This window comes from Tinamus guttatus, unplaced genomic scaffold (assembly GCF_059628265.1).
Source record: "Tinamus guttatus ecotype Peru unplaced genomic scaffold, ASM5962826v1 Tinamus_guttatus_pri_ptg000384l, whole genome shotgun sequence".
Taxonomy (NCBI): Eukaryota; Metazoa; Chordata; class Aves; order Tinamiformes; family Tinamidae; genus Tinamus; species Tinamus guttatus.
This window is the reverse complement of record NW_028288918.1, coordinates 1,366,124-1,482,266: the sequence shown is the minus strand read 5'-3', so window position 1 is coordinate 1,482,266 and position 116,143 is coordinate 1,366,124. Positions and strand designations below refer to the sequence as shown.

Genomic DNA, 116,143 nt, shown 5'->3' with positions numbered 1-116,143 from the left:
CGAGGCCCAAGCAGCTGGAATCCTGTAGCCGTTACCTGAAATCTTAACAGCCAAAAAAATTAAAGTAAAAGCTTCCCCTTTCCTTAAGGCATTGTGTAAAATCTCAGAAAACACAACCATAAAAGCGCTGCTCTCATCAAGGAAAGCCCTTCTAATTATTTTTTTTCTTTACTTCTCTCTTTTTATAGTCCTCTCAAATTTGGGAGGCTTGGGGGTCTTTCCTGAGATTTCCAAACATGCTGCCTTGCCAACACTGCACCTGAGGAAGAATTAATTAATTCTAGAGGCAAATCCTGAAGTTATTCATGACGGAGGAAGACTATGGAAACGGGCAGCTTGGGGCCCAGCAGCAGGCAAGCAAACACGGGGAGCCAGGCGGGACGACGTGGGCTCCCGTGGGTTTTGCTCTGACCCTCAGCGATGCCCAGGAGGAAGGAATGGGCTACAGAAGGGACGCTCATCCCCTGCCCTGTGTGCCCTGTGGCTCCAAAAAGGTTCTTTGGTGAAGATTTGAGAGGGAAAAAAAACCTCCTTCCTCTTATCCTGCAGCCAAGAGAAAAAGAGTTTTAAAAACCCAAACCCTTCTTGCTGTTGAGGGGGGCGATATAAAAGATGGCGCCCATTGACCGGTGTCCAGAGACAACAACCTGGTATGAATTCCAGCACCACTCCGCTTCCCAGCAGCTGGATTTCTCACCAGGGTGGATTGCTGGTTTTGGATACCTCCCCGATTTTTCCCGTCTGTTAACAGTCTTCCACTAGTAAGTATTTGGAATGGTTGTAAAGCTTTTTTTGTAGCTAAATGTCCTCGCCATTGCCTGAGTGTGATTTCAGAAGTGCTGGCATTTCTGTGCAGGCTCTGTGCAGTTCTTGTCATGGTGTCAGTAACTGCTGCGGCTCCTGGGAGAACCTGAGCCGGCTCAGCATTTCTAGACGATATGTGCACTTGACATGGAAGATGCAAGAAAAATCTTTTTCAGTGTTAACCAGCTTTCTTTACTTGGATAGAATCCCATATGTGGGATGTAACTGGATGTGATGTACAAAGAAGGACGTTGGGACCACTAACTTGTCGTCTGTAAAATGAGGACGAGAAATAAAGAAACTTGCCAAAGTTTCACTTGCAAAGTTTGACTTGCCAAAGGTTATGCAGACAGCCAGGGTTAGGGCTCACAAATGAATCCAGAGCCTGTCCAATCCTTGCTCTCATTTCCTACATTAACCTTCTGTTTTCTATATTCCGAGTTTCTTTCTCCCTCCTCTCTCCCAGTTCCCAAACAATCAACTTTCAGTGATACTCACTCCAAGAGAGTTTGGAAAACACCATCACAGTTTAGAATGGCCTAATCTGGCATGATTTAAAATTCAGTTAAGCATAGGAAATACTTTTAGGAAAATGAGTGCATGAAGATGAGAAATTCAAGCCCTTTTCCAAGCCTCCAGGGAATAGTAACTATCACTCCCCTCTTTGATACAGGACAACAGCCTTTACCTTGTTTGAGCTGTGTTGTGGTTTGCATGTTGCCTTTCCAGTGCTATGTAGACAACTGCCATGGATACTAAAAACTATGCACGTTGTCACTGGGAGATACGACAGGCAAAGGGAAAACAAATTAAAAACCCAATCAACAAGAACAGAAAGCATATATAATGTTAATTAAGTAGGTTTGTTTGTTTTTTTGTTTGTTTATTATAGTGGATATGAACTACTTCAAGAACTATCTATAAAGCACTCAGATGTAGAGAGGAGTACTGCCATCCGAAGTCACTGCCTGGATCCACCAGGAACTAAAACTGGAATGAATGACATGTCCATTGGCTGCCCTAACAAGTTTTCCTCCCCTCCTCCCAAATGCCACAAGATCACAAAATCCCAACGTTCAGAAAAGGGCTTTGGTGGCACTCCAACCAGAACAAAGGTGAGCAGTTCGAACCTTCCATGTATCTTCAGCAAATCTGAGCACTCACGACTCTTCTGAGCTTGTGTTCTCATTTCCACAAGTAGCCGAAGAAAGAACTGTGCAGCATCCCTAGACATACTTAAAAATTCCCTCTATTTTCTTCATTACATACAAGAGCAGACTCAATGTAATTATATAAGCAGCTTCGATGATAGCATCTCTTGCGGTAAGAGAAAAGACCACAGGCATATTTTCTAAGGTTTCTGAGTTTACAGGAAACCCAAATGAAAGACACTGATTGTGTTTCACTTGTTGAAAGTTGGTGACATGTTTTTCAAGGACTATATGTAAGCACACTCAGTCAGAAGCCTTGTTTCACGAATTTAAAATCAGCCTAAAGGGGGCTTATCGACTGCTGTGGTTTCCATCACTGCCTGTTACTGACTGGGCTCCACTAGGACCATCACCATCTTGACCTTGCAATTACTGATCGTGAAAAACTCTGCTGCAGACTTCTGGACCTTCCTTGGATTAGTGAGTTTTCAACTACTGTCCAGAACCTTCTGCATTCGTAAATTGCTTCTGAAGCATTTAAGGAAATTCTGAAAAACAATTTTATTAGCAGGAAACTTATGTTCGCTACATTAGAAAAATATAAATGGACTCCAAATTTTGAAAACCACTGCCTCAGACAATGAAAGGAAAATTGTCACCCTTATGGAGATGTTAGTGCATTCCACTCTGCAGATCTTCATGTACTCCCACAATAACACAGTATTTACATCGAGAATGCCAACCTGATTTTTTAACTTGTCTTACAGAGCTGCTTTTCACATAACCTGAGACCAAATTTCCCCCCCCCCCCTTTTTTTTTTCCACATTTGAGGTTTTCCAGGACTTGTGTTAATATCCTGGATTATAAATTCTTTAGAACAAGGCTCCTACATCTGACAAGTGCCTTGCAGTTAGACACAATTGCTTCCTACTGTAACATTACAGAACACGAGCATATTGTATCCTGCTTGAAATTTAAATGTTAACATATGACTCAAATACAATAACATCTGAAATATTCAAGTAGAAGTGAAGCTTTTTCTATTAAAGTCGAGGAAAACATAACAGTGGGACGAAGTCTGTGCTGTGCCCTCCCTAACACCATCTTCCCTTCCCCTTCCAGGGCAGACTGATTTAGTAAAGAGATCGTGGGTAAAATAAGCAGCACAGGTGCTAGAAGAATTATGAAGTTACTTGGCTTGGCATTCCAGCTTGATTTTATAAGGTGCATTTAGGAAAAAAACCACTGCAAGACACTGAAAATGCAGACAGGACATTCACAATTTATTTTTTTTTCTGTAATCAGGAGATAAGGGTAGCAAAAAGCCTGGTCTTAATGCAGATTAGAAGACTGGTGCAAATCCGGCAAAGGAGACTGCAGGAACCGAGTGAAAACAAGACGCCTGTCTGTTCCAACCCACTCATTCTTTGTTGATTAACTCAGCATTTGTAACACCAAACCTCCTCAGAAATAAAAAGTGCATTAGTTGAACAATTCTGACTCCAAACAGCTATCACAGATACTCTGAGTAGATTTATTAATACATAAGCGCATTAATGGACTGCATGTAATTTTTACTTCTACTGTCTAGATTCCATCTGATAATTTACAGCTTCCTTTTATAATCACAAAACAAATAGGAAAACATTTCAACAGCAGCGCAGATCAGAACTACAGGCTTCGCGTTACTGCACTGAATCTCAGTCAACGGCAAAACACAGCAGCTTTTCTGTGGCCCTTCAGTGGGTCCTTAATAAAGGAATTGTCAGAGGGTTAATTTTGAAGACCCATTTCCTTATTCTTTTTGTGTTTTCAACATTAACAGCAAATGTCTTTCCTTTTACAAGTACAGTATACGTGGTATCACCACTGGTGTGTCGAAATGGCTTTCTGTTCTCTATTCCTCAGCATGCAGACTTATACATTTGCTGATTTTAAATTTCATAGTTGGAGTCAGCATTTTGTTTGTTTGGTTTTTTACAGGCAAATAAAATTGCTTGCCAGAGGATTCTGACTTAAAATTCTGAACAGCAGATTGAAGGAGGCCTCTTGATCATTCTTACCACATTTTTACCAAGTTACAGTATAAAATTGCTATTCTACTAATTGCACAGGGATTTGTGTCCATATCCAGACAGACTACTAAAGCTGACTTCATTTTTCCTTTGATCTTGCATATCCCACTGCTTGAAAAAAGAATGCAGACAGGTGATGGAAAATGCTGGGGTTGTTGCAAGTACAACTGCTCAAAGACCAGTGAACAACAAGAAAACAAAACGAACAAGAAGCCAGAGTGGAACTAAACCCACAACAGCTGGTGGTCATCAAGGCAGTTTTCCCAGTGGGCTAAAGACTGTTACTAATAGGATGGAAAAACAAAATTTGCTGAGACCAACTGTAATCACTGATGAGTTATACATTGAGCAGTGTCTCATTTCTCATATTTTCTGTAGGACAGCAATCTTTATTGTGACAAAAATAGGAACTGAACTGCAGTTCTGTAACAGCTACTACAGGAACCTGGTTTTACAGTAATGCTATTTTTGCTGTATTTTCAAAATTATGTTCACTGGTTCTAGCAGTGGAAATGAGCTATTTCTCAAAGTTTAATCAATGTAGTATAATTCATTAGGAATTGCTTACCCGAGACTCTCTTACATTTTAAATAGTTCAATTATTGTAGAACCCTGATGCTAGAACCCTCAGCAATTAACCCAACGTGTATGTTCCCCCTTTGCAACAGCAGAGGCACCGAGATGTTTTGATCACGTTACATAAATGTCATCATGCACTTTTGTTAGTTCATCTGCTAACACAAAATATATGTTGTTGCAGGAGACAAATACTTCTTGCCTTGCTTCCAACCTACAGAAAAAATGCAAGCTCTTCAGAGCTGGGAACACATTTGTGTGTAAGGAGTGCAGCCTACTGCGTTCACAGTGATAACTACCTACAAAAATGGTGTCAATACTGAACAAATATATGTGCAAAAGCCCCTATATAACACAATACTAAAGGAATGGTCAGTATTAGAAATTTTCAGACACTGAAAAGTCAGGACAGTCTGAACTATCTCAACCATCCCTAAATAATACATACTGACAAGTGGAAAATGTATTTTTAGTCAGTGCTAATTCATTTCCAACTCGTCCATAGAAATCTAAAAGTGAGGGACTCCAAGAACCAAGAACCACTGTTTGAAAACATGTGTTACCACACATTTATTGATTTTTAAAGCAGGTAATGCAACACTGCCAAGTAGAACAATCTAACATTCTGCCCATGCATTTGTTTTAAATGTGGTTCCTTCAGTGCCTTGGTGATGGTCTTCCAGAAGATGGTTGAGGCTGCCTGAATTTTGAGAGCTCCACATTATAATCTGCAAAGGTGTAAATGTCGTATTCATGATGCTGAAGGTTCTTGTAGGTAGAGTTATCGAATTCCTCTGGCTCAGGCTGGGCAGCTGCTGTGGCCTCTGAAAAACAGACACACAGACAGTGACTGGTGATGCTCAGGATGCCACAACAGACAGCAATATTCTTAATCACAGAGTCCGCCTTCATGCACTTGCAGATCCCTCAACCAATCAACATTAAAAAATAAAAATAAATAAATAAAAGGTCAGCAAGTACAGCACAAGAACAAGTTTGCTAAATTCTGCTGGTATCTTGCATGGTTCTGAGGAAGCACATCAGTAAGCAGTAGGGGAGGACAAATCAGTGCAAATCAGGTACTATGGCACGGTTTTCAAATCAAAACTAGAGCTAATGCTGGGGGAGGAGAGATTTCATTTATACTGTGAAGAAGTAAGTCTGCATTTCCTGGCTTTCTTAGAGATACCTTGGTTTTCACTTCGGCTGGACCAGCAGTTGACACTCTTGGCAAACCAGGAAAGGCAAAGCAGGAGCACAAATGATGTATCATCTTGTCAGACCACAATGTACAGCAATTAGAAGTACTTTACAAAATGATTTTTTTTTTCATGAGGATAAGCGATGGAATTACTGAGATCTTCAGAGTTTAATTTCAAATGTGGTCATATTCAACAGTAATGTATCAAGGGCCTTTGACATAAATTTCCCTTCCTTTTTAAAAAGCTCATTCTAATACAATCTTCCAAACTTTATATCAGCTATTCTTCCTAAGAGAATAATCCTAATAAAGTTATTCAGAACTTTTTACTTCATGGTAAAGCCAACGCTAATTCTTATGCTTTTACAATATTATGCAAATTTAGGCAATACCATTTACATAAAAGGTTTCTGTGATGGGCTGACTTTACTACCAAATAAATGGCAAGAAAAAAAGCTTTATTTCCAATATTAATTTATTCTTATATACTCAGAGTTATAAAGATAGGGAAGTCATAGGCATAATATAGCAAAAAGCTTGTCATATGAATTTGTTTACAGTGATTTGTATTAGATATTATGAAGCTTTTTGTAATGCAACAGTCTGCAATAAAAATGCAAGAGCTCCAGCAACAGAACACTAGAATTTCCCTTTAGTTATGACATAATTATTGCAATGCAATACTATCAGTTTAAGAGCATGCATTCATAGCATTCAGCAAGGCTCACCTATAAAATGCAATATAATAAGCCACAGTTTTGGAAAAAAAAAATCACACATTGAACCTGTGAAAGGAAATATCCCTGTGCCTTCTGCTCAGTTCCCACTGACACAGCCCATAGGAGACAGGGCTACACACACATCAACCAGATGATGGGGTCTTTGCTGCAAATAGCCCCGAGAAGAAGCACGCGTAGGAAAGCCAACATTCAACCTGCCAGAGACAGTTGTTCCAAATCAAGAGGCAGATGCTCAGGAAGAAAAGCAGATGGACTCTCATTTTTACTGCCCAAATTCACTGTACTTGGCTTTGCAAAGGAAAAATTTATTCCTGAGTTCAGTCCCCTCACACCCCAGACTTCATCTGTGCTTTAAGAGCCAGAATTTCACAGGATGTTCTTGAAAAATGAATCAGAGGTGTATTTTTGAGTTACCATGCTTGTATTTTGCTACTTATTTAGCAGTTACAGACAAATCCAGTTTTTGCTGACTGCTCAGGAAGGCTGCATTACAAAGTGGATGACATTACCTTAACTTCAGCTTTACAATAGGAAAAATAATGCCTTTATGTCTTTGGTAAGTTTGCTGCAGAGTTTTCAGATAAGCTAAACACAGGAACATTAGCGTAGAATACAGAAAAGATCATTGCTGGTGAATATTAAACACAGAAAGGCAGTAGCTGGTTTCAAAAAGACCTCAAAAGGAAAGCAGAACAAGATACCCCTGAAGATATGAGTGAGGCTGCTGAGCACCTTGCTGAGACAGGTTCCACTCCTCACTACCCTCTGACACCCACACATTTTTCTGGCAGTGGAGGGGTGACCTTGCCTATACTAACCTCAGCTCAACAACAGAGAGAGCTTTTTGGCATAGTGGGGTCTACCTAAAGGGTTGTGCTGGTGAGGTTGTGCCCATGACGGGTGGTCAGTACAAACCTGTTGGAAAAAATGTCATGTGGGCTTAATCTGGATTCACAGTATATCAGAATAGCAGCTACTCTTTAAGAGACCTGCAAATTATCATAATCTTCACCTTAAATCATCAACACATTTTAGGGGCAAGTACTCCCTCCCTTTTTCATACTGCAGGCTGACCAAACACATTCTTACTATCTGCTCCAATGGAGAATAAAAACCCTTAATGCTTTAGCATCTAGAGCACCACTGTGGATGAAGGGGAAGAGAAGCATCATCTGTAAATAACTACAAATAGCATCTTCCAAATTATTTTTAAGATTTCCTCTGTTGACCATAAGGAGAAGCAAGCAAATAGAAATGGTACTTGAAAGCAGTGCTGCATTTTACCACTGGAGTTGGGACCAGGGAAAAAGATAAGGCTAGTTTACAGCTATAAAGAGGTCAGATTATGAACTGAATAACCCTTTAAAACAAAAGGCAGTTCTTTGACACCTCACTGTATCCTGTAAAATTATCAGCAAATGCAATTATTTGTCATTTAACCTAGTTAGACATTTAAACAGTGATATCCAAACAGCTTTATGTTATGCTGCCTTTACTTCCAAGCGGGCCAAAATCTTTTAATATAAGGGAGCAATGAGAATGGTAGCCTTGAGAGCAGTGTGCTGCCCAAGGTGAGAGCCAAGGGTAGAAAGCGACCACGGATCAGGACAGAGGCACTTGCTGATGACACACACAGCATGAAAGCAGTAGGACCGTGGGAGAGGGCTTGCACGGGACTATTTCACCAGCCATAAGCTAGTAACTAAGAAGGGTTTGTTAGATTGGGAAATAGAGCTAGGGGGACGATGAGTCAATACAGTTCAAACAATTTAAAGCTGTACCCTCTATTGTGGTGCTGTTTTCTCCAGCTTGGACTCCTGTTTCATGAATGGTCTCCTTTGCTGTAGTGCTTGCCACCAGCACTGTGCTTTCAGAAGTCACCTCTTGTGGTTTAGGAGCAGTTATTTCTTCTGCTTCAGGCTTTTGTACCCCTTTCACCTTTTTCTCTTTTCCTCTGGATATCTGTTTTTGCTTTCTGTCTTCCTGAGTCACTGACGGAGCTTTCAACTGAGCAGCTGCTGCTTTGGTAGCAATGGACTTTTTCTCCAAATAACTGGATTTAAGAGTGACATCTGTCACGTCTTGGCTTTTATCCTCATGTGGTTCTAACACCAGTTTCTGCTGATCTGCTTCTTTTGGAGCTGACTTTTTGTTAGGTTCTCTCACTTTGGGTTTTAGTGTTTTATGACTGACTGATGTTTTAGAAAATTTGACATGCTCGATATGGGAGGCATCAGTTTCTGTTCCACCTGGCTTCTTCTTAGCTACATATTCTTTGTGGTGTTTCTGGGGCAAGTTCTCTTTTGGTAGCACCCATACCTTCACTGGTACATTCTTGGAAAAAATGGAATCTTGTCTTGGAAACTCTGCTCTGGTTCTAATGGCAAATTCTGGAGCATTAACACCATCTGTCTCTTCTTCAGAATCTGAGCTAGAATCTGAATCTGAGCTGGATGAAGACGTGTCTTCCTCAGCTAACTCTTTCCTCAAGCCTCCTGCTGTTTCAGTGAGCTTCTCCTCAGAGGAGGAGGAAAGAATTACTCGCTGAGGAAATGCAACCACAGTCTTTCTTGACATGAACACCCTCAGATCTTCAACAGAAAGTTCTGAAGTTTCCTTGAGGTTAGGACTAGATACAGTCTCACCTTTGTTTGCAGATGCTGGGGGAGAGCTAGAAGACAACATTTTAGGAATTTCAACTGTTGCTCTGGTGGCTAGCAGCTTGGTGCTTCCCTGTGGTGCCACTACATCTAGGAAATGGCATAAAGAAGATTATCATCGTTGTATTTGATATCCCTATTAATTAGGGTTCTTAGTCATACATTTTTAACTTTCTGACATGATCTGGTACAAAAAGCAAATTGAAGACAATTATTATATTAAATACAAACATTATGTAATAGAAAGCTACATTTTTGTACAGATATTAAAAAATAGAGTTCTAGTTAGCAGTGAGCACCCTTTGCTCCCATAACGTTGAAACTCATGAGATGTGGCTTTTGCTCCCTGCTTGGCCAGACTCCTTTTCAGAGCTGTTTGACTCAATTCTGCAGCAATTCTGGAAATGATTGGCAAGCACCTTCTTGTCCCAGGTGAATGCTAAGATAACTCATTAGCTAACCTCTTCACATACGAGTTTTAAAGTCTATGAGGAAGCCAGCAAGGCAGAAGACCTAGCAAACAGCCAAGAACAAGAGCCAGCCTCTTGCAGCAGTCATCCTCCTGAGTGGCAGGGAGAGGTGACTCCCAAGGGGCAAGTACTGGAGTAAGAGACACCTGATGTTATACACAAAAGTACTGCCTGTTCACATGTCCATGTGATCTACCATCTGAATCATGTCTAACAGCTTAGTGCAATTTCCCAAAGACTCTCTCTCCTGTTTTTTTCAGAATGCCCACTATGTGTTTTTGCTTTGAGACCCATTCATCAAGAAGTCTTAGAACATTTCCTCATGCTGCAACTTTATTTCTTCTCCCTCATGGATACTTTCATTATGATAAAATCACCAGACAAGGAACCATAAGTGAATAGAAAGCAGCAACTTTCAAACACTTTCCCGGAGTATCAGGTGCCCCTTGGATGCTCGGGGCTAAGGATCCTCAGTAGCTGAGGCTGATCAACACTGACCATCATCATCATCATTAGAAAAGATATGGACACAAGTGACAGGGAGGACATTAAGAAGATGCATCACCACTGAATTTCACTCCAGCAAGGCCAACCCTCATAAGGACTGGAGATGTTTCCACTTCACAGTAATTTGGTAGATTTTCAGTTTATAAGGCAGAACTCTACCTGCACATTTTGGAACCCCACATCTGTTTTACAAGGTAATCGTTTTTTTTTCCCCTCACAGATATTTTATAGTAATACCTAATATAACCTAAGGAGTTTCTATAAGTAGTTCTGAACAGTAGCAAGTCTTTAGCAATTTCCAAATGAAATCATTACAGAAAAGTCAGGACTGTAAAAATAAGGTATTAAAGAAAGAAATACAGAGTTCTTAGCACACATACAGATCAGTTTACTATGCAAGTAATTATTTTGAAGGATTTCAGACGCTTATCTCCACTAGACTGTAGGTTCAAACACTGAGGCTAGGGCAAAAGTCTATAGTATAAGAACAAAATACAGCAGCAACACAGAACTGCAAGATCTCAAAAAGTACTCTTAGAGCAAGAGGCAAATGCTTCCATACCCCTGCTTTCCATTAAGGAATGAATTTGGCAGATGCTGGAACTCCTGATTTGGAAGTAATGTACTGCAAATTAGTAGCAACTTGCATTTTTGAGAAACAGTGTCTTTGACTTATATTAATTGGGGAAGGATTCGAAGGTGACAGCCACCTTTGAAGGAAGCCTGAATCCTGCAGAGTTTGGCACAGTCAAACATAGCAGCCTGTAGAAACTAACATTTGAGGAAACATCACCCAAGACCAAAGAGTTCTTCAGTGCAAAGAAGTGCACAGGAAGGCCAAGCTCATGCAATAATGCCCAGAGAAGAAAGACAAGTGAAACATGAGAAAAAGCTGGAGAAGTATTAATGCAAAGACATCTTAAGAAACCAAGAAGGCAGATTAATGCTCAAATTGAGCATTAACAGTAGAGGCTGCTAATGACTCTTCTAAACAACAGTGTTGGGGTATGTGAAGAAGATACATTTTTTTCAACTTTTAAGTGGATAACCTAATATTGTTGATCCAGGCATTTTAACTGGACACTAAATTGAAGAGCATGGCTGCATTCTGTACTGCAAGCTTTTTTCAGCTGAAGTATTTCAAACTTTGTAACACCTGATTTATACTGGGCTATTACAAAACTGAACTGACTGCCAAAATAACAACATATCCAAATCAGTAATAAAAGTATTTATTATTCCCAGATGTAACTTAGAATAGGGCTGTAACTTAGAATAGGGCATCACTACTGGGATGACTTTAAAACATGTTCCCGCTCAGAAAGCTGGTATCCAGAAATTTCAGGTCTATCCCCCATCACTGATTTCATTAGTAAACATGATCACTTTACCAAAGCAAAGAAAATTTTCACAGGCTACCCCACCTCAAAGTTGGGAGAAAAAAAAAAGACAGTCTGCATCTTGTACAACTTAACTAACCTTAATCCTTTGAAGAGGGAGGAGGAAGAGCAACTAGTTTAAAGAGGTAGCCTAATAGGTCTTTTGACACCTTCTGAAACCAGACAGCTATTGAGCAAAGAATACAGAAACTGCTGCTTAAGTAGCATGTTTGCTATTTTACCTGTTATACCTCAAACTAAAGCATCAAATAAGCTGTCACAACAATCTGTTATTCGGTCAGGCTTATACCACTCTATGCAGCAAAAGTTTTCCCAATGGAACCCACAAGCTTTTATTTGCCTTCAGCCACTTTCAGAAATCTTTTTCAAGAGCTGTCAGCAAGTCCAGTTATTCCTACATGTGGTTCCATAGAGCTCTGCTGCTCTAGCACCTGGGTCTCTAATTCTGGATAAGAATCTTATTCTTTGTAACTATTTACCAATGGCACATTTTGCACATAATATTCCCCTTTATACACACACTCACATATATCTATTCATATTTTGGCTTTGGTCAAAGACAGAAATGGTTCAAAGGACCCTAAACTTTGAATGCACTTTAAAAACCAAAGCAAGGTCAGTCTGAAAATCTATGGGGGGGCCATGAGCATCACAACTAAATTTAATCCAACAGGGCTGTCATTCTTCTCTGCAGCTTCTCAACTTTGCTGGAGGGAGCAGATATGAATATTTTGCAAATCTTTCTCTCTTTTTTTTTTCTCTGTCTGTAAAATGGGGTGCCTTTTGACCCAGCAGGTACATTTCAAAGGGTAAAGGGGACCCTGTGACACCTGAAATTAAGTTTTGCACCTCTTTACAAAAAGGCAACACACCACACTCATCGCTGTAAAATTTCTGGCAACACGCAAGGCTGTTTTCTACTGGGACGAGTATAACGAAGGCCCCTCCTGAGGCCTAGCGAAGGCCCCGGGCGGCGGCAGCAGGAGCAGGTAAGGGAAGAGGGAGCTTACGCGTTCCGGGCCGAGCGGAGGGGCCACCCGGCCTGGTGCAGAGCGGCGCCGCGCCGCCGAGCCCGCCGGCCTCCCGCCGCAGCGCCTGCGGAGACACCAAGGGCACACGGTCACTCTCGGCCGCCGAATTTGGGGGTAAAGACCGCGGGTTTGGGGGTAACGACCCCTGACCGCGCCCCCTCCCCCCAACCTCGGAGTCCTGGCGCATGCGCAGAACCGGCACCGGCCACTCCTGTCAAAGGGGACCCGCGGCGCAGGGCACCGTTACAGCGTTCCGCGCATGCGCAGCAGCCCCCGCGCCCACGGCCGCGGAGCTGCGCGGCGGGGGGAAGGGGGAAGGTCACCGGCGGGCTGTCCGCGCAGCGGCGCCGCCGCTAGGGGCCGTGAGGGGCCCGGGGCGGCGGCGAGGCTGCTCCCCGCCGCTCTGCCCGCGCCGCGCAAGGGCGACCCCCCCGCCCGGTACCTGTCGCGCGGCCGCCCGGCCGCAGCCCAGCAGCCGGGGAGCAGCCATCTTGGCGCTGTCCCCGGGGCGCCGGCGGCGGGCGGGGCTCCGCGCACGGCGCCGGCTGCGGCTCCGCCCCGCCCGGTGCCGCCGCGGCCCTGCGCTCCCCGCGCTGGACGTGCTGGCTGAAACCGCTTGGCTCCCGGTGAATGCCCCGCACCAGGGAATGTCCCTGCTGCCCCGCGGGAAGGGCCCCCTGTGCCGTCTCGGAGGTCGGTGTGAACAGCGCTGCGTAAAACACGCATCCCGCCGGCCTTTTCTCTTTCCGTCCCTGCCCACGTTGCCCGTTTGAAAAGGACTTAAAAAAAATTCATAGTTATTTATAACCAAGGGTTGTAGTGAAATAAGCTGGTTTGTGACTTCTGACTAGTCCGTCTGGGACTTGGAAATTACCGCCTCAAATGTTCAATCACAGCATCATTGTGGTTGGAAAAGACCTTCAAGGTGATCGAGTCCAGCCGTAAGCCCATCCCCACCACGGCGGCTAACCGTGTCCCCACGCGCCTCATGCACGCGTTTCCCGGGCCTGCCAGGGCCGGTGCCCCCCCGGGCGGCCCGTTCCGCCGCGCTCCCGCGCACAAACGTCTCCCAACGCCGCCCCCAACGCTCCCCGCGCGCGGCTCCGCGCAGGCGCGGCCGCTCCCCGCGCGTCATCGCGCGGCGCCGGCGGGGCTCGCACGTGGCGGCGGCGCATGGAGGGCGCCGGCGGCGGCCCCGCTCCCGCCGCGGGCCGCGCTGCGGGCCCCGGGCCGGGGCTGGCGCTGCGCGGGGCGCTCGTGGCCGTGCGCGGCGGGCGCAGGCTGCTCGCCGCCCGCCGCGGGGAGCCCGGGTCAGTGTGGCGGGCGGCGCGGAGGGGCGGGAAGGGCCGTGCGGGGCCCGCCGGGCCGCTCTGTGCGCACCGGGATCCTTGAGGCCCCGCTGTCTGCAGGCTTCGGGAGCAAGCAGCGGCACCTCTCGCTTCTCACCGGGCAGGGTTGTGGGGTAGCCTTGTCTGCTGCAGCGGAGCCAAGTTCGCTCGGCTTGTGGTGTATTTACAGCACCTGCTTTAGTGCAGAGCTTTCCTACCGGGCTCTGCCGATAGTGCCTGCTAGAGCTGCTGAAGCACTGCATGATCCTGAGGGCCTTTCCCAACCATAACCGTTCTGTGATTCTTGTTTTGAGCGATCTGGGTATAGCTAGACACCATGAGACACATCTTACGTGTGTTTACAATTACAGGCAAAATATAGCTTTTCAGCTTTTTTGTCTTAGCAGTTTTTGGCACTACTGTGCAACCATCATATTGGTGCTGTTGGTTTGAGAGGTCAGTAAATACCAGAAGTTTGTGTAAATCCTAAACATGTTTACCATGTTGAGGAGCCTGATTGAAGTAAAATATGTATAGCATATGCTGAAAAGAAGATGAATATTTTGCTAACAGATGATGGTTTCTGTTTTGTGTTGTGCATAGTACAAGGTTTCCAACTCTTACTGCTTTTGTAGTACTTTCAGGATGCTGTTGTCAGGGGATGGTTCTCAGAGGGATCAGTTGCTCATGTGTGTAATAATAGTGCACCACAAAAGAGTTGGCATTTCTCATGATTAAATTAATGGCTGTTCTAGTTCCAGTGTTTTTATTCTTTTTTCTGTTTTGTTCACAGTGATGATGGTCTGTTTGTGTACGATTGCATCAATGCAGAGAAGAAGACCGCAGGGAATAAAGGGTGAGAGAACATCCGTAGACAATCTGCTGCTTTCCTGGAGGCTGTGTCTCCTCCTGAGGGTCAGTGTGTCAGTGAAGAAAATAAAAGAAAGGCATGGAATGACTGCTTGAAAAAGTGATGGCCAAGTGTTTTTTTTCCTGAGGTTGAAGGAACTGTATGTTTACATGTAAAAGCATACCTTGTTTTCAGATTTTTCTCAGTGGAGTTATTGTAACCTTTTTTTTTTTAAAGAGAGATCAATAATATAATCGGTTTTCTGTATGATTCTTCTCAATCACGCTTTTTTTTTCTTTTTTAATCTTAAGTCACCTAAGACAGACCAGAATAGATTCTGTGTGTACAAGTTTTCCTTCAGAACTATTCTCTAAATCACAAGATTTCTAAAACGGAAACAGTTATAGTTTAAGTTCAGTCACAGGGAATTGCTTTACTTGTAGGCAGTCTTGCTGTTTTCCACTGAATTAGTTTAGTACAAACACAAACCCTAGTACTTGTTTAAGCAAGTAGTGATGCAGGCCTAAGCATTATTGTCAGCTTTCTCTTATTTGGTCCTTTTTCTTTCCTGCCGTAGGAGAATAAAGAAATCTAAATCTTGCCCCCCAGCTATAAGATTATTAAATAACTTCAAAAATGCTGGAACTGTTGTAAAACAAAACAAAATAACAACAACAACCAACAAAAAGCCTGTAATTAGCTCTAACCTTTCAGCTTTGCTGGAGTTCTTTGTTTTTACAAATCTTCAGTGCGTGGTGAGGCTTGGTGTGGAATTCCTTAGATACTAAACCATGTAATCTGGAGAGCAGGATGCACTCGACTGGAGTGCAGCAAAGTCCTGTATCTGTTTTGGTTACAGGACAAGTCCTTGCGTGCTGCTTATGGATCCAGTGTAGTCACTGCTACCATGATGTTGTTGCACTGTGCTCCACTGTAAAATGGAGACAGCCTTAAAAAGAAGGCAGCTCTAATTTTAGTCTTAGATATTTAGATTCTAGCCTTTTAAGTTCAAAAACACAGTTTAGCTTATTTATAGTAGCTTCTATTTACAGTATAAGGTTGTATAGTGTGACTGCACTGTTTGATATGTCAGATAACGTCAGCCTTCAATCTGAGTCTGGGTAGTTTGGTGTTCAGGAATGGTACCAAATTTGAGGAAGTGGCCCCTGCACTTGCGGGAGGGCTGCTTTTCAGGGGGACCTTGGAGAAATGGGCTGCCAGAAGCCTCATGAGGTTCAGCAAAGGCCACGTCCTGCCCTGGGGCTGGGCTAACCTCGTGCGAGGGAAAGGCTGAGTGTGGGCTGGGTAGCAAACCCCTCTGCAGGAAAGGCTGTGGGGGTTCTGGCACGTGGGTGTAAGTCAGCAGCACGCCCCTGCAGCAAGGAGGACAAGGGTCCTGTGTTGTAGTAGCAACAGGGTAGGTGGGAGCTCAAGGGAAATCATTTTCTTCCCTCTGTTTCTTTTTCTGTGAGACCATATCTGGTGCGCTCTTCCACTGTTGGGCCCTTCAGTACAAGAAAAAATGTTGATAAAGTGGGGCTAGTGCAGCAAAGGGCTGCCAAGATGTTTGGGGTTGGAATAGATGATGTACAAGGAGGAGCTGAGAGAATAAGACCTGTTCAGCCTGAATGAAAAGCAAGCTAAAGAGAGATCTTAGTGGTGGCTGCAGCCCTCTGGTAAAGGGCGTAAAGATGGCTGAGAGATAGTTCTTACACATGCATAGGATCAAGATGTGATGCTAGAGACACAAGCTGCAGTATGGGAAATAAAAATTAGGCAAGGAACTTTTTCGTCTTGAAAACGTGATAACAGTGCCCCAAATCTTGTGGTGCGGTAGCAGCGTTCCAAATGTGTCGAATCTCTATCCTTGGCGAAATCTGAAATTTAAATGAGCAAGACCTGAGCAACCCGCTCTAACGGGAGGAGGGGTTTGGCTTCTTAGGGATTTCTGTAACTGCTTCAGACTGTGAACCTAATTTTTTTCTCTTCTGTATAATAGACAGGATGGACAGCCAGCAGATAAAGGAAGTGATGACATCTTAGCTTTTGCCTTCTCCTTATCCGGAAATTATTTTGCCTTGACAGATGACAACAAACGTCTGATTCTGTTCCATACTACACCTTCATGGGAATGCGTTAGTGTCAGGTAAGGAAGCAGGTTTCATTGTGGATCTGTGACTGGTAACATAAGCTTACAAAATAGTAGTTCTTGAAAGGCATTTGTTATTGTTGTGGTTTTTTCTGTTTGTTTTTTGTTGTTGTTGTTCAAACAAATCTGATGTTTTTGGGATTTCAAAGGTATTTGCCAAGAAGTTCTGTATCATATGTCACATGCTAAGACTGGGAATGCAGACTTTTCTATCTTTGGCAAAGAAATCTCTTTGCTTATTCCAAAATTTGGTTATTTCCATCTTTAAGAACTGAGTCTTTATCTGTTCCTAGTGAATGTTAAGGTTGGATCTTTAAGAGCTATACTGAACACTTTAGTAAGCGCATTGTCCAGTTCTGTTGATCTCTGATAGATTTGCAAATGAGGATATTTCAGGGAGCTTTGGAACCTCTTAAGAACATATCTTTAGAGATACTAGCAACTGTTTTCCTTCTGTAGTTGTTTCTTCTCTCCTCCTGAGAAAACAGTCTGTAGCTGTCCACCAGAGGTCCTTCATTTACAAGTGTTTCATTGCTGCTTGTGACAATTGTCTGTATAAAAAAGGGCCAGAAAGGACTTTCTGAGAAAATAACTTGGGATGTGAGTGAGATTTCTGCTTCTCGTGCTCTCTGATGAAAGTGAAGTCATTAGCAGTCTCTGCCAGCTTGGCTGTGTTTGCAGGGATGGGTGCACAGTAGGTCTGATGGACCTTGTGTGGGTTAACCAATGTTGTAGTGAGTAAGCACTAAAAAACCACTCAGAAATGGCAAGTTCTACGCAGCTTAACTCTTAAGAGTTTTTTTTTGTATGTGTGATGTTTGTGAAGCCCAGTGAGCTAAAAAGGCAGCCACCTTTTTGCTACTATATTAAAAAAAAAAAAAAGTCGTGTAATTTCAAATACTGCTACTACTCTTAACTAAACTCCCTGACAGTTTTGTGTCAGTACTATCTTTTTCTCAATTGCAAAATATATGGCCACCTTTTTGCTGTATTAGTGACTTAGACAAAAAGGTAAAATAAAACAAATCTCTGACCACTGTTTTTTTTTTTTTTTTTTACTAGAGAAAGAGTCCTTTTTCAGTCACTTATGTTTGTCTGCTTATTGGAATGCCTGTTACTGCCATTGTTAAGTTTGAGTGATACAATACTTGGTGAACTTTGCATAATTTCTCTCCAGTCTGGCTGATCCCTAATTGTGGCAGTATGAGTCTGCTGTGCCTGATCTGGAGTGAATGTGACTTTGTCCTCTTGTTTTCTCTTGCAGACTTCTTTGCTGCTCTGCGCTGCTCTTTGTTACTGAAGGATGTCTGTGGTTAATTGTTTAGCATTTTAGTTTTCTGCTAAAATGTCGTCTAGGACTATAGTTCGATTTTTATGGGAATGTCACTGCTGCTTGTTAAAAAATGGGAATACGGACAAAAGGGTAACTGCATTACAAAAGAAGTGCCATAGTTTAGCTATGTAGCTTACTTATTGCAAAGTTTTGTGGCAAACTGTGTTAAAGGTTCCAGGCACTGCCGTCTTTTGCAGTAAGTGCATTTCAGACGAGGAAAACTTCTGAATTTGCATAAGAGGAAAGGCAGTACACCCAAACCTGGAGTAAGAATATTTTTCTTTTTGGAAGAACATCTCTTTCAAAGTTGTTCTGAGTCTGTGGCATCTTAATAGGCCTCCATGCCTTGTTATGATATTCCTTTATCAGTCACGAAAAAGCACTTGAATTTCAGTGTTTTCATATAGGAAGAGCAATATCTTTGTTCTTTCACCTTCAAAGGTCTGTCACTGAATTTCAGCAGCAAGTGAATAGGAACATGAATTTCTTTATGAACTCCAATATCTAGAGCCTTATATAAACACACATGAAGGGTTTTGGAAAAGCAATGTTATAAAACTAAAAGGGTAACAGTCACAACAGTGCAGAAGCTTTCTCTGTAGTAAATGATTAAACCTGTTCTAAAACTTTCTGACACAGAGTTTTTATGCTTACCTGAAAAGTCATGAGAAAACCATTATCTGCTCCACTAGCAACAGTAACTGTAAGATACAGCCGGATGATGCAGGAAAGACAGACTAAGAGTTCAGGGTTTTGTAGGAATGAGGGACACCAAGACTGATGCTGTGAGGAGGCAGGGTCCTTAAGACTTACAAAGGACTTCCTTTTGCAGTACAAAGTAGTGGTTAAAGAAATGATTTCAACACAGTTTGTGTCATGTGTCATTGCAGAAGACTTTTTACTAGGAGAATTCCCACCTTACCTTCGTTTCTGGTATGTTTAGCTTGTATTTTTGTTATGGATATTGCAAGGAAGTCTACCAGGCCTTGTTTAGAAAACTGGCCAACTGCCTAGTCAAATGCCCTGTTCAGAAAATACCTGTGCAAAATACAGACGTGTATTTTTAATGCTGTTGTGTTCTTTCTCCCGTCCTCTGGGTATTTACAATTATATAGTATATTAATTTAATAGGGTACAAAAGTCTGTTTTCTTCCCACTCTCCCATAAGCCCTCCCTTAGCATTGCAATCGTTGCTGTCATTTCAAGGACGTGGCATATAATGAGAGCTTCTTGAGCAGTCTTTGGATTTTTTTGTGTGTGTTTAAGTGGGTCTGAGTCCAGACTTGCTGAAGTTGACATGCAAAACTGCTCAAGCTGCACCATTTTTCTTTCAGGTCTGTGAACAGGAGATGTACTGCCCTGATTATTACAGCTGCTGAGGATAAGATTCTGGTTGCAGACAAGTCTGGTGATGTCTATTCTTATTCAATAACAGAACCCCAAGCAGAAGGAAGACTTGAACTGGGTCACTTGTCCCTGCTAATGGATGTGGTAAGTACGTGCCTCCGTACAGACTTGCTTTTGTGTCTGTGTTTGAATTTTTAATTGTTGTATCAGCCCCAACTTTGGGATTTTTTCTTCCTCCCCACTACTCCCCAAGATCTTCTAGTTCTCTTTGGTATAAGCCAAGTAGATGATCTGTATTTCTTCCTGCTGAGTGTGTCTGAACATGGAGGTTTGGAAAGGAAACACATGGGTTGTCTATTCTGGGAGAGTGATTGTTCAAAAATTCTCCAAGTTGCAGTCATGGAAGACTTAGAGTACACATGGGAATTCACCCAGTTCTTTCATGTCAGTTTAGCTCTTCAGTATGACAAGTTTCTTTCTTTTTAAGATGCAGTGGGATTTCTGCTGTACTTCTGAAGTGCAGTGGCTTTCTTTGGACTCAGTGCTGCTTCTCTTAGTGAGCAAGAAAGTTACTATCACAAAGACTTGCTTCTATTGTAAGTGGAAACATGTGGCTTAATGTTTGCAGCTGCCATTTGGAGTAGGGAAAAACAGATAGCTTACTGCTTTCTTTTTCCATTAAAGAAATGTTCAGGTATTGGGCACTAAAACTCTGTCTTTGCCAACAGGCACTGAGTCCTGATGACCGGTATATCCTAACGGCTGACAGAGACGAGAAGATCAGGGTCAGTTTGGCTAAAGCTCCTCATAACATTGTATCCTACTGTCTAGGACACAAAGAGTAAGTTGTAAAGCTGTAAATATGTAAATCTTCGTTGTGACTGGATGGATGAAGTGCTTGTTTTCCCAAAGTCATATTAAGCAACACGTAGACCTGAGTTACATACTCCAGAGACTGGGGGTTTGTTAGTTCAGAGCCTACCTTAGTCTTAGGAAGAACGAGTCTGTTTTTTGAGCAAACTGTACTCAAACAGCATCTTGGTGCAGAGCTGAAGCTTGGAGGTACTGTGGTGACACAGATAAAAAACCAGCACTGCTTGCCTAAACATTCGACTGCAATGAGCTAGAAGCTACAAAATGATCTTCCAGATTCTAGGAATTGCTCCTCTTAGTTTCCTTGTCTTTCGAGTGTCTGAGGAAAATACTTTGTATGTGGGGGTGTTTTTTTTTTTTTTTTTTTTTTTTTAAATCTCCGAGATGGGTTGTTCTGCTATGGACGAGAACAGTTAGACAAAAAGAAGGATACGTGGAAGATGCATGGAAGATGAAGGATGTTGCTGTGGTGTGTTAAGTGCAGCAGGATGTAGGGTTCCCCCTGCATAAAAAAGAAGGGTGCTTTTTTCCTTCTCATTACAGCCATCTCAGGAAGGGAAGGCAGCAAAACAATCCGCTGGCTATGCTGATGTAATTGTAGTTGTTTTTTTTTTTTTTTTTTTGCTATAAGAATAGGCAAGGTCTTTGAGCTGTTATATTGATCCTTTTATTTTTATTTTTATTTTTTTTTTAGTCTAGGGAGGGGCTGTCTTATTCTCAGTAGTCCTCCCATGAAAAAGGAAAGCTCAAATGGAAAATAGACTTTAAAAGACTTTTTTCCATCTATATTTTAATTTTTAAAAATGACTGTCAGTTATGGTGTTTTCAAAATCTTCTGATTTTTGCCTTCCATCTGTATTCGCTTTGTGAGCTTTTGCAGACATTATTTTGTTTTTTTGTTTTTTTTTGTTTTTTTAGGGGGGTGGCAGGGCGAGGGGGGAGATGGGCACAGGGAGTCTATGCAAGGTTTTGGTTGTGGCCATTGCCACCATTCTGAGGCCCGCAGAGATCGGGGTGGCAGAGAAGCCACAGTCTGGACAGGGCCCAGCGTTCCTGATTCTGCATGTGGGGCTGCTGGCTCCCTTGGGGATAGCAGCACCCTGCAGGCACCTCCCTGCAGAAGGAGACGCAGCCTGGGGCAGTCCACGCGCTACGGCAAAGGTTAAAGTGAGAGCAGGGAGCTAGCGATACAGGTGGCAGCCTGTGGAACCTACCCAGCAAGGTGTTTTAATAAGGTCCGTAGGACAGAGATTAATAAAATCATTTGGTAGTCTGATCTGGGTAGAGTTGGCATAGTTTAAAAGCAGCAAACTTCACATATTAGAGATCTAAGTAGCCTTTGGTCAGACAGGTTTTTGTAGCATATTTGTGCAGCTGTGTCTGTTCTTTCTGCCTACTGTGTTACACGGTTGTACTTTCTAATGAATGCAAACCTTGATGTTCAGAAAAATGCTTTTAAACAGGGGCTGTTGTACCCACATAAAGAGTTCATTAGTGCTTGCACAGTAGGAAGGCATATAGCGTAAACTGCTTGAAGTGTTATTTAAATGTTCAATATTTAGATAAGGAATAAATAAGTAAAGGTGTATATAAAGCAACTGTAATTGTTCTGTCTTGTTTCACACTCCTGGATTTTCCTCATTTAATGATGTGCTTGATGACTTGGTGAATCTGTTATGGTTGTGTGCACCTGTCATTACTGCTTTGTCACAGGAGCTTGTATCACAGTGACCCAATCTTTTCCTTTATTTATTTATTTATTTATTTTTATTTAATAGCCTTCAAGTTATGCTCATTTTCAAAAGTAAGAGTGCTCACTTCGATAATGTCTTGGGATACTAGATTTTATGTTTCTGAGCTCTAAGTTAATAACACACACTAAGTATAGTAGATATATTTTATGTTATTCTTAACTAGCTTGATGGAGACAATCAGTTTGTTAGTTATCATAAGATTCTCTTAAAATGGGTGAGTTCTCTTGTTGTGTGTGTTTAAAGACCAGAGTGTCATGTAACAGAGTTCAACTTGTAACTACTTTTCCTTCAGGTTTGTAAGCAAAATATTTGTAATACCCAACTATCCAGATTTGCTGTTGTCAGCTTCTGGGGTATGTATTGCAACTTCTTCTAGAAAGTATTTTTTTCTAAAAGTATAGACTTTAAAACCTTTATCTGCTTATGCTTGCCTCCAAGTTCCCTGGGACTCTTGAGCATAAATTCTATTTGATTTCTAGCTTTCCCTTTCTTCTTACCCTCACTCCTTTGCTTTCTGTTCCGTGTTTAGCCATTCTATTGCTAGGTCATATAGGAGCCATTTAAGAATGTTTATAACAAATCTAGCTGCTTATTAACATCTTTGGGATTAATAAATCAGGAAGTCCTCAATGTTTCATCACCATTAACTCTTGCTTCAGAGCACAAACAAATCAATTGACTTTTTAAACAACTTTGAAGCAAGTCAATATTATGGTAGCCTGCCATGATAATGAGCGTCTTGAGAATTTATGGCCTTTGAATCCCAGATTTCTTCACAGCACTAAAGAACAGTTCCCACTTCCTCCTCCCATTTGCTTTTTACTGTGAGACCCGTTTTGAATTGTGTCCTCATCTATATGTCCCCACTGTATGTCCAGTGGGTGTTGTGTAGAGACTGCAGTGCAGTGCTCCACAGTGCCTAGGGTGGCAACTGAAGAAGTGAGGTAGGTTTTCCCCTACTTTTTTTTTTTTTTTTTTTTTTTTTTTTTTTTGGTGGTGGACTCCTGTTGTCAGACCAGAAGCGTAAAGAGTTAAGTAAATGGAGCTGACCCAACAGGAAATAATATTCTTCGTGTCTCCGACTACCAGGGGTGCATAAGAAGGAAAAAAAGTATTTTCTGTGAGGGTTGTGTCAATGCTTAGCATAGCTCTTGGTTTCAACAGCTGTTACTGCTGCCGTAACTCTTTTGCTTGTTCTTTTCTAACCCCTATTTAAGCATCTCTAGTGTTAGTGTTTTGTGCTTTTAGGACTGTGTTTCATTCTTAGGAAATTCCTTTATGGCTCTGTTTTTCTAGAGGGGTCTTTAGTTTCTCTCTAGGAGGTTAGTAAATCAAATGAGAATTTGATTCCTAATATGAGTTGGGGGAAAAAAGGGCAGCATGAAGGAATTGCCATTAAAATACTGATGCTACGTATTATTGTGCTGTATAAGACAGATCTGAAATCCATTCCTCCAGCTACCCAATTTCCACTTCAAAGGGAGAATTAAAGTTAGCATGATCGAATAATTTAAATTTTAAGGAGAAAAAGGTTAATTAAAATGCTTTATCTGCAGTTTGAGATCTTAACTAAATGACTATTTAGCAATTTCTGTGGGAAGTTGTTCAGGGAAATAGGATTTAGCTGAAGGGCACAAGTGGCCTCATTTTGCCTGAGGTACTACTAGTAACCCACCTGTGTCCCCTTGAATCTGTCCAGGACAGTACTGTGCGCCTGTGGGAGTACAAGATTGGGAAGGAGGTGTTCTGCTGTGATCTAAGCAGCCTCCGGGAGCCCGAGGCAACCCAAACCAACCAGGTATGGCCGCGTGGTAAGCTGTGTGTGCTACTGCCTCTGCTGTCCTGAACCTTGTGACTCCCAGTAGTGTCTGTTGCCTTCATGTTAGGAGTGCTTCCCTTCAGGCCGGGCTTCTGCAAGGCCTAGAAATTGTTAGAAGAGCTTGGATTTGGAGGAGGGAAGAAAGTCCCTGAAACTCGTTCATGTCTCGCTTATTTTGCTAAAAATGTCAAGCAGTAGCTAAAAGAAGTTCTTCATACTTCTGCCCCCATGTAAGTTTGTAGGTTGAGTAGCAAAAATGCCTCAGTCTCTTAGTTGGAAGATAGTCTATAAAGCTAGAAAGAGCTAAAAATTAACCCATTTAAAATTATTAAAGTAACAGCTTTAACACCCCTTGAAGTTGTATCTGAGTAAAACCTAGTATATATCTGAGTAAAAACTTCCTGGATTAGGGAGTTCCCAAGCCAGAACTTTTAATCTTTGTGTTTAAATGTAGTTAATGACCACTTGCTTGCAAACAGCATAATTTGATATAAGTTGAATCTATGTCTTCAGTACTGCTGTAAGGTATTTCCTTTGGGAGGAGGGATGGTCTTATGTTAAAATATTTTACTTCCTCACCTTATAGGACTATTGAGGACTAATAAATAACTTGCCATGTACATAAGAGGAACAAACAGCAACTGCTCAAAAGGAAAAGCTTTAACTCTTGAGTGCTTTTGAAGATCTTAGAACGTAGTTTTATAATATTTGTCATCTCCTAGTACACCTGATAGTGTTCTTTCTGGGGATACCCTGTGCTGATGGAGTCTTTCTGTAGTCTTGATTGCTTCAGAAGTCTCTGATTAGCTTCTTTTTTCCTCCTACTGTCAGTAAAGAGTAACAAAAAGGGAAAACACACCAGCTGAGCATGTGTATGAGCTTTATTCCTGCAGTATTTTGCAGGTATTGGCATGTGCTTTGTGTTTCTTAATGGTCTTTTTGGAAACCTCAGGCTGACGTGTTCCTTGAATCTGCACAATTCTACCTAGGACCAATTCATACTGTCCTTTTAAAGTTTGTCTCTAATACCACTGGATTTTTATCATGCTTGTGGGGTGCAGAGGATGTGGGTGGCGTTCAGGGTTCTGAAGTGTTTGTAAAGATCATGAGGCAGAGTCCCAGTGATGATAGAGATGAGTGACAGACGCATTTAAACCTTAAGTGACAGATGGGTTTAACCCCTAACGCTGTGCAGTGCCACCTCGGTGCCGTCTTGCTACACAGTTGTCAATATGTACTTCTCTTCTACTGGCGCTTTACTGTTTTAAACCACTGCCTGACCATTACAATAATGTGTCATATGTTATACTTACTAATTAGTGTGCTGGTTCTGGGCAGGATTATCTTAAAAAGTAATTCTGGGAGACTGTTTCTTGACGGCCAGCAGGATCAAGAGGAGCCTGTGCTTTTCTTCTGGCGTTGTCTTTTTTGATGCTTCTAGGGCTGCCTCTGTCCAGTGGTGTGACTTAGCAATCCTGGGCATGCAGCTCTATCGAAGAACGAAGATCATCCTCACGTCCTGGTGTGCCATCTGTATTCTGGATGTAAGAGAACGTCACTGCAGTCAGCACTTCGTAGGTTGTAACCTGCCTGCTGGGTGCTAATGATTCTGACTGCGAGAGATGAGATTGGGATATAAGCTCTTCTTTTGCTTCAAGTTGAATTTTATTTTTTTACTGTTGGTACCCACTATGAATGCACTGAAGCTTGAACTGAACCACTTGATTTCCTTATTACTGTGTTTTATTAGTAATGATAGGTCATATGAGCATGTAAATGTGGGTTTATTTTCATCGTCTGCCAAACAAAATATGTCTGTTTTGGGAAATGAATGTTCCTGAGCAGCACAGTGCTGGTTTCAGCAGAAGGGTTGCAGATCCCCGATTTGTTTTCCCACTAGAGTAGGAATATTCCTCTAATTGTGTAGTGCTGCATAAGTATTTTCCCCTTTCAGAGCTTTCACTTCATCTGATCTTCCTGAAAACAGAAGCTTGTTTAAAGTCCAGAACATGAATTGCACTACTCCACCCCAGTGCTTCAATACATTAATTTTTCATAGGGTTTCTTCTCACAGATGACATCAAAGTTAATTTTAAAGTGTTGGCAGGCTGATAACACTGGCAGATAAATACTGAATCAGCAGAGAGAGTATCGAGTGAACTTCTGCTCATCACAGGCTTCTCTTGTAGTTTTTCTTTAAGTTCAGTGTTTTCATTGGCTTACAGTCAAGATACTAGCCTGGGGTGTGTGTTCACTCCAGTGAACATTAACTTACCTAGTGTTATGTGAAAGAAAGGAAGGAGCCTGCAGAAAAAAATGCCTTTTCCCATCTCTGCCAGGCTGTGAATAATCCTTGGTTCAGAAATTCTCCTCCTCCCTCCCCAGTGAGGGCTGGGGAGAGCTGCTGCGTATTTCAAGTTCACAGAACCCTTTGTCTGCCTGACAAAGCACTGAGCTACGTAGGTGGGTACTTCCTATCACTGCCTTTACATCCTGCATGTTTGCCATGATACAGAGAGAAGCTTTGTTACTAGAAACAAAAATCACTTTTTTTTTTAACATCATGTTTTATTTCCGTAAATGTCTAAAGACATTGTTGTCTTGGTGGACAATAGGAGCTGTCAGTTCTGCTCCAAAGCTACAGTGTAAAGGGATTCATCCTGTGGTAATTAGTATTAGATGTGTAGCTAATGATGATGATGATGATTCAACCCACTCAACCTCATCCTATCCTGTATTTGAAACCATAAGCATTTTTTATGTCTGTGTTATACAGGAGGCCTGGGTCCCACTGTCGGCTATGGAGTAGCACTTATGTCTGAGTAGCCTCAGCTGTTCCAAAGAGCTCTTAAACATGTATTTCCTTTAGAAAATCTTCTGTCCAAAGAAATGATGTGTGTGTGCAAGAGGTGCCCGCTGCTAGGTGCTGCACGTGCTCTTGTTCTTGCTTGCTTCCCTCCTACGCCTCCCCAGAGTAAGACTGTATCACACAACGAGTTCTTTTCTTCTTTTGCTGGAGATGCACCATGTAACTTGGGGATTTTTTGGCTATATTTGTACTGTTAGTTGACTTTCCCGTAGTTGCTTCATCTTCTTGTGGTCATACTGTGGACAAGGCATTAGTTTCTTGTATTAAACTTGCTTTCTTGGCTGTTTGGGAGCTACGCAGCTTGTTTTGTTTTCCTAAGTTGATTGCAGAATTGGAAAATAAGTCCTCTGACCGTGCTGTGCATCAGCTGCTGGCCTGGTCCAAATCCTTTGGTGACTTTCAAATGCAGCTGCTTATGCTGGTGTACCAAGGCTTCAGTCCAGTGATGTAGGGAAAGAGGTGAAGGCTGGGAGGGGGGAAAGAGGTGTTAAGGGCACATGTTAATTTTGCCATCAGAGTGGCAGGATGACGTTTGCCCTAAAGGGGATGACCCACAGCTCCTCTGGCAGGAAGGTTTGGTTATACAGAAATGATGGCGTTATCACTACTTACTTTAGAGCCAGGCTTTTTGCTTTTGCAGGCTCGTCTTTCATATTATATAAGATATGCAAGATACCTTTTTTTAAAAAAAAAGTCCCAAATTCTTAATTCCCACTCAGGTAGCCTCAAATCAATTGCTGCGTATTTCAAGTAGCGTGATGTTTCCAGCAAAAACATTTCCGTGATTCCCTGTAAAATAAAACTGCATTTCTTATGAATTAAAGGTAGTTTGCTTAAATGAGGAAAACATCCTGAGGCAATCTTGCCTCTCTCTTCAGAGCACGTTGAGCTTCACCTACATAGAGGTTGAAATCTTGGACAACCCAGCAAGGATATGGACTATTCACTTCTCTTTTTAACAAAGTATGGCAGACTCTAATGTCGTATATTCTCTAAGCTATTGGTGTGTTATTCTAGCTAAGCAGGTTTAACACTGGTATTTTCACCGTGAGTCTTGCAGGAGAGAGGTTTTTAAAGCTGATGTGCACTCCTTCAGCATCTTATCTGCTAGTGAACTACAGTTAAAATACAAGCTAACACTTCTACGTTTGGTCTCCGGATAACTGCAAAGGGAGAAGTGTGGAAAACTTCATAAAACTACATTAGTACAAAAGATATATTCGATTGCAATTTTAATGTAACTATGTTGCTTAGGTTACTACAATTTTAGACATCTGATAAAATTAAAAAGCTAAGACAAGGAATTAAATGTAAATTTTCTGCTTATAAATGGTCTCAAATTTATAATGTCTTTTTTTCTTTCTTTTCTCTCCTTTTCCTAACAGAGATACACTGTGTCAAGAATAGCCTACTGCTGTCGAGGTGGTTATGTTGCTGTTATATGTGACTGGTAAGAGTAGATGGAAGAACAGCTAAAGTCTCATGTGTCCTGTAGTGGAGAAACAGTTCTCCCTGTTGGATGTCTTAGGTTTTCTCCCAGCCTGAAGTACCTGGTACAGTGGATTTTTGAGTGTCACGGGCATGTCTGTGGTCTTGCAGGAGACCTGCGAGTGCTGATTGTACTTGATCTGAATTTAGGGTTGAGTTATAGCGATATATAAAGCTTTTGAAGAATTTTGTGCTGCTTTTCCTCCCCGTGGGAAATGGCAAGGCTAGGTGTGCGGGGCCCCGGTAGGTTGGGTGCTGTCCGCTCGGGATGTGTTACACCAGAGTGCCCAACATTTGTTGCCATGTTCTGCACCTGTAGATGTTTAAAACTGCAGTATTGCTTCATTTTAAAACCATGGAGAGACTGTTTGAACTCTTAGGTTCAAACATATGTGATTTTATTAAGAGCCAGTGCTAGGGAGCAGCGGGGCCAAGAACGAGGGAACCTTGCTGTCCGACTCGCAGGGAAATGCCTGGTGGGAATGGATAAACATTCTTCCCGTCTCTTTCCACAGCACCTTAAGCCTGCCAAGAAAACTGTTTTAATTTACAGAATCTTGGCCAGAGGAAGGGGAGAGCCTGCTAGAGCCGCCGGTGTGGTGAAATGGGCAGTCTGCCCCGATGAACTCGCTCCTTGCCAGAGCGGGGAGCCCTGGCTTCGCCCTGGCACGCGCCTTGCCAGGCCTAGCAGTTCCGTGCGCGAGCGTCCAGCGCGGCGCTGGAGCGGCCTGGGCAGGGGCTCCGCGTGCGTTAGCGAGCCCTGGTGCGGCGCCGCGCGGCGCCTTACGCTCCCGTTTCCATCTGCAGCTGTTCCACGTCCAGACAGCGCTGCCGTGCAGGCGGCGGCACAGGGAGGAGGGAGCCCAGGGCTCCTGCCCCGCCATGCACCTACCCGCAGCCTGCGAGGAAGCTGTGTCCGTAGAGGCCTCGTTTGCAGGGGAGTGGGGTGCTCACGGCAGAGGTGGGGATGACACCCTGCAGTTGTGGTGCTCAAATGCTCCTCTTTAACCTGTTCAAGGTCCTTCTCGTTTTAGTCTCCATTCACCAATGTGAAATTCCTTCTGATTTTATTTTTATTGGTGCTCTTTCAGGTTAGGCCCTGTAGGCTGCTTGTGCTATGAAACAACATTTCCTATGGAAACCCTTAATAATCCTTGTAAAATTCCATTTGCTGCCTTTTCTTCTAAAGGAAAGGCAGTCTGACTGCTCTTTCTTTCATATTACATTTGAAAAGCCATTTGACATTGTGGGTATCTTATAGCTCTTGCCTCAGAGCATGTGAGTAAACTTCCCTTGGACTGCTACAGTGGTCTTTGCAATTGCCAGTGATTTGCTTTGGCTGTGTTTGGAACTGGAGTGGGTGGTTGCAGTTTGCTGTCCATGTGATGGTTGTAGGTGGATTTGGTAATTATGATAATTAAGTCTGTTCTCTCAAAAGTATTCCCACAGTCTACATCTTTCAGCTTGATGCCATTGCCCAGCAGCTAGTTTACAGACGTCAAATCTCCCTGGAGCATAAAGGCTGGGACGTTGCTTTTGAGGAAACAGGAGATCTCTGGATTTTGCAGGAAAGCAAGGAAGCCCCTCTTTTGTTGCACAGGCCAGAGGATGGACAGTGGAAGGTAAATGTTTTTCTCACACTAAAATCATAGATGTTTTGCATCATCTTCAGGACACAGTGAAAACAGAACAAACAGTGCTCAGAGAAGTTTGCCGTTTAGCTTTCACGTGTCTTAAGTTTATGTCTTAAGATGAAGACTTAAATCTTGGATACATCTCTTCCTAGTTCTGTCACAAAAAAGCTACTGCAAAGCTACCACAGATCTTACAATTAAAAGTCTCATTTCTTACAAAGCTAACGTGTGGAATAGTGGGATCAAGCTGCAGCACTCAATACTTTAAACCATTGTCTTTGCTTTGTCTATGCTACACTTGATGGTTTAAAACAAAACAACAAAATTCCATCCAAAATTTCAACATCTCTAACTTACAAAAAAGAAAAAGAATCCCTCGTGGGATCCTGTGGGGAGGGCTGGGTATTCTGACAGCATTAAAGTTGTTAGCATTGAGAACAAGGAGTCAAAGTTAGGTCGTGTGCTACAAGTTCTCTGTAATTGCCTATTAAATAATTGGAAACTCCCTCATTATCCTACCAAGTCCAAAACTAACAGTGGTATAGTTGTGAGGTGATTTTAAATTAAACTTCTAAGTACTTTTTTTATTAAGTGTTTCTGGTGAAGAAAAGGAATTTCACAAATTAGTAAGTGGGAATCCATTTTATTTTCCTTCTGACTGCTGAACTTCGCTAGCAGAATAGGTAAACTCAGGCCAGGTTTCTGTAGTGGTCAGGGAAAGAAGGAGGAGCCTAAGAGATCCTGGAGGTTACACTACCTCTTCTTACAGTGTGCTCATACGGGAGCTTTTGCATTTTTCAGTGTATTGTGAAATGTCAGATTCCCTGTTCATTATGCTCAAATTACTATGCAGAGTTTCTTTTCTTTTCCAGCCTGTAACTGATGACAAAGGATTGCAGAAGATGTCAAAATATCTTCATGACAACTGGACAATGTTTGAAGGTGAGAAATCTGGCCTAAAGGCCCTGGAACTGCATTTTTACAAATGAAGTACAAGGTTTAGGAACAAGATCAGAAGTTCAGGTCAATTTTGCTGGCTGTTGAAGTTGCTTAGTCTTTCCAGCTTCTTCACTCCATCTGGGATGTCTCTGTAATTTGTAGTCCTTCTGTGGAGATTAGTGTAGATAACAAACACATTTTAATTTGTTACTCTTCTCACAAACTGGTGCAAACGTCTAGATCTGAATTACAGCACTAGAACTGTTTTACTTGGGTACCTTAGCAGAGGGATGCATTGCAAACACCCTGTCACTGTACTGCAGAGGTCTGTCGTACTGCTCTGTCAGCAAGTTCTGGTGCGTTCTTGTGTCTTCCCTGGATGTGAAACTACTAAAAGTGCAATGTAGACAGTGGGAACAGAGTGCTCTGGAAGGAACAGGTTCACTGTAAAGATGGGCCTGTCAAGTCAGTCTTGGTAAGGCAGATTATTTGGAGCCTAGTGTGGTTGAAGGGTTTGACCCTGGAACATCAGATCATCATAGATGAAAGAAATTTATGGCAGAGTTGTTTATTTTTTTTTCTTTGTCCTCAAACCATGGCAGAAAAATAAATGATTTTTTCATTTGGAAGCAAAGTTCCAGGGCTATATATTCAAAAGAACACTGACTTTATTCAGAAGTTGAAATTATGGCAGTGGTGGCTGCAAGGTAGGAAAAGATACATACACATATATTAGTGTATGTCTTACTATGTATTGAGGGTTGATTAATTAAAATCTCTCCCTCCTGCATATGCTTTGCTGGGAGATCCAGAACCCTCTTAAAAAGGTATAACAGCCACTAGCTTGCTCTCAGCCTGTCCTTGGAGGTCATCCATAACTGTAGTTAATCCACACAGACCACAAAGTTGCAGGAAAGAACAGTCTTATTTAAAATGATCTTAATACCTAGTATTGCGTTGTTATGGTTATAGCTGTATTTAGTTGTGCTCTAAAAAATCTAAAAGGAGGCTAAGTGCTGCTTTGGAAGGGGGAATGTTTGCATGTAGGTGTTGTGGATTTGATAGTTACAGCCAAGCAGGTTGTTAAAAGTGTGAAATCTGAGTGAAAATGAACGACAGAGAGGTAAAAAGAACAGGCAGGGGAACGTGTTCTGAGCATAATTTTCCAGCATAGCAAATTACTGTGATCTATTGTAGGCTGCTACATCTGCAGCTGGGCAAGGAGGACTGCTCAGATGACAGGATCTGTTATTGTTAATTAGTGAGAGGAGGCCCACTTGATGAGCACTTACTCCAATTTGTGCTTGAAAAGGTAGTTACTTCACTTACAGAAGGTAATAATTATATTGCTGAAATTCAGTCTTCTTAATGCTTGCATAGCCTCATTTTTTCCTTTTATGAACTTGTTTCACGTGGAGCTTTTAGAGAGGGTCTAGCGTAGAGCAACAAAGATGATTAAGGGACTGGAGCATTTATCTTATGAGGAAGGACTAAGCGAGCTGGCCCTGTTTAGCCTGGAGAAGACTGAGAGGAGATCTGATCAACATGTACAAATACATAAGGAGAGAATGTAAAGAGAATGGGGCAAAACTCTTCTCAGTGGTGGCCAGTGGCTGGACAAGGGGTAATGGGTACCAGTTGAAACACAGGAAATTCCATCTCCATGTGAGGAAGAACTTCTTTCCTGTGAGGGTGACAGAGCCCTGGCACAGGCTGCCCAGAGAGGTTGTGGAGTCTCCTTCTCTGGAGATCTTCAAAACCTGCCTGGATGCCACCCTGTGCCACGTGCTCTGGGTGACCCTGCTGGAGCAGGGGGGTTGGGCTAGATGATCTCTAGAGGTCCCTTCCAACCTCAAGCATTCTGTGATTCTGTGTAACTGCAGACTCTGTAGGATTTAAGACATGTAGATGAATTCTGAAATAGATATTGAACACCTTGACATTCATCCTCATAACTAATGCCAGAAAAAGATTTTGCAAGGTTGAGTACAGCCTGGTCAAGTAGGGAATAGAATGGATACAGCTTTGCCAGATAATCCTCTATCCATTTAGAAATGTGGATCTAGCCTGCTGGTCTTCCTGTGTTCTCCACAAATTGATTGGATGGGATAGCTATTAAACTCAACTTACTCTCGGAGGTGCTGTGATTAATATTATGCTGGATTAATACTAGACTCACGAAAGTGTCACAAAATCATCAGGGATGAATGCCTAGAAATGTATATGTACTGTAGGAAATGGTTCTGTCATCATTTTTACTGTACTTTTTGCAGATTATTTTAAATGAATACTCCAGAAAATAAGTCAACTAAAAGTAGTTATGTAACATACACCCTTTGCAGTGCTTTCTTTAAAAAAAAAAATAAAAAGGTTACTGTAGCAGTAGCTTTACAAATGCTTTGTAGTAGTTTTTAAAAGATCTTTGGAGTTCGGCAAGTGTACCACATGTAAAAAGTTGTGTGTCCTGTTTGCTTGAAAGTCAGGTGCCTTCCCAGGTGTAATTTTTTTACCTAAAATGGAAGCTAAGCTTGGCTGTGGGAATGCAGGAGAGATGCTTCGAAAGAGGCTTAAGCGATATAAAAGCTGATATTTAATAAAGTGGATAGGACCCTGCAGTGAATGAGCGGAAATTCCACTGTACAGAGTTCGAATACAGGAAGCAAGTGATGAGAGCGTTGATACTTACGTTCTTGTTTTGCTGCCATTGCAGGTTTTGTTGGTGCAGAGAGTCACTACAGCAGTCTCTACAAGGCGTCTTTTGATAACATGGCCACCTATCTGCAGAGGAAAGAGGAAAGGTTGCAGCAGCAAAAAAAAAGAAAGGATCTGCAACATGGTTCTAATGGACAAGCAAAAAAGATTAAAACTGAAGAACCGTCACTATGATGCTACCTGTTATTAGCTTGTTACTTTGACCAAGCTGAAAAGAACTCGCCTTGTCCTGGACTGTTTTCAGATGTAAATTTTGGAGGAAGATTTCATTTAAATTTGTATTGAGATTGAAGTTTTTAGGTAACCTGATGTGGCAGTGCCCTGCTTTCAGCAGGTGCTGCATTTATTATATGCCCAAGCTTCTAACAGCAGAAGAATGTTAGTAGTACAGTCCAAGAGTCTCTGATGCATGATAGGTGAATATTGGAGATGTTATTTTCCTTCAAACAGGATTTCCTTTGTGCCTACTATGTTCAGGCTTGCTTCTTCAGGTGGATGTGCACTGATTAAAGTTGACAATTTTTTTTTTTTACACTTTTTTTTGAGGCTTGTTAGATTGCACTGCAGTTCTGTTTATGTAATAGGATTTCTGCCTGAGTTCTGACTGTGTGCTTCTTACTCATAGCATGTTTCTACAAGGAGTGCAAAGCTAGATTTTACGCACTGGAAAGTAAAAGTAAAAAGTGTCAGCTTCATTCTGTTGGAAGAATATCCTTCTATTGCCGTGTGATCCTAGTATGCCTGTGAAAATGATTTGAGAAGCCCATGAGTGCATTCTGCTTCTTTCAGCAAAACTCTTTCATGATGAAATTGGCCAAAACACATCTTTTTGCGCAGTTATTAGTAAGAGCAGTATGGGGTTACTTGCTGCTTCACCACAAGGCAGGGGATACAGATTCCTCTACCAGCTGTCATCATGTCTGCATGGACTCCAGTGTACTTCAGCTGAGACTGTAAAACCAGGTGTAGAAATCTGTGTGATCTATTAAATATTAAGAATTAGCCTATGAACCACAAGTAGTTTCTAGGTCTCTATATAGCTGTCATCTCTGGACTATGCTGGACACTTATGGATTTTTGCAGTCCAAAATGTTCGGTTATGTTACTGTACAAGACATGGAGGAGTTATAGTTTTCTTTTAGATTATCAGTTGTTCAGCGGTAAAGCAGAGCTTTATCTACCCAGAATTGCAGTTTTGTCCTTATTGTGGGTCCCGCAGACCCCAAGTCTCCCATGCTGCAGGATTTCAGGTGGGTTTTCATAGTCCTTGTTTGGAGGTGCCCACCTAAGAATGAAGCACGTATGTGTTGGTACAGAGCGAAACCCTCCGAAGTCTCATTTCTTTCAGTAATTCCTTTTATGTCAGGTTGCCTTGGCAGAAGTCTCTTTGGGCAAATCCTGTGAACTCTCAAAAGTGGAATTGTCTGTTCTGGTTAAAAGTCTCCATTCTGGCAGGGGGTGCCAACAAAACGCTAAGTGTTTGAACTGCATAAATGTTATGCAAGAGTGCAATGCCCAGTCCACAGGGATCATGGCCTAATGTAATGTAATCCAAATACCCCTATCCACTCTCTGCATACAAGCGGTGCAAAGCGTCTCGTTTGGGTACCGCAGAATACCGTGTCTCTGGCTGGCAGGCAAGTACATCAGCGAAGGTGGTGGACGGGTACGTTTGGGCTAGATGAGGAGTTTTACCTTCTCAGACACAACAACCATTTTAATAAAGCATCTGCTGTAATAGCCTGACTTACGTGATCTGGAGGAAAGACTGGAACTGGTGAAGCCCTGTCTTGAAGCACTTCGAGCAGGTATGGCTTGAAGTCCCTGCCAAGTAGGAATGGCTCGGTATGGCTGGTAAGTGTTATATAATGATGGTAACTATTGAAACTCTCTCTAATCTTTCTGATCTGATATACGGTGTGGAGGGCAAGGAGGAGGGCAATCAGGGTGACAACTAAGGAAACACAAGCGCGGAACACACTTGGTCAAGCTTGAAACTCTGAGGATCCAGTTTGCCCCAAAAATCAGAGAAGCATCAAATGCCTTCAGAGCTGGCAATCATTCGTCCAACAGCTTTTTGGGATAGGTTTTCTGAGAAGAGCCTAGTAAGAAGTAAGGCCTTTTCCCCTGAGGGAAGACTGGAGCATGTGCAACGCTTGTTTTGCTGCCTAGGATGCCTTTACTGTAAATAAATACTCCACTTTAAGAAGGTTGTCGGATCACTGCTAAACCACGAGTTCACATGTGAGAGGGCAGTACTGCAGGGCCTGTGCCTGAGGCGGCAGCTTTGTTCCGTCTGGTAGTGCGCAGATTCAGGCGTAACAGAAATGGGCAGGTTTGCGCACTATTTGCAAACTAGAGAGGGCAAGGACTCTGCTAAATTTTTGAACAAATTTGAATCTGCAGCAGGGGTCCCTGCAGATAACCAGGATTAGTCGTAGGCAGCACTGCTTACGCTGTTACCGAGTGAGGAGAGGCAGAGAGGCTGGAGCCTCCAGCAGGGGCTGCCAGGGCCGTGCACCAGCTTTCTCTGAGGTGCCCTGCTCTCCAGAGGGCCTTCTGTGCCACCCTAACTTCGCCTTAGCAGCTTGGGTGCTGTGTTAGGAGTTCATGTGGATAAACAAAACACTAACAGAGAAGGAAAATCTAAGGAGGATACATTGAAACTCTTCCAAATAATCAGTTCAGGCACTCATTTGGGTAATTTCTATGCCTGTGAGAGTTCTCTTCCCCCCTCCCCCCCCTTTTTCTTTTTTTTTTATTTTTAAGCACAGGATAAAGCTAGGTGATTTTCTTCACTTGCTGTGAGGTACCCTTGCTATCCTGATCCTGACAGCTGTCCTGGAGGAAATGCAAAATCTCTTCCAATGCTTGAACTCTGATGTAGGGTCACAGTGTGTGGGAGTGACGTGCGATATCTGGCAGATAATTTAGGCTTTTCTTTTCCCCTGGAAATTTTCCTGTCCTTTGTTATTCCCTTTCATCTTGTTTCCTCTGCACAGCAATCGTTCTTCACCTGAAGTTGTGAGCCCCTGTGTGTGTGCAGGGCTGCTCCCAAGGGAGTAGTATTTAGAGCATTTCTGGTGGAACCTCGTGGTGTATATTTGCACCAAGCGTAAGGGGGTGGTGATGTCAGCTATGGTGTGGTTTTATAGCAGACCTGTGGACCCCCAAACCATTGCCATGGGTGTTGGTAGGCCATTTATTTGAGCTCACCTCACCCTCCTTCAGAGCTCTGGTGTGCTGGTCATGGTTAGCAGGGGTTTCTGTGGAGTGCTGCATGTGAATACAGGCCTTCATCCTGCATGGGCTGCAGAGGCTCCTGTTCTTGCTGACAGCTGGCTGCTCCTTAGTGGGATCTGCTTCACACAGGTCAGAAGGGGAAGGGATGAGTGGAAGAACTGGTGCCTGTGGAAGAGCATCTCTAGATCCTTTCAGCACAGGGTTTGGCCTTTGCACCTAACCCCAGGGATGGACTCCAGGCTCCTTCTGGCATAGTAGAGAAGCAGACCCAAACCCGAGTCTTCAGCTGGCTGGATGCTCCAGGTGAGCTGTGGAGGGTGCCACAGCCGGGAAGGCCTGCCAGGTGGGGGGAACGGCTGCGAGCTGCCCGGCTCTCCCCGGGCAGGACAGGCAGCATTTTGGAGCTGAGAGCCCCTGGGGGGCTCCCTTCGGAGCTCCCTTGGCTGAGAGCCCAAGCTGGGGGCTCTGGCCCAGTCCTGCCCACCCTGGGAGCAGGAGCTGGTCCCATGGGCAGCTCCCGAGCCTGCCTTCAGCTCTCAGCTCGGGCCTGGAGGAAAGAGACTCTGGAGGGAGCCAGAGGCTGCTAATCCCTATGGAGCTGGTCCTGGAGAGCTGCTCCGAGGTCTCAGTGGGCCCCTTGTCTTGCCAGTGGCCCCCTCCTCTTCCCCCACGCTGCTGCTCTGCCACCGTTTCTTGCAGCCGGTTCCTCTCTCGCCATCTTTCCTTGGTCAAACCCCCTCCCTGGCACACAAACACTCTTCCACACTTTTCTGGAGCTGACCTCTAGCCCATTCCAGATGTTGGAAAGGAAAAGAGCTACACAATTGAATGTGTTCAGAGGCCAATAGTTCTTGGCTTTCAGTGATTTTGCTTGAGTTATTGTGCCTCTCTGGGAAGTCCTACAAGTACTAAAGAAGAAACTGTAAGTAAAGGCTTTTCTACTCCTGATTGATTCATGTGCCACATCATTAATTTTTGCTTCATGAACTTCGGCACATTCCTTTCCCCTCAGGCAGATTGGGGTTGAAAGAGAAGCTCTGTAGAGAAAAACACCTCTCAATAACTAACATTTATCAAGGCTGTTTTTGTGACCTGATGCTTCATGTTTAAGAAAGATCACAGCACCAGCAATGTTCTTATTTCCTTCTATTTTTCAATACTGCAGAAATTTTTCTTCTCCCCTCTCTCTCAATGGGTATAACAGATGTACTTTGATATGTGTGAGAAAGATGTTCTCAGACATATAAACAGAGTGTGTGCTGCAGCTACCCCGTTTTCTATTTGATATTTACCCCCTTGAGCATCAAAGTTGGTGAGACTGATACTTGTTGGAACTGGAAGTTATGTACTGCTGAGTGCTGAATTTGAACAGTCCATGATAGCAAGGTGCATGTACAAACATATTCACTCCCAGAAATCAGCATGAAACAAATATACCTAGAAGAAAACATGATGTTAATATAGTCATGCAGTCTCCCATGTTTCTATGAACAGGTGGCTCTCCAGGAAAAAAAAAAAAAAAAAAAAAAAAACTTATATTCACTAGTTTGTTTCTCTGAGCTCTGTCATATTTACAGCTCCTAGCAGGGTGTAGTGTCTCCACATGCTGTCTGTAGGGCTACAGAATAAATAAATAAATAAATAAAAATCAAGTGGTCCAATCCCTGTGGAGCCAGCTCTTTGGATCAGAGCTGTCCTCCATATGTAGAGTGTTGCAAGGAGACCCAAAGTACCTTCTGGCAAAGCAAGCTGATCCTCACCTTGTGTTATATCAGAAAGGGAAAACTTAACTTTATGTATCTTTAAAATAAAGAGAACTTCACCTCGTGTCATCCTTTTGCTTAAACTTAACATGTTTGCAAAATCTATTTAACAGTTTGTGGCCCTGACCCACCTGGATCTTTGCAAGAGGAGGGGACAGCCCCAAAGCTGCTGGGTGTCTGAGAGCACCCCTGCAGCAGATAGTTTTTGAAGCCAGTCCTCTTCATCTGCAGCCAAGCTGGAGCTGATGGCCCTTCATGGCTGCATTATGCCCCCACTCCCACCAAATGTTGGCATGAAATTAGTTCAAGTCCTAGGAAAAGAGAGTCCTAATAAGTGCAATGATTTAGGGACTTGACTCCGTATGAAGACAGATTTACTCTGTCATACATACCTAACATAAAATTGTTATAAAAAATAAATATAATGATTATTTATTTAAAGGGGTAGCAGACTGTGTTAGACTTTCCCTGACATAGATGATTTTAGAGAAGTGCAAATTCTTCCAGTTTCCTAAATAAAGTGCACTCTAATGTGCCCTAGACGACCTTGTTTATGTTGCGTAATCTTAAGAAATGTGTGGATGCACATTTCTGTAATTTAACATGCTTGAATAGTCACTCTGATTTTCTTGTGTATATTTTTGCACAAATATTTCAAAAAAGTCATCTCAGAGTGTGCTTTTTCCTAAATGTGAGTGTATATTGAGTGGGGACTATAAGAGTTTTTCAGAGATAGCCTGGGAGATATATGGGAACAGCTAATTGCATTTAGGTGAAAGTGGTCCAGTATATGTTTGCATGGTTGAATTTCCTATGACCTTTGTTAAATAAAAGAGAATACGGTATAAGAAAGTCACTATTGTTGTCAATCCTTTCTGAAGGGGTTGCCAGAGAAAGGCAGTTATGAAACAATAAAGTATTTAATGTGAAAAGTACAGATTAAAACATCCTTTTCAGCATTCCCTCTGTGCAGATTTTTAGGAGTAAAGCTTGATTAACTATCTTTATAGCTGTGTTGCAACTTTCGAGCATGGTGGGCCTTTAAATAACAACTGCTTTGCTATGTTTTCACATCAGCATGTTGTCAGGACGGCAGATTCCTATAAATTCTAGTTAGTTTTGTGTAGCGCAGGGTGTTTTACATTTCTTCAATGACTTTTCCCCTTTATAATTGCAGGATTTCATATCACAGTGCTTTATGTATTTATGTGAAAAGCATATGTGCTTTTTACACCATAGTGCATCTTTAATATCTCAAAGCATGAGAAACGTAAAATGGGAGATACTGTTTTTTAAAATTAACAACAGCATTGATCTTCTTTCTCGTATTTCCTAGTGTGCTCAGGAATTCCTATTATCTATGAATCATTTAGACTTACGTGAAGTAATAATTCATCGTCATATCTAAGACCAACAGTATGCAGCCAATAACGCAAGGCCATTAGAAAGGGAAAGCTGCTTATCTTCAAGGAAATAATAATAATCATAATCAATGTCTTAAGATGTGCGTGTATTCTGCTTTGGGACTATTCTGCCAGGAAATTCTGTTTTGTGGACACAGCAGAACTGTTTCGCCGTTGTCTTAACAACGACTTTTAGCGAGAACGTCAACAAAGAGTTGTGCATTTTCCCAAAATTTCTCTAAAGGGTTTCTTTAGACATAAGAGTAATTCCTACTTGCTTATTTTAATACAGAAACATAGGAACTTCTGTCGTTACGTCATAAGAACGAGTTCTCATCCTTTTCTTGCTCTTGCCGCTGCCTTGATAAAAAAAAAAAAAAGACTCAAATCAGGACAAAAGGACCCCAGAGATCTGCTCAGTGTAAAGCCAGCTGCATAACATTTAAATTGGCTTGTCAAAAATAGTCATATCAAATCAGGCTCTGTCTCTTGTCTGTACTATATTTTACAGCCGCAAGGACATCTCAGCTCTCATACGCTTTTTTTTTTTTTTTTTTTTTTTAAAGCCCTCCTGACCATTTCATCAATGCAGCTATAGAGACAGTTCTCTGAGTAAGAGGTTAGTGGCTGAAACCTCGGAGCTTGTGTGTCAGCTGCAGAGCTTGGGCGGGCAGCCTGCAGACCTGCCCTAGGCCGCCTCTCTGCTCTGGCTGAGCGAGGGGGCCCGCAGAGCCGGCGGCTCCAGCCTCCCTTCCCGGGGCGGCTCAGCCCCAGCGAGCGCCGACCTCGACCTCGTCCTCACAGCTCAGCGCCAGCACCTCCTGGAGGAGGTGGCAGCGGCACCGATGGCTCCCTGGGTAGCGCCAAAGTGCACATGTGTGACCCCGCGGTGGCACTTCTGCCCAGCTCCCCAGGCAGTCGTAGTCGCCGATTTGCAGCTCGCGTGCTCATGGTGAAGTCAAGTACACCCACATTTACAGGAAAAGCTGTTCCTGGGAAGGGTAGAGGCAGTGTAGAATCACAGAATCAGTATGGTTGGAAAAGACCTTCAAGATCACCAAGTCCAACCATAAACCTTCCCATGTCTGCTAAACAGTGTCCCTAAGCGCCTCATCCACACGTTTCTTGAGAATTGCCAGGAATGGTGACTCCACCATTTCCCAGGCAGCTTGTTCCAGTGCTTGATGCTCCACTCAGAGCATCTCTGCACCACTGCTCAGGAAAATGTGTCTCTTGTAAAGTTAAGATGGTTTCTAGGTTTAAGAGGGATGCAGACTAACACTTGGGGTAAGCATGTAAGGCTGCATCAGAGTTGTGACAGAGCCAAAACCATCTCCAGACGAGACCTTCTCTAGCATCAATGATCACTGTAAAAGGGCCAACAGGTTAATCTGGAGGAAGAAGATACTGGGAAAAAAAAAAATCCGTGACGTTCTCCGCTCAGAGAAGGTAAGCACTGCGGTTTTGGCAGTGGAGCCGCTCGCTCGTCGTGACGGAGGCTGTGCCTGGGAGGCCGCTCACAGCTGGAGGCCAGCACCGCGCACTCCGTATGGAGAAGCGCTCCTGGCAGAAAGGCCTGGAGTGGCCAATGGCTTTCACAGCCATGACAATTCCACAGGCTGCTTATTGCCAGCGCTGCCTGGTCACCTTTGAGCGATGCCTATTCGTCCTCCCCTCCAACTCATTCCTTAAAGATCAGAAAATGTGGAAGTTTTGCCTGACTTTTCTTCTCTGACTCCGTTGGCGGTTATTTAACAAAACAGCTGTGCAGTTGGGAGCGAAAAGATTGATGAGGGTGTCATCTGAGGGATTTCAGTGTGCTTTGCAAGTGGAAAATCAGATGGTCTGCTTGGTGCAGTGTGCTTCCCAAGATGGATGGTCCTTTCAAATTATTAGCCCCCTTCACCCATGGAAAGACCCCTTTCTTCATCACTTTTCAAGGATATTTCGAACAGTAGCCACAAGCACAAAAAGAAATGTCAGGCTCCTATCTACTTCCTTCTATCACATTGCACAGAGTAATTTAGCTGGGCTAAAAGGGAATTCTTCATAGCATAGTATAGATAATAGTATAATTCTGAAAAAAAATGAATAACTAGACAAGATTAAAGGCTTCAGATTTGGACAATTTGGGTACTGGATAGAGATGATGCAAACTAATGAATCCATATTTGGTCAGAACAAGGTATAGCAATGTTTGATATAAACATTGCGGCCATGACATTGCATACAACGGTGCCGCTCCTGTTTGGCTATGCAGCAGCCGTTCCTGCTTGCTCTGAATGCTTAATTGCCATCCAGCTCTAATTGGGGCGGCATGCAAATCTATGTGCAAACCGAATCACCGACCTACTTTGCTAAATGCTGCATTGCGAGTTCCAAAACATCCCTCAAGAGTAAAGGCACTTAACTGCTGTGTTCAGGCAACCAGCACCGCTTATTTTCTGGACAGGTTGCTCCATGCTAGTGTCCATCGCCAGGGCCTTCCACCTAAGGAAGCAGGAGCTGTGCGAAAGCAGCGCTTTAAGCCTGGGCAGTCTGGCCTCACTGGTTGGAGCCTGAAACCTTTCCTGGCAGGCTGAAATACTCCTCGTGTGCGCTGAGGACAGCAGCGGAAGGACTTGCACACTGGTCACCTCTAAGGTCTACCAGATACCTTCTCCTCCCAGCAGGGAGGCATGAGGAGGCCCCGGCACAGCCTGCCTGGCGATGCTCTCCGACATCCTGTGGTAAAAATATAGCAATGTTTGGAGTAGAGCAAGGATGGCTTTGCACAGGCTGCTCACACTAATCCAGGTGCTTTTATCTGCTGTTGGTTATCTGGCTTGTTTATAGGGAAGCTAGTTTTCCAGGTGATTCTCTGGAGTCCTCACATGCAGAGGGCTCGTTCGGATGCCGTGCGCAGGGGCAAAACTCTGCTTACTGACCCCAGAACACAGCAAGGTGCAAATAAGCAAGTGGAGCAAACCCCAGGCTTTGATTTGACTAAACAGGCTTTGATTTTGACCCCATGGGATGGAGTGTGAGCCCTCCCACATAGCAGAGTGCAAAATTCACCTGCGTTTGAAAGAGCGTTCCAGGGCTGTTGTTCTCTTTTACAGCCTGCAAACACCATCCCGGCTCTGCAAACTTTGAGTTCCTCTTGCAAGTCACGCCACAGGATGCCTCTTCATGTGCAATATGTCTTTGAAGATAATTGTTGTCGCCCGAGTTAAATTTTAACAGCTGAGATGAGAAAAGACCTTTGTCCTAGAGATAAAGTCAGAGGTGTTACAAGATTGTTATGCTGAAAGTAATAGATTTAATCTCAGTTTTGAAAAAAGTAAGTCTCATGTGTTATCCTATGCAGCTGATGCTTGGGAAAAAAAGAGCTCTAGCACACTTGTCAGTGCAGAGGGAATAAAAGATTTTTTAAATATAGTCTATTTATAGCCTCTTTTTATGTATTTTTATGTGTTTTCATGCAAAAGGCATATGCTGGACCTTGGCTTTTTAGAAAACACCTAAATGAAGCTATACAAATGCCTGTTATGCTGCACTTCAAGACTATGAGTGACATTATTGGGATGTTCAAAATTTATCCATTAGTCTAAATAATTAAATAAACTGTAGGCATAGAAATACCTATTTTCAGCTTTTGAAATATGCTTACCACGGGACAAAGCTGAACAGCTTATCATAACCTTGTCTGTCACAGTGGTACTTATCACTATGTGTGGATCTGAATGCTATCTTTCAGATTTGGCAGAAGCTAATGCTTTCTGCACGAGTGTAAATGGCTACATAAAGCACAGGTCAATGAATAACTCAGCATAAAGGATGAATAAATGAAATGGCTGGTAGATTAAAATGAAGCAGTAGAAAAAAGCGAGGAGATTCTTTAACTTTTCAGTCCTTTGAGATGCTGCAAAACAAGCTCTTCCTGGGTGCAGTTTGCCTTCCATATGGAGACAAAACCCCTCAGAAGTCTCTGTCATGGCACAGTCTCCTCCACCACGTCAGCCCTGAGCCAACTATCTTAAAACAAGCAGCATATTTCCCTGGCACTCAAGGGAGCCAGGACTAGCCACTGCATCTGGACACCTGTCCTTGGCAGTATGCAAGGAGCCAGCTTGACTAGGAGGATCAAAGTCTTGGAGAGGGCGGGAAAAATAGCCTGGAAGAAATAAAATTGTCATTTATGGCATGCACATCGCCCTGGTGAACTTCCTCAAGTACAGAGTGTTTTAGAGTTGTTATCCCGTAACCTTTAGGAACATAGTTCTTCAGCTATGTTTGAGTTCTTCTCAAAGATAAGCAAAGGTCGTTCACCAAGCACAGTTTCTCCAGCCATTTCTATGCACTAAGAAGTCAGGTGGTGGAGAGGTGTTGAATCTTACCCACTCGCATAGGGTAAACTGGGGAATAAAGTCTTGGGTGGTGCAGGCAGGTCCCAGGTGGTTAGTCGAGGCTACTCCCTGGGGATGCTCAGCTCCTGGTTAACCAGGACCATCGGTGTCAGGGCTGCCCTGCTGGGGAGGACTCAGCTCCTGCAGAGACCCGGCACCACAGCCAGACCCAGCGCGGGCTCCAGGGGTGCCAGCTGCCCCCTTCGCCCTGCTTCCCTGTCCCTCCAGCCAGGTGCAAGCAGCCAGTGTGCTAAAAAGTGCTTTGCATCAGTGCCGGCAGCCACCTGCTAATGCAAATCTAACTGGGGTGCTGTTTTAAAGCAAGAAAATTCAGCTGAAAAGATAACGCTTCTTTTTTTCTTCCCTAACATATTTTCATAGGGACATTTTGGTTTTACTTACTTTAAGGAGAGCTTCACCTAAGCTTAAAACTATTTTTCAAAAGGGACAATAATCGCTGGTGAGCGACATGATACACATGCAGTGCGCTAAAAAGGAATTTTATTTAGCTGAGATTCTTTTTGATAAGGAAAAGGAAATCTCAAACTTTCAAGCTAGTCTGAAATTTGATGGTGGGGGTGGGGAGGAGCTGCTCATTACACTGGAAAGTCAGTTATTCCCGTGACTTTCTTCTCCCAAAGAGGCTTTCTCCCCACTGCTCCCTGCTGCTTCCTGAGTTTGTAAAGGCCTTGATGCATCTCCTTTCCTCTGGCAAATGCACGTCCTTTGCTGGCATTTACCACCACCAGCCAGCCCCAGCTCCAGCTCAGGGCTGGCAGGACAACCCTGTGGGCAGATGCCTGGGACTGCCACTTGTGTGGCTGACAGGCAAGGGGGGACAACAAGGGGTCAGATTGCCCCAGCAGGCAGGGACAGGCCAAAGAGAGCGGCACGGCTCAGCTGGCGATGCTGCTTTCCATAGCTCCAGATATAGGGATCTGGCAAGCAGGGAGCTCTTTGCAATGGAAAGCCTGGCCCATCCTTGAGCACTGACTACAGCAGTACACAAATGTTACCGCTATAATGTCTTCCCAGCATGTCGACTTGGAGAGCAGATTGAGCACTCCAGAGCCAGATGGCAAAGGACTTGAAAAAAAAAATTTTAAAAAAGAAGAAAAACAACCAAAAAAGAAGTTTCCTTTCAAAAAGCAACCACTGTCAGGCCCTGAACATAACCCTGGAAGGAGCAAACCAACTTGAGAATAAATGCCTTGCTCGTTCTGCCTTCCATTCGCCAGTCTTTTGCCTTTTCTTTGAAGCTCTTATCACGCTCAGCCCAGGGAGCCATGGTGGCCGCACATGACAGCACAGCTTCCCTGTGGCGCTGGCCCTCACCAGGGCCATTTCTGCATCTCTCTGGTGAGGGGAGCCACCCGACTTGGCTTGCTGAAGAGAGCGGGGACAGGGGCCGAGCGTGGGGTGCACATGTATCTGATGGCATTCAACTTAGCTGCCCATACGTAACCCTGTTTGCTGGGGGTGCTTTGAAGCCTCCTCATGCGCTGTGCAGGGCTGCAAAGCCCTCAGCTCCCCAGTGGCGTGAGCACAGAGAGAGGAGCTGGAGGGCAGCTGACTTGCATGCGTTAACCGGAGGAGCTATTAACTGGGAAGGCTGGCATTAAGACTTGGGCACATGGAGCCATGAGGAGGATTTATATATTTTTATGTTGACTTTCTTGTTGCACTTTTCAGGCTGGAATGCATCCCAGCTAACCCAGGTCCAGGACACCGTCAGCTCTAGACAGCAATAGCTCCCTTCCAAGTTGCTGTCATCCCAGAGTTTCCTTCAGGGAAAGGGTGTCTATCAGCCAGGCAGTAAGTGTGTTTCCACACAATTTGGAAAACAGAGATTTTTCCCTCTGAGGCATTATAGAAAGTTCTGGCTGCTGCAAGACTCATTTACACTTTCCAAAGCCTCCTGGGTCTCAGTTCGTCTTGCAGCAGAGCCAAGAGTGCTGTTACCAAAATGTCTGCAGACAGCAATTCTGCATGTATGCCTGTGCCTGAGCACACCTGTACTTCTTGACTACCCGCCAAGACCATCGGGGAGCTTTGTTGTAAGTGTGAAATAGTGAAAAGTGTGGCATAAAAGCAAAGCCCTGGGCCTACCACCACCTGATGGCGAAGAAAGAGATGCTTGGCTTGTTGGATACAGCCTCTTCATTTATGAGAACATCTAATAAGGTTTTTGGCCAAAAGTCTCTATGAAGTCATATTTTCTGAAAAGAATAACTCTTGGTTCCCATGCGCCTCTCCTGCACACAGTCCCTGCTGTGCTCAGGCTGCAGCCAGGGCCGTGCTGTGCACCTTCTCTCAACACCCAGGGGGTGTTTTGGGAAAGAGGTGAGCGGGGGCAGATGTTGCCTTAGCGGGGCAGGTTTGACCCACTGCGTCTGTTGTCTCACAGAAACCTTGAGAACATGACAGACCATCATGATAGGTGAACAGTAAGAAGTGTGCATGATTTTAAGGCCACGAGTGCAAGAGTGGGATTTCTTCTCATGTCAGATAATTCGCAGAGCAGAGGGCCACTCACAGCAAATGCCCACTACTGAAATAGGAAAATTTAATACTTCATGACATTGTTTCTCCTGATGGGCTCATGCTTAGCACCGGCCCTGTGCTTCACTCCCATATGGAATAGTTACCGCTGTTATTACTCCTGCTCAGAGGCAGTACCAAGAACAGTAATTTCCATGTACAGATATTTCTTTAGCATTACATAACCTATGTATTTAACACACACCACCTTTTCATTGCAAATTGGCTGCTGTGGGGATATTCACATTAAAAAAAAAATTGTTTCCTTCCCCAGCCATGCAGTTATACTATAGCTTATTTTGATCTTATTCTGGCATCTGATTACGTCATCCCACAAGGCTGTAGGATGGCATAATTAAAAAGAATGATTAATTTCCAAGTCAAAGAGTGTGGAATAGTTATAAACTGTTTCATAGTCATCTCCGATCCCAAGTGAAAATGTAGCATTGTAAGGCTGACATGTAAGTGCCAGGCCATATAAAGTTCTTTCTAGGCAGTTACGTTAAAGTAAAAAAATAACACTGAGATATAATATTTGTTCTTATTCATTGGATTAGGGAGAGACAAAATAAAACTCCCTTCAGGCTTCTGTCTGATTGCCTCAAAAACTTCATTTCCATGCTAAGCATAGTTTTAAAATATCACTGTGAAAATATGTGACATTTTAATTGACTGATTGCCAAGATTCTCAAATCTATTCATTTACATATGAATCACAGTGCCAAATATTATGGGGAAAAAAGTGCAGGAAACTAGAATTAAGAGAGAATGTCTTACATTCCCCTTGGCTAAACAGATGTTGGGAGGAGGAGTGTCTCTTAGAAATCAAATATAATGACGACAGATGAGATTTAAAAATGCTGTGGCATCCCAGTTTCTACCAATGACTGGTAATGACTTCTTGTGGTCTTTTTTGCAGCTGTTAAAAATAGCAGCCTGGGTGTTGCCTGTTCTTTCAATGAGCCACACAGTGCCTTGCAAAATGACAACAGTCATTAGTGCTGTCTTGAGTAAGACATCCCCTTCTCCCTCTTTCTGATGTGGCTCCAAAGAAGTCAGCAGGATTTCACCAATATCCTTACATCTTCTCCCTCCAGTAAACAATGTTCAGGTGGTGGTAACCAAAACCAGCACCAAGAGGCATCAGTTACAAAACTCCCATGTTCCTCAATTAGAAAAGGCTAAGGAGCCTTTACTATGCAACTAGCTACTCTACGCCAGGGGCCGTGACTAGGCTTGTGGGAGCACATGCATAAATACTTGCTGGATTAGGGTTTATGGCTAGAGAAAATCCTTCTGACTGAAACAAAACTTTCTGTTAGGATCTCACTCTTAAACACTTCCAGCAGGAGGAGGGGCAGTCGGCTTCCTAGAGCAGGTTTTCTCATCTAATGTAAGTAGCTCAATGCAGGACTTGGCATATTCTGAGCTATTGTTTATAGCGCCTATGCAGCACATCTGCTCTGGGAGCTGATTTGTGACGGAAATCCACTTGAATGGAGATGGTAAATTTGATTTGCTTGAGAAAAAGAAGTGAAGAGTTCCACGGCAAAACAATCTGGGTCACAACGAACTTTGGATTATAAGATTTAGTGCAGAAAAAGGCCCAAGCCACAGATTTCAGAGGCAGCTTTCAAGCATCAAAAAGTTTGAGGGTAATTAAAACTAGAGTTTAGTTCATCCACTTGTGTATATGTCTACATAACTTGGAGCTGACTCTGTGCTTGGATCTTCCCATCACCCTTGTGCTCCCCCAAGGCTGTTCAAATCCAGGGATCAGACCCTTCTCCAAGTCACAACAGAAAGCACAAAACCAATACACACACACAAAAGGTTGTTTAAAGGAGAAGACAGCTCGGGTAAAAAGAGGCACCAGCAGGGAGAACTAGCTGTGGGTCGGTCATGGGTCTCAGAGAACATGGAAGCAGGAAGAGAACTAGAGAGAACGAGAGAACTAGAACTAGAACTAGAGAGTAGCTGAAATAACGTGGTTTAGGGCAAAGAAATGGACCAAACAGTAATGCTACTGAAGGAAAACAAGAGGGAAACTGAGAATTAATGTACAGAAACATGTATTTCCAGGGCTGGAGGCCATGCTGAACATGGCCCTAGTCACCTGGTACCCCCAGAGACGCTGAGGTTATCCAGGTGTTACCTGTGTCATGAGGGGGAAGACTGGCCACCCACCCACTCCTGTCTTTGTGAAAAAGAAGCCCAGACCACCTGTGTGTCTTTGACCTTGGCGGAGGAACAGTGCTAGTGTGGGTGCCCATGGAGGGACTGCAGGGTATGGTGCAGACCCAGGGGCAACCAAGTGACATGGCTATGGGTCGCCTCTCCTGCGGGCCAGGAATTGGGGCTTCTTCTCTTCTTTTGGCCTCACCACAGTGTGAGGCCTCACCCAGAGAGGCCATTGGGTTGCACGTGCAAAGTTATTGGTGGAAGGGAAGCTGCTCCAGTGCTGCTCCTACAATGCAATGCTGCCACAGAATAGACGTTTCCAAAACTTCTCCTCTCAAGAAGTCCAGGCCCTCCCCACTTCCTTGCAGCCTCTCACTTTATGTTCGTTACGAGAGGGTTCATCTTTGGGAACGGAGGCAATTTTTTTGTGGATATCAAAAGAAAACAAGTATGATACTCATTTCTATAGAAGAATATATTATTTAGCAGATCAGTTTGAAAGTAAAAAAACAAATAGCTGTACACCTTCAAAAGTTTTTCCTGCTTTTTGCAACCGTAAGGGTAAAAATATGTTTGCATGGTAGTCTCAGCTGTGAGCTCCCTTTGCTCATGCTGAAGGATCCCTTGACGCCTATCTGCACCAGAGGCCAAAAAGCAAACTGGCAAACACACTAAGGTTTCTTCTGACTTCTCCTAGTGTAGAAAAGAAAATTTGCATCCAATATATTGGGCTGTACTGTGAACACTATAAAATTCAAAGTACTATACAGAGAAATGTGTCATTAGGGCCTATGAGGAAAACAAAATCATATGCTAGACCCCCTGTCAGAATATAAGCATCTGTCAAGCTATGCTGTAATTAGCATACTGCTGGACACGTATATGCAGTATCTGGAGTTGAATGATGTTCTTTTTTGGTTTCGGGCTTCATCTTCCAGAAGAGGCTCCTTAGCAAAACTCCGCATTGTCTCTGTAGATTCTGGGTCTAATTCCCAGTGGTCCCCAGAAGGGCAGACCTGCCGAGTGGTTGAGTCCTGCTGCAACCTCGTCCGCACGGCGGTCCTGCCAGCATCCGTGGCACGTGCTCTGGAGCGAGGGGAGCCGTCAGTGCCTGCCCATGGCGCTGCCCATGCAAGCAGGCCACGGGCATGGGGTGGCTGGTAAGCTCTCTGGAGGACACGCTGCTGATGTAGTCCCCATGTCTACTTGGCAAAGATAATAGTTCCGAAAACACAAAAACGACCTTGGGGCTTTGCTCAGGGTCTTTTTCTGCTCACTTTTCGGTGCTTCCGCTGGTCAAGCTTTCACTTTTCTTTTTCTGCAGCTGAAACGAAGAGCAAAGCGGAATAAGCACTGCTGACCCACGCAGTGCCCCCACTGCTATGGGTCCGGTGCTACTCTCCCCGCAAGGTGTGTGCTAAATTTCCTGGGAAATAACAGGCAGTTATGTGGTATCTCACAGGCTAGAACTTAGTATTTCTCATTATATGCTGAGCTAGGCTCTAGGACTATTAGCTACCTGCTTTTGTTTCAAGGTATTTCTGAGTTGAAGCAGTCCTCATTTTCCCAAGACCTCTTGTATACTGTAATTACAGCTCCATCGGTCTGTATAACAACTCTGCTTTGACAGCTTCTGCAAACCAGAAGTTAAATTTCAGCTCAGCTTGAAAAACAACAAGATCTCAGAAAGGTTCACTGTCATCTTTGAGCTTTTTTTTTTCCCTCCTCTGAGGAGTGCTCCGCATACCTATTGTAAACTGAAGAATGCCTGGAAGATTTTCTTCTTCTTTATAAGCTAGTGCCCTCAAAACTTGTACTCTTTGATTAGTTAGCCTCAGTATTTTGTGCTGCTGAGAAGAGGACTGTTCCCTCCACAATGCTTTGGAGGAGGTGGGAGTGATGGCAGGAAGCTGCTCTTCCCCTCACTCAGCCAGTGAGAGATCAAGTAAAGGAACCTTCATTTCCCACATACCAAAGAGTATCAGCACAACTGGTGCTCCAGGGCACTTCTCAATTTATTTTAGTGATAGAGTGACAGATAGTGTCCTGTCCACATGATAAAACTGTTCTTGTTAGGAAAAGCCTACAGAGAGCAACGCTGTAATGCTCTCCTTTCTGCACTTAGGTGTAGTGAATGTGTTCCTTAGGCATATGATTATGCCATAAACATTCCTACTATTTGGTAATTAAATTAGTATTAAATTATTACGTTTGACTTATTAAGTTATAAAGATTGCCTTATAGAAGAGGTACTTAGAGCTTACCTCTTTCATAGCATCGTCTATCTGTTTTAATTCCTCATAGCGGTCCCTGGATTCCCAAAGAGGCTGGAGCATCACCTCCTCCACTTCTGGGAATAACTAAATGAAAAAAAAAAAAATGAAAAGAGAATACTAACTTTTCCTTTTGTATTCACTCACTTATCCATGCTGGAAACAGATGGAAAGGAAAGGTGTAACTTGTGCATTCCTGTCTCCCTGGCTAATAAAACGAAATTCTTCACACTCCCATTTCTGCTTCTCACATTTGATAACTTACCTTTGTCACTGTCTCAAACATGGGGATGAGAACAAATTTAAGGAATCCAATCTGTGCCGTTGGTTTGGTCACTTTATCACGATCCATGAAAGGTGCCACTGGAAGCCCCTCAGATTTTTCTCGGTCGCTCTGGAACAAATATGAATAAATATTAACTCCATGTTAATACTAATGAGAAGCCAATGAGGAGACTAATGTGCTGAGTAGGCTGATAAATAATGATATACTCAGTGGTATATCTCAAAAGAAAACAGAATAGAAATCTACTTCCTCACGCTAGTAATATATCCTGCTCTGTTCAGAGCAAGCATCTAGACAGATCTGCACAGCACTGACATGAAAGCAGTCACCTTCAGGCTTACAGGGCAATGAGGCCACCTAATTCCTACTGCCAACACATGGGGCTTATGGGGGAAAATATTCCTGAGCATTTAGAAAGGTGGTAATGGCTCTTTGCCATTCTTGATTTCTTCATTCTCCAGAGTTATTCTTCTTGGGTATTCAACCAGGAATTAGAAACCTTCTTTAATAATGACTAAAGCTAACGCCAGCTCATCCAGGGATTCATAATTTCTACAGACTCAACAAGAGAAAGCTAAAAATATGTGTTCAGGGCTTTAGACCGTGTTGTGCAAACCACAGTTCAGACCTTTCTTTGGCACAAATGAGTATAGTTCCATTGGCTGAAATGAGTTAAGCACCTTACCTGCTTGACTACATGACTCACTATTTCTCTGAGTTCGTGTGCAAGCAGGTCATGGATTGTGCATCCAAAAAAGACAGCCTCGTAAAGACTTTCTCACTGCTCTTTTGGGTCTGCAGGCACACAGTAGTGCTTTTGCTCTATACTTCAAAGGTCAAAACAGCAAAGCACACAGATAAAATAATTTGAGGTTAAAAAAAAGGTCAATGCAGGGAGCTAGAGGTGCTTTTAACACACTGTTAGAGGTCTCTGCCTCTCCTTTACACACACCCTGTCAGTGTGTGGAAGAAACTTCCAAGACAGGTATCTCCAGCCTGTTGTGCTTCTCAGACCCCGCAGCTGTGCGTCACTTGCAATACTCTTTTGGCTCTCTCTCTATATTTATCACATGAACTTGCAAGGCAGTCCCTTTCCAGAGAACAAGCTTCAGTCTGATAGCATTAGGATTTTCAGGTTGCTACTGTCTTTCAACTACAAATGACAGTGAGCTACATCCATTTGCTTTCTGAGCAGCCTTCTGTAGCCGACAGCCTTCTGAAGCTCTCTGTAAAAGCAGCCTTTCCATCCTGGAGCTGGGCCGGGCTGCCAGCCCACAGGACAGCTCCCACCAAAGTGGGGAGCAGTAACAGCAGCAATCAGTGCAGCCAGGTCTCTTGTTCACTCTTACCTGCATAAAATATTCCTCTAGCAAGCAGTCCACCCAGGGCTCCGCTACTTCCATTGGGCGGACTTCATTGGAGATATCACAACATTTTATCAGGACCATCTTCAGCTGAAAGAAGAGAAGTACTTTAACACTGCAGTCATCTTGCCAGGCCTTTTCTCCTATCTAGAGCTTGTGCCTTTCAGACAGAAAAGGCAGTTTTAGGATTAAATCAGAGGTCTTAAAGGATACAGATACCTTCCATTCTCTCAGTGATCCTGAGTAAATGACTTATCCCCTTTCTACCTCAGTTTTCCTCTCTGTAACTCTGGGATGTTTTAGAGAGGAACATGTGCTTATGTATCACGTGAAGAACTTCTAAGATTTTACCACAAATGATCATAAGGTTCTTTCTTTGTGAGTGCTTGGATGGAGTCAGAAGAAAAACTTCCAGGAACTTCAAAGACTATTGGATTAGGAAGCAGAAGAGACTTAAATTTGTAGTGGACACACTTTCTGCATAGTAACAGACAATAAGAATTTGTATCTTGATAGAGTAAATGTATTTGATTCCTGATGGCACTTCAGGATTTTTTAATAGATAGAATGATTTATTCTATACAAAGTGCTTCCAAGTTTGTAATTCTTTTGGTGGGGCAGAGGGTGTTAAAAAGGATTGTTTTATAATAATACATCTTGAAATTTGATTTTTTTAAACAAACGCACGTTCATCTGCAAGTTATCACATTGTGCACAAAAACATGAAAATCCACCAAATCTCCTTACGCAGGTCATGTGTTCTTCATTCGAATAATCAAAATTTTCCATTTTTTCCTTGAAAGAGTCCAGTATTTCTTCATGCCTTGCCATATCTGTAGCCAGGATTAATGTAATTATCCCCTAGCAAAGAAAACATGTTCACATATTAACTCAATATTGTGTACAAAGTCCATTATTGCAGAGAAAAGTGGAGTTATTGCATACACACAAAAAAACCCCAGATGTATTATATTAGTAACACTGAAAGGGGAGCTTTCTGACTTCAAACCACAAAGTAGACTAGGAAGGAGTTATAAAGCAGTCATGGCATATTAGAGGTTGGCTAGGTCTATAATACTGGTGTTATATTCTGGAGGAAGTGAGTCTTTTTCTTTCTGACTGGCTGAGTGTGGAAATAGGGTTGTAAAACAAGATGTTAAAATTCACATTCTGTTTGCTGAGATCTACTCTTGGTTCCCTGGAAAGCAACATACGTTTGGCAGCGGACTCTAGTAGCACAAAGAAGGGACAAAGAGCAGTGGAGCGGTGTGTACTCGGCATCCTTGGATGAAGCACTTCGAGGTACCCAGCCACAGACAGCGGAGTAGGGGGTGGTATCCCCCTACTAGGCAGAACTTATGATTGGAAAATACGTGGTTAATTTAAAGCTGCAGGTTTTCATTGTCCTATTTGGTCCATACCTGCTTCCCATGCATTGGCAGAATAAGTGACTCTGTCTAGGACAATACTGGAGCCTTCTTTTGGTCTGCTGTTTCATTGAGTGTGTAAGGGAGGTGTGACATGGAAAGTAAGAACAATATTGGCCCTTAAAGCTGTAATGGGAATTATGGTATTGTTCACTGTCACAGAGATAACTGTGATGTCTCCCAGGCCTCCACAGCCTCTTCCAATGGCAAAAGTGCTCAGCTGCTCTAAATCTTTCCAATTTCAAAGCCTTTCTTAAAATTAATACATTGTTCTCTCAAAGCATAAACTGCTGTCATGAGAGCTTAATCCTTTTCCAGTCAGAGCTAATTGGCTCCTTCCATAACATAAATATCCACACAAAAAAATGTCACAGGCTTTAACAGTCAGGATGTGCTCATTATTTCTCAGCAAGACATTCCAGGGAGTGCAGTTGTGGAAGTCATTCAAGAATCCCTTTTGGATCCTTCTAGTGTGAGGGTTTTTCATTCCTACCCTCTGGGGAGAATGATTCACTTGCCTTGTACAGCAGGGAGGTCTGTGCATGCTGCAACTTCGAGCAGAGCTTGTATGACACAGATGGGACCACGACTCATACCTGTCTTATCTGTTTGAACTGGTCCTGGTCCACGTTGGAGAAAATGTTGTATTCCGGCTGGGATATGATCTGGAAAGCCACAGCACAGTGATGGTTCTCCAGTGGGGAGATGTCGTTGTAGCGTACTGCAAGCTCTGTTCGTGCATTTATCTGATAGCTGACATGAAGAGAAACAGTGAGAAGACCTACAGACATGCACCAGCTGCTCTGAAACATGCTGCTTACTTTTATTCACATTCTTTTGAACATTTATTCAATTAGCCATATTTTTTGGGGATTGTTAGTATTAAATCAGACTTTTAGAGAAGATGAATATTTCTTTAATATCACTCCAGGCACTCTTTCCCCTGTAGCTTATTTTATTTTCCCAAGTCTCTGTAGCTTAAAACGACACATAATGAAATCCAAAGGAACAGCTTGGGTTTCTTTCAGCTCCCACGAATACTGACAGATGGATTCTCAATCAGAACCGGCTTCTGCCCTTATTTAATGAATGACTACAGATACATTAGATTCTCTCCCTCCCTCTCTCTTTCACATACACAAAAGCAGAAATGACCATCAGTAACACTTCTACTTTCCTCACATGATAGTGAATAGAATACAATAGACTTCATAATCTATAATGGTGAAATAATGTTCAGACAAATCACCCTTTGTATTTTATTAATATTTTTATTACATGTCAGTCAGTGAAGCTATACTCTATGCCTTCTCACCTGTAAAACATTTCCTCTTTTTCCTTTCTTTTTTGCCCCTTCGGATTAGAGAGGAAAGTGTCAGCATGAAAAGCTCAAAGAGCATTTTCCTGGGGTAGCTGGCAACCCCAACCCAGAGCTGAATTTTCTGCATGAAGGGGAATGCCCTGGCCCAGGTGTGAGTGAGCAGTGGAGCCTTGGGGAAAGGCTGTGGCCAGTTCAAGCTGTGAGGAGGAAAACCTAATCCACAGAAATGCCAGCAGGTGCTACCTTCCCAATAAATGTTAGTAAATAGAAAGCAAGAGACTGCCTTACGTATTGTTATAACCAGGGTGATCCAAGTCATGGCATACGGCAGCAGTCATAAGAATCAAGATGTCAATTTGGGAAAATTTCTCCTGCAAAGCACAAACCGTTAATGTAGTCTTGCAATTTCAACTTCCTCTGTCCCCACAAATGAAATGAAGAAAAAAAAGTCCACATTTACATTTCAGGGAGATGCAAATATGAGCAAAATGAAATATGTTTCCATAGTTCAATTTAGTTCAGTCAAGAAAGAGATTTTTGCCTTCCTTTCCAACAAAAATGACTGAGATATGCCTTTGTTGCATTAAATAACAGTAGCTCAGAGGACACAATTTGCCTCAAACTTGCTATTACTGCAGAAATTGTATGAAAGCATAGAGGTATTAATATAATCTCTTAAAAGTCATTTGACTATCTTGATTAGTTTATTTAGAACTGGAAGATATCTTAGCTGTCATTACATTTTGTATTAACTAAAGTTATAAAGACAGTGAGAAAAATTAAAGGTAACATTGCTACAGCATCTGAATAGGGAGAACTTTCATGCAAAATTGTTTTTCTTCATATTCCTGCTGGCAAGAAAGAGACTTAGGCCAGAAACTATGAGGTTTTTAACTACAGAAAAAAAAAAGAATTTTTGACAAATAAAATTAATGTGCAACCACAGATTTTCAAGTCAAAGAAAAGAAATGCTGCCTTTTGTTTAGAAAAATGCACAAGTCCAATATGAATCTTGCATATGGTATGGCAAGCAATGCATTATTTGCACTAGATCACTCAGGGGCAATCAGAGATTTGAAAAAAAAAAGTGGAAATATTTTGTGTCACAGGAAAAACACAAGTCTATGGGACCATAATTCAGTTGGCTTTTGTAAATTATTTATTCTATCTAAATGCCAAGAGGGCTTCTGCATACAAGTTGAGAAAATGCTTGAGTTGCAGGTAGCTCCGCAGCAGCCTCCGAAAGCCCAGGAGGTGCCTGGGGCTGAGAGAGGGTGGCTGAGTGCTCAGCTAAGGGTGAAAACCCAATACATAGCCCAACATGTGCCCTCCCTTTTCCAGGGACTGAAAAAGGGCAGGTACTGCAAAACTCATCATTAGCAAAGAAGTCAGTGACCTCTTTGGCAAGCCAGATGGCTTAGGTTTTGCGGTGTTCCGTAAAGGAGCATGTGCCCCACGTGCTGCTGTCTAGATGGGGGTCGTACCTGAAGGCTGCAGAGGGAGATCATGCTGTACATCATCTGGGTCACGCAGAAGCAGTGCCGGAAGTTATGGAAGGGGTTATTCCTGTAGTTGTCGTGAATACACAGCTGTCCAAACAGGGAAAGGAGCAGTCAGAGACAGGAGAGCTCTTTTTACATAGAACTGTGAATACATATACTTCACAATGTCCCTGGGAGCAACATATGTCCTTATAGGACTCCTGTGGAGCCCAGTATTTTTCTCTGCTAATACAAAGTCACAGCTTTCTGACACACTTTCTGGGGAAGGACAAGGGAAAACTGCCTTAACTTTCAAGAGTTTGTCAACAGCTATGCAGGGGTGTCCCCAAACTGCACTAGAAGGGACATATTTCCTAGTCAGTGCAGGGCTACTTATGTGAAGGCCATGACAGCACGCTGATTTTTCCAAAGTCCTAAGAATCAGTAAACTCTGAGACAGGTAATACTTGTAGCAGCTTTTCTCTAGTACAAGATAGCCATGGGTAAGCATCCCATTGCAGCCATAAACGCATCTCAGTCCTAAAATAGGACCCTGTGCTCTTATCCTGAATTTGTATTTCACACTGTGCAGCTGCTAAACAGCCACTTTGGGGTATGTAAAGAACACAAAGTACATCCTCATTCCCCTCACTCATGGAATGCAAATTGCAGCTTGGAAATCTTCAAGGCAGAAACGTAGTTGTTATCTCATTTGCAAATACTCAGCTGGTGCTTTGGGATGCGTCTCTTGGCAGACTGAAGATGTGAACACTTTTGCAGTAGAATACCTGTGTAGATTTTCTACCCTATGCAGCATGAGCAAGATTCAGCCATGTAGACACATGGGACTAACTTTCGTGTATTCTCATTCTCCATAGACCCTGGCCAAACACTCTCATTACAAATGAAAGCTAAAGTAGTTCTGGTGTGTCCTTGCTACTGGGTGAAGCTGGCACAGCACAGTTAGTTACATTTATAACATACTACATGGCCTTTCGTGTCTTTTCCTGCACATCAGCAGCACTGCTGGACCTCATCTGCTGAAGACCTAGTAGCCTAATGGGTCCTTACCCATATGTCTTAATTCCTGCATTTGAATTAAAGACACTGATAGCATTCTGCAATTCTTCTCTAGCTAAGGGGTTTGCTGAGAACATCCTCAAGACTGTTCAGAATCAGACTCTTTAACATGGCATGTGACTTTTAGAAATGCAAAGTTCTGGATGAAGGCATGGACACTCAGCATGGGCTTTCACCACTTATTAAATATTTGGGCTTCATTACAAAATCTGTTCAGATTCTTCTACAGCAAAAACTTCAAAATTACTTTAAATTATTTTAAAATGAGTAACTAATTCCACTATATGGCTGACTGCCAGGCTCACAGGTGGTGGGTGGTATCTCCCAGCCCCTGCTTAGACACATTGCTCATGCAGAGGCATTGCACAGCACTGCTTGAGTGTAATGTATATACTCAGCATATATATTCTGTTCTAGGGGCATGGAGCATCCCGGGGTAATCTTGACTCACAGCACTGAAGGGCTGGAGTGAGGGGGCTGCATTAGTCATCCTCTTCTTTCTGCCATATTTCTGTAGCTGGGGGTGTGGGAGGATGAAAGAAAGTCTACGCAGGAGGCAGCTTTCTCACCCACTGAAGCTTGAGTCAAGGCCCATTGTCTGACTGGGAAAGTATCACAGCTTGAGGCAGACTCATTGGGGCTTTTTAACTGCCTTTCCTTCTGTGATGCTAGTATTGGAGGAAGGAATTCTCACTATGTCTAAGATTTGTATAAAATACATAGGAAACTCCCCTCATTGTTCCAAAGGAGACTCTCAAATGCTAGCAGTAAAAAATGACTTGGAGAAACAAGCTAACGGGAAGCCACCTGCTGTAATGCTAGTGGGTGGGTATGTTGATGTGTGTTGACATATCACCTTGCTTCCCAGGCTTGCAGGCTGTGAGACAGAAGGAGGAAATTTTCTGTTTGATATGCCCTGTGCTAGTCTTGATTGTACTGGGTTTCATCCTACCCCTTCTGTTCAGCTAGTTTCTAAGGTCAACAATATTAAGCTTTTCAATTGTCTCCTTCAGGGAGAGATTTCCCAGATCTTGTTCTTTTTTTTTTTTTTTTTTTAATCTCCTTAAATGTAGTCATAGTATTTTTCTAAAATGACTTAACCAGTGGAACACATAAATTCCAGGTGAGCCTTATGCTTTGCATAGAGACATATTAATATTCATCCATTTTATCCCTTATTCCAATCTCTAATTAGCCTAATACCTCTCTAGCTTTGGGCTGCAGCAGTACACCAACTAGTCACAGTCACCGATATAACTGCGCTTGTACTCAGGTACTTTCTGCTCTTGATGTACATATGGGTATGATGAATTCAGTGTTTTGCTTTCTAAACACCTTCTGACTGTGAGGAATTTGTTTAGACCTTTCTGGAAGTCTACATCAATCATATAAAACAGCTCCCTCTGCTCTGTGCATACTCTTCAGATAATTAAGCAAGATTAATAAAACATAATTCTTCTTCTTGGAAATCATAAGAAACTTGTTCATATTATGAACTCCACATCATGATGTTTTTAGTTATTGTTCCAATAAACTTGCCAGGTAGACATGTCAGCTCTGCTAATTATAATTGTTTGGGTTATTCCCAGATTCTTTTTATACAATGAGTAGTATATTTACCATTCTGCAGTCTTCTAGGAAACTGATGGGTTTTACTTAGGAAGCCAACATATACTTCAGCTTTTTAACAATTTCATTCTTACACTCCCCCTTGGGCCTGAAAACATATTGTTTTTTAAATGCACCAGTGTTTCTTCTTTAGTCACCCTAGTTTCTGATATGATATCATCTTTAGCAAGTCTGGCATCTCTGCTACATTTCCAACACTGAAGACCAAGCATAAAAATGTTTTAGCTTTTCAGCAATTTCTTTTCTTTCCTTTCCTTCTGTGCTCTTTCAGAACATGATTAACACCCCTAACAATTATTTTATTGACTGGCTTGCTGTCTCTATTTATATTAGGCAAAACCAGCAATCACCAGAAATGAACTGCTTGCAGTAACAGAAAGCTTATCAAACAAAGGCAGAACTGGTAAAAATTGTCATTTGTGACCACAAGAATGCAAACATTTGCAGCAGTACTTACACTCTAAGGATGTGTATAGATTGACTGCTTTCAGGGGGCTCACCCATGTGAGCAAAGCGAATTCCATGCCTTAGTATTTTGTTTATTGATTTCTGAATTCGAAAAACGGCAAATATCAGTAAGCTGAAATACTTACCAGCCACCTCTTTAATGTGATGGGATTGATGTTAAAGTCTTTAACCAGCCCGAGATCATGGTACATATGTTCTAAACAACTCAGCATCTGCGGGAAGGGATGGACAGGTTGTTCGCTTGGTAAATACCACTTGAGTTAACAGTACAGTGCAAAGTGAATTTTCTCCTTGCACGCCTCCTGTGATTGCAGAGTCCTTTTGCTAAGATGAAAGGCAGATGTTCAAAGATTGCATGATTAAAGACAGTGCAAAAGGGGAGGCAGAGAGGTTCTGGAAGGTTTTTGAAGTAGGGAGATCACTGCTGACCTCATAGGTTTTACACAGGGCTTTGAATCACACCTACTCGTTAGCAATCATGGTGCATCACAAATATCATAACAATTTCTTCCCAGGAAAAAGCTCTGTCTTTTTTTTTTTCTAGTTCAGCTGGGATATGTATGGGCTTCTTTTAATGCTCAGTGAAATCAATGGGAATTTTCTCGATCAGGATCTACCTATATAGAAAGTGGCAGCAGAAAATAAGACATGCTTAAAGCAGTGTGTATTCTAGACATAAAATGTCCTTTTCCTTTTATGACTACTTGTCAGTTCTTAAATCAGGTATCCTAAATTTTTGTTTGTTTAAAAAAAGACTTCAGTTTATTAGTACACAAAATTGCAGCATTTTTATGAACATCCACTGTCATAGCCTGGAAATGTGAATCCCGATGGCTGAAATACAAAGGCAGGATGTTTCTTTGAGACAAAGTCTGTGCTGAGGTATAAACGGAAACACAGATATTATGGCACTGCCACTCCTAGATAATCTTATAGGTTTGAAAATATTGCAAAAGCTCTATGGAGAGGAATTTGGGAGTCCAGGTTGACAACAAGTTAACCATGAGTCAGCAATGTGCCCTCGTGGCCAAGAAGGCCAATGGGATCCTGGCCTGCATCAGGAGGAGCATTGCCAGCAGGTCGAGGGAGGGAGGGGATCCTGCCCCTCTCCTCAGCTCTGGTGAGGCCCCACCTAAACTATTGGGTGCAGTTCTGGGCTCCCCAGGACAAGAGCGACGTGGAGCCTCTAGAGAGCATGCAGCGGAGAGCCGTGAGATGATTAAGGGACTGGAGCATCTATCTTATGAGGAAAGACTAAGTGAGCTGGGCCTGTTTAGCCTAGAAAAGAGAAGACTGAGATCTACTCAACATGCACAAATATCTGAGGGGAGAATGTGAAGAGAATGGGGCCTAACTCTACTTGATGGTGGCCAGTGACAGAACAAGGGGTAATGGGTACCAGTGGAAACACAGAAAATTCCATCTCCATGTGAGGAAGAACTTCTTTCCTGGGAGGGTGACAGAGCCCTGGAACAGGCTGCTCAGAGAGGTTGTGGAGTTTTCCTTCTCTGGAGATCTTCAAAACCTGCCTGGATGCCACCCTGTGCCACGTGCTCTAGGTGTCCCTGCTGGAGCAGGGGGATTGGGCTAGGTGATCTCTAGAGGTCCCTTCCAACCTCAAGCATTCTGTGTTATTCTGTGATTCTGTATTGATAAGCTGATGCACATAACCTGTGCATGTAACAGCTGTCACTGATAGAAAGTGCACTGATTTCTAGGATTTCAGGAGTGTACGTATCTGCATTCTTATTTGTGAGAACAAAATCTGCAGGTTAAATGTAGCCATTACATTAGCAGTTCTTATTCTGTAGACTGATCCAGGTGTTATAATATGATAAGTGTAATAACATATTATAACTCAACATATTATCAGTAAAACAAATGTAGCCTTGGAGATATTTTTAGTTAGGTTTCTATTATTTAAGATCTTATAAATTCTTCAGAAAGATGGTTTCATCTAATAAAATTTTATAAATACCCAGGGACTAAAGATAGTTTACGTGGTAACAAGGGGACTGGTTTTGAGTCATCTGAAAAGGAAGAAAAATACTTTCCCACAAGACTCGAGGGGCAATGTCATGAGCTGATCTGTGCTCAGATACAGTGTTTTTCATACAGATAAATTTGTCCCATTCCTTGCAAAAAGCTTTCTGAAACAATAAACCTGAGCTGCATCTGCAAAGGCTGAGTTACACTCAGGAAATGCCAGTCTTCCTCCACTCATTGCCAAAAGGGCCCTAAGTGAGTCACTGGAGTGATTTGGAGCCTCAGAACTTTTGCCTTGGAGTTGGGTGAACACGAGGTGAATTTTCATTAAAAAAATAGCTATAGCTTTCTTAGTCAACAGCAAAAGTTTAAATATGCTGTTTTAAGGCTTAAAATGAGTGAGCATTTGATGAAGATAATGCAAGTTTGCTGGCTAGTTCTGTTACTGACATACTGCAGCGCACCACATTATTTCCTTGTTTACTGAGCACAAAGACAACAGTTCATTGCAGGGAAACATTGACAGAATTGAAATATTCTCTGCAAACATAAATCAGAACCAAAAGGATAAGGCAAACCCATACGGTGCTTGGTCACCAGGGTTTGTGTGATATCTCATTTTTGGGCAGTGCCTCGCCTTGTAAGGCATGCCTGATTTCCATACCATCTTGTTAGCAGCGTTCATGCCACTTTATAATGTTTCCTGACTCTCTGAATGAGTTACTTCTGAGTAATGAGTACTCTGAATGAGTTACTTTACTAAAATACTATGCTTCAGCATGCAAGAATCCATGGAAAATGTGTTTTTCTTGGTTTTCCCCTATTCTTTCCTGCTGGTCAGAATAACAATGAGCCAACAGCATCATGGTCCACCTGGCAAGTTGTAATCCTGCCTTGCTTGAAAGGCCTGGCAGATGTTTAAAAGATGGGGCAAGCAATTTTTCCCGAGCAACTGCATGTCAGTGGTGCAGAGAAACGGGGCTGGAGAGGGAGCAGTAATTGCATAGCATTCATCTCAGCTAGGCATAGGCCACGTGAGGAAATCTTCACAAATGGGAGATAGAGCAGAGCACCATCAGAGAGTCCTTCTGCTATTCTACCAGCCAGATGAAAAATCTTAAATGAAATATGGTACTTCTGGAAGGGTTGGGTCTGGGATACTTTCCCTTGTCATGTTCATCTAGAAATACTCAACCAGATTGGCTGTATGTGTAGAATTTTATTGAAATGTGTAGAATTTTACTGAAAATTTAATGGTGCTGTTAGTGCCACCTAATACTTCCCTTAAGAAAAATTCAGCAGTAAAACCCTAATTTAGCCCTGTCCTCCCTTATGTTTTCCCTAGGTGAGTTTTACTCAGATCTGTTGAGTCTCATTTTACACCATGTTATAAACTGGCCATTGGAAATGCATCCTCCTTCTTTATGTTTCTGCAGAAGCACATTGGACCATCTAGAAGCTTCCATAATACAGATGATGAACAAGAATAATGACAATTCTAAGAAGCTGTGCATGCAGATTTCCAACCTCCTCATAAAGTGCTGCAGAAAAACCCTTGCATAAAAGAATATGACTCAATACATGTACCTCAGCCTGGATACATACAGCAGCAGGTAACTCCATTGATTTACATGTGGTTAGTAATCATTTGCTTAAAATTAAACATATACTTTCTTAGGGACATATTTGTTCAGATAAGATGGCAGGAGAGATCTCATGTGGCATCAGTGATAGTGCCCAGGTCTTTATTAATCATTACAAAGCAATGAACAATGAAGAGATAAAAAAAATAAAGAGAAGAAGTCAAGATTTTTGGTATCTGTAGGGAAAATGTAGTGTGTGTGTACTGTAGGGAAAATTCTGGTGTGATGCAATCAAAACACAGGACTATATTTCAAGTATACTAGTTTGATTTCCTGATTCAAAAGAAGCCATTCTAAGTTTACTAGACAAGAAATCTAAAAAAAAAAAAAAAAAGGAACAGCAAAGGGTGCTGTTGAAGGGGCAATTCCTTAAGGGTATGTCTTCACTATGGAAAGGAATATTTTTCTAGATGACTGTTTCAGCACAGCCAAATGCATCCAGGGGCTCTTTGGCCTTTAGCTCCTCAGCCAAGAGAGGCTGCACTTGTATTCCCCAAGGGTAGCTCAAGGCATGCCTAGGATGACCATCTTTTTCACAATCATGCCAAGGCTTCAACGCAGCAAAGACCTCCATGGATCAGTGCCAGCTGTGTTGACTAATGGGATCCCTGACTCATGACTGCCAAATCTACCCCCTGGGTGCTTGCTTGTAAGCCCAGACTGTTATTTGACCACTGCGTTGTTACCTCATTGGGCTCCCACAGCCAGACGTCAAAGGTTGGTTTCCGAAGAGCTTCGATGGTCTCTTGGGAGAGCATGTACTGTGGAGGAAACAGCAGGCAGCGTTAGCATGGACGCCCGCATCTGCGCGAGGTCACGGTCGCACGTCTCTGAAACTCCCCAGGGTCCAGCACATGTGCATCTTGGCCTCATTTCCCAAGGAAAAAGTTCTCTCTCTTTGCCTTTCTCGTTTTTCTCACAGTAAGTCTAGAGCCAGCAGGCTGCTCGAGGCATTGCCAGTGAAATGATGGAGGTTGTTCAGGCAAAGTGACATAAAGGGTGTAGGATGTGAATCTGTCCCCCCACTGCATTAATTCCACTGCTAGCAGAACAATTTAGTGCATTTAGTGCATCCAGTCATGGCTAGATAATATGAAGTGTATATGCTTATAATTTTAAAGTAGTTGGTATAATATATTGAGTTCCAGATGATTTATAGTCTCTTTCTGAGTGTTTTTTCAGGAAGTCCCACTCCCTCAAATTGGTTGTCAGCCCGTAAGATTTATGTAATTTTTTATCTTTGTGCTCAGTGGCTCAAAACAAAATGCAGCTCATCATGCAGCTAAGATTTGTTTATAAAAAGACAAAAAGAGAATGTGGGGGGAAAAAGGATCAGGGAAGAATCTGGACATTACTGAATCATACTATTTAGACTTCATTGGTCAAAGTCTTTCTGGAACACAAAAATCTTGTAACTTTAATTGACCCATTTACCATGCCTGTCTGTAATTAGTTTGGGTTTACTGTACTGAGAATCTGAATGCAATTTTTTGAGCCATCAAATTGATTTGAGCTGTCAAATTGTTGACACTGAATTAAGATTCAAGGAAGAATAATGCTAAAGGTGAATTTGCCTTCTGGAGAAGAAGCAGTTTTCTCTTTTACATATATAATGTACACATAACATGATGCTTTGCCATGAATCTGTGAATTAGCAGTACTGCTGTGTTATTTAGTAACAAACAGTGTAGTAGCGGCCACTTCTTCTTTCAGCAGAATCCTCGCCTCTTAACCTAACTGGCAATGGACCAATCCATCACCTCAAAGGTGATTAACAAATGTCACAGATCTGGCAAACTGAACCCAAACTTCTTCTGAAGCCAAAATCTTATGCACTTCGTTCTCCGAACAGTATCAGTTTACCCTGCAGTCAGTCTGTGAAACTCTCCATAGCATTTGCTGTTAATTCTAAGTCCTGATATTATAGCAATAGATCAAAGTTGAAGCGGTATGTGGCATAAATACCTATCAAGGAAAGAAATAAGTTTCAGAATGGTTACATTTGTCCTATATTGGACAAAATTTGATTAAAAAGAACATTAATCTAGTGATGCCCACTTCAGAGACCTAGACATTGCTTCAATTAGGAAGGGTATAATAAATGACAGTCTTCTAATAAGATGGATGGAACTTATCAATTCATTGCTCTGTAAGGCTCTAAATACAAATTTGCAAGGATGTACGTTGTATGTTGTACAGTCAGGTCACAGGTGGCCATGCAAACTTGAGAGCCACTGAGACAACTTTGACCTATGCAAGCAAATGACCACTGTTAAACTAGAACTTGCACATGTGTGACCTGGTATTTTGCCAAGGTGCAAGTTGGGCACCACACAGCTGCATCCTGGCAGCTTTGAACAATTCCTACGGAGAAGGACTGCAGGAATTAGGACTAAAAATCCTGTGTGTTTCATGGTTCTGTCCCCATTCACCACTGTGAATTTGTACCCGGGAGATATTTTTCTTCACACATTGACATTTTCTCTAGTAAATACACTAACTCATTTTCACAGTGGTAATGAATCATTCTGGAGAGAATCCAGTGTAGCATTTTCTATTTGTTGTCCCAACTGAAGCATCTCATAAATTACTTTTAAAATTAAAAAAATAATCCATTAGGAGAAAACAGGATGCAGCACTATTTTTAATTAGAGTACAACATTATAAGCTATTTTCAATTGTGTGCCACAAGCATGCAGAATAAGCATATATTACTAGATGAAAGAGCATTAAATGTTGACATGTGCAAAATGGTCATTAACATTTCAGACACTAATGAGATTTCCAGACTACTGAGGATCCAACCCTAAGCCCACTGCAGGCAAAGACAGCTTTACCACTGGCTTCCAGGGAATTTGGATCAGGCCCCGGGTTCAGAATAATTAAGGACTAGATGCCTAGGGATTATAAAATGGCCTTTGTCTGGATGGCAAGCATGTGTTAGGATGTGGGTAAGAGTGAGTATTGCATGGTACCTTTGGGTAGGAGGGTACATCCCGACGTGGAGCTGGCCTCTTGTTTTCATCCAAAAAGCTGTACTTGCAGGGACAGTTAGTCCTGAAATGAAATATTTGGCCCTTAGCATTGCAGGAACAGCGCTGCTTGGTCTTGAAAAATGCCGAGTGTATTTTGGTCTTTTGGTAGGCATTCCTTGGAGACTATGCCACTTCCCAACCTCTCCTTTTCTAATCTCAAATGCTTCAGAAGTGTGATCCTCTTTAAGGGATTCTCCCCCTGTGCAATGCTCTCATCTCCTTTTCTACATATATTTGAGTTCAGGCGAGGAGTGTCTTTTTTCAGTCATGTATCCTTGGATACCCGACCGCTTCTATTTAAACCTAGCAACTTTCCTTTGAGCAAAGTGCTTTTCACCCATGTGCTTTTCAGACTGGGTGGCTGCAGCCGCACTAGTAGAGAAATAGGCTGCCACTCTGCTCTGCCCCGCACGCCGGTGGGTACGGCAGAGATCACCACCTTGCACCCAGGGATTTATGTCCCTGGAGACAGCTGCTTCGCCGAGCACTTTGTGACAGGCAAGCTGTTTCCTCCGTGCAATGGCCCTGGGCCATCCGGGAGAGATGGACAGCAACGCCAGGATCACACCATACCGCACCGGTCTTGGGATGATGCACTGCCTGCATTTTGCATTTATCCTTGCAGACCCAATATGCGCATTACTCTGTCTCATTTTTCACCCCCCATCCCTTTCCAAATGAACCTAAAAAAAGCCCCAAATGAAAGTGATTAAAACATTGCACTAGCTCTACCTGCCCCCTTCTCAGGATTTTGCCAATTTTGGAGTACGTCTCTTTTTAATGTTTTTCTGTAGGGAGTTGGCCTACATCTCTCTCATTTCTCCTCTTGTCTTTGATCTCCACTATCCTTCCTGATGGCACTGTCTGAATTCTTTACAAAGTCATTTCGTTTTTTAGCTCATGCTGATCAGCAGGCCTCAAACAGCTGCCTCTTCCTGCCCTGTTTAAGGAAGCTCTCAGTTGGTGAAAAGCTATCATCTTAATCGTTTATAAACCCATTTCCTCAAAACTCCACTGTGAGGAGTATTAGTGGGGTAAAAATAGTGAGACTGGGGCATTGCTTGCCCTAAGGGGAGCTGGCTGCCAGGGTTAGCCTCGGGTCAGCCAAACAGACATTATTTCGTAACTGTTGTAAGACTCAAGCCTTCATCCTACAGCACCAGGGAGCACACCAGAGCCAGGGTGCGTCAGGCCCTTACAGACATACAGCTGTGTCTGTAAGTGGTCATAGCTGTAAAAGACACTATAATGTTATCAGCATCTGCCAAAAGGGAGCACAAAAAGCAGGCTAGCAGGAAAAGCAAATGCTGTCAATGCCAGTAGGGCTGCTTTGCTCCTCTGCCGAGTAGGAAAGCACATCTCACTATGATGATGTGATGACTTCTATAAACTTAGGTGTTCATCATCATCCTATTGTCTTGCAAAAATAAATGTGAGAATACGGAACTATACTCTTATATAGTTCCGTATTCTCACATTTATTTATTTATTATCACTATATAAATATATACATAAGATATATACATGATACGAAAGGCCCTGCTTCACAGCAAGGGTACACAAGGAGCATCCTCTCCTCACTCATAAACCAAAAGGAAGGTGACTTGCAGCAACCCTTGACTATATGGTGAACCTGGGCAGGATTTTGTGCAAGCATCTCTGCATTACTGGTGCAGGACCTCAGTGATCACCTTATGTTACAAAGGAGAAATGGAGATGTGGCGGGGCATGAGAGTGGGTCAGCGGGACAAACAGCTGGAGATACAAAATCCACAAAAAGCACATACAAATCCAAGGAGAATTTTTTGCATATATATATTGCATATTTTTCCAGGCTCCACATGGAATAGTTTTCTTGCCAACAATAAGAAGAAGCAGAGCAGTACAGCACAAGGTGACGCTGGGCAGAGTGAGTTAGACCTTTACTTTAATTAAAGCATATCTACAACTCCCTTGGTAGCCAGCAGCAAGCTGGCTGGGGCACCCAGCACTATGTGTTGCTGAGTAATATACCTCTTCTTACCACAACTTTTGCACACTCTGCTCCATGCTGGCCTCTAACTTTCGAGGCACCAGCTGCCAGAGATGAGCGCTTCCACAAACCGCCAGCATGAAGCTCCCTTTGGTCGCCGCAAAGGGACCGCTCTGACCCACAGAAAGCGGAGCTGGGGCTGCCCTGTGGCTCAGCCTGTCTGGTGAACAGCAGCCGTCACCCAGGCGGGCACTGAGCCCCATGGGCGCTGCTCCCACACGCGTGCATCAAGCGTGGAGCACGCATGAGTTGTTCGTCTAGCAGCGATAGCCATGGGTTTACACCGCTCTTGCCTTGCCGTCTGTCAGTCCTGACCCCTCCAGACCGCGGACTGCAAGGGTCTGCCGGTGCATATCACATTCCAAATTCCTGTGTGAGAGACGGTGGCGCCTCCCAGACGGATCAGCAACTTGATGCTGCCCAGACCCATCTCGCCCCAAAGCTCCAGAGATGCCAAGGGTCTCCCAGGTCATAGGAGAGGGACTACCAATTGTCCGGGAGATTCAGCCAGACCCAGAGCAGGTTGCACTGGACAAATGTAGCACTTCCTGTTCCTGTCTTTCTTGCTAAATGGATAGCCTAACATACTGCCGCTTATATTGCAAAATATAGACTGCAAAAAGACAAGATCTGTGACAGGAGTGAGTCATAGCTGCTGTTGGAACAGACCTGCACTTCCTGATGCATGTAGTGTTAACTGCCTGAATGTGAAGTTACCATAACTCCATTCTTTTTTGGTTTTAGTTTTCTATCTGCCTATGCATCCCTAGACTCATCAGCGCAACTCTCCCAGCTGCCCGTAACATTAGAGGAAAAATAAAGACGCGTGCACGCACACACACACGTTATTCACAGCACATCAAGCACAAATCAGCATATGTGTTTTTGCGTTTGTTGCCAATCTGCGCTCTGATTTTTCTAATGAGATTTCCTCACACACCTAAACAAGAAATGATGCAAGCCCCAGGGCAAACTGCAATCCATCACACTGGTATAAATCTGGAACAGATCTTGTGAGGTTAATAATGTTACTCTCCATTTATACTACTATGACAGCTGAATTTGCCCTTAGACTTTATAGGAATGCATTAATAGCTTGCCTCCTGACATATCTGGATAGCAAAATTTATAAAAGCCAGTGATTATAAAGCCTAATTCTTTTAGCAAATCTCTCATTGCCCTCAGTGGGAAATAGTTTTGATTAAAGGTCATAGAATTTGACCCCAAACAAAGAAAAAGGGAGAGGCTTTCAAGATAACATGGTTACATTTGTTGAGAAAAATCCTCTTCACCTATAGTGTGAGAAGTATGGTAAATCTCTTTTCATTAACCTTCCCAGAAGTATTCATAATCTCACAGTGATTATTTCTGTGTCCTAACGGGGCATTGGTGTCATGGGGGGGCAGGCTTTCCAGCTGAGACCACATATCATACCAGATGCAATTTTTTCTGCTGTTGTTTTAATTACAGAGAAATCAAGCTTGACAATTGCAGAATGAGCCCTTTAATTAGAAAGCAAGTTCCTAAATTCTTGCTGAAATTGAAATGGGCACTTTATAACAGCATGAGATCATAATTAGAAGAATCGCTACATATTTATTTGATGTTTTCCCAGACTATAGTTTAAATCTTACTGGATCTAGTTTGCATGTTATCCGTTTCCCAAGCAAATGCTTCGCTTTGCAGAAGTGCATTTCCCTTTCTCTGTCCTCCCCGCAAAAGAGTGAAGAGTTTCTGTTCTATATGAGGAAACACAGGAAAAACTGTACTCTGTGCTGCAGGACTTCTTTTCTCTAATCATGAAGCCTGCACTAACAACTGAAGCATGGCTATAAACCTTCAAATGTAACAGACTATTAAATTAAAGCCAATGTCCTTAACAGCTATTTGTTTCATTTCTCCTATACTCTTGAGCCCAGAATGTAACTCTGCTCTGCAGAAATGTTGCACGAGCGCTGGGAAACACATGCTGATTTCTTCAGTTTGATCCGGAGCAGAGCTTACCTGGTGCTTCTTGCTGCCATTTCCTCCCTCATCTTTTTAATGTCGCTCTTGCATTTCTCAATCTCCACTACTTTCAGGCCTTCCACTGTCAACAGAGGAAAACAACAGGGGTGTTACCATGGTGAAACTCCAAGGATCTCGTTTCAACAACTGCACAAACTTTCAAAGGGCTGCAGCAGCGGGGTGATGCGGAGAGCGGGTCCTGCTTACCGCGCGCGCTGGTCCTCACGTGTGCAGGTGCTGCCAAAGCGGCGCATCCCCAGAGCCCGCAGGAATTATTTGCTGCCAATTTTAGATAATAGCTCGAGTGTTTTAATTCGCAGAGCGGTTACAACGTCTCATCTTTTCCACGGCTGTGCGCAGCAGCCAGCTGTTCTGGTGCCTTTACTTCTCTGCTGCTGAGCACTAATCAAAGGGGCTCCTGAGCAAAAAACCTCCGGCGATGGGATGATAAGCACAGCTAGACAAACACGTCCCGGTAGGATTAGAGTTCCCATTAAGATAAAAGGTTTTAATTTCAAAGTTCATGCCGAGCATTAAGGAGCTCTAAGAGGCATTACTAGTGATGGAGAAACCAGAGAGAGAATGCAGGGGAGAGAACGAAAAGGAGAAATGTCGAAAAGTTTTGACTCTAAGAATTGATTTCATTGTGTTTAATATTGAAGATCTGTCACTTTTTTTTCTGTAAGTCAATTTGCAATCAAAGGCTATTTCTGCATGCAGCACAAAAATCCTATGTTCCTCTGCCATATGTAATTACGAGAGCCACAAGGCAAAAAGTTTGATTGCTTGTTTATGTTGCAATTCATTTCGCTCCACAAAGCTGTGAGAACCTTATGCATTGCAAATACGCGAATATTCTCCTCTTCCTCTCCCTCTGGCTGAGCTATCAGCATGCTCAAGGACATGATATAGGACCATTTATTAAGTGCATGTCATTCACATGGAATCATTTCACAGCTCGTTTGTTTACTGAACTCATTGTTTGCACGGACAAGCTGTGCTCAGGGAATGCAAGGGAATGGGTAATTGTACAATCACTACCCCATCACTTTCTCATAAAATAATAGTCAGAACCACCACACTTATCTGGAGGGTCACATATAAGTGACGACAAACTATTTTGGAAGGGCAGAACTCTGGAGATCAGCAGAGACCTCTTTTTTTTATTTATGCTAGTGAATGCTTTTGGATGAGAAATAGGGACAGGGAAAAGCAAAACAGATATATAAACCAAATCCAAAGCATCATATATTAAAAGAGGAAAAGGAAAGGGTTTTGAGATTTTGCTTGAATACAGGGACCCCATCCACTAAAAAAATCAGCAATTTCTTTGGGTGATCTCCATTGAAAGCGATGATACAGGTAAGATGCTGCCCTGTTTGTTCAGTGTTTTCACTCTGGATCTGGCTGCACATTTTGGGGTACTCAGTTCAGCAGTTTTGCTACTGACCTGCAGCCTCTGCACTACCCTATCCCACCCGGTGCATTTCTCTGGGAATCCATGGTAGTCCATTTGCCAATACTGCCTAAATGGGTGGCCAGTTCATATCAGAAGCAGAGTATCAGACTGACAAGGCAGTGGGGCAGGCAGCTGCAGAGAGCAGAAGAGAGATGGTGCAAAAAAAAAGCAGCCCCGAGCACTTTCGGTATCGTTTCTCTTTAGTTTTCTTCCCAAACCTCCCCAGAGAATTTACATAATTATTTTCTTAAAGTAGATGTGAGATGCTTGCAAATTGTAAAGGGTTTGCCAGCTTCCTTATTCATGCATTGGCTGCTGTGTGAACACAGGGACAAAGTAAAGCTGTGGAACAAGGCATTTCCAATTGCTTTCCCTGCACGGATGTGTTTTCCAAGGGGAAGTCACAAGGTTTAAATGGGATTTAAAAATCAGTTAAAAGATCTGGCTCCTAGAAATACATTTCTGCAATTCTGTCTCTAGACAGTAATGGGAAGGAGGCTGGGAACATATTATGTGAGGTGCAGATGTAGAGCTGTCATGAACTCTTATTCCCACACACGTCCTCTCTGGGGAAGAAAACCTGGAGATCACATGTGGAAGTGGTGGAAAAGGGATTTCTGAAGGAGGCAGGAGAAAAGGCAAAACAAAAGCACTATTCTACCCACATTTGGCTTGCAAGTGATAAATGGCCTTGTCATGTGCACTGATTAAGGGCTCATTATCTTTTCCTGCAGCAAGAAATGCCTCTGAAAAGACCCTGTGCTGTCTAAAGAAATCCTTGGGCTGAATCCAGTACTGAAACGTGGCTCTTCGGGCAGCCGCCAGGAGCCTTGCCTGAGTAAGGAGCTGGGATTCTTCCTTCCCCCCTCAGTTTTGCCTATGCTCTTTTCAAAATGTTGCGGATCTGGCTCTGCTGCAAACTCTGGAAGTCCAATCTTGAGCAGATGGGCGCCCCTGTAGGTAGTCATCCCAGGGAGCTCCTGTTGGAGCTGCCATCAGAAGCGCTGCTGCAGCAGAAGGGCAGCAAGCTGCTGCGTCTGCTGTTATTTCCATCAGAAGAGCGTTTTAAAAAAAAGAAGTCTCATTTGGGAAACAGTGAATTTAGTTCACCTGCCTGGCATGGCGGCTCTGGGAATGCTGCCTTCCTTAAACCAGCAAAAAAGTGCTGTTCAGTGCAGATGCACAACTCTTTTTTCCTCTGGCAGCTGCATGTGGATCTTCGTTCCCTCCCTCTGTGGCTGGGGCTGTGGGGCACAGCTGGGAGTCCTGGCAGTGTCGGGAAGAGACCGGAGAGAGCCAGCACCCGAAGGCTGTGTGGGATAGTCACTTCCCCCCTTGCTGTCGGGGAACAGGGAGACCCATAGGAAGGAAAACCCCATTTGCCTTATTTGCTCTAGTCCGGGAATCGAGCCCAGAGCACTGGAACTGGTTAGAAATTTCATAGAAAAGCAGAAAACGATCATCGTTTTCAAAGAAAATGCAGAGCAATGGAGCTGATTTCTTTTTCTTCTACCTTATTTATTTATTATTTTCGGAGAGGGTGGAGGGACAAAGCAACAAATCAGTGGTGCCTCGGACAAACTGTGGCCAAGCAGAGGGGTGGGATCGCTGCCTGGGTTCCTCGCTGGTACCCGACATGCTGCAAGGTGCCGGGGCACAGGCTTCACTGTGAGGGCTCCCGCTGCTCTGGGCCTTTGGAAAGCTCCAGCCCTGGGGCAAAACGCTGCTGGGGTGGCCCCTGGGAGAGGCTTCCCTGCAGCTGCTCTGCGAGTAGGAGATTTTTTTTCCTTTCCCTGCTGACAAAGGCATCAGTTTGACTGAGCAGCTGCAGGGTCAAGGTAGCTTCTGGATGGGGAAAATTTCAATACTTTTTTTTTCCATGAACCAGAACCTTTTTTTTTGCATTTTTTTTTCCCAGTCAACTTTAGTGAGAAAGCACTTTTTGCAGCTGTGGTGTTGGGGAAAATTCTGTCCATTTCTGACTTAACTGTTGCATGTCAATGAGGATTTGACCTTCGGTGTCAAAGCTATGCCATGTGACAGGGCCTTATTCATATCCCTACCCTGGCTTTCCTGAATCTGTTTTATGCATAACATACTAAAAAATTACAAGGCAGATGCTGCCTGGAAGAAAAACAGAAAAGGAGCTCTTTGACCAGATGAACTTTACTTTGTTGCTGCACAGTAACTAAAAACAATAGTATTGCTGACAGCAAATGAAACAAACAGGGAAAACTAGAAATGATACTGTGTGCTGGCTCTGTCCTCAGATTCAGCCAGGAAATAGGGCCTGCGAGGTGGGGATTTTTGTGCTCGCAAGCCAGAAATCACTGCCTCTTAAGAGCCGAAGAAATACCCTTTGGTTGTATTTAACTATAACATTATACAGCGTGTTTATGGATGCTTCTGATATCATCCCTGATTTATGCATGCGTGTGTGCAGATATGAGCATGCTGCAGGGTAAGTCCTAACCCCATTTCAGCCCCACACAGAGCAGAAAAAGGCAGAGGGAGGGAATGCGACACACACTTAATAGAAACATGCTCGGACCTTAGTGCTCAGGATGGACTTTAGCCAGTAGTAAGAACAAGCCCCATCGTGCTCAGTTTAATACACAGTGAATGTATTTCTGAAAGGACAGAGTCTAAAGGAAAGGCAGAAGGTTTGTCTCGTACAAATATCCAGCATAACTAATGTGGGAGAAGGCAGCTACATCATCCTCCTTTAATTAACTCGAAAAAGCAGTAGTGAGCTTGAAGGCAAATAAATGGACACTCACATTCAACTTTTTTCTCCAGCATTGCCAAGTGATTAGCTACTTCCGTTTTCATTTCATTGATTTTAAAAACCCTGAAAAGGAAACCTTCATATATTAATGTTATACATATAGTGCCATGCCTACACTATCTACAAAACATTTTGTGTTAGAAATGTCTACATTTTTCAGCAGATGGATTACTTTGTCTATGATTGCCATAAGGCAAACAAAATTTGCCACAGAAATGTAAAACTTTTGGTGGAAAATACACATGTGTTCAAGGGATTTTCAGAAAATTAAAACCAAATGATTTTGTTGCATTCACCGTGGCCCTGAAACACTTCAATACCCACTCTCTCAGCAGCAACTTGTTATTGTATTCCCTTGGGAAGCAAAATTGAATTGAAAATGCTTCATCTAACAGGACCATCTTGGTATTTTTACACCTCTGAAGCTCTCCTCCTTTTGAATTTTAATGGTGATTTGCTGAAGTAGAGTGGAAGAGATCTCATTCAGAGCAGCTGGAATAAAATAAGCAGCAATACAGACTTCAGAAACCCTATTTGAGGAGAGGCATATTTGTGTGATAACGGAAAAAAAAACACAACACAAACATGATGATTTTAATGCTCTGTGAAGAAGCATTTCTTTTGCTTCCTAAGAAGACAGAAATACAATACAAACATTTATATTTCATACATGATATCCTCTTTAGATCAAAGATATGCCCAAATCACTTCTAGTTTAAGCTGCTGTACTGATTTTAGAGGGAGACACATGTGTACCAGGCTTGAATTTGGCAGGAAGAGTGGGATTTGAAGATCTTAAGAATCCCTTTGAATAGCTCACTTCAGCCTAATAAAAGAAATGGAAGTTTAAATTGATAATAATGCTGTTCAGTTGCTTACCTTGAGAATTGCTCTGCAATTTGTCCCAATAAATTCTGAAGCAATTCTTCTTTCTCTAAAAAAGCAAAAGGAAGAAATAACAGAAAACAATATAGAGAAGAGGGTATGTCCCGCTCTCCTGCAAACTTATATCTGCAGACTGCCAACTCTGATGAGGAAACATGTAGCTAAAAAGTCACCCTGGTCCTTTGAACAGTGGCACCATTTGGGAATGCAGACTAGTCTCTGATTCCTCTTTCCACGTAGCTGCTAGTTTCTTTGATTATCTCCCTACCGCTCTGTCTCTGCCGATTACAGTCACGACTTTCTGAAAGATTTTCAGAGGTGCTGGATCTCGGAAAGACATCTTATTCTATTATTTATAAAGGCGTTGCTCTCTGAAAAGGAGACTCCTTTCATATTTCCCAAGTGGGACACCAGAAGCGTCACTCTCTTTTGGAAGGTTTGACTCAGTGCCTGGCCTCCAGCTCACCAGGACTCCCTTCATATAATCAGAAAGAGAATCGTAAATTGGTAATTATGCTGTTCAGCACCAAAGAACCCAGGAACAACACAGCAGCACTTACAAATGGAAGAAAACACAGCTTACCTTTATGATTTACACTGTGACAATACACTGGAGACTGCTTTTGTAGTGCAAATTTGAGAAGATCATATAGCTACGCATAAGCTCCATGCAAATGCCAGATGCCAAATTGCCCATCCTTGCAGGATGAAGTCCACCCTGCTGAGTCCCTGGTATGGTCCCACCAGGACATTTGTAGCACACATTTCCCAAACCCTTTTCCCTTGAAAACAGAAGGAGCCTGCAGGAGGTAGCTCTGGTTAAAAGATCCCATCATTGCTGATGCCAGCTGAGGTGCTGTGGTGTCAGCAGCCCTGGGAACTCAGCTCGCTGCCTCCTGCTGCCAACTTGAGCACTGTGGCACTTATAACTGGCTCAAGAAAGTCAGCTTAGTGAGGCCCTAGGACCCCAGTTTGTAAGGGACAATATATTTTAAGAAGGAATAAGAAGCACCATACAAGTTTTCGGTTCTTTCTGTATATGTCCGCACTGCATTCTCACAGGCAGAAGAAAAAGAAGCCGCGTTTGCTGAGCCCTGGGCTGCTGTATTGCCACTGGTCCCATTTCCCTTGCACTTGTACACTGGACCTGCGCTTCACTGCTGTGGTTCCCTGTCTGCTCGCTGGGTCTGGGTTCCTGGCTGAGAAGCAGGAACGTTTGCATGCCTTCATATGCACCCCCAGACTAGAGGACAGCCCCATTCACCCTAAACAGAAATGCTCGACTGACATCTCTGCAGGAACTTCTTGTGTGTGTCCACAGGGACAAATTTCCTCCCAGGTGCAATCACTCGGGCAAAACACATCAGACCGAAATACAGCCCAGCATTCACAACAGATTTCTAAAAAATCATCTGCGTACCCATTGAAAGGACCTGCAGTTCCTCACGTGTTAGAGATGTCAGAAACACATGTCAAGAAATTTGCTTTTCTGTTCAAAATGATTTGGCGCTCGCTTTTCCGTGCACCTCAGACCTCATTCGCTCTTTCCTGGTGCCATCCGGCTCCCAGCGGAGCGGCCAGCAGAGCCCAGGAAGGGATCAGTTCTGATTACAGAGGCTCATTTCGCAGTTTCCTCCCCCAAAACCGCTCCCCACGAAAACTGAAAATCCAAGGGCCGAAGCAAAGCAGGCAGGGTCCCTGCGCAAAGCGGAGTGGGGTTGCTTACCGTCCGCGTCCCCTGGGCTGTCCCCCGGCTCCAGCAGCGAGGGCGGACACAGGAACCTGTGTCCCCTCACCTCACTCTGGCTGCTCGGCGCTCTGACAGCGGCTGTAGCATGCGAGAGACTGACAAGTTCCCTATAAACACTGTTCCAGTAAGAAAAAAAAAAAGGAAAAAAAAATCTTACTTTCACTCCCTCCCCCTGTCAAAACCCGCCTGGAGTACTAGGACATTCTAATCCCAGGAACAGTCAGCTGCAATCTGATGTTTATAGATGTAATAAAAGACTTTAAAAACGAAGATGTATGTTTTTATAACCCTAGGGTGCAGTAAAGATATATGACTAAGAGTGGCAGTTCTCCTCATCTTAAAGAGACAAAGATCCATTTCTTTTGCCCCTGTTCCTCGTGAGAGGGGACACCTCCAGTAACCCCTGTTTTCCAAGAAAACAAGCAGTTGTGCTGGCGTCATTCAGTCTGGCACGTTCCCCCTTTGCCAAACAGGGAAGGTGGGCGTCCTTTTACCCCCTTCCTAATTGTCCTGCGCCTCTCATGTCCCTCCGTGCAGGGCTGATGCCCGAGGTGCACACTGTTACCTTTTTCCTCAATTCCTTAGTGTTTCTTTTGCCTTTTCCGCAGTGATTCCCTATGGGATAAGGGAATGCCTCTGTGCGCAGCGCAGGCAGCTGCTGTGTGTGCACCTTGGCATGGGACCCTAGCTCCAGCCTGCAGCAACCCCACTGTTGACGGCCACCCTCTCCTCAGCGGAGGCCCCTCCAATGCTGCAAACCCATTTTGCCTCTGGGTCGACCAGAAAGCAGGTGCCAACAGGTGTCCCTGCGAAGGCACTGAGAATATAGCAGGCAGGTGCCCGGGAGAGCCTCCTGCTCCAGCATTCCTCCATTTGGCAGCTGGGGTTTGGTACGCTGCCCGCATAGCTGTGCCCCTTCTTCCTGAGGCGGCAGGAGGAGGGACAGCTTGTGCTGCCATGGTCCCGCGGGCTGACTTCAGCTCAGCGCGCGCCAGCATGACCCCCATCCCCGTCTTTGCGTTGCGGGCGCCTGACCCAGTGCTGATACCACGCTGGGCACTCCCTAGAATAATAATCTTAATTCCCATCTGTCTCCCATGCCTTGGAACGGGCAGGAAATGAGAAAGTTTCTTAGCAGGACTCCTGTGAATATCTCCTTTATTGGATAAAAGCCACTGCTTAGATTTTCCTCCCCAAAAGATCGTGCTTTCCTACCTTACCTTTAGCAATGTTAGTTCCACTACAGCCTGCCTTGCTCTTTTCCAGCTGCCTGGGAGACTGCTGAAGTGCATTTGCTCCAGCTGTTGTGAATATCGTGGTGACTCTTTTTTGGCATGTGTTTGGACAAGTTGCCTTGGAAAGCAGAATCACGGAGGCAGATTTGTTTAAGACGTGAAGACTAGAAGACTTTTTTTTTTTTTTAGTTTTAATGAAGAAGAACAATTTCCAACTCTGTTCATTCTCCCTACTCTCAGCAAAATGTCAGGAATGTTTAAGATTAATGGCAAGCCATGTAAAAGAGAAACAGATACCAAGGAACATTAGTTCCATTGCACAGCTCAACTTACCTCCTCTTTCCATAGCAGACTTTGCCTTATGCTTTGGCAACCTACCACCAGAACTTTTCTTGTCCTTTTGAGCTCAGATCTTTGGAAAACTCTATTTTATAAATTGCAGGGAGGAAGCAGAGACCTTGTTGACATAGTGGACTGCATTCTGCACAGAGCAGAGCCATGTGCTGTCAACTGGAGTGAAAAACGAGGGCCCTGGGAAAGTGTGAAAAGTCATATGTGTTCTTACAAAAATATAAGGTCAGGTTCATGTAAAAGAAAGTCAGCTTTCCTTGAAAGCCCTTGCATCAGATTCCCATCTGATATAATGGCATGGGATTCCCCAGTGGAGTCCCAGCTGGGGAATTCACTGGCCAGGAAGTGGCTTTCTCTGTATCTTGGGTCCGGTAAGCACTGACTACAAACACTGTGCAGAATGCAAATATGCTGCTCCTATTAACAGCCCACTTGCTCGGATCTGATAATGCAGGCAGTATACTCCTAGAAGCGCCAGGCTGTTCCAGCAGAGCTCATTTGAATGAGGAAATAATTTAGAAGACAACTTCCTTCCCCTTAGCAGTCACGTGCGGCCCTCAGCTTGGAGTACCTCCCTGTGGCAACAAGCAGTAAGCACGGATGTGGGATGTTTGCAGCTTGTAACAATCCTTTACTGTGATAAAGGATTTCTTCTATCTGTGTTGTTGTTTTGCTCTCCTTTTATTCCATTTGCTCTCCACATGCATGAGCTCTCTGTTTTTGTCTGTCTGATCCCCCCAGACACCCTTTTACATTGCTGTCCTGTTCTTATGGAGGTTTCTGCCTGAGTGGCAGCTGGTAACTTGGAGAACAGCCTTGATTTTCCATGCCTCCTCATCAAAAGTATACCAAAGTGGTACCAGACAACATGTTTTCTTGCAGAGCCTAAGCAAAAAAAAAAAAAAAGCAAAAGTGTCTTACCTGCTTCCCAGAACCTTACCCATTTCCTTCAATCATGTTTTCCATGTCCAGATGTTCCCTCCTTTTCTTTCTAGAAACTCTGCCTTTCTAAGAGAATCTTAACCTCTGCTCCTGGTGTCTCACCTGTCCAAGCTGCATCCCCAGACGATGTCTCCTGCCCTCTTACTGTCCCTGACACCCTCCTAAGACACGCTGCCCAAGCACCCAGCTTCTCTCTATATCTTTACAATGCACAGGCCTGGGCTGTTGTTCAGGCTGCCTTGAAGCAAGCACAGAGTTATCATAGTTGCAGAGATGATGTACGAAGAGCCAGAGGCTTTACAAGAATTGCCGCAAGCAAAGGCTCGAGTTCAAAAATCTAAGTACTACTGCCTTGAGCACAATACTTGAATGCAAAAAAGTCCTATGGAAATGCCACTGTAGTCCTCCCAGTGGAGGACAACAATAATGGGAATGTGTTACAGATGTTGTCTTTCATTCAGAACTTCTTTAATCTTGTCAGGTATTTTAAAATATTAATTATGCTAAAAGCTGCCATACCCACAGCAGAAATCATGCTCTTTCCTCAGTCATTTTGAAATACCTAGGGTTTACATACTGCATTCAGGTTTGAGTAGAGGTTTTCTTAAAGAAGAACAGGTTTAGCAAAACATTGCAGAACAGACTTTCAAAAGGGGTCTGTGTTGGCTCAACAGAACCACTGCTTGCTGTGAGTCTTTTTCCAAGGCACCCCTGGGTGCTGACTCAGACCAGAACAAAGCACTTTGAAAGACTTGGATCCCAGCCATTCCACATCACCTTCAAATACTTTGAAACAGGGAGACAAACATATTTCCTTATAGAATATTTTGATCAAGTATTTTTTATTCTGCTGTAGCTACAACCACTAGTGACTCATCTTTCTTTCTTGCCCGATTGCCACATAATTTCCATGTAAAAAAAGATTTATGATGAATGTAAAATGATTACAAATTCAGTTGCAGCAAATGCAGTTTAAAAAAAAACCATTTTACCTGAGAGTTGCCCAGTGGCAACAGGTATTACTTTGTATGGAGACCTGGAAAAGTCAGAGAGGGGTTAAATTAATAACACCGAGAAAGCATTTTACATTTCACATTTCTACTCCCTGAGAAGTAGGAAGAAGTATTTGAATATATTCTAAGCCTACTCAAAACCTGTCCATTGAAATATGAAGCAGGCACTTGTAGCAAACACATAACCCTCCATTTTACTACTGAACAAGGGCACAAAGAGATCTTGATTGTACTGTGTAGTCACACCACAAGCACAGCAAAGCAGCCTCCTCTTTGGCAAGTCTTGATAGCTTGGAGGCTGAGATGGTGACGTAATTGTTGCAGGCCAAAAGGAAGTGCCAGTGGAGGGGACCATTTCTTGCTTTGATGTTTGCACAGCACTGTGCACAATAGGTCCCTGCTACTTCTGAAGCTCCTACGGATGGTGCCAGCAAAAATAATAACGGTAGTTGTATTCCATGCTCCATTCCATATATGCCAAATACGCCATATTCCATCACTGAAATATGCAATGGAATAAGTAGCAGCAAAAGTCATCACTGCAAATATTCAGAGTGAAAATAAAATGGCAAGACTGAACGAACAACAGGAACTCAGGAACAAAAGAGAAAGAGGAGACAGAAGGGGTCAGCATGGCAGAGTCTTGAACTCATAAAAGACTTTGTCTTTGCAAATGTATGGTTAAGTTCTAACAGAGCTGTAAAGGAGCGAACAAAGGAGCCGGGAGACTTGACAGCAAGCAGAGTGGGGAGGGAGCAGATGTTCTACATTACATACTTAAATGCAGCATTTTTCCTCAGACAATTACTCCTACTTTAATAACAAGGGGAAAATCTTCAAAACCAGGAGACATTAGTGTTATAAGCCAGGATGCAATTCCTGCTGTCATCTCCCTCCCTCTAGATAGCTGCTCACAGCACACGGTATACAGGAGGCATTCGTAGCTGAACACAGCTCTTTCCCTTGGACTTGACTTTGTTTTTCCAAGAGCAGCATTGAGCAAGGCTTACCTCTCTGAGTTTGTGGGCATTGTTGGATCAATGGATACCATGCAATTGTCCACTGTCAAAAGGGAGATGGTTGTGTTCCTGAAAAGTTTCAAAGAGGTTTATTTGACCTAGAAATGTTGGCTGAGATTTTGTACTGCTACTTATGGTACATGGCCATTTTCTCTCATGCAGCACTCCCATTCTGGCCCTGCCCTGTCTCATACCTGTTAAGCCAGAGGAGTCAACACACAGGACAGACTAAGCTTGATGTTTCATCCCTTTCAATTACCATAAATGTTTCTGACAAAATATTAAATGTGATCATCTCTGATATAGCAGCAAACTTTGCTCTCTGCTAGGTTATGTATTCTGTTGAATCACCAGCTAATGACTTCTATGAAGGAGCTGCGTACAATGACATATTGACTAGGCAGTTATATACTAACTTACATTGCAGAAATGATTATCAGGGCTATGAATATCTTGAAATTGTCTGGAGAACATATTGTATTACAGAAGCAAACAAAACAAAAGTCTCTCTAAATAAGGGCCCTTTTTTTTTCATTATCCAAGGCTAAGTGTGATCTCATAAGCTTGGATGTAAACCCTGGTGTTCTCCAGGAACCTAACATGTACAGTTCTTCAGAAGTCTCTGCTGAAAATGAAACATCAAATATAGAGTGATCATGAATGCCCCCACATTTGCCTGGATGATGGAGTAGAAATATTTGACATCATAGGCAAATGAGAGTTATCAACTTCTCTAATGTCAAATGGAAGGAAATAAAAAGCTTGAGCAGGGCGTTAATTCTATCCAGTGACTTACGCACATTCTGAGTCAATATGGTCCAATTTTTACTTCAACACCCAGAAATAGAGTCATGCAATAATCTATGATGCAAAACTTGGCCTATTTTTCGTGTGCATTTTTGTGCTGTAAATCTGTATATACAAAGGTAAAGGCTATGGCTTATTGCTTGCTGTTGTGCACTTGGCCTGTGCTGCTCAAGACCCATAGACAGGCAACAACTATCCTTTTCTAGGTGTGGATTTGTGACCTGGTTAAAGGACTGTCTTTCCCCTGTGCTACTGTCCTGGACAGATAGTGTAGAAGTGACTGTACCAAAGGGCTCTTTCAGGCCCTTTGCTCCCCATCTTATCACACAACTACATCCAACCCAGTATTCCTCTGGGAACACTGGTTTAAGTTGGAGGATACTGTCTGCACGGAGGAAATAAAGTCTTCTAGAAATCTGAGCAGGAGAGATGCATCAAATTTACAGGATAACATAAATTGGAAAAGATGTGTCTCAGCCAATGGATTTGGAATATTTATTTTCTATGAATATAGAATTTGTTGTGTTTGAATATCCCGTGTGTTTGAATATCTACGATTAGATTGTCGTTTGTCTAAATATAAAGCTTGTCACTTAATGGCAGACTGTGATTCTATTCCATTCCATTCCATTCCATTCCATTCCACCCCTTCCCATCCCATCCCATCCTACTCCATCCCATCCCATCCCATTCCATCCCATTTTGCTCTTTTCAGTGTACTCAGCATAGAGGTGACTATATCCCTTTTCGATTGATGCTATGTTGCCCCAATTTCTTCTTCCACCAAATTGGAATGAGAGCAAAACCTGAATAGATCATTTTGGGCTTGTTTCTGGATTGTCCCTAAAAGTAAAGGAACAAAAGTGAAATGAATGTCACAAATGAAAAGAGAGACCTACCTTGGTAATCCCGTTGCGATGCAGAAGAGATCCATAATATCTTTGGAGTTACAGTATTTACTAAAGATCACCTTCCAAAATGAACAGCAGCAGGGGAAAAATGAAGACAAAGGAGAGAAAGGACAGTTAGTTCCCAGTGAGATATGAGTTCTATTCAGGTGTGAACTGGGCTAATTTTAAGGATCATCCTATTATTTCAATTATCTGATTTGGCTGTGAGCTGGAATATTTCTCTACTTCTGCTTTAATACCTGTGCTTTTAGATAAAGAAAGAAGGCTCTGGAGACCTAATTGTGCTGTTCAGAAGTGGAGCAATAATGTATGTGAGTTGACAGCAAAAGGTATCTTGTAATACTGTAGAGCTGCAGGATGATAACAACCACAAATTTCAGAAAGGAGCAACTCAGATTTAGGAAGAAAACAACACGGATTTAGGACGGTCCTTGGATGGTATGAAAGGACACTGCTATATGGATTACACCAGCTTAAGCCGGTTTTGAACAGAACATTTTTTTTTCGCTTACATTTGTGCCAAATTCCCTGCAGCCTAATGGACTGCGTTGTTCCTGATGTATGGACAGAATTTGGACCTTGAATTCTGAAATTTGTCACCTTCTTCATCCTATTCTTACTCTGTACACCTGCTCTCCCATGCATACCAGGCAATCCGTGAGTTGAGAGCACAGTTCGAGCTGGAAAGGCAAGCACCTGTAGGTTTGGAAAGGCCACCATTAAGTCTGCGAATGCAACTTTAACTTGATCTCTTTGGGAAACAGCCTTTAGTGACACAATCCCATGGTATGATTTCTCCCAGACTCCTGCTTCCTTCAGGATACATGCTGATGGTTCTCACTGATTGAGAAACTCTTCAGGGTTGTTCTTGGTGGCCAGAGAGCCTGTCTGAGTACAGTTTACTGATTATGGCAGAGGTTTTGAAACTGCTGTGGAAATAAAATGCCTCACTGTAGTTGTGTCTGGCTCATCTCCTCCAAGCCAAAAACAATAGAGAACAGTGGGTCTTATTTGTTTGGAAGTTGCGCAAGTCAATGGTGTGGCCGCAGGCTACAGAGGCCAGTTTGTCATGGCAGAATGGGGGAGGCTGTGGTTTGGAGCAGTGGTTTCCCTGGGAAATTGCAGACCTCAGCTCCCTTGCAGCCCCCAGAAAAAATAAAAATAAAACATATATAATCATAGAACCTTAAAGTTCAGGATAAAATAGATCAGAGAGACTCACAGAAACCCATTAACTCATCTATAATAAAACCCATGGGGCGGTAAGAAAGTGATGTTTTGTGGATGATAACTGAGGCACAGGTTGATGAAATTAAAAAGTCTCCTCTCCTTGCAGGTGCCTACTTGGAAACACTGTATTCCAAACTGCATAATGATTCTTCATATCTGATATTTTCAGGCATAATTTCCATTGCTTTTCACTGCAGGCGTGAGTTCTCAGCTTGTCTGTGGATCAGACTCAAAACTGGTGACCCAGAAAATGAAGAATGTGTCACCGGGGACTGCCTTTGAACAGCTTATTTTCGCTGACTTGCCTCATGTCAGTTCTGAATTCTGGGGCAGTCTCTGTGAGAGAAGCCAGTTCTCAAGAACGGTGTTCAGCTACTCTGCTCACAGAGCCTCACTGGTGGCACCGCAGTCTCCTGCCACCTCCGTGACAAAGCCTGAAGGAGGAGGCAGGGTCTCCAGACAGCCAGTGCTGCTGCCTCAGTTCCCTGACTGACTTAGCTGAGCGGTGTCTCTGCATTCAGTGAGGCAAGGACCATGCTGGAAGAATAACCCAGCATCATGTAATTAAAGACCCTTTCCAAGTGCATTCATGCCAGGAGAGTGCGGGTTATTTAATGCTGGAGCTTCACTCTGGCAGACTTAACCTTTGATTTCTAGGTCATAATAATGCCGCGGGAACATAGTCCTCATGTGTCGCTTCCAAGACATCATTTAGAAACCAACAGAAGTCCCTTAGCTGGCCTGGACCCCAATCCTCTATTTCTGGCAGCACTGAGGGCTGTGGGATGCCCTACTCAAACCCCAGCTGCCAGAGCAGGCAGAGATCAGCAGTAGGTTGTTGTGCCCTGGCAGACCATGGTAGAGGCCATGAGAGACTGCACCAGCCTCTGGAGAGGCTGTGATACAACAAGGACATGTGATCTGCCTCTCTCCTCTGGTTGAAACCTGTCTCCATGCTGCTATTCCAGGATTGGCTTTTCTACACCCTGTCTTCTTGTCTCGGCAGTGCTTCAATTCATCATACCCACCCCAGCCTTCTTGCCCAGACATCCCTAGTCTGCCCTCAAAGCCCAGCTCCATGCCCTAGATATGTAGCCTAAGCAATCCGCAGTCTAGGTGGAAACTGATATAATCATGATTTTTGCAATGATCCTCAAAGTCTTTCCTTCTAAAATATTGTCAGTTGTCAGAGTCCTGACAAAACAGTAAGATCTGCCCATTCTGGTTCAGTCCTATCAAGAATGAGGTGTGCTCTGCTAAATACAAGGCACAAGCTTTTTCAGTTTTGATGCTAAAGCGATAGTTCAGATCTTTGTTTTCACAGGTAGCTAAAAAAATCCTTTTATTCTTTAAGTGTGTGCTATGGTTTTTGTGGCCTAGAAGAACACATTTCTGACCTCAAGAGAAGGTTATGACTGATACATAAGTTTATAACTATCTTCCCTTTTTTCCAACCTAGATAAAATTATACTAGATAATATATTCAGGTTATAAAAACTCAAGGCAGATGATTGTTGAGATAGTTAATAGCTTTAACTTGGGAAATGGGTGGGATTAAAGACTGGTGTGTCCCAAAAGGCTGTTCTGATAATCACCACAATGATTCACCCTTGTTTATTAAGATCAGTGGCAATCAGAGCAATAAAGCATAGTTAATCAAGTTCAGATAGGACTGAAACCTTGCTTCTTCCAGAACAGAGCAGTCTGTTGGAGTGATAGCTGCTAAAATTGGCTGGCAGAACATTGGAAGGCTGTTTTTGTGCCAACGACTGATACATGCAATAATTGAGCAGATGATGTTAATTGTGGCTGAACACAAGGAAAAGGCTGTGATGTGCTGGGAGTGTTATTTCAGGTAGTCAGATTTCTTTTTCTGGAAATCAATTATTATTGATCAGGACAGATGAGAGAGGGAAAGATTAAAAATAACTTTAAAAAAGGATTAAAGGTTAGAAAGTCAGCCTGACTCATAGAAAGCAGTAGGAGCTTTCGATGCATTAAAGTTGAATTTTAATGCTTCCTTCTATTTCATGTAATAGTTTAAGTGTGGGAAGCAAAACAAAGAATGTAGATATTATTTTGTGATTGTGAGCTACCTCTGTACATGCTTTTTAGCTTTCCCAAACTTGACATTTTTACTGAATTTTGCTAGAAGTGGATTTGTGAATCATCTGCTGTATTTTGATACTCATCTCAGGATGAAAATGGTTATCCTCCGCTGTTCTTTAATTAAAGAGCATATGTTACTGAAGTTCTCTTTTGCAACCTGCTGACCAACTTCCTTCAGTTTAAAACAAAGCAAACAACCTCAAACATTTTCCAGCAATATGCAATTGTTCCTGTTATTGCCTGCAGGTTTATGTTCCCAATAAAGTCAATGTCAGCTGTGCGGATGACTTCAGCTGGAATGTATTTTGGAGAAGGGAGAGGACAGCCTTCATACTGTGTTCTATTGACGGTTCCAGAACAGTATAGAAATCCTATTTGCTGAAAGTCCATTATCATTTCAGGGACATTAGCACCATGAAGCAAATTTAGTGACATTTGGCCCGCAGTCATATTTAACCCAGATGGGACATGTGGTTTCTCCCATGACCAGGGAGGGTGGTTAACCAGCAGTGTTGAGAACAGCCAACTTCCATGTGATGAAACTGTTCCTATTCTGTCCTCTTCTCTGTGTAGTCCTACTGGGAGGTGAAGCAAGCATCTTACCCAGTCTCATGAAGGTGTCCTTCCTTGGGCAGGTGCCCTGAAGCCATTGCTGTTTAGGTCAGGTTTGCACGATGACATTTTTCTGGCACTCAGAATTTGTGGTCCTGCTCCAAACACACCAGTCAGCACACAGAACTGCACACAGGCCCTTCAGACCTGCCTCAGCTGCTTCTAACCACAGTCATCTTCTTGCTTGGGCCCTCTCTTTCTATCCCAGGGTGGCAAGCCAGTACCAAGACATGTCTTGCAGTGTCTCATCCCCTGCATTCACGCACAAGCTAGAAAAGATCAGTGTTTAGAGCAGGACTGAGACCTTGCTACAGAGTGTAACCAAATATATGAGACATCAATTGCTTATAGAAGTGTGACGGTGGGCTAAGACCACTCATGTGAAGGGCACAGAGAAGTTTTTTGCATAACATGCAACCAAAAGATGAATAGTTTGACACAAGCCAGTGCAGCCTGAAGAAGCCAGGAATGTAGTTCCTGACACTCCTCATACAAGGAAAACCTGGACACAGGGACTCTAGTGTTGCTTGGAGGTATGTGTCCTGCAGGATGGGCCAACACAAGGTGTTCAGTCACCAGTGTCATTTCTGTAGGAAAGGTAGAGCCCAAATCATATAAGAATAGAGTCGCAGAGGAGACAGACCACATTAGAAACGGAGACAGAGGCCCCTGCTTCAGTTTGCAGGTGAATGATGAGGGAGGATCCTCAGGTTTGCCAAGAGGATGATCAACCAGACATAAATCCTACTAATTGCATGTCACTTAGATTTGTGACAGGAGGAAAAGAACATATTCTTCTTAGATGATGCAGAATGTGCAATTTATTTCCCTGTTTGAGCATTAATATTTAATATTTTGGCCCTTGTTTCCCCTTACTAGTAAAGCTTCTACCACATTTAGAAAAATGACAAGAAGGCTAGTCCCTCCTGAATGCTTAGCTTGAAAGTTTTAGTAAGTCTCCATCAAAACTGAGAAGTAGCCATTTGATTGACTATGCAATGCTGTCTGTCTGCCTTGGAGAGTAACATGAAGGGGGAAAAAAAAAACCCAGAATGAATAATAACTGAGATTTTTTGGACTGGAAATAATATTTTGATGAAGCATGCAGTGACTGTGAAGTAGGACAGCATGACTCAGTAGGGATGTCTGTTTCCTGGCCCAGAGCTCACATCTGTGGTACTGAAACTGTGGGTTGCTTACTTTTCTGGGAACACTTCTGCACTGTTTGAAATGTCTTCCTCCTCACTTAATCCATGGTACCCACCTGTGGTGGGGACAAAGATTTCAAGACCCTTTTTTAGAAAGAGTAGAGATTTGTGGTGCTATCGCCATTTTCCACAATCAGAAAAGCAGTTTAATATTAAAGGACTATTCTGGAGCTAATAGTAAGCGACTAAGTGTGTAGAGCACACACCCTGCAACCTACCAGTTTACAACTAATCACATTATTCTTCACTTTTGGATACAATGGGTAAAAAAGACGGCCTACAAATCCAATTTCTGTTCTATATTTGATCCTCAGAACAGCTAATCCTCTTTGTAAACTGCAAACCCTGTACAGAATGTTATCGTGTTCTGATCTTTTGTTGGTAATTAGGTTTTCTTCCAAACATTTAATCATAGAATCACAGAATGATTAAGGTTGGAAGGCACCTCTTGAGATCATCTAGTCCAACCCCACTGCTCAAGCAGGGACACTAAGAGCACATGGCAGAGGGTGGCATAACAGTGGGTTTGGAAGATCCCCAGAGAAGGAGACTCCACAACCTCTCTGGGCAGTCTTTTCCCTCTGTCATCCTCACAGGAAAGAAGTTCTTCCTTGCATGCAGATGGAACTTCCTGTGTTTCAACTTGTACCTATTATCCCTTGTTCTGTCATTGGCCACCACCGAGAAGAGTTTGGCCCCATCCTCCTTATTTTCTCCCCTCATATATTTGTACATGTTGATTAGATCTCCTCTCAATCTTCTCTTCTCTAGGCTAAACAGGGCCAGCCCACTTAATCTTTCCTCATAAGAGAGAGGCTCCAGTCCTTTAATGATCTTCATGGTTCTACGCTGGACCCTCTCTAGAAGTTCCATGTCCTTCTTGTACTGGAGAGTCCAGCACTGCACCCAATATTCCAGGTGCGGCCTCACCAGAGCTGAGGAGAGAGGCAAGATCCCCTCCTTCGACCTGCTGGCAACGCTCCTCCTGATGCACCAGGATCCCATTGGTCTTCTTGGCCATGAGGGCACGTTGCTGCCTCATGGTTAACTTGTTGTCCACCAGGACTCCCAAATCCCTGCCTGCGGAGCTGCTTTCCAGCAGGACAACCCCTAATCTGTCCTGGTGTCTGGGGTTATTCCTTCCCAGGTACAGGACCCCACACTCATCCTTGTTGAACCTCATGAAGTTCCTCTCTGCCCAACTCTGCAACTTGTCCAGGTCCCTCTGAATGGCAGCACAGCCCTCTGGAGTGTTGACCACTTCACCCAGTTTGGTATCCCACATTTGGTATGGCCTCCTCCAAGTCATTGATGAACAAGTTGAACAGCACTGGGCCCAGTACACTGCAGGACACCACTGGTCACAGGCCTCCAACTAGACTTGTCCCCATTTATCACAACCCTCTTAGCTCTGCCATCCAGCCAGTTCTCAATCCATTTCCCTGTCTGTTCATCCAGTTCACACATTTAACTAGCAATTGATTTTTTTAACCATAGCAGAATTCCTAAATGAGTAATGGAAGAATATTTTCAAAACCAGTCTGTCCTCAGTTTCCAGTCCTACTTATTTCTGCTAGTCTCAACCTGCTCTATTCAGGTGTTCTAGCACTAGGTGATGTTTTCCTCACTCGGCACAGCAAACAGTTAAGAATGAGAGCTGAAAGTGTGGGGTTAAAACTATCTAAAAGATAAGATTTAGCTAACGAGGTGGAAGGATATTGTGACAGAAAAAGAGCTCTCAAATTTGGTTGCATATCTTGTATGGACTTTGTTGCTGCTCTGTAACAGCAGTTTCATGGAGGAATTTTGAACTGCTTTAGCAGAATGCTGACAGGAAAGTTTTTATTGTGATTTGCTCTTTCTTTTCAGCAGACTTTGTTGTCCACATCAAAATGAAGCAGGTTGAGTAGCTTTTTGATGTCGCTCTATAGAAATAGAACTCATTTTTTTCTTAATTTGTAATCAAAAAGGTCTTCCTGGGAAAATAGCAAAAAAAGTATCTACTTTATCAGTCATAGTTCCTAAAATACAAAAGAAGCCATACTTAAAACCCCATGTCTAAACCTCTCTTAGATTTCTCATCCTTTGAATTTCAGATACAAGTATTATAGCATGATCCCAGCCATATCCAAAACATCTATGTATTCTTCTTTATTTCTCACACTAATTAACAGCTGATATTTGGAAAACCACTCTTTTTTTTTTCTTTTTTTTTTTCTCAGCTTCAAATGTTAGACAGTATTAAAAATAGTACACCAGATCTCCCATCTGTTTGATGCAGTTTGATGCAGCTTCACAGAGAGAGGAACAGAAAAGAAGAGCATGTGTATATTTGTGCAGGTGGGTGTATGGGAAAGAGAGAGCCCTGATCTAAGAATCTGAACAAAAATAATAGCAACCCTAAGCTTTTAGATGTCCCCCTGACAGAGAAAGAGGGATATGGTTAAGAGGGATTCTTACTATCTCTAGTTAGAGCTCTTCAGTCTTGCCGGTTCACACTTACCTTCAAGCAGCAGCTTGACAGCATTCATTTCAGCATGACACCTATAACAAATGCATGGGTCATGCACCTATAACAAATGCATGGATTCCTCTGACGCAGTTTTAGATACCTAGACGTTAGTTTTCTTGTGCACCTTGCTCTGCTAGACTCCCTCCATTGCTGGTAGAGACAGAGGACCACTTCCAAACAACAGATCAGTCCACACATCTCTAAACACTGGTTTACAGTAGGATGAATCATTCTCTGGAGACACCACCCACCTCCCCGCTGACTATGGGGGAACCTGCATGACTAGCTTGGGCTAGTCATCACTGACTTTAAGATGACTATAGTTTAGTGGGATGACTCCCATCAGTTTTCTAGTAAGGTACTCTCCCCTGAAATGAGAGACAGGAGGCAGAGCAAGCCAGATGACATATCAGGATCACAAGGTACATGGATATACAATAAGGCACAATTCACATCTCTTATAATATTCCTGAAGAGAGAGATATGGAAAGAAATCCTCTCAGGAAAAAGAAAATGTCTATGATATTCTGATACACGTGAACACCAGGACCATCCTCAGGACCTGTTGAGTTGGACAATGTGGCAGATATTGGAGGCTTTGTCACTATGAGCAAGGAAGGATGTCATCATTTTAGAGATGTTGGGGCTGGTGGAGAGGTTATATTAAAGCATCTTGTGCAACCAGTTGACTACACTACAATATTGCTAACACTTGGTCTTTTACCACTAATGATAACAGCATATAACCAGGAACCAACAAGACTCATTTTGAGAAGCTGAACAATAAGTTTCTTAATTTTGGCAGCAGAAATAGAAGTATTTCAACCTTTGACAAATATCTCAAATGTCTGTATTCTGACTTCCCTTAACATCAAAAGGGCACATAGCTGCTGTTAATGGAGTATTAAGTGCAATTAACCTTTAGCATGGCAATGCATTAGACCTGAAATTGTTTGTAAACTGGATAATAGGGATGCTTTGACATTAAGTGTCCTCACTAAATGTGAGTGAAGTCAGGCTGTGTGTCTCAAAAATACTCACAAATTTGAGATCTGATTATATGACCAGCTTGATAATAGAGGAGCATTAGGAATGTATGTTAGTTAATAGACTAGGGAAATCAGGCGCGGTCAAAGGCCAGAGGATACAATTTACAGCTGTAAATGTAAGTGAACTAGAAAGGTGATAGAAACAAAATGTCTTTGTCTTGTTTGTACTACGGATCATGTGAGTATAGCATAAACTGCTGAAGTTTCCTTGTCTGAACCCTCAGGTAACACCAGCGATAGAGTGCTCCACTGACAGTTTCTAAGCAGTTGCTGTAATAACTGTAATAGATGGCGTGTGACCTCAGAAAGATAAATGCCAGTAAACAAGCCTTTCTGGGCAAGGGGTCTGGAGGCGCTATGGGGGAATCATGCAAACACACCTGGATGACCTGATGGGCCTCATCAGGGAGGATGCGAAACAATGGAGAAGGGACAGAAAAGCCACAATAGGAGTGTTTTCTCTTACGCTTTCCAATTCTTTTAAAGCATTTTTTTTGTTCTTTAAAATGTTGAAGTATTGTACAGGGACAGTAAAACGACAAAGTTTTAAAACGCTTGCTCTTCAGTTGTTGCTCCATTACAATAAGGACATCTACCAGCTGCCTTAAATTCACCGATGCCAGCTAAAATCTGGACACCTAGGTTAGCCAAGACCACTGGCCAGACTCAGGCTGTGCTACCTTACATGCTCTGTTGCCTGCAGTGATCCACTGCTAGCAAAGAAATGGCCGTGATCCCACAAAAACATGCTTACGCCTCCCTGTGCTACAGAGGGTTTTGGCATAGACTTGTCTGTGTGTGGGAGGGATCTGCGAGTCCTGGCCACGCAGAGCGGACCCTGAGGGCGCGCGTTACCCGTGTCCCGACGGCTTTTGAAATTCGCCTCCGCACACCCCAGCCTCCCCGGCGCTCCGGAGCCGAAAGCAATTTCCTAAATAACTAAATCCTCTGGCTAGACAGCCAGGGAGCAGGCAGCTGCGGGATGGCACCATGGAGCATGCTTGGCCCCGCTGAGCCAAGGGAGTCACTAGGACTGTCTGTACAGTGTTTAGGGGTGCGAAAATATGTAATGGCCTTGAACTGATCATCACGCCATTATTTTTCTCCTGTGCTTTGTCTTTAATCTGAATCCAGTTTAGTGTGTTAAAAATAGCCTGTTGAGCTTTGGAAAAATCTGTTGGGTTTGCTAGAGCCTAGGCATTTATACCACAGTCGCTGTTGCTCTAATTAAAAAGAAAATCTCACATGACAAAACTGTTCCTAATGGCTGACATTTGAGAGCAATAACCATAGCACCAAGACATAATCTTGGCTCTGTTCTGCTCAACAAGGACCTCAGGCCAAGAGGAACAGGAGCAGTGGGTGTCCCAGGGTCCTGCTCTACAGGTCAGCACAGCAGAGACCAAGAAAGGCTGGCTTGAATAAATTGTTTTTTTTTTTTTTTTTTTTAAAGAAAGAAGGTCATCTCTCTCTTTGGCATCCAGAACGACTCAGCAAACCAACAAAATGACTCAAAAATTCTTTACTTGCTTTCTCAAAAGGAAGAAAATCAGCCTGAATGATTTTCTTGAATCTTAGACAAAGGCGGTGGTCCCTTATTTCTTTTTTTATTCTGGTTAATTCAGGCTCTGTACCCTCATGACTTTCCATCCTTGCTGCAAATATGCTGTTGATTAGGCATTGGAAACAGAAACTATCTCAGAGTAAGCATTTTCTCAGAGGAACTCCTCACAATTCTGTAAGTGAAGCCACTACACCGTGACATTTGAAAATGCAAGCCATGAAGCCACCCACTTGGGAACACAGTCACTGGCTGGCTCTGCTCTGGTAATTTTGATCTCAAAGGTCAAAAGAAATTCTGATGTTCCCCCGTAATTTCTGTGTGGAAAATATACAGGCATCAGTGTTCTGCGTTGGTGGATTTTTGAAACAGACTCAATAGAGATTTTTTTTTTTTAAGTAGCCAAAGGGTTAATATTGTTGCAAAGGAAATAAGATTGCAGATCTGGAGCTCTTGGCTTCCTCAGGTTTTGCAGAGCAAACTTTACTTCTCCGCAGGACACTTTGGGGTTTTGGTGCTTGACCCCATCTAGTGGCACTCCAGGAACAAGGAGAAATCCCCATATGCTGCTTCCTATATGAAACAAGGCCACAGGTCTTTTTTTGTGTGTTTGTTTTTTCATGACCATCTGTTCTTTTTGCCTGACATCAAAACAGGCTGTGGGCCACGAGCGTGTTGCACAAGCGTGTTAAGCCACGGATATGCGTGTAAAGTGTAGTGAGAGGCTTTGAGACCAGGCAAGTGGGTTATGACTTGCTGTGCTTCTTTGGGCAAGATCTTTTAAAAATAAATAAATAAGCAGTATTCATTCCCCACAGAGGCACATCCACTTTATTTAGGTCCCAAATAGGAAAACGGAAAGTGCATTACCTTGTAACTCTCTCTTTTTTCTTTTTTTTTTTAGTTTTAAATCAGCTTTAAGAACAAATGGATCTCTTCGAAGATGAGCTCTTAAGAGCTGCAGTTCAGCTAGCATCTGTAATAATACAGAGGTTTTGGTCTTCCCCCTGGAGCAGTCCTATGTGGATGTTCCTCTACCACTCTACGCCTTGCAGCCAGCGGTACCTCCACCCGCCTGGCGATGCCCTATGTTTTTGGCAGAACACAGATATTCCCAGCTGCATGTGTTCTCCTGGCTGATGCCCAAGCCCCCCGCTTTGCTTGCAGCTGCTGGCAGCCGTGTATCTGTCCCACTCATTCCCATCCGCAGCTGAGGTTCACTCCTTTCCCCTGGGCTCAATCCTGCTGCTGGGAGCAACATGGCTTGGATGTGGGCAGGAGGAGCTTGCTCGGCTCTTGACCGAGACAAGGTGGAAATGCTCCCTGACGTGAGGATACATGTCCTCACAGGCCCTGAGCTCTGACCCCTTGGGAGAGGCCACAGGGGAGATCGTGCTGTTCTGCTGAGGACGTTAGTCACTGATAGCTGCTGCCTGACACCCGGAAAAACCCTCCAGCGACCCAAGCACAGAACGGCTATAAACCCAATTGCCAGGTGCTGCTTCTTTTAAAGACTGTGGCGTGTATTTGCTGTGCTGAAGGAGCAGTATTATTATCCCAGAGAGTGATATGCTCTTTGCATGCATCATGAGTAATAATCACACTGGGACTGGGTGCACCATGCTTAGCACAGACCAGGCGTGTGGGAGCAAAGGTAGCAAACTACATGCTCTGCAGACACTGGAGCTGCAAGGGAGCCTGGCTGCAAGAGCAATGTGGAGCAGACTCCGCTTCCAGCTTGTCTGCAAGGAAATGGACAGAGGGGTGAGTTGTCCCTTGCTCCACCAGCAGCAGAGCCCTTGTGGTCTGGGCAGAGTGGCATGGGGAGGGAGGGAAAAGGAGGTCTGGATCTGATCCTTTCCTCTCAGGCATGCTTGCTTTAATCATCATTCTACGTTCAACCCCAATTGATGTTGCCTTCTTTATTTTGGCAGCCACTGAGAAGGATTTCAAAGCCAATGACGCCCCTTCCATCCCAAACAATTTGAGCAAATTACTTGGCCAAAATATTTTCCCCTACCCTCCGTGTCTCTGTATCTGACAGCACTCATATCTGTTTAGCTTAATTCAGCACTCATGCTGTAAAGCATTTTCAAGTACCCAGCTGTAGTGCGCTGGGGTGGGGAGGAGGGGGTTGTATGGTATTTCCTAGGCTTGGATTGTCCCTTCTTTTACTCTACTATGGAAAATAACTTCTCCCTAAGTAAGCAGCATGCCCTGAGTTTGCACTGGTGTGAATTTAGAATTGGACCACAATCATAAGCATAACATTATGTGTTAAGAATTGCTATTACAACCACCATTGTGGTATGCCCACGTAACAATGCCATACTCATCGAGGCAGTTGCAATTTGGAGCTAAGTCCTTTCAAGCTCAACGAATTCTGCTCTAATGAAGCTTGTACCTAATTACTAGGTTAAGAAGGAGCTGCTTAGCATTGATTTAACAAAATCCCTTTAGAAGCCTCAAATACTATATTCCTTGGAAGATTAGCCTTTTTTTTTCCCTAATGATGTTGTTACTGAGGAGGCACAAGAATCTGTGATATGCCCTGCTTACCCCTGAGTGAACCCCATTTACTCGGTATTTTTACTGCAGGAATCCTTCCAAACATTGCACAGATGGAATTTCACATTTGACAAAAGAAACAGATAACATGCATCAAGCAAAAAACTTAAGACTGCCTGAGTTCACATTTGCTTGCTCATGCAATTGTGCCTCTTCTGTGTTTTTAGTGACAGAAGCACTCTCTAGAGACTGATTCCGGGAAATGATTTTTTTTTTTTTTAAACAGCACGGCTGACAGATAATATCATTTAATAACATGTATGGAAATGCTCACAACCTTGTTTGAAATGCCAAAACATTTTAATATTTAGCTGTAAAGGTGCCAGAGAAAGCATTGATTCTAGGGGCTGTCAGGAGACCAACTCATTTAAATCCTGGCAAAACGGAAGCAGCCCCTTTGGCTTAGCAAAGCCTGCGAGCTCCTCTCTGCCAGTACGGAGGAACCCGCTGCAGCAGAGGGATCACCTCTGGGTGAAGCGCCAGGACTGGTGAAGAGGAGTATTCTACTCTGGGAAACCCTGCACGGATTTTAATTTTTTTCAAAGTCTTGTTTCTGATTACAGACTTATTCACTTGTGTGCTCGTAGTACTTGCCTCATCATGGGGAACATGGTAGGTCTCCAAAGCGGTCACAAAGGGGACTAGAGGCAATGGCACTGTAGGACACAGTTGTAAGTATTAGCTCTTCCACTACCTTGTTTCTATGGTTATTAATGCATGAAAGGGAAAGGAAAGGCTTTCTTTTCTCTCACTTTTAAAGAGGGAAAACGGAAAAAAGCACAAAACTGGGTAAAATGAAGATTTAGAGCAGGAACACAAGAGGTGGATATTTGAATTTTGCAAGTCAGGATTTCCTTGCTCTGGAGCATCTGATCGGCTTTCAGTTGATATTATATAAAACAAGGCACTTGGTTTGCAGCTGAAGAATTGCTGACAAAAAGAACATGAAGAGTTACTTGCAAAAAATGCTATAGCATTTTTTTTTTCTGTTTAAAAGCAGTGGGCTATCTATCTGCTCTACAGCATATGAGCTCTTTATTCTATTCATAATACGTTTCTCCTGCAGTTTCCCCTGTGCTGCGTGCAGCGGTTAAGCAAACACGGAAGAACAATATAAGCTAAAGTTTCAATTAATGTTTATCAACATTTCTGAACAACTCCATGAAGGTGGGGACCCATCAACACCACAGCACAGCACAGTATAGAACGAACCAACACCTGCCTACCATTGAACTTCTCTATAGGAGAATGCCCAACATTAAAACCCTGGTAGGCAACCTCAAAATAACTCGGCACTCTCTGCTTTCCTGTTCTCGCTGCCTGGGTGAAAACCGGTGAAGCATCTCTCTGCAGGCAAAACTTTGCAAACATGCCGAAATGGTGCTCTTGGGGAGAAATCTTAAAGGCAGGATTCCCACACAGCCCCCGCGCACCGGCAGCACAGAGCACTCTCCTCCTGCTGCTCTCCCCTTCCCCTTTAAATAAAAATTCATGCACAAAGCAGAAGCCGCGCAAGACCCCCCCGAGTCCCCCCTCCCCACGCCGCCTTTTAAAAAGAGATCTGAAGCCGCAGCGGAGCTGAATGCAAGTGCGCGCTGGCTCGCCTTGCAGAAATGGGTCGCGCAGCACAGCCAGCTTGCAGCCGCCGCTGGGTCCTGACACACTACTTGGTGAAAAACAGCAAAAGTACCTTTTGAATTCTTCCATCAATATCCAAATAAATACACTTGGGCCGGTAAGTTGAGGAGGCAGATCCCATCTTGCCACAGTTGGGGTTTTACTGGACTTTTTTTTTTCTTTTTCCAGTGCCAAACAACAGAAAATAAAAGGTTTATCCTAAGAAGCCGAGCCACCGCTGCCTGACAGTTTGGTGTCCCTGCTCTTCTGTACACCGCTGTACTCCCATTCGGGGAAGGTCCCTCCTCTCGCATGCATGCATCTTGCTGTGCCTTTCTCCCCCTGCCACCTCCTTGTAGTTTTGCTTCCCTCCAAATCCAGCTGCCTCCGAGGGCTCCTGGCGCTCTCCGCAAGTGCCCTCCCGATTCCCATGGCAACAACCCCGCTCGGGAGCGCTGGGGCTCGGAGCTGCCAGGCTGCAGCCTGGGAGCCGGGGCTGAGGGGCTCCCTTCCCACGCACGGCGCCGAGTGGCCCTTCTCGCCGGGGAAGAGCCTCCCCCGTCAGCACGGCGAGAGACGCTCTTCGTTTTTATGCCGGAATAGGGCTCTTCACTGGGATTTAGTGCCCACCCTTTCTGTGAGCACTCCTCATGTTTGTTGCAAGAAGCTGTGCCACGCGCCCGAGGTGCCCTCCGGACACCCGTGGCAGCTGGGGCTTGCACTGGCTCAGACAAAACTCATCTCTTTCATTCCCACGTTCCTCCTGCTGCCATTTGAAAGGCAGAAAAGAAAAAGCAGCAGCCAGAGTAAGCCCCAGAAAGCATGAGGAGGACAGGCTCTAGACCCATACCTTCCAGGCCACCCCTGAATACATCAGTATTTTAGGGATTGGGGATTATCACGGCAAAGATGTATCCTGTTCGAAAAAAAGGGGGCCACGTAGCTTTTGCCAGTGGGCTCTCTAGATGGGTGCAGATTGCCACCGGCTGCGACGTTCGCTCACAGAGGGGAAAGTTTTGGAGACAGCTGAGCCGCTCCTCTGCCCTCACAGGGGAGACACTGTCTGACAGGCTGCAGGCACGCAAAGCAGCTGGGAACAGCTCATTGCGCCGCCCTTATTGCCTGGTGGGTTGTTTTTTTTTTTTTTTTTTTTTTTTTTTTGTCTTTACTCAGGCTCCTGGTGGAGGAGCTGTAAAAATATTTCCCAGCTTCTTCTGTGCTGGAGCCTTGGAGAACTCGGCGTGTGGGAGCGGGCGCTTCCCTGCTCACCCGCAGACCCTGAGGTGAGCGAGGGGCAACCTGGCATGCGGAGGAGGCCACCGAGGGCCCTGCAGGTGAGCTCGGCCCTTGGGCAGCTGTGCCTGTGTTAACGTGGGAGGGGAGGCTGCACCCGCCTCGAGGTGCCCCCCGGGGACCCATGGTGACAGCCAGCATGAGCCGAAGCGAGACGACGGCAGCAAGGGAAGCGTAGCTGTTCAGAGAGAGGTGGTGAGACTGCTTGGGCATTGGGCATTTGGTCTTGTAGGCCTCTCCCAACGATGACCTGCTCTAAGGACAGCTGGACAAGGTCACTGGAGTATCAAGAGATATAATGAGTGGGATCACAGACCAGTGAGCAGTCACCTTCAGAACTGTACCATAAAAAGCAACCAGCTTCTCTGGCCCTCAAAATGACAGTCTCCAAATCCAGTCTCCATATCCAGCTCATGACTCCTGACCTGTCCACCCTCCTTGTCGTATCTCTATGTGCTTAAATAGTGTGTATTTCTTTAGTTCCTGCACACATCTCCCTCTTTTACACTAATACCTGCTGAAAAAAAAATGCTTTGCTATGATAAGGCTAACTACTGAACTTTTCAGTTGCAAGTGAATCTGCACAAGCTGAGCTCTTAGAAACTATGGTGAGAGCTTGCTGTAGTCCAGGGCACAGCTCAGATCCTGGGCTGAATGGCCACAAATGACAGTGTTCATCCATGAGGACATGCAGCTCTATGAGATCGATGCATCCCTTTAATTGTTTTAATTCACCTAAATTCCCTTATTTCATTGTACGGTGTGCAACTGCGTTAGGAAAGTCATCCTATTGTATCAAATCCTGCATCAGTTCATCATCTGGCACTACTACTGGCAAATCCTGGCACTACAGCTCCAAAGTGCATTTATCTGTTGTTTGCATTAAAGGAGCATTTTGCTTAACAAAGAACAGGACCAGGCCACTAACCTTCTAGACCACATGATGCAAGAGCCATGTCGGATGCTGCGCAGCTTTAGTTTGCCTTCTCCACTAATCCGTTTCCTGAGGCTCACATGCATCACTTATGTTTGTACTTATGTTCCCTTCAGGATACTGAGGGAGATCTGAGTTCTTGGCCTGATGCGCTGGCAACCACCCAGTCAAATGTCACTTACTGGCACTCTCAAAGAGTGAAAAGGTGCCTCTGTCTCCCTGGTCCAGCATCTGCTCCACATATGCAACTCAAGCAGCTCTGTCAGGGTTGCCAGATTGTAACTAAGATCCCACTTGGTCTCATTTCTATGGAGGTATAAAACAGTGAGCTGTTGAGGTCAAGATGGGCGCTGCACCTCTGCGCTCACCACATGCATGTCCAGAAGTGAACACGGATACCTGGCCATGCAGAGGAGCCACCAAGCCATGGACAGCCCTCCACAGCTGCTGGCCTGCACAGCAGCCTCTGTGCCTGCTCATGTGCGCCATCCCTGTGAGCCGTGTCAATGTCTTCCTTATCCCTGCACTGATGAGACCATCAACATTCCCCAAAAAGATTGTACTCATATCAGATAGATAACTCCACTCTCCTTCAGTGATCCTAAGCAGACACCCAGGGATGAACAAGAGGTGCAGGCGTGTAGGATATTTTCCTGTTTTCCTCCTTCTAGTATAAGCACTGCTCGAGGCAATTTCTGTGCCTTACATTTGGTGCATTTTTTCTCCTTCATGACAGAAGTACCCTTCAGTGCCCTGAGGAGCTGCCTTTGTCAAATGTACCTCGACGTTACAGCATCCTCCTGCAAAACCCTGCCATAACATGTCCCTTCTCCAAAGCACCATGTCTTTCCTAGTCAGTGATTTGCAGCTGCTAGATGACCTCTCCAGGGCTCACTTTACCCTTTCTTAAGTGAAAAAGCAATTGGAAAGAGCAGTTCTGAAGTTGCTCTGCTCACATGGAGGCTCATGTCAACCATTACAGAGCATTAGGTGGAGCCTCTGCAAAGCCTTGTTTCCCTTCAGCACTCAAGAAATTAAGCAACCTGCGATAAACAGGAGTACGTCCAAACTGGGGTGAGAGCAGAGTAGCAATTCAATGAAAATGGGATTTCGGAAATGTAGGAAATGCACAGCCTGGTCTGAGAAGATAATGGGCTGCTGGAACATGAACTTAAGAAAGTGAACATCTTAAGGAAGCTCATTTATTTCTAACTAACATCAAATAGAAGAAAAAGCAGAGAGTAAAAAGAGTCTATTTTGTTTTCTTAGGTACTTGGTGTCTATGTCTCTCTGTTGCTACCTCTGCTCATTAAACCAGTTTTCCAGGTTTCCTCCTGCAGCTGTAAGTCTCTCTCATAGGTTCCTCTTTCTCCACGTTCGCTATGGGGCCTGGTCTTTCTGCTTTACTCTTCCACATTGGTCCCTCAAACTTACGCTTTCAAACTTACAAACTATACCCTCAAACTTACACTTTCTCTACCCCTGGAGCTCTGAAAGTTTTCCCTTAGACTCCTTATTTAATTATTTGCCCAGTTTTCTGTCACTCCCCTTACCTATATTCTTTTGTTTCATCGCCAATCTTGCTTTTAGAATGTTCTCCCCCAATAATACATGACTCAAGACTTTATCTACACAGAAATTGTTTGTAACAGTTATGCGGGGAATAGCTAACTCTATCGTTTTACCAACTTAATCACTTCTGTTCCAGAATTTGAGCAACTTACTCAATTCAGCATTTAACTCCTTACGTAAATGTATGGAAAGTTGTAACTATATGCATATGGAAATTTTAGTGCGCTTCTTCGCACTTTTTTTTTTTTTTTTTTGCACTGCCAATTTTCCGTTCTGGAAATGATCACATTTAATGCTAATTACAGAATGGCTGATTAATAATACTAGGACCTTTTATATGATTTGTCTGTTCAGACCTCCAAAGCCTGCCTTCAGGCCTTCATCCTTCAGCAGCTCATCTGGTCGCCTCAGTTTTGGCAACATCCATTTTTCCGTGGGAGCTGCCCCTCTCAGCTCCATCCTGAGTCCATGTTGTGCAACTGTAATCACCCCGGTCTTGGTTTCCATGGTCCTCCCAGCTCCCCAGGTGTGCAGGCTGGAAGGGAGCTGCAGCACCTCCGGATGAGGCTGGGGCAGGGAACCAGCGTGGTGAGATGCCCAGACCTATGGGGTGGGGATGTAGCAGTGTGCGCTCAGGAACTGGCCTTGCCCAGCAATGTCGACCAACTCGGTGCCAATATTCTCTTCATTCTGCCTGTGATTATCATTAAAAAATTGTGTGCCAAAAAAGAGTACCAAAGAGTACCAAAAAATTGGTACTCTTGTGTGCCAGAACTCCCATGCAGGCTTGAATTCTGGGATTGCGAATACTGTTAATTTGCTTGTCTGGGTGCACTACTTGGAAAAGAAGAGCAGTCCCAAGCCACAGTTGATTCTTCCACTTTATGAAAACATATATCCATTGAAGCTTTTGGTATACCATGTCTTTTTCTTTTGTGCATTGAGGTGCAGAACTTCTCTCCAGAATTCCATGTTAGCATTTTTTTTGATAATCAAATCTAGTTTTCACTTTTTTACAGCACTTGCAATATTTAGTAGGCCTCCCAGATGATTTCCTGAAGTTCCTCAAGGCCAGACAAAGCCTGTTCCTTGTTGAAGAGGAAGCTCAAGCGTCACATTTTTTGTTGTTTTTCACTGCAGTGTTATCATCAGGTTCTTGTCGTAGACTGCAACACAGTGGCACAAACAATCCTATGTCCTGATTTTTCTGAGAGCATTTTGCATCACTAGGCTGGATTCGTTTCCCCTCGACTCCCTTTTCCTGTCTCCTCTCTCTCTATCTGGAGCAGGAAGGATCTTGGCCATTGCTGAGCCCTGCCATGATACCATGCACTAAAGAGATATTCAAATACACCGTCTCCTGCTGCAGCAATCCTGCAACCATGCTTGTTGTCTCTTAAGTTTCCTTCTCTCTCTGCATTTTCTTTTCCACCTCTTTTCTCTTCCTTACCTATTCCCCTCTTTATTCCACTTAACTGTTCCTAGCCCTTCATTTAAAATATAAATGTGGCCCCTGGTGCAAGAGGAGCGGAGTCCTTTGCAGTCTTGTCCTAGTCGCTGCTTTAAACACTGAATCACTCAATAGTTGTGCACAGGCACACACCAACTAGATGTGAGTGATACATGTAGCCAGCATGTTGGATCTCCGCTATAAGGTTCTGGGAAAGCCCAAAGTTTTCATAAGGTTATGGTAGAAATTAACAGATCCAGCCTGAGTTTACAACACCTCATGGGAAAGAATAAATTACATTAAGTGAGGAGTGGTGTGTCCAGACTGGTGCTAGGACCACATTTGCCATTTAGCCAGCACTAGGCTTGGTGACCTCAGGCTTAGGGCTAGGGTTAGGGCTGGGGTTAGGCTTAAGAGAGGGAGGAATCCTAGATCTCCATGGGGAGTGGGGCTAGAAATGGCATGCCAAAGGAAATGTAGCCCGAAATACAGCCTGGTGCTAGGACCATATTTGCTGTTTAGCCAGCACTAGGCCTAGTGACCTCAGGCTTAGGCTAAGGTAAGGATTAGGGCCAGGGTTGGGGTTAAGAGAGAGAGAGAGAAAGGCTAGCGTCGCATGGGGAGTGGGGCTAGAAAGGGCATGCCAAAGGAAACAGAGTGCTGTATCCTGACTGGTGCCAGCAACATAATTGCCGTTTAGCCTGGTGACCTCGGGCTTAGGTCTATGGTTAGGGTAATGGCTATGGATTGGAAGATAGGAAGTTCCATCTGCGTATGAGAAAGAACTTCCTTACTGTTATCATGACTGAGCACTGGAACAGGCTGCCCAGAGCATGGAATCTCCTTCTCTTGAGATTTTTAAAGCCTGCCTGAATGTAATCCTATGCCATGTGCTCTAGATGTCCCTGCTCGAGCAGGGAGTTGGACTAGATGATCTCTTGAGATCCCCTCCAGCCTCGACCTCTCTGTGATTCTGTATATGTCTTTCTGGAGTCACTTGCTAGGTCATTCAGAGGTATGATGGCCAAGAGATGGAAAAGTGAATTCCCTCTACTGGACAAGATCGGTTCATGCAAGAAAACCTGAGCTGTGAGCCACGACCTATGCTTCCAGAAAGGAGGTAAGCAATACATGTCTCAATTTGAGGAAAACTGCTTGTCATTTTATGTATTGCAGGAAAGTAAGGTTCTTTCAAATTCAATTTTGGAAAGATGATAGTCTTTTAAGGTTAGTGCTGTTAGCAGGTTAGTGCTATTCATTGACTCAGTGCCGATGAGTCATGTCCATCTTTCTGACAAGGGGATCTCAGACACCCTGAGTTTGGGCACACTGGAGGTTAACAAGGCTTGCTCATATGGGCATCAGATGAGAGGAGCGTAGTTACTGCGGTCACAACACTGGCAGGGTTGGGGCGCAACAACTGGACACTCCCCTGTCTGGATAAAAGTCCTGGCAGAGCGTGGAGCATCACAGCTGCACATAGGACAGACTGGGAAGGACAAGTACTGCCATCCTTGGGTCCCTGCAACACTGGAGCCTCAGAGCTGCTGCCTCCGCTGCTTCATCTTGGAGCTGGATGTGTGATGCTACAGCATCTTTGGGCAGTCCAAATCGCTCTCTCCAGTGGACATTTTTTCTCTTACACATTTTCTCATGGCAGAACATTTGTCCGGACAGGTGTTATCTGTCATGGTTCTCCTTCCTCAAGGGAACAGTGCACAAAACCTATAAACATCACAGTGTGAGATCACTCCCAAGCAGGAGACAACTCAGTGACCAGAGGGTTGCTGCATTTATGACTCATTCTTCTGTGCCTCCTGGCCTTCATTCTGCCTGAATACCCACTATGTGCATGACCTAGCCACAATCACTTCAGCAGAAATGCTAGGAAATACATTACTACTTGGGTCTGCCTTTCAGCAAGTTACATGCACCACCAAAGTTAGGACCCTTACTCGGAGGTGCTTCCTCAGTTGTGTCACATCTATATCCCCTAAAAATCACATCCAATCATGTGAACTTCTCCTGGGTCTATACAGACGGACGTTGCATGATTCTTTGAAGTAAACACTGAAGTTTAACATGATTTTTTATATGTATCTTCATATTTATTTACAGATTGGTAACCTACCATGTCTATACCTAATATGTCTTTTTTTTTATAATGTATACATCTTCTCATATTGGTTCTGTTTGCACAGGTGGTTCAGTTCTCTTTCCTATAATGGCCAGAAGCATATTTTCTCAATAAAAAAACATAGAGTTCTATCTTTTAGTGTAGAGGTCCAGAACATGGCAACAGATACTGTATGAAAAGGATGGCAAAAGCTCCCTGGGCCTCAATAGCGCTGAACAGATCTGATCTGCTTCAACAGAAAGCTGAAAGGTGTAAGAAATTGGGAGTGATTTTTTTTTGCAGTTTTCAAAAATGTGTTGATTTCATCAATTATTTTCCCCTCAGGAACATTAACTAGGCAATCGCCCATCACATTTCGATCTATTAGTGTCAACAGCATTTCTGAAAATCATAGGTCAAAACCAAAGAAAGCCATAAGATAAGACTAGAAGAGAATTTATTAGTGTCAGCTTTCAAAAAACGCATCTGTGATTTTTTTTCTAACTTGTTTCCTGTTTGCTGGACCTCAGGTGTGGATTCAGGTCATGTATGTAAGCTTTCGTTTGCAATTCTGAAAGCCAATAACTTGCACTAAAAAACAAACAAGCAAAGAAACAAAACCAAAAAAAACCACTGAGTTTCTCATGGAGCGATAGTACTCCAGTTGCTGAGGAAAACACTAGATATCATACATTTAATGGTACAGTCAGGAGCAAGGGCAGCACTGAAGTATGGAAAATGAAACAGAAGGGATGCCAGCTGCCAAGTCTTTTGCATATCTCATGGGTTATCCTTAGGTTGGTGACCATATACAGGGCTTGGATAATCCTATTGCTGTCTTTTGGAGTTGACATCTGACAACTCATCAACATTTCAAAAGGGAGTGCTGACCTTCCAGTAGGCAATGAACAATTTTTCTGATAAGGAGCTGAGCAAATCAAAAAAAAAAATATGTGAACAAATATAAGGAAAGTAAAAATCCATCAATTTACCACCAAAAAGGGCACAAAGTTGTGGCCAGTTCCTCATCTTTTCCATGTACTCTCACTCTTTATTGTGTTTTTTTTTTGCTTCTTTTTTCTCATCATGTCCCCTGATCAATACTCGGCTCCCCAGTGTATCTGCCCTAAGGTGTTCAGGCTTAACCACAATGGCTGGGGCTTGTCCACCCTTTTCTCCCCGATCCATTTCATCTGGCCCACACCATTTCCCATTACGTCTTAGCCTCCTCTGCTAGCAGTGCAACCCACTGTCCCTCTCTCCAAGGAATGGTGCCAGTTAGAAGAGGAAAAGCTAGAGAGCCAGAATTACTTCTTATCACTAAGCTAGGATTCCTACAGAGGAGCCAAAGTCCTGCTTTCTTTGGAAGATGTGAGTGCTCGACCCTTGTGTTTGCTAGGGAGAAGGCCAAAGGCAATACATCACATTGTTTCCCATTATAAAATGGTGCTTTGGTCTGTTTGTGTTTGTCTTCTACACACCATGTTCATGGATTGAGCAAGTGAGACTGGATTTTTTTTAAGAACTTGACTTGTCGCTGAAGAGCTGCCGTTCAGAGCATGTCTGATCTGTGTGAACATGTCTGTGAGCACATGCATGTCTGTTTGCTGTATACATCTTTAAGATTTCATTCGTTATGAACAACATCCTTCCAGCCGAGATGTGTGATAGCTAGTAGAAATAAAACAGTGCTAGCATCGATAGCATCGTACTGTGGTAAGCAAACCTTGCCATTTCTATCTGCTTTGCATTGCTGAATGTCACCTGTAGGAATTTCTATGAAGTCTTCCACTAGGAGAGCAGAACACCAACCAGATCAAGAGGAGAAATCTTGCTGGGACCTCAGAGAGGTGGTGTGCTCTTATTGTGCCTTTGGGATCCATTTTCTTCACAGTGTCATTGCTACTCTCCGCGTGTATTTGTGCCATGTTTCTTTCGACACGGCTCCTTGAGAGCCTGCCGGCTTCAGCAACTGAGTCTGCTTCATATGCTAAAGGTGATGAGGTTTAAACTCTGTCAAGTTCCCCAGAGAAACAAATCCATCACCGTGGACCATTTCGCGAAAACACTCTGCCTTTGGCATTCAGGCCCAGCCTCCGTTAGCCGGAGCATCCCGTGGAGAGCGTTAGCTGCTACCAAATGCTGAGATAGCTGTGTGAGCAGAGCCTCACAAAGGCTGCACACTCTGAAATAGATCCAGAATTTGATTCTGGGTGAATCAAAATTCATGAAGTAATTACTTGGACAAACTTGCTTGAAAATAGACTGCAGCCACAGAATATTAAAATTGCCGGAAAGTCATGCAACACCCAAGCAGTCACTTGATATCTACTTTTTGTCATAAAAAGAAAAAAAGACTAGCCCTGCAGTTTATGACAGGTTGTGTGTGAGGGTACATATTCCTCTGAACAGAACACAATTACATGGACAATTTCAACAGTGCCTGAAAAACGGGAACAGAAAAACAGCTTAGGAGGTAGTTCTGGATATTCAGAGATGCATAGGTAAAAGCACTGAAGCTGCTAATCATTCATTTTGTTCACTTTTTACAGGTCTGAGAGAACTTAGAAAACAGTGCCTTTGGGAACCAGACTGTGCTTAGAAATAATATTTCCTTCCCAATCACACAAAGGAATGAGATTTAGACGTGTCTTCAACAGATGCACTGTGCTATTAGAGGATTGCAAGCAGGCAGCCACAGGACCTTGTTTTCCTTGCTGCTATATGTTATCTGTAACTTTTCTAGCAGGAGGCTTGAAATGGCAGCAGTGATGCGAAAGTTATTCTGAGAACCCAACGCCTTAGTTTTATTTCAATTGTTCAGGGATTTTAATCAATTCACCATTTGTAGATGCTTTGCTGGAGAGGGTTTTTTGTTCTTTCAAAAAATTATTTACTGAATCTGGCGGCATTAAGTCTAGAGCCTCTGGATTTGCCCAACAGCAAAGACTATAAGAAGTCAGTTTGTCAGCTGCAGCCCTCATACTGGTATCACACTAAAACATACATCCTCAGGCTTCTCTGCTTATAATCCAGATTTGTTGGTGAGCCCAGCTTTGCATTTCTGGGCTATATTTCCAACCCCTCTTTTGAGTACTGCCAACATGAAAACCAGACCAAGGAAAACAGAATGTTTCTCGCTGCTTTAAGTAACTATGCTGCTTTGCAACCAGATACACAGCCCAGCTGTGGCAATACCCTTTCCTCAGCACAAAGCAAGCGAGCAAACTTTCCTACTTTTAACCCCTAACAAGGCCAAGAGGAAAGCAAAGAGCTGCTCGGTGCTGGCTGAAGGGACCCTCACGTCCGCAGTGGACGGCCACCCCAGCACGTAGGAGCCCACGCACCTTTGAGGTCTGTCTTCTCCCTGGGGTCCCTCCTTCGTTAATGCACTTGATTCTTTTCACCTAACTGAAAGACTGCAGAAAGAGGGAAAGGGGGAGGATGCTTTTTATAGAAAGACTCAACGGAAACGGCTGAATCGAATCCCTGTGTTACATGATTAGTAGCTCTAGGTGCCAGCATGGAACCAAACATGCAGATTCTGTCACAAAGCTACAAAGTGTTCAAATGTTTCCCACCGATGATAAGAGTAATTTAATAATAGATTTGGAACCTGCTGTACTTATTAAGCTACAGTCTCGCATGGCCTGTAGTGAAATTGGATGAGTCAGACTCAAGTATAATACTCCATCCTCCACAGCAGAAATAACATCATTGTGTTTCAGAAAATTCAGAAGAAATCCAGTGCATCCAAACCAAAGGTTTTGCTTGTACATTACTTGGCTACTACCCATTGTCTATGCCCTCTGTATCACAAAAATGAAAAGGTGAGAACTCAGAAGTTACTGCTAATTTTTTTGTCTTTTTTTTTTTTTTTTGAGCTAGACTGCCTATGTGTACTGAGCAGTGAAATACTGGCCCTTTTTCAGCTGGTTCCTGATTTGTGCTGTAACTTAGAATCATAGGAACATTATAGTTGGAAAAGACCTTCAAGATCATTGAGTCCAACCGTAAACCCATCCCCACCGTGGCTGCTAAACCATGTCCCTAAGTGCCTCATCCACACGTTTCCTTCAGCACTGCCAGGGACGGTGACTCCACTGCTTCCCTGGGCAGCCTCTTCCAATGTTTGCCACCCCCCTGTGCAGAAATTCTTCCTAATGTCTAACCTGAACCTCCCCAGGTGTAATCTGAGGCCATTTCTTCTTGTCCTATCAGTAGTTATTCTGGAGAAGAGACTGACCCTGGCCTCACTACAGCCTCCTTTCAGGTGGTTGTAGAGAGCTTGTGTGAGCACATTGGTGTGTGCTTGTATATATATGTGTGTGTGTGTGTATACTTAAATATGTTTGTGTAGCTGCATACACGCACACACATGCATCTGTACTCCTTAACATGTGAACTGGGGCTGCTGCTTTGAGTCCTGATGGTAGTATGAGCTGTCGCTGATTTCTAACTAACCTAAGAACATCAGGCCACCTGCTGTGGGTTTAGGTACCGGACAAACTGAAGAAGTGCAGTGCCTAAGATGACAATTAAGCACTTAAATAAAATCTTTGGGTTCTCAAAATGCTCACTCCTGAGCTACTCGAGTGAGAAGAGAATTAGTTCCTGGAAGTAAGGACTCTGATTAGATATTTGCTATTGCTTGTGAGTACAATTGCCAAACTACTGGCAGGTAGATAAGGTTAACCAACTTATCTTACCTAAGCTCTGCCATAATTCATCTGCGCAATGCAATCTCTCCAAAGTCTCGCCCTTTATGTCAAAAAAACAAAACAAAATAACTTCATCTGGTCATAGATTGCAAGCCACAAAAGGCAATTTTCTAACAGATCTAAAATCAGCATCTTGTAATTTTGGGAAAAGCCCTACAAATGCAATGTAAGGCTTGCACAAGAAGGTGACCCCTTGGAGTGAGGAATAATGAGAAATGGCTTTTTTTTTAATGCTTTATTTTTAAAAAGACACTATAAAGATGGTAAGAGCAGGAGAATCTCCTGGGGGCCACAGGCTCTCTGCCAGTGCCCATGTTCGACTCAGCCTACTTACAGCCTACATTTTAATTGTGTCATTATCTGATGTCCTCCTCTATCTTTTCTTCTTGCTTCCAGAACCAAACTGCCTCTCTTTGCTTTTCTTTAAATCAGTAACTGATTTTTCTTACGCAATGGACCCAGCTTTTTTTCAGAAGAAATCTTCTCAAGCTCATGACTGCAGCCTTCTGCTTAGTCCCTGGAGCTTGCAAAGGAGAGAGGAAGGAGCCTGTAAAAACTGGCTCCTGTCTGCAGAGGCAGCCTGCAGATGCAGTGGGACTCAGTGGCTCGTACAAATGCAGAATGACCAATTGCCAGGTGCTCCTATCTGCTGGCACAGTGAAATTTCATTCACAAAGAAGAAGAAAAAAAAGAAAAAAAATCACTAATTTGGTAGCATGCTTTTTCTTTTCTTCCCTAACCTTTGCAGAAGCACAGGAAACAACTATTATCAGACAACATATATTCAACATTCACTTACGAACATGTATGTTATTTATTTTATTATGTAAAACCTCACTGTGAGCAGTAGATGCACCTCTGCAGAAAAAGTCATTTTAGACTCATTTGTATCTGTTGATAATTGGATAGCTATTGAATGGCCACAAAGATGGGCCTTGTATGAATGTATGTGTACATATCATTGTTGCACGGTATAGAATATACCTATCTATACTTACAGCTGTAAAGAGAATCCTTTACTGTCTGAAGCTGCAACTTCAGATCCTAAAATGGCTCGGAGCAGCTCCAGGTGAGCAATCAATGCGATCAATGATCAGCAAGGCAACATGTTTGTGTTCCGCCTGGGTGAAATGCGACCTTCACTGGGTATATCACCCTTTTAAAAGTATTCCAATACTTACACTTAACAGGCATTATATGCAAAGGCAGTTTAATGACTTCCTCTGCCAAAAAGAAACTTCTGGACCAAAAGGTGAACTGTATATTGAGAAGTGGCTAGGTAGGCTGCTTTTATAAAAGTAGGAGGGAGATAAATCCTACTCCCAAAATAATGATGAGGTAAAGAAAAACATCTTTTAGCTAAGAACAGCATCAGACGAAATATAGTGTGGGCAGCTCATCTGTCAGTGGAGGAGCCAGCTGGTTCCTTGGAGTTCTTGTATTCCCAGCTTAGAGGGGTGCGAAAGCTGCTGCGGGATGAGCGGTATACCACATCGACGGGAAAGCACAGAGGAGAAGGGCAAAAAAAAAGAGTAGCAGCAGCTGGTGGTGTTAAGTAACTTTGTTCCTATTGCAAACTGGAAACCAAACGTTAGAAGGGAGGAAAAATACCAAATTTTATAGAAACCAATTTTGCTAAGTGCTGAAGAGAGACATATAGCGCAATAGTGCCACAGGACAAGAAGCTGAAGCGTAACAGTAGTTATGCCAGCTCCTTCCCAGCTCTCAGGGTGACAGAGATATTTCTAACTCAGCATGGCAGAAAATGTAGCACAAGGTTATCAAAGCCCTTAGAGCATTTTGATGCAAAATTCCCCATGGAATAAATGAAGCCCTGTGTGTACAGTCATTTTGTAGACATGACAGGCTCACATAATTAGCAAGGGGAGAGAAGGAAGAATTTATATTACTGCATTTCCAGTTCAGCAAAATCAAAATAGATTTGCTCTGAGGTGAAAGTGACATAGTTCAGCAATAAGAACAACATATCAGATAAACTTTAAGGTTTGGAAAATCATTAAATAATCTAATCTAGCCTCCTATATAATACACAGGTCATAAAATTTCATTCAGACCAGAGAATTTTACTGGTACCCACTTCTAGGCCTAATAACTTACTCTGATTAAAAGCAATCCTTCTCAAATCAATTCCATATGAAGAACAAGCAGCCTCCAACAACTCCAAACATTGTTTCTCTTACAGTGTATTATGTTCATCTAGTTTTGGGCAGGACTTTTCATATAAGCAGCTCCACGTATCAATCCCTGAAGAAATCTATTAGCAGCAACTAAATAGATTCCCCAGTCGAAACATTTAAGCCAGTCAGAAGTCTGATACAGTGAGATGTGGGCATAAATATAAATGGAAGATGATTATTATCCTGATGAATTTATGCAAGAAATGCATAGCACATGGAAGAGCCTTCAGAAGTGGATGGCAGAATTGCTTTGGGAAAAATACAGGAGACGTCTCTTAATGAACAAGAACATGTGAGTTCAACCTAAAAACAAAAGAAGTGTCAAACTGACCTGTGAATGTTAACACTCCATTGTATATCTAGTTGTTCTTTTCTTCCCCCACCCCATAGACCCTTCCTACACGCAGCAGAGAGAAATCGCTGTTGTGCTGTGTGTCCCACAACAGCCAGGGCAAAAGGGTCCGGATACACCGTTCCATGCCGGAACAGGCAGAACGGGAACTTGACTCCAGGTCTCCCTTCATCTAGAAGATGCCTCCTCAGTTGTCACCACCTAAGCTGGGGAGGCACTATGGGCACATATTGGTCAGAAATTCCAACCAGTTTTATTTCTCCTTCCTAAAATTTCTTCCCAGTGCACCCGTGATTTTGAACTCTCCTATATCTGTGGCAGATTCACACAAACCACATAATGCCTTTATGTTTAAAGGCCATAAATATCCAAAGTGATATGAGGTAGAGAGAAGAGATGAAGCTTTTCAATTAAAATTCCATTTAAATTGGCAAAGAAGCAGAGCAGACAACAGAACAAGCACCCGAGAGCCAAGGTGCAGAAGCTGGAGTCACCCCTGACTTTCATGAGTATCTTCCTTTCCACGAGACCTAAATAAGGAAGCAGAACATCCCCATCTGATGCAGCTGACTGGGAACAGTGATGTTGTACAACCCTCAAGACCATGGAATGACAAAATTGCATATTCCATTGAGAAGGGCTTTGTTTTCAAAAGAAAAGAATCTTTCTTTATCCTCCTAAAAAACCCCCAGTATTTCAATTAGTCTTACAAGGGACAAGAGTCCTGTCCCGGTAGATATGTCTATTCTTCCCAAGTAAGAAAAGAAACATTTCTTCATGGAGGTTTAAAAGACAAAGTGATCAACATTTCTCATTTTCAAGCAGACTGCATTTTTATTCAAGACAGGAGAGAAACAGATAAAATTTGCAATAACCATCAGGAAAAACCAACAAGCTTGCAGTCATTTAAATTCAGCGCTACCTACTGGTCACTCATGTTTCTATACACAGAGTTTTGTCAGTCTTGTTCATTTCCACACTAATGAATATTGACACACAGTAGTAACAAAACAGAGTTTGTTCGGAACCAGGAAGAGCTTTCAGGCTGTTATGAAAGCAAAGCAATCTTTATACTTTTGTCCAACGCATTTGCAAGTGGGAGGAGCCAAAATGCTGCATGTTAGGATAAATCAGCATGTTAGAGAGTCCTAATTCCTTCTTGCAATCAATGGAAGAAAGATTCAGCCCAGCACCTCCAACATTGTCATAATCTCATATCTGAGTCAATGCAGTGCAAAAGCTTTTCAAATAAATAAATAAATAACAGCAGCATCCCCAACAACTAAAACATAACATGTAAAACATAAGTAAACATCTTTACAACACATAAATATAACTAAAAACATTTTAACCTAAGACTTCAGCCCATGGGCAAGAGGCTCACAGAATCTCCACAAAGCAGAGTTTAAGGGCACTAATGGTTTTGGTAAGTGAGTGCAGAGTTTTATATATCCTCTTGGATGGAGGAGGGATTGGCACCTTCTGCTGAAGTCTTCCCTCCCTCCCTCTCTCTTCCCACAGCCTTTGAGGTTGTCCCAGCACAGCTGCTGTGGGACTTGGGTGGCCTTTTTCCCCATCACATACTAAACTAGCCCCCTAATTGGGCAAATGGTCCCATGAGCAGTCAGGCTGGCCAAGAGAGGGTGCGCGTGCGGGACGGAAAAGCCTTTAACAATATTCCTGCAGAACTCTGCTGCACCAAACTACGGCCCAAAGCCCAAATGCAGAAGTTATGAACACAAGTCACTTTGCGCACATCAGGTATTCCCACTGATCTCAACAGGTTTACTCATACAGTGTAGAGTCCACCATTCATATAAGTAACCACCTGTTTAGAGCCTACGTAGAGCACTCATTTGTGAGGATTTCGGTACATGCCTTATGTCTTATCCCTGTGTGCAGCAAAACTCAGAAAAACGAACACATATTGTTCAAGTCAGGGACGAAGTACATGCTAAACCAAACCAGAGAATAACCGATCCCTGACTGCAAAAGTACAAAACAGCCCAGGATATTCACCACTGGGCCAAGACATGGCCCGTAACACCAGCAGCTCACGAGACATTTCTCCACATGTTTTCCAGGACTATTTTAGCTCCATATGTTTTGCAGGACTATTTTAGAGAGTGCTGTTTTGTTAATCAAGTACAAAGACTACTGCATTGTTTCACAAAACTTAGAGCAGAGTTTAGAACAAGACACATCCCTACAAGCTTTAATAAATACAGCTAATAATAATATACAGTTTAAATTATTTAACCTTTGCAATCTAAGTATAAACACCTCATACAAAAATCTTTTACTTTATACATCTTAAAAAAGAAAATCACAGAAACATCTGCTTTGCAAAGGAGATATCTGTATGAAGAAATGATATGTTTTGAATACATTAACCTTTCTATTTGCGGAGTAATGCTAGTTACCAAAATGCTCTCTCACAACGTACCACCCAGGACATTTTGTTTTGTGATATTATACATATTTTGTCTCTGAATCCAAAGCTCAGAGCCACCTGAAATTAGCCACTTAAAGAGATTTCTGGTTATTAAGGCCCGGCTCAGAAAGTGACTTCCACGTGCACACACCACCACAGAAATCAGGGAGCGCCCAGCTGGAATC

The 116,143-nt window shown here is 43.3% G+C and overlaps 3 protein-coding genes across 4 annotated transcripts; 1 reads left to right on the top strand and 2 right to left on the bottom strand.

Moving 5' to 3' along the window:
• Positions 1-3,218: 3,218 nt before the first annotated feature.
• Positions 3,219-13,124, bottom strand: NDUFV3 (NADH:ubiquinone oxidoreductase subunit V3). Of its 2 annotated transcripts, XM_088530638.1 has the most exons (4): positions 13,059-13,124; positions 12,596-12,680; positions 8,330-9,298; positions 3,219-5,431 (listed from the first exon to the last, which is right to left on the bottom strand). In XM_088530638.1, exons 1-4 carry the CDS (start codon positions 13,104-13,106, stop codon positions 5,265-5,267), a joined length of 1,269 nt encoding a protein of 422 aa, XP_088386764.1. In that variant the 5' UTR covers positions 13,107-13,124; the 3' UTR covers positions 3,219-5,264. The 2 variants fall into 2 exon arrangements, with proteins under 2 accessions (XP_088386764.1, XP_088386765.1); XM_088530639.1 differs by lacking the exon at positions 8,330-9,298.
• Positions 13,125-13,789: 665 nt separating this feature from the next.
• WDR4 (WDR4 tRNA N7-guanosine methyltransferase non-catalytic subunit) lies at positions 13,790-34,240 on the top strand. Its single transcript, XM_088530659.1, has 11 exons — positions 13,790-13,926; positions 14,738-14,800; positions 16,794-16,940; positions 19,611-19,767; positions 20,352-20,464; positions 22,543-22,603; positions 23,950-24,048; positions 28,324-28,388; positions 29,865-30,048; positions 30,933-31,002; positions 33,710-34,240. The coding sequence occupies exons 1-11, from the start codon at positions 13,790-13,792 to the stop codon at positions 33,883-33,885; spliced, it is 1,272 nt and encodes a 423-aa protein (XP_088386785.1). The 3' UTR covers positions 33,886-34,240.
• A 16,245-nt stretch (positions 34,241-50,485) lies between these two features.
• On the bottom strand, positions 50,486-99,345 carry PDE9A (phosphodiesterase 9A). The gene is made up of 18 exons (XM_010227170.2): positions 98,962-99,345; positions 84,411-84,481; positions 82,696-82,773; positions 81,665-81,708; positions 76,389-76,443; positions 75,502-75,572; positions 71,260-71,344; positions 67,164-67,245; positions 64,875-64,949; positions 60,685-60,771; positions 57,386-57,490; positions 56,190-56,272; positions 55,177-55,333; positions 53,901-54,014; positions 53,139-53,243; positions 51,769-51,897; positions 51,495-51,590; positions 50,486-50,554 (listed from the first exon to the last, which is right to left on the bottom strand). The coding sequence occupies exons 1-18, from the start codon at positions 99,028-99,030 to the stop codon at positions 50,504-50,506; spliced, it is 1,557 nt and encodes a 518-aa protein (XP_010225472.1). The 5' UTR covers positions 99,031-99,345; the 3' UTR covers positions 50,486-50,503.
• Positions 99,346-116,143: the final 16,798 nt, after the last annotated feature.

What these genes read in the sequence shown, in the direction of transcription:
- PDE9A (XM_010227170.2), bottom strand. Translation starts at nt 99,030, where the DNA reads ATGGGATCTGCCTCCTCAACTTACCGGCCCAAGTGTATTTATTTGGAT. An exon ending in GCTGGAGAAAAAAGTTGAAT is followed by an intron (nt 71,345 to 75,501) that starts GTGAGTGTCCAT and finishes CTCTGTTGACAG; the next exon opens with TGGAAGGCCTGAAAGTAGTG. An exon ending in ATGGCAGCAAGAAGCACCAG is followed by an intron (nt 67,246 to 71,259) that starts GTAAGCTCTGCT and finishes ATTTCATTTCAG; the next exon opens with GACTAACTGTCCCTGCAAGT.
- NDUFV3 (XM_088530638.1), bottom strand. Translation starts at nt 13,106, where the DNA reads ATGGCTGCTCCCCGGCTGCTGGGCTGCGGCCGGGCGGCCGCGCGACAG. An exon ending in GCCGGGCGGCCGCGCGACAG is followed by an intron (nt 12,681 to 13,058) that starts GTACCGGGCGGG and finishes GTGTCTCCGCAG; the next exon opens with GCGCTGCGGCGGGAGGCCGG. An exon ending in CTCCGCTCGGCCCGGAACGC is followed by an intron (nt 9,299 to 12,595) that starts GTAAGCTCCCTC and finishes GCCATTTCCTAG; the next exon opens with ATGTAGTGGCACCACAGGGA.
- WDR4 (XM_088530659.1), top strand. Translation starts at nt 13,790, where the DNA reads ATGGAGGGCGCCGGCGGCGGCCCCGCTCCCGCCGCGGGCCGCGCTGCG. An exon ending in GCCCGCCGCGGGGAGCCCGG is followed by an intron (nt 13,927 to 14,737) that starts GTCAGTGTGGCG and finishes TTTTGTTCACAG; the next exon opens with TGATGATGGTCTGTTTGTGT. An exon ending in AGGCAACCCAAACCAACCAG is followed by an intron (nt 24,049 to 28,323) that starts GTATGGCCGCGT and finishes TTTTCCTAACAG; the next exon opens with AGATACACTGTGTCAAGAAT.